Consider the following 136,591-nt stretch of genomic DNA (forward strand, 5'->3'; position numbering starts at 1 on the left):
AAAATGATAAAAAAAAACCTTTTTCTAAAATCGTTTTAATTTAATTTAAGACAGACCGTTAACTCAATCCATAATCTAATTGGCATAACCGCAGTGAATAATCTACATATCAAACATCTATAATACAATATTCGTCGTTTCTCAAGTATAGTTATTTCATAATAAAATCACTTATCCAAATATTAATTCAAATTTTGAATAAATAATTCAGAATTCTCTCAAATATCCAAATGTACCTACAAAATGCATCATGGATATGGTCTATTTTCCTAATGTTAAGGCTTATCTACACCCCCCCCCCCCACACACACACACACACACACTTCTTGCATTGTGAATCAGCGTCTACAGCGAATGGATTAGATGACATCACAATTTTAATAACTTATATTATCAACATCACAATCTTAATTATTATGCAAAATTTTATGTTTGTATCATTAGTTTTGATTAAGAAAGCTATTAACATTTCATATTATAAAGTGTGTGCGACACCGTCGTTACCTGTTTACATGCAATATTTACGTAAATATTAGAGTATCCAAGCTAATAGATTCAATAATTCGTATTTTCATAAGATGAATTGATATCGAATGGATAGAATGTAAATTTGTCGTCAAATTGATATGCAACTTTCATATAGTAAATTGTTTTTATTCATATAAAACAGCGTAAATGCTACCATAAAGCTATATAATACATTTTGACACCAACAGCGTGCGCGGCGTCCATATATTTTTAAAACTAACTTACAACGATATGTATGGCGAGTACTGATATTGGGTATCTTGAAATGTCATAAATATTCAAATATCACCCTTAAGGGAGTCAGCTACTTATACCTTTTGATTGCAGGTAACCTCAAATTTCAAGGTTTTCGTGAATATCTGTGTTTGTATTAGATATCTGACATCAGCATGTAAATTAAAATGAATAGGTTTACCATGCAACATCCCTAGAAAGGACCGATTATAAATGCAAATCAGTCTAACACCATTGAAAATGAAATACATTTTTCGATAATAAGTGAAAAATATTATAACAAAAGAAGAGAAATCTTTAAATCTATTGAAAAAAATGTATGGTCGAAATTTTTCTGCTTGAAGAAAAACCATGTTGGCTACTCAACTCAGAAGACAAAGAAATTCTTGTGGGCAGATTTATTATGATAACGTGATATGGGAATACATATGTAAGTATGACATATTGTAAGTTAGATTTACATATATGTATAGGCCTACAGTTGTATATGCTTGAGTTATTAGTAAAGACTTTTAAATGATGCATATCGTGAATCTAAGTCACTGTTTGAGCAGAATGTCCCGTCATGGTACAGTACCACCAATTTTCTTATCAATAAGCTAAATGGTGTTCGGAAACTGACTTGTGCCAAAGTACATAAATTCAAAAGTGCACTGAAAGATCGTTTATTAAAAAATTATATCAAGGAATGGAAATCACCAGCTACTTCACAATACGACAAAAAATTAAATTGCTACATATCTTTTAAATACGAAAGCCGGATAGGCTCATTTTTGAAAAGTGAAAAAAAAATTAACTCGTTATAACGAGAGACTAACTCGTTATAACGAGATAATTATCTCGTTTTAACAAGATAATTAACTCGTTATAACGAGTTAAAATATTTTTTTACTCTTTCAAATGAGCCTAGCCGGCTTTCGTATTTAAACAAAATTTCGTTCAGGAGAAATATTTGGAATTACTCAAAATCCTTGAGCAGAGAAGTTTTACACGCTTTCGCATATCGGCTCACAGATTAGATATTGAAAGAGGCCGATACCAAGGCATTCCTAGACAAGATAGACACTGTATTAGATATAATACCAATACACTTGATGATGAAAAACATCTTTTACTGTTATGTTCTCATAATGAGGAGGAAAGAATTAAGTGTTTTATATTGAATTGGTGAATAACTGCTGTAAGAACTTTTGTAACATGAATAATGATCAAAAGTTGATCTGGCTCATGACAAATGAAAATGCACAAATACTCAAACAAACCAGTAAAATTATTTTAAAAACAGGAATATAGAATACTAAAGGTTGTATAACTGATCGACTTGGCTCAGGCACCGTCCTTTGGTACCCTCTGTGTTTGTGACAACATTTTATAATATTGTTTTACTTTACTTCCCGTATAGCACACTTGTTGTACAGCACATTTTCAATCAGTATTGTGATGAGAATTCAATACCTATGTCAATGTAGAAACCCTTAACATGTGTATGTAGTAGGGTCCGTGTTTGCCCAACTATCTATTTTGTATTGCTTGTAGGAGTTATGAGATTGATCACTGTTCGTTATCTTCACCTTGCATATAGTACACAACACATATATGTGTACACATATTGTATCATGTAGTATATAATATTGTAGGCCTATATATACCCACTGAGGGCACTTGATTGATGAATAAATAAATAATGAAAATATAATTATGCCTTGTCATCTAAATTGTTATGTACAGCTATAGGCCTATGCCTCCGATTGTTAATGAGATTTCTGTTTATTGTTCTGTACAGATATAGCTATAGGCCTATGCCTCCGATTGTTAATGAGATTTCTGTTTATTGTTATGTACAGCTATAGGCCTATGCCTCCGATTGTTAATGAGATTTCTGTTTATTGTTCTGTACAGATATAGCTATAGGCCTATTCCTCCGATTGTTAATGAGATTTCTGTTTATTGTTATGTACAGCTATAGGCCTATGCCTTCGATTGTTAATGAGATTTCTGTTTATTGTTATGTACAGCTAGTATAGGCCTATGCCTTCGATTGTTAATGAGATTTCTGTTTATTGTTATGTACAGCTAGTATAGGCCTATGCCTCCGATTGTTAATGAGATTTCTGTTTATTGTTATGTACAGCTAGTATAGGCCTATGCCTCCGATTGTTAATGAGATTTCTGTTTATTGTTATGTACAGCTAGTATAGGCCTATGCCTTCGATTGTTAATGAGATTTCTGTTTATTGTTATGTACAGCTAGTATAGGCCTATGCCTCCGATTGTTAATGAGATTTCTGTTTATTGTTATGTACAGCTAGTATAGGCCTATGCCTCCGATTGTTAATGAGATTTCTGTTTATTGTTATGTACAGCTAGTATAGGCCTATGCCTTCGATTGTTAATGAGATTTCTGTTTATTGTTATGTACAGCTAGTATAGGCCTATGCCTCCGATTGTTAATGAGATTTCTGTTTATTGTTATGTACAGCTAGTATAGGCCTATGCCTTCGATTGTTAATGAGATTTCTGTTTATTGTTATGTACAGCTAGTATAGGCCTATGCCTCCGATTGTTAATGAGATTTCTGTTTATTGTTATGTACAGCTAGTATAGGCCTATGCCTCCGATTGTTAATGAGATTTCTGTTTATTGTTATGTACAGCTAGTATAGGCCTATGCCTCCGATTGTTAATGAGATTTCTGTTTATTGTTATGTACAGCTAGTATAGGCCTATGCCTTCGATTGTTAATGAGATTTCTGTTTATTGTTATGTACAGCTAGTATAGGCCTATGCCTCCGATTGTTAATGAGATTTCTGTTTATTGTTATGTACAGCTATAGGCCTATGCCTCCGATTGTTAATGAGATTTCTGTTTATTGTTATGTACAGCTAGTATAGGCCTATGCCTTCGATTGTTAATGAGATTTCTGTTTATTGTTATGTACAGCTAGTATAGGCCTATGCCTCCGATTGTTAATGAGATTTCTGTTTATTGTTATGTACAGATATAACTACAGTGGAGCCTCGGTAATCCGGACGCCATTAATCCGGACGCTTCACCTTCCGGACGATTTTTCTAGGAAACAGAATTTTTATACATTATTTTGCATCATTAATCCGGAAATTCGCGTTCCGGATCCGGACGGTCACTTTTTACTACAAAACGTTATAATGCATTGAAAATTGTACCGTTAATCCGGACGGTAATTTTGTTTAGGGAAGGTCTGTGTCGGACAATTTTAGCAAGGCGTAAATTATAAAGAAAACAAGCCAAACTGTCTAATTGAAGCGATTACCTGTACCCTGGCAACACCTCCCTCCAATTAGGTGGTGTGTGATGATAAGTCCGTTAGATAGCACGTGCCGATCGAGACATTGTATTGCCAATTTTCGCACATAAGATCTGTATTGCGTGTAGTGTTGAATTTTGTAAATAAATCTGTAGCATATTATTTTATTGTCTTGATCAATACGCTAATAGTATTAATAAATTAAACATCATGCCGTAATGATAATTTTTTCACTGCTACACATATCAGTTGTACTGATTCGTAAATTGATATCGGCTTATTCAAATCTAAAGAGTGTAGATTATACTTCTAGATTCTGGATTTTATACTGTTGATTGGCGTGAAATATACATGTATGTTCATGCACATGTATATGTAGTAAGTTTTTAATGTTTAGAATGCCACGCATGTAGAATGTACCTGTGTACGATTGATTCTTGTTACGATGTTGTAGAGCTTTATTGCTTTCGAATTTTTAAACTCTGGGTAGAAGTGAGAAAATTACCATTTTAAGGAAAATGACAATTAAATTCTGTATGTACCTGTAATGTTACTTTCACCCGAGTTTTGTTACGTTATTATCGCACCATGAAAATAATAGGTGCAAGTGACTAGATCAAAGCAGTAGTAGGTCTTAATATTACGAGCTTAAATGATTTTGTTCTCCCGATATTGTCTTGGATAATTATAGAATAAGAAATATAAACTCTGGCAGATTGAATTTTGGTTAAAGAATGTTGTCAACTGACATGATAATCACGAAATTCTTATATCAACTTTGGACGATGAAGATTGTTTTAACAGACCGCCGAACCCGTGAATCGTGACAGGTGGAAATTACCGGCCTCTTTAAGAAGTAAAAGTGTGATGAAATGTTTGAAGTGTAAATGATTATGTTAGTTACTAATGATTTATTTACTTATAGTTACATAAAGTGCTTCATTATTTGTTTTAGTGCATACGGTACACAGTTTTGTATATTTATTTGTAGGGCTCATATGTATGTACAATGTAAGCACAGGCAAATACACTGAACACTTACAATTTTAGTGCTTTGAAATACATGTAAATGTTAACATTATCATAATTTATTTACTAATGCAAATGGTTAAATCCAATGATAGAATGTATTTAATTCACTATGCATCAATAAAGTAGGCACATATTGGTTACTTATGCAAAGCTAGAAAATATGCGATTCAATTATCCGGACGCTTCATTTATCCGGACGATTTTGCTGGGAACCAAAGTGTCCGGATTAACGAGGCTCCACTGTATAGGCCTATGCCTCCGATTGTTAATGAGATTTCTGTTTATTGTTATGTACAGATATAGCTATAGGCCTATGCCTCCGATTGTTAATGAGATTTCTGTTTATTGTTATGTACAGATATAGCTATTGGCCTATGCCTCCGATTGTTAATGAGATTTCTGTTTATTGTTCTGTACAGATATAGCTATAGGCCTATGCCTCCGATTGTTAATGAGATTTCTGTTTATTGTTATGTACAGCTATAGGCCTATGCCTCCGATTGTTAATGAGATTTCTGTTTATTGTTATAATATTAGGTCTATCTCACGTTTGTCTTTATCGGACTCTGAAATAAAGTATTCTGTAGATCTATTTCCTACATTGGCAGAAACTCGAGTCATCTCATCGTCGCAAACTACGGTTTTGAGTCCACTCACGCTCCCTCATGGAGAGAATCGATTAGAAGAACCCGTGGGTAACCGACGATGGAGTCATCTAGGTCTTTAATATCATAACGGCTATATACTGTTATCTGCAACGCGTTGCGTATACGTTTTAGGGTAATAAAATCCCGAGTATATATTACGATACCAAAATATACATCGGGTCCGTATTCTCTATAAGAGATTAAACTGACAAGAAAAATAGCATATCAAAGAAATTGCATAGAATATAGAGAGATTTATGAACAATATCGTATGCTTCGTGCGGCTTATTCCGTTATACCATTTCTCTTTGAATTCATTTGTTTCTCTTTCATATATGTATACATGTCTACATGTATATCAACATTTTAACAAAACATGTGCCCTAATTATTATCAATATTATTTACGAAATTAAAATATCACCATCATGCTATTATAACATCTAACATCAAGACGTTGCAGGCAACGCTCCACAATAAAATGACCAATTTTCTCGTAGAGCGTTGCAAATAACAGGAGTATATATAGGTTGACGATTCTTATTTCCTCTGTTAGGAATCAATATAAAATGTACATAAAGGGGAAGTTTCCTTGGGAAGAGGGTTTTCTTGTGGGTACCATATCAGAGAAAACGGGGCTTGGTTTCTTTTTTTGGGGGGGGGGGGTCAATCCCTTCTCTATATCTCACGCGTTGCATGCAACGCTCCACAGTAAAACCACAGATTTATGAAAATCTACGCGTGGGTTATAGAGAAGGGCTTTATTCCGTGTAATAAACTTATTTAGCTTGATACCCCCAAAAGAAACCAAGTCCCGTTTTCTCTGATATAGTACCCCCACCCCCCACCCCCACCCAAGAAAACCCTCTTCCCGGGGAAACTTCCCCTTTATGTATATTTTATTAACCGAGAAAATAAGATAAGAATAGTCGCCTTGTATATTCTCCAAGTATTTGCAACGCCTTACGAGAAAATAGGGGATTTTACTGTGGCGCGTTGCATACAACGCGTGAGTTATAGTGAAGGGCTTTATTCCGTCTAATAAACGTATTTAGCTTGATTCCCCCCAAAAGAAACCAAGCCCCGTTTTCTCTGATATGGTACCCCCCAAGAAAACCCTCTTCCCGGGGAAACTTCCCCTTTATGTACATTTTAGATTGATTCCTAACCGAGAAAATAAGTATCGTCAACAATAAGATATATTTACATTTGCCAATGCACTTTCTTATATGACAGTACTAATGAAATTGATGTTCAATTTCGTGTGACATGAAATTGGTCATGTAATCAGTTTGTTCTTGCGTATGAATACAATCACCGCTTCAAAAGTCAGTTCCTGTATTTTTACCTGGCTTCTTGCTTATGCAATGCAGTGGGGATTTAGAGCCCCCCCCCCCCCCCCCCCCCCCCCTCGCCACAAATTAAAATAATAGAAATAGCATGAGTAAAATTCCAGATTAGTAAAATTCCAGATTGGCACCCAAAATGGCTAAGCATTTTGGCTAATACTTGACTTTCACACACACCCTTTCGTAAACTCTGGATCCGCCCTGCAATGACAACATAACAGAAATAAACGCAGCAGGATATTTATACAGTTTATTTTGTAAAAAACAAGAATTTCATTATAAAAGAGAAACATTAAACATATATCGTTCTGTTGTTTCCTTTTAATTATACAGTTTTAAATACCGTCTGCAACTTCTGCATGGCGAATTTATAAAATAAAGTTCTATGATATTGGAAGCGAAAACATGTAGGCAGAGTTATAAGTCTACATTTATTTACTTCATGAAGATAAGTTAACCTGTTGTTTCCTGGCAACTTCCATCACGGCTATGACTCGGCATGATTATAAGCGAGGCTGGTTTCGAGGCTCGAAAAATTTACATGTTCATATCAGGGTACTGGTGCGAGTCTTCTGACATTAAAATCCTACAACAGAAATCTCTCAAGTGAACAAAAACTCCGTCAGTTCATTTTTTTTTTTTTATTTTACACACACTTAAGGTAAATAAAAGACGCAACCTACCTGCACTTGGTCTAAATCTGTGCTACTGTCTTGAATCGTCTCCTGCATGGCTACAACCGCGAGTCCTAACGATGAACATACCGTTGTTTCTTTCCAAAAACCTGACTAAGAGCTGTTTAGCACCAGGAATTAAAACAAGTACTCATCTCTTTGACCACACAATAAAACCAATTTTATTATATAATTCTGAAATATGGGGTGGATACATAGGTTCATGGAATAAATTAAAATCATCACCATTTGATCCAGACAAACTTTTTAAATCACTTCACTATGAGAAGCTTCATCATAGATATTCTAAATGTATTCTGGGTGTACATAAGAAAAGTACAAATTTTGCTGTACTATCAGAATTGGGGAGATTTCCTCTACATCATGATATTTTGAAATCAATCATTTGTTATTGGTACAGGCTTGAAAACCAAAATGAATTTAAACTACTTAAGGATGCTTATCTATGTAGTAAATCTTTACATTTAAACAGCAAACTGTCATGGTACTCACTAGTAGAAAAAGCTTTAGAATATATTAAAATTGGATATCCGTTAAGAGATTTTAGTCAGTATAGATTTAAGAAAATTGTAAAGAAATTACTCTGTGATAAATATACTGAAACCTGGTACAATAATCGAAATAAATTAATTGATGGGAAACTGTGCACTTATTTTAAGCTTAAGGAGCACTTTGGTTTTGAGAACTATCTTAATAAAATTAAAAATTTTGATATTAGGCGATTTATTTGTAAGTTACGGATATCAGCTCATAAATTAATGATTGAAGTTGGTAGATATTCTGGTATTAATAGGAATGAACGAATATGTAACAAATGCAACTCCGGTTTATTAGGTGATGAGATCCATTTTTTGATTAAATGTGAAAAGTTTGCTGATGAAAGAAAATCTTTTTGTGGTGCTATAGAAAAAACAGTTAAAAATTTTACCAAACTCAATGATGAACAAAAATTCATTTACATACTATGTTCTGAAGAGCCATCCATTCTAAATATAACTGGAAAATTTATTTTGAACAATATATGACACTGTATTTGTATATAACTATGTGTTATGTAATCACTTCTTTCTTTACTTGTATATGTATATATACATTATTTGTATGTATTTTCATGCTGCCCCTTGAGGGCCCTTGATTGGAAATAAATATAGTTAACTTGACCCATCATATCCACCATCAATTCTCTCAGATCCTTTGAATTTCTGTCGAAATCAGAAGAAAGTAAATGATATAAAATGCATCCAACTTGATCGCGACTTTTGGCGCATATATCTAAATTCTAGAGAAAGCAGACAGGTGTTAGTGGCAGAGGGATTTGAACTTCAACAGAGAACGATCAATGTGTTTGAAAATAATCCGTTTTCTGCGGGTACCGAGAAGCCCGACGAGGATATACTCCGAGTGACAATCCGAGGAGTCCCTTTATCTGTTGATGACAAATGTGTCACTGACATGTTAAGCAAACTAGGCGCTAAGCTCACGTCAGAAATCAAGTATGAGAAAATACGAAATCCGTCCACTAGGAAAATGACGGACATACGCAACGGAAACCGCTTCATATACATGCGACCCTTCCCTGATGGCAAATTCCTACCAAAATCAAGTTTTTGTGCTGGATTAAAGTGCTCTATATTTCATCGTGGCCAACCAAAACGAGAGAGAAAGCGTTGTACCAACTGTTGGGGAGACGACCATATGAGGCATAAATGCGAATACGAATCCTGCTGTAAAGTTTGTCATGAATCTGGACACAAGCCGGGGTCCGAGGATTGTAGACATTATGAAAACCGACAGAAGGTTGTGATTACTTTTGGCGGAAAAGATGACTCTCTATCTAATTTTTATGAGTGTGAGATAGATAATTTTGGATTCAATCACCCTACTTCCGAACACGCATTTCAATATGCGAAGGCTATGAGGTCTGGAGACATGCTGCGAGCTACGAGCATTAGAGAAGCTGCCACCCCACTTGAGGCAAAACGGATCGGAAAACAAGTGACCACGACAGACCAGTGGGAAGACACAAAAGATGTGGTGATGCGTGAAATAATTGAAAAAAAATCAATCAATGCAGTGAACTTAAAGAACAACTATTAATCAAAGTACTGAAAGTACTCATGGGAGTTGAACATTGTGGAAATTCAGTTAGAACAGATAGCACTGGAAGGGTAGGGGGATAAATGACTGAATATTATCATGATTTTAGACACAAATCAACTGTTGTTGTTTTTCAAAGCGTTGCAACAGCAAACATGGATAATGGAAGGCCCATGGGCCACAACGCTCCTCGAGTAACTGAAGTCGTGTTGTTGTTTTCTAGAATTTCACCCCTTTATATTCTCATGAAAAATGTGACCACATATTATGGCCCAAACATTCAAATCAATATGGTTATCAATGCCTTGCAGTTATGAAGAAGTTTTTTCCCCTGTATATATACATGTACATTCAAGTTTAATCCTAGTTGTAGCTAATTCTAAGGATTCATTACTTGAAAAGGTTGTCCAATATGCTAAACTGTCACCTGAGTATACTACAGTCCTGTAGAGGATCAATGGAATGGTAAATAATTGTATAATAACTCAAAATAAATGAAATGCAAAAAAATTAAAAATCGTCCGGCATCGAAGATGCACAAACCGAGTTGCACAAGGAATGGGCATAGAGGAAACCGGCAGAAAAGTTTGCAAGAATTATCAAGCAGGGAGCAAAATTTTGCGTACATAAATTTCAGCCGACTTAAATCCTTTGTGACCTTGACCTTTAACCCTTGACCAAAATCAATAGGCTTCTTTGTCTCATCAAGGGCGATAATCCATCTAAGTTTAATTGAGATCCTATAATTTGTTAAAAAATTATAGTGCAGAAAACAAAATTTTCTCCAAATTTCAGTCTATTTATAGCCACTGTGACTTTGACCTTGTGACCCCATCTTACTGAGGGTGACAATCGATCTAAGTTTAATTGAGATCCTATAATTCGTTCAAGAGCTATGGTGTGGAAAACAAAATTTTCTTCAAATTTCAGTCTATTTATAGCCAGTGACCTTGACCTTTGACCTAGTGACCCCAGAATCGATAGACCTCCTGGTCTTACTGAGGGTGACAATCCATCTAAGTTTGATTGAGATCGTATGATTCGTTCAAGAGCTATGGTGCGGAAAACAAAATTTTCTCCAAATTTCAGTCTATTTATAGCCACTGTGACCTTGACCTTTGACCTAGTGACCCCAGAATCGATAATACTTGAACTATTCCGAATATTACAAGAGTTTTCAGATGCACTTTCTGCAATGAAAAATAATAAAAGCCCTGGTCTTGATGGACTACCAAGTGAGTTTTATAAAATGTTTTGGCCTAAACTTAAAAAACATTTCTTTTCTACCATTCAAAAAATCTTTTGATGATAATAAATTACCACTTTCTCAGAGATTGTCAGTTTTATCCATTATATACAAAAAAGGAGATAAAAATTTGCTAGAAAATTACAGACCAATTAGTTTGACTGACACTGACTACAAAATCATCGCATTTACTTTTGCAAGACGATTACAAAAAGTAATCAATAATTTAATATCAAATGACCAGTCTGCATATATTAAAGGTAGATTTATAGGATTAAACGCAAGAATAATAGCTGATATCTTTAAACATTGGGAAAATTGTAATGAGGACGGAATATTATTATTTCTTGATTTTCAAAAAGCTTTTGATTCAGTGGAATGGAATTTTATGTTTAAAGCACTTAAATCCTTTAATTTCGGTATTAATTTCTTAAAGTGGCTGAACATTTTATATATAGAGCCTTTATTCAGAATGAAAAATAATGGGTGGATATCAAAAACCTGTAAAATGTCCCGGGGCATCCGTCAGGGGTGTCCCATTTCTGCTATAATTTTTTTGTTTGTTACTGAAATTCTTGCAATTCAGATTAGAAAAAGCAATAGCATCAAAGGTATTAACATGGTTAATAATGAGAAAGATAATGAAATTAGAATTGTCCAACATGCAGATGACTGTACACTCCCTTTAAAAGATGAAGTCTCAATGAATAATGCTCTAGATATCATAAATAAATTTAGCTCCGTTTCGGGAATGATTCTTAACACATCCAAATCGGAAAGTATCTTAATGGGAAACCTAAAACATAATTATACGGATAACATTTGTGGAATAAATATAAATTCCTCTTGTGTAAAAACTTTAGGAATCTACATCGGTCATGATAAAACACTTTGTTATAAAAAATAATAGTTTGAATTGTATAAAAGACATGGAAAAACTTTTTGAGGCTTGGAAAACAAGAAACCTCACTCTCTTTGGAAAAACTTGCGTGATCAACACGTTAGCTCTATGTAAAACTTATACGGTACCAATTTTGATGCACCAGATGCGCATTTCGACAAATAATGTCTCTTCAGTGATGCTCAACCGAAATGTTTGAAATCCGAAATAACTATGAAGTTTTAGAGCTAAATATAGCCAAAAACAGCGTGCCAATAAAGTAGAGCCAAATTTGTCCAAGGATAAGAGCTATACATGAGGGAGATAATCCTTAATTTTGAAATGAATTTCTAAATTTTATAACAGCAATACGCAAGATCGCGACTACTTTTTCCGTCTTGGTTTTAAATTTTACTTCCCCCTTTCAAAGTCTCGCGAGACCCAGAGTATGCGAGAATTTGGGCATGTTGGTAAATAATACCAGTTCTGCAACTTTTATCGTGATCGATTCACCCGATTTTAACAATGGTGTACTATCATTGCATTGCAGTAGACTGTAGTAATGATTCAAGAAAGAAACATAATACGCAGAAATATCCATAACTGATAGATTTTAATGGAAATGTGGTGGATTTTTTTCCCACTGCTGTCAGCCAGGAAATTCCCAAAGCTGAGAAGAGCTTGCGTCAAAATATATAGCTTCGCGAGCTAAATTCAGAAGTTCATTTTTCCTGTATCCAGACGTTTTTACACACCTTTCATATAAAAATGCTTTTAATTGTGGAAAGCACATGGAGGTTAAATCGTCTTCCGATGCCATTGTTTTGAATAAACAAAAAATGCCCAAGATCGACACGCTTTTCCGGACTTCTTTACAAGAGAGTTCCGCTAACGCGGTATTTACGATCTTGCGTATTAAATATACATCCGTATTTTCAAGCTAGTGACGAAGTACTTAGCTAATGGGCTGTAGAGACCCTCGGGGACTAACAGTCCACCAGTAGAGGCCTCGACCCAGGAGTCATAATGTAAAACTTATACGGTACCAATTTTGATGCACCAGATGCGTATTTCGACAAATAATGTCTCTTCAGTGATGCTCAACCGAAATGTTTGAAATCCGAAATAACTATGAAGTTTTAGAGCTAAATATAGCCAAAAACAGCGTGCCAATAAAGTAGAGCCAAATTCGTCCAAGGATAAGAGCTATGCATGAGGGAGATAATCCTTAATTTTGAAATGAATTTCTAAATTTTATAACAGCAATTAAATATACATCCGTATTTTCAAGCTAGTAACGAAGTACTTAGCTACTGGGCTGTAGAGACCCTCGGGGACTAACAGTCCACCAGCAGAGGCCTCGACCCAGGGGTCATAATGTAAAACTATCTAAGATTTTATATAGAATCTCTGTTCTCTCTTTACCATGCAATGAAGAATTAAAAACAATGAATAGACTTATATTTAAGTTCCCATGGAATAAAACAGATCGTATAAAACGAAATACTTTAATACGTAGCATTAATGAAGGAGGTATTGGTGTGATAGACGTTGAGTCAAAATTAATGTCAATAAAAGCATCTTGGGTTGAAAAATTACTAAATTCAAAGGGAAAATTAAAGTCATATGTAGAATCCTTATGTCTGAAAAATAATATTTATTTTAAATATATTCTAATTACCAATGAAACAGATTTGAAAAATTATGGCTTAATCAAAAACTTTCCAATTTTCTATCAACAAATTTTTATATGTTCCAATAAATGTAAACAGAGACAAATGCATTTATCAGCTACAAAATTCTTACAACAACCAATATGGAATAATAAATTATTCACATATAAAGGTAAGTCACTATATTTCCCTGATTGGATTAAAAGTAATCTGCTCTATGTCAAAGATATATGTGACTCAAGTGGTCTAAAACCTGCTAAATGGTTTCTTGATAATTTAAAATACAAAAGTAATTGGATTTGCCAATATAAAATTTTATATTCAGTCTTTAGAGAATTTATAAACAAATATGATCTTTCAATTGTTCCATTTATCACAAACTCTCCAATAATCCCTCGCTTTCAGTACGGCAACAAACTATTAGACTTAAGCAAAGGTATTTCAAAAATATTTTACAAAATTTTATGCAATAAAAAATCACGTACACCTATTTATCAGTCATTCTATGAAAGAGAATTTCATATTCAGTGTAAATCATCATGGGTAAAAATATATAGACATAAAATTGCAAATATTCTTGATAAAAAGGTTGCAGAGTTCAACTATAAACTTCTGAACAACTTGCTCAGCAATAATTTATTCTTAAGTAAATGCTGCCAAGATATAAGCAGTAAATGCAACTCATGTCCAAATGAAACAGAAAATTGTAAACATTTAATATTTGATTGTTCAAATGTCAAAGATATTTGGAATTTGATAAGTTCCTCATTAAAATTTGAAATTAGCTGGAAACATATTGTTATTGGCTTCTATCAGGAAACAAATGACAAAATATCAGTTCTTAATATTTTAATTTCTTTCATTGCTTATCGTATATACAAATTCAAAATGTTATGTAGACTCAATAGCAAAAATGAAACACAAGAAAGAGTTAAACAACATATAAAATATGAATTGCTAACATATCATAAAGTACTTAAGAAATGTAACACTCATAACTCGAATTATATAGACATTATATTAGGAATTTCGGATAAACTTTAATAAAATTAAATCAATGTACGAGACATTATCAGTATTGTAACATACTTTTAATTAATATACATATATTTCTTACTATTCATCTGTATTTATTTGTAATCGATATGTTCACGTACAACATGTATTTAATTATGTAAATGTAGTTTTACGAATGATATAAATCCACCTCTACTGGGAGAACATGGTCTCCCGGCTAGGATGCCCTAGGGTCATCTCTGGACTCTAGTTTGTGTGTGTGTGGACCCTGAGGCAGCATGAGTGGTATTATGTTTTAAGAAAATCCCTAGCTTTATTATATCTAACATTATGGCACTGTTGTAATCTACTAACTCATTGTTACATTGATCATCATACAATATGAATACTGTATAACCTATATATTTAAATGTCAACTATGACAATATTACTCTGACATGCAATGAAATTTATGTATTCAATGAATGTACATATACAATGAATGTAGATATCAAGAAGCAATGCATTTTCTGTCGTTTTCGAACCACGGGAACTTTTCCCCAATCACTCAAAATAGAAAACGTGTTCTTATCGGGCCGTCGGTCATGTGACCGGGCTGAAAATGAATCAAGTGTGGCGGCACCCCCGGCTCCAAATCCAATATGGCTGCGCCCAGCATAACCGCTACAGTTTTATACACATTTTCAGAAGAAGAGCTTGACGATGATAACGACGAAGTATTCATTGTCGCAACAATGCCGTATGTGTCAGTTATGTTAATTAGACATCTATTGATAGCATGCCATATAGTTATTTTGACACAATAATTGGACAACCATACATAAACTATTGTCTGTCCTAGCCTCTCTTGCAACTATTTCTTTAACCCTAATAAAAATAAAAATTGGCAACTGACCTGTAAGATTGGATGAGTTGTAACTAAACAACTCACATTCTTTTGTTATTTCATAAATGTAGGGTCTTCGAGGTGTATGCATTGACAAAAGTGATGGAATGAATAATAAAAATATATGTTGTTACAAGATCTTGTAAAAATATATGCATAATGCACTTATGTAGAAGCTGCTGTTCGTTAATGAAACTGACAAAACTTGCATATCTATAAACGACGCCATCTTGGTCCCGCTCACGCCTGTCAAAAAATTCGGCGCCATCGGGCCGACCCGGTTGATGCGCACGCATTATCGGCTTCCAATCAAGTGTTCAGCCGGTCAAAAACCGGCGGCCCGGTAATACCGGCGAGGTCGAATCAAGTTCCAGCATTGGTCAGTTCAATTGTACACCAAACCCGAGCTTAAAGGCCTCTCGGTCACCTGAGTATCATATTCCATACATAGACCATGTATTTAGCTTTTCTCACACATGTTTGGGAGCAGATAACATTTTTAAAGATTATTTCTTAATTTAAAAAAAAACATTCCCTATGCCTGCAACACCGGTGATCAAAACATTATGACCCGATAGTTCAGCATAAGAGCGAATTCAATTGACCAATGAGAACGCGTCTCTATTTTGGGTGATTGAGGAAAAGTTCCTGTGGTTCAAAAACGACAGAAAATGTATTGGTTCTTCATATTTATTGCCGGTGCAAACAGATGTTAGGTATTTTTACAAACTATGATCTTTCCTCGATCGATCGAGATAGGGCTTCTTAGATTTAACGTCCTTGAAATATAAAAAGGAGACGAATAAAAACTTGAGTTAGTGATTTTTTGGATTCTGGATTCCTCCCTTGTGTAAATATAGAATAGAGAGGGTCAATTCGTGACGAGCCCCTGTGGCTAGACCGACGCTAGTTTCTCCATCGCTGATCGCGACCAAATCACACCAGGATGTAGTTTACTCCGTTCTTCTTGTCATTTCAGTTAACTTTACCCTCTAAATTACCTTTATTTTTACACATTTTTTTTTTTTTTAAAAACATTTCATTTTCAATTAAATATCTATATCTTATATTCTCTTTGGTATTGTTCCTAATTTTTTATTCGATAAAACTCTTACGAACTATATTTTGTGTTCTACGATCGTTATTTTGGTCATCTGCTACATAATCATGGAAGCTCGATAAGAACACAAATCAAAATAGAAAATATAAATATAAGAAATAAAATATCATTTTTCAATGTTATTGGGATATGACATAAAGTTGGTACGTGATCAAATCTACTATAACGCCCTTCGGGCGTTATAGGATTTGATCACATGACCAACTTCATGTCATATCCCAACAACATTCAAAAATGATATCTTATTTCTTAAATGTACTCTACGGGTTATTTAGAAATAGTATACCGATACCAAAACAAGATCATATTCCGGCCATATAACCAACCTTGTCACTTCCTCCTCTGATTAAAAAAGCCAGGGAAAATAAGAAAAAATAAAGTAAATATAAAACAGGTTAATATTTAAAAAAAAAATTTTTTTATCGAGTACTCAACACTACTAACATGAATAAATCTTTTAATCAATACAGCTTGAACTAAATCTTAAAAGTAAGGAATTAATTAATTAATTAATTAATTAATTAACTTGCATTTTGGCTAAGGAATATTCATATCATCATGAATATTTATTTTCTTTTTTCCAAATTAATCCGTTTAAAAAAAAGTACCAAAAAAATCCAAGCTTTATTTTGAATAGGCCCGACCGGATTAAAATTCTAAATTGCGGAGTAAACTTACGCTTCATTCGCGGAGAAAATTTATTGATGCTTTCGTTGATAGGTCTGTATTTGTTTTATTCTGCATACAGTAGTGGGTGAACGCGTCATTTATTGAAATGCACTCACAATTTTCTTTTTGGTACGTAGGCCGACACGAAAATCGAAAATGACACCAGGCCCAAGCATTGTTCGCCCGTCAATTACGAAAGTATACTTGTAAAATTTTGCATTGGAAATGAATATCGCACTTAGTGTTTTATTCCAGTATATATCATTTAGATTTTAGATTCCACATATTTGTTTACAAGCAAAGACAAGCACAATGTTATGACGATGCGCTACTTTAATATTGTATGGCAGCCGATATCACGGAAATTGATTAACCGCGATACATGCACAAAATATTAATTTTCTGAAATTTCTCAATGCATGAAAGCCTAATTACAGGTACATGTGTTTTTTGAATAAAACCATTCCACAAAGGTTGGGAAGGTGAATTTTCAGTACCTTAAATTGCATTGATCAAGTGCTTTGATTTAAAACATATATCCACTCTGTGGCGTCTTGGTTATCGTTTATAGGTTATCATTAAATTTTGTCACATGTTTTCTTTTCTCCCGAATAAAATTACGTCGCGTATTTTCATTGTGACGTAAAAATACAGTGGATTGACATAAGGGGGGGGGGGGGTTGCTTGGAACGGCTCATATCCGAACTTGGCAGGTTTCCATTACATTTTGATGTAGTGAAAAATATAATAAAATATGTAAACAGATGAGATTAGAAAATCTGGGTACTTCTTTTCCTCTACTAAATGCTGCATACATGCAAAGTAAGCATAATGCTTGTACATTAAAATCGCAGTCATGGTATGGTGTGGTGCAAAAGTTATTTGGAATTGTTGGAATTAGAAACAATCATATTGCAATCAATAACCTATCAATTTTAAAGAAAAAATGTAAGGAATTGTTATGCAATCATTATTTGAAAGAATGGGGACATATCAGAAGTTTACAATATGGAAAACTTGAAACTTATGTTAAATTTAAAACTAATTTTGTTTTTGAAAACTACTTAACACTCTTACCACCTGCACAACATAAAACACTTGCAAGATTACGTACATCAGCGCACAATTTACCAGTAGAACGAGGTCGTTATTCAGGAATCCCTAGACATTTAAGATTTTGCACAAAGTGTTCTTCTTGTAAAATTGGTGATGAAATTCATCTAATTTTTGAATGTTTAACTTATAACTCACTCAGGCAGAACATGTATGAAATTATAAAACAACAATGTGAACATTTTTCCAGTCTTGACACCATGAATAGATTAATATGGTTACTCAATTGTGAAAATACTGATGTACTTGTAGCCCTTTGCGATTTGATTAAAGAAGCAATATAAAATGAAACATGTGAAAGTTCAAACCAATATGTTTATACATAATTATGCGCTCCTTGTAAACATGACATGTTGACTTAGTCCCGTGGTATCTTTTGCATTACATTCAATCATATGTACTTGTACTACGTGCCTATTACTATTATTATGTGTCATTGCATATATTGTTATTATTTTCTTCCTGTGTGCATTTCTGACTGTTTTGCATTAGGATACACGGTGGTACTTACATATATTACATCAAGTAATGTCTCGTGTTATGTACATTGTCTAAGCTCATACTACTAGTATTACTGTATATTATGTGTGAACTATATGAAACCATATTGCACATATGCACTCATTATAAACATGACATATTGATCTAGTACCAATGCACCGTCCCGTGGTATCTTTTGCATTACAGTGGAGTTAATCATATGTACTTTACTACCTTTACTATTATTACATGTAGAGTTGTTATGTACATGTATATATATAGACATCTATATATGTATATTTTTTCCCCTGTGTGTATTTCTGACTGTTTTGCATTAGGATACACGGTGGTACTTACATATAATACAAATAAGTATTATCATGTTCAAATGTCTCATGTATGAACATTGCTCATACTAATAGTGCAGATTTTACTCTTGTTTTGTTTTGTTTTTCTTTTTATCGTCATTGCACATTGAAATGTTAACAATCATGTATGCTGTATGCCCGAGAGGGCCCTAATTTGGAAATAAATCATATTCTATTCTATATACTCCTGTTATTTGCAACGCTCTACGAGAAAATCGGGGATTTTACTGTGGAGCGTTGCCTGCAACGTCCTGATGTTAGATGCTATATACCATATACGATTACTATCGATTAGTGATCGATTACTGATCTGATCGATTAGTCATGTCTGGTATATAATAGCATGATGGTGATATTTTAATTTCGTAAATAATATTGATATTAATTAGGGCACATGTTTTGTTAAAATGTTGATATAGACATGTACATATGAAAGAGAAACAAATGAATTGAAAGAGAAATGGTAATTTATAACGGAATAATTAAGCCGCATGAAGCATACGATATATTGTTCATAAATCTCTATATTTTATGCAATTTATTCATAGAAAATTTTTCTTGTCAGTTTAATCTTTTATATATGTCAACCCGATGTATATTTTGGTATCGTAATGTACTCGGGATTTTAGTACCCCAAAACCTATCTAAATATAGAAAAAGATTACTCGACAAAACACACGGAAGTCAAACCGGTTGATACTGGTTATGTTCGTATGCCATACGTTAGTAAACAAAGTGCCTAAGAACACAAAAAATCATTCGCCCTACGTCAGAGTTCTATATTTAATCAACTTCATTAGCGAAATATATCCCAAAAGTTTAAAATCGGTCAAGTTTAATATATAGTCAATTACAAATTTTAAATACAGTGTTTACATATAGAATTTGAGATGTGTAGATTGTAGCAACGAACTTAAGAACTATGTTTTACGCTTCCTATATATTAATACGCTATGCATTCGTATATAACCTGGTGTCGCCAATTTTGAGTGCGCAGAAGGATTTTTTTTGGAAGGAGAGGGCTGTGCCGGTTTAGGGAGTGTGTGTGTCTATTGTCTTGAAGGGGTTTACGGGCTTCTTCAGATAAGTAACTCGTCTTTTAAGTGTCGTGGTACATTGTTGAGTTTCTAAGATTCATTTAAGTAATTCTGTTCTTGCTACAATGGAAAATATCGGCTGAATTGAGGTTTTCAAGATGGCGGGCTTCATTTCAAGTGACGTAAATATGGCTGACGTAGTGGATATTTTTAAATTAGGACTTCAGCTTCATGAATTTGTTTTTGTTTTGCGAATATTTTATTTAATTTAATAAATTGCTGATTTTTTAAAGAGGTTTTGTGATGTGTTAGTAATGGGTTGAATGGTCTGAAATGCACGGCTGCTCCGTATGGGGCAGCCATTAAACTTTTCATTGCCATGCTAATTTTTTCAGTGAACATAGACATATAAAGAACGGAGAAAATTCCTGTTGGTGGTTTAAAGCAAGTATGCTCAAAGTACGAGTATGTTGATTGTTACCGTTCACGTGGTAATTGCAAATTTGCATGAGGAAGGCCACATTGTCTTTAATCACAATATTAAGTATAAAAGCTTCTGCTGAAAGTTTCCATATTTGGTAAAAGCCAAATTTGTTCTTTATACTTGTGTTCGAAAATGCCTTAAAGGTACATTTTCAGAAATGAATGTCAACCAAGAGCTGATGAAATAACAGACTGAAGATCAGCTAGGACAGGCAAGCAAATAAGTAAAACAAATGTTGCATAAATGAATATTTAGGGGGAAAAAGGCAGACTACGTATTGCTGTATTTGGCTGTAACGTCATAGCTTTAAATTTTGAAAAATACTATCGTGTCCTTCCAATTTCTTTGCTATGCTTTCCTAATGAGCAAGTTTCAGATACTTCTCTATGAACGTCAGAAGTCCAAAGCATGAAGTAAAAGTATCAAAAGGAGTGGTACAGAAATGCAAAACAAAACGAGACCGAAAAGAAATTCTATTGCAAATGATTTCAAGTTATGTAAAAACCGGTATGTATGTGAAACATTTCCAGGATAGAAAGTTATCCGAAGCGTGCGCCAAGGTATATACTAAATGAATGCAAGCAAAAAGTGATCCGTGACTAAGAGGAAAAATTGTAAAGGTATTGTGGTATCTTAAAAAAAAATAATGCTCGGAGAAACCTGAAAAGAAATGTAAGTTGAGCAACTGTCAAAAAAAATAAATGGTGAATTGATGTGTTGCGAAGAGTTCAAATATAAATAACAGGTCAGTAAATGCACACAAAGGGCGTTCTAAATAAGACAAATGATTTTTAAAGAGAAAGATGGACATGGTGATTCAAGTAGCCATGATGCAAGCCCTTATAATGTAAGTTGCGTTTTGTGTACATTGTGAGGTGTAGGAAATGTATTTAAGGAGGATGAATTTCGTGATGATGAAAGATTGTGAAGTGTGGTAAAATTTGTATCTTAATTGATTCAATATTAAGGACACATGTTTCGGTTAACTTTCTGTTAGAAATTCAGGAAAATGTTTTGGCAATAGGATTGCTAATTCAAAATTGGAATGAAAATTGCAGATAATTGGTTTTAACAAGAGTAACTTTCCTGAGTAGAGAAAACTTAGATAATGCTTCAATTTTGGGGTGAGGGTGTTAATATTTTAGAGAATTCATCTGGTGTCAAGTGTTGACACTAATTGGAAATTAATTAGCTGGGGGGGGGGGGGTGTAGGAAAGGGATATGTTTTTATTGTATTCTAGGTGTTCTTAAAAGTGAAGTAAGAAGCTTGGTGATGTGAAACAGATGAAGTGTAAATGTTTAGAATGCTAATGAATTGCGGTGACTAAACGCAAGATGCCTAGAAGAGGTGCCCATTACTATTGAAGGTTTACCATGATTTAATTAAGCAGTCGCTGACTTGCTGTTTCGAACGTGTTATTTTGCCAGAGTGTGGTAAGCAAATCTGAATTGTGCTCTTGAGATAAAAATTTGGGGGGGGGGGGGGGGGGGGGAAAGTTCAATACATAACAAGTCCTTTTCAGGAGTCTTCGTCGAAAAGTTGCTGGAAAAGCGAAAAAAGAAGTGCTCAAGATGTGATGATCATTTGATCCGAGATACGTAATTATGTTGGATTAATTTGCTAAACTCTTAGATCTTGAACATGTAATTTCCTCATTTGACTTTAAAATAACAGAAAATAGAATGAAAAATCTACTTAAAAATGGGAATATATGACATCACTAAAATTGCATTTGTCTTTGAATTTGGGAGAGCAGGTTGAAATGAAGGGGGGAGGGATAGTTTTGATAAATTTTAGTTTCAGTATTGTCGGAACTTGCTGTTTTCCAACAAATGAGTGTTGCCATTCACACATCAGAAAGTGGAGTTATTTTAGGAGTGCTCTTGCCTACAAAGTGCATGTAATTTAACTGATGGTGGAATTGGAATTTGATTGTCCTAACCGTGAGTGAAGTCCACCCATAGTATAAATTTTTTCCCTTAAATTGTGCAAGGAAATATTTGGTTGCTTTAAATATCTTGTTTATTAAAAAATATCAATTACTTGAGTGACAATCATTGGATGCATTGGTAGAGAGGGTAGTGCTAATCAGCTTATTTCAGGCACATCTGGTCCACAAATGAAGACCAAAACTGAATTCATCCAATGGATAGTAATAGAATCCTTGTCTACATTGACCCATTTAAGTGACCGAAAGTTTGGAAAGTGACTTGTATGCATAAAGATTGGTATGGTGTTTGCTACTTGTCTAAATGTTCCTTCATATGTCCTTTTTTTATTTAAAATTATTTGTTAAGAAATTTTATTGAAGTTGATACTTTTGTAGTTGACTGTTTCTTGTTTGACCACTCTTAAATTTGAAAATTGCATTCGAGGGGGTTGGAGAAATATTTTTGCAGCTCCTATACCCCAGCCTACAACCTTGACTATTGAAATCTGATGCTGCTGTAAAACCATGCTTCAAGCTGGTGTGTATGCCCAGTGTTCCTGTCGTGTTTTGGGTCCAAAAGTAAAAGCATTGAAAGCTTTCTCCCTACCGTTGGTGGTCTGTTTGCTGGTAGGCTATTGTATTTTTTCTCTGTATATGATGATTTTGTAATTCTTGTATATTTTGCTTCTTTTCATGAGCCCATTTTGAAAATCAGAAATGTATGAATAATTTAACATTATGCATATATTATCAAGAATGATTCAATTTGTAAACTGGGGATTTTCAAAATTGTTATCATTTTGAACTTGTTGACATGTATATTTTGCATGGTTGGGGTGGGCGTGTAAAATTTAACGGAGTTGTGTTTCAGATTTGTAACACTTGAGATTGAACCATGTGCCTGTAAATTGATTTGATTGATGCTTCTACTTCTGGTAAAAAAAACTTTTTATTGTGGTTTATAATTACATTTGCATCACGAAGTATTTGTTGAACTTCATTAAAAAATATTTTTCAGATATGTTAAGTGCATTATCTCCTTTCCTTTGTTCACTTATCTTTATAAAGATTCAAATGTGATAAGTCATGTTGTTTGGGTGTGTGCAAATGCAGTTTTTTAGGCTTCCAGTAGAAAGTGTTTGTTTTTTTTTGACTATACAAGAAAGTTATCCCAAGAAAGGTATCTGCATTTCTCTTCTGACTTAATGGAACTGCTGCAATTTGAAAAGGCTGCGTAAGTTACCCACTTGTTTCGTTGTTGTTTTTCATTTGTGAAAACTTAAGATAACAGAAAATAGAATGAAAAATCTACTTTAAAATGGGAATATATGACATCACTAAAATTGTCTTTGAATTTGGGAGAGCAGGTTGAAATGAAGTGTGGGGAGGGATAGTTTTGATAAATTTTAGTTTCAGTATTGTCGAAACTTGCTGTTTTCCAACAAACGAGTGTTGCCATTCACACATCAGAAAGTGGAGTTATTTTAGGAGTCCTCTTGTCTACAAAGTGCATGTAATTTAACTGATGGTGGAATTGGAATTTGATTGTCCTAACCGTGAGTGAAGTCCACCCATAGTATAAATTTTATCCCTTAAATTGTGCAAGGAAACATTTGGTTGCTTTAAATATCTTGTTTATTAAAAAATATCAATTACTTGAGTGACAATCATTGGATGCATGGGGAGAGGGTAGTGCTAATCGGCTTATTTCAGGCACATCTGGTCCACAAATGAAGACCAAAACTGAATTCATCCAATGGAAAGTAGTAGAATCCTTGTTTACATTGACCCATTTAAGTGACCGAAAGTTTGGAAAGTGACTTGTATGCATAAAGATTGGTATGGTGTTTGCTACTTGTCTAAATGTACCTTCAAATGTCCTTTTTTATTTAAAATAATTTATTTGTTAAGAAATATTATTGAGTTGATACTGTTGTAGTTGACTGTTTCTTGTTTGACCACTCTTAAATTTGAAAATTACATACGAGGGGGTTGGAGAAATATTTTTGCAGCTCCTATATCCCAGCCTACAACCTTGACTATTGAAATCTGATGCTGCTGTAATACCATGCTTCAAGCTGGTGTGTATGCCCAGTGTTCCTGTCATGTGTTGGGTCCAAAAGTAAAAGCGTTGAAAGCTCTTTCTCCCTACCATTGGTGGTCTGCTTGCTGGTAGGCTATTGTATTTTTTCTCTGTATATGATGATTTTGTAATTCTTGTATCTTGTATATTTTGCTTCTTTTCATGAGCCCATTTTGAAAATCAGAAATGTATGAATAATTTAACATTATGCATATATTATCAAGAATGATTCAATTTGTAAACTGGGGATTTTCAAAATTGTTATCATTTTGAACTTGTTGACATGTATATTTTGCATGGTTGGGGTGGGCGTGTAAAATTTAACGGAGTTGTGTTTCAGATTTGTAACGCTTGAGATTGAACCATGTGCCTGTAAATTGATTTGATTGATGCTTCTACTTGCTCCTGGTAAAAAAAACCTTTTTATTGTGGTTTATAATTACATTTACATCACAAAGTATTTGTTGAACTTCATTAAAAAATATTTTTCAGATATGTTAGGTGCATTATCTCCTTTCCTTTGTTCACTTATCTTTTTAAAGATTCAAATGTGATAAGACATGTTGTTTGGGTGTGTGCAAATGCAGTTTTTTAGGCTTCCAGTAGAAAGTGTTTTTTTGTGACTATACAAGAAAGTTATCCCAAGAAAGGTATCTGCATTTCTCTTCTGACCTAATGGAACTGCTGCAATTTGAAAAGGCTGCGTAAGTTAACCACTTGTTTCGTTGTTGTTTTTCATTTGTGAAAACTTCAAAAGTATTTTAGTGATGACTTGTGTGTACACTATATTTTTGACAATTGATGTTGGAAGTTACATGTTGGGGTGGGAAATGTACAAGTTTTTCAGTATGCCTTGTTGACATCTTTGGATCTTGTCAAGCGACACTTTTGATTGCCTTGGTTGCACAGTAGAATATCCTGATTGTGTTGTGTAATCGACTATTGAAGAATTCCGAAAGTATGATAAAAGTGTTGGTAAATGGAATTTTGATGCAACGCTCTAGTGTAAGCTGCGCTTTCTTATTTACAAGTTTTAGATGATTCTTTCTCCCCCCAACTGTTTAATGTAGCGTTCAATTGTTCATGTACTACTGCATACTATATTATGTAAGATGGAATTAACAGTATTGACCTTTTGACCTGCAAATGAATAAACATGTAGCTAGATCTATAGCTTTTATTATAATTAGAAGAAATACAATGCATTCTTAACAGTTCTGAAGTATTCGAATTTGTTTCTTTATATATTCACTGGTGTTGTTTCGCATTGATTTAAATTTGCTATACTGTTCAATACTTGCATGACCTTTTACATGTACATAGTACACTTGATTTTAGCTTAACATGAATGGGGGGAAGGTTTTTGCTAACTTGTTTTGCATTAACAGGTCGCCACCGACTTCTTTTTCAATTCCTGCTGATTTTTCTAAAGACCCAAACATACAGGTGCTTCGTCTATTCCTGACAACCACCCTGAAATAGCAGTAGTGCAAGTTTTTGTTTTACAGTTTTCTTTCTAATATTGCTAGCATCACTTCAGCTTAATATCTTCATATGTAGATGTATAAATTGTTGATAAGCACTCTATAACCTGAGGGAATATTAATTAAGTTTAGGTAGGGCAATTTTGAAGGCTCCTTTTCAGATATGGCATTTTTAATTGGATCCCATGACTGATGAAATCAAATACCCAAGCACTCAGCAAGCTGCATCTCTAATATGGATTTAACTTGAACGGTATTGACAGCTTTCGTCATTTGAGTATGAAGGGAGGGGTGGGCACTTGAAGAAGTCTGCCAAGTTTCAGAGTTTGAAGAGTTCATGACTTTTGGTGATCCTTTTTTATGACCAATCTCTTGAAGTGCGACAGTCCTCATGTAGAGGTTTGACCGAAAATCCTGTATGGCAAGTGTTTTATACAAAATGAGTCTATAATTTTGTTAATTGAGAATCCATTTCTGATTTGAACAATTGTATATATGTCAACATTAAAGGGGGGGGGGGGGGGGGGGGTAAAATCTTAAACGATATCTGAGTTTTCAGAGTCCAAGTCTTTCCTTCCGGAAAACGGTGAATCCAGCATAAATTCCATCTGAAAGCAAATTCTTTGTGCAAGCACAGAAGGGGTCGCCAATTCCCACAATAGGATTCTTGAGTGTTCCAGTTTACATGGAATTTTGTTTGAAGATTGACGGTTACCTTCAGGTTTCCAAATCGGCAAGTTACACATTTCCATTTCACAAAAGGATAACTGCTACCTAAAATATACAATAAGGTGATAAGAAATGTGGATAAAGGGGGAGGGGGGGACACTTAACTGTGTTCATGAAGTTTCAGATCTAAGGTTTGGCGAGACGTAGAAGAATTCTGCAAAAAAAAGTTAATAGGACCAGTGAAGTATACCAGTAATGGTTCCTCCAATCTACAGCTTTGAAAAGCCACCAACTCCATCGTGGGACTGTCCCAGATTGATTTTTCAGTGGTATTGTTAAAAGTTGAGAAAATGACTACAGCAAGAATGAATTTATTTAGGCCATGTGTTTTCCATTTAGAAGATCAATGTACATTATATGTACTGTTGTAATGGGGGGAGGGGAATATTGTAAATAATTACTGACTTTCAGAGTCCAGCTCAAGACCTTAAACAGTGGAACCACCAGCCCAGAATTCAAACATTACAGCAGCTTTCAATTTGAAGGATTCAAATTCTAGATTAGCAGAGATCAAAGAGAAAACCTCAGATAGGATTGTTGAAGTGGAATTTATCAAGAATTTTGCGGAAGAGAAGATATTTCCTTAATAGCAGTTTGTCTTCCATAACATTTTCCTGTAGGGATATGTAGAAAAATTGATTTCTTTTCATCCTCGAATGTATTTGCATGCAGTCAACTGAATTGTATTTGGGGGAGGGGAAAATCAAACCATGCCTCAGTAGTTTCAGAATTTGTGCAAGACCTTGAGATCCTGCAGAAGTTCCTGTGTTGGATAATGTTGCAAATCCTTAGATCTATAGGATTAATGGAGTACTTTAAATCGATTTTTCCCAAGGACGTGCCAATGAATTTAAGCTTTTCAAGTAAGAGATTCCCGGTTCTGCATTTTCCATGTCATCAGAATGGTAAAGTGATTGGTTATGTATTAAATGGTGGGAGGGTGAATTTTAACAACTAATGAAGTTTTCAGGGTCCAGCCCTTTGCAGTACTCGAGTCTTCAAAATAGTGAAAGCAGTCCCAAGTTCCATCAGCTCAGTTTCGAAAGACGGGATTCAGAAGCTTAACTTTTTGCAAGCAATTTTGAAAGAAAGCAATTTTTTTAAGAAGAGCATTTAAAACATGAGATATAGGGCAAGTAAAATCTATTGCATCGAGTTAAAGTATTTTATGTAATTGTAGACCTTTTGGGGGGGAGGGGGGAATCTAATGCATGTCCATTAAGTTTCAGAAATTCAAGCTTGAAACAATCCAAAAGAATTTGGCAAAAGTTTGGACACGGACCTGTTGAAAAATTTCAAAGATCTGATCATTGGTGTTCTCCTTGAGTGAATTTTCAGTAGAAAGGATTTTGAACCAATTCCATTTTCTTTCCAATGGAAGTCGAAGATTGCATGATGTGCTACTTCATAGGGAAAAACTTAAACTTGCAAAGTTTTGTATCCAGCTTTGATTTTAAGATGGGGATTGTATAAGGCTTGAGGTGACGAATGCTGTCCAAGATTCATGAAAGAATGATCCACATGCAAGTGCACTATTTCCTAACCAGCGTTAAGATGTTTACCATTTGTAGGGAATTTTGAAAAGAAAGACGGGATTACTGAAGGGCAAGTTATTTTAAGTTAGAAAGGATTTGTTGATGCGCTTCACTTGAACTTTGATTGGGGGGAGGGAACTTGATACCCAACATTTCACAAGTTTCAGATTGAAGTTTTGCAAGACCCTATAGGATCCAGCCAAAGTCCTGTGCTGCATATTCAATTTACCAATGAGTGTTCTAAATCCATTTTCAGTAGGATTCTTGAAAACTTGGAAGATGAATTAAATTGCTGCAAGTAAGAGATTCCCAGTTTTTTCCATGTCATCAGAATTGCAGTGAGATTTGTGTTATGGGGGAGGGGGAATCTTACAACTTTTATAAAGTTTTCAGGGTCCAGCTCTTTGCCGTACTTCAAAATAGTGAAAGCAGTCCAAGTTCCATCATTAAGCAAAGCAACTGCCAAACGTAATCTCACAACTGAGGGGGAATTTTAAACATGTACATTAGGTGATGCAATTAAGAAATTTCTACAGGTGTGAAAAATCCAAAGATGGGTCATTGAAGTGCACTGCGGGATCCAGTAAGAAAACTTAAAGACGTGTGATTTTTCAAATAGAAGATTTTCTTTGGTTGTTTTTTTTACCCGAAGGCAAAAATTGCATGTCGTACAATGGACGGAAAGGAAAATATTTTCATGTATTGTAGAAGTTTAGCCTCATTTTGAAAATGATGAATCCCATCCAAGTTACAGCATTAAAAGCATCTTCCTTAATGCAGAAACACTTTAAAAGAAAATTTAGATCAACAAGAAAACTGCAGTACATTAGGATTGTAGAAGTATTTATTTGACCGAGACATTTTAAAAGAAAAATCTAAAGATTGTCAGTGTTTCCATATTAAAAGTTGTCCATGATGCTAGATTTAAGATGCAACACTTCACAGGATCTGTATTTTCAGCTTTGATATTGAAACAGGAAACCTTGGACTTTAATCTTGATGTAGGGGGCTTGTGGACCTAACCATGTCTGTCAAGTTTCAGAATTTAGGTATGACAGTCAGTAAATAAAGCAGTGTTGAAAGAAAGCCCAGTAGTGGATTTCTGCAGAGCTCAACAGTAAGAAGAACATTTGATGTTGAAGTAGGGAGTGTTCCATTTTATTTTTCAGAAATGAATGCTTGTCGAGATTCAATTTGTAATGAAGGGGGGAGAGATGTGCTATTTTTACTAAGTTTCAGAATTTATGCTAGTGCTACCCGAAAACAGAATCCAGTCCAAGTTCCAGCTTGCGCGTCACAACTAAAGCTGATGTTGACATGGAAACTTTTGATGTAGGATTTTTGAAGGGCTCCAAATTGCAGATTGAAATTTAAAGCATCAAATATTCAATTGGCAAGTTCACTACAATACGTTTCTCAGGTATTTAAATGTAACAATCTTCATTGTGTGTGGCGTAGCATAGGAAATAAATAAATTATCTGTAAACTTGAAATTCTGAAGGGGTAGGGGATACCTAACAATGCCTATCAAGTTTCAGAGTTTATAGGTTACTGAGGAAGTAAAGAGTCGAGCTCGGGTTGGAGAAAGCAAGTACAGTGCTGTAGACCAGCTGCGATGATCAAATGAAATCATTGGAGAGTTCCAATTCATAAGATTAGTAGGATTCTTTTCTTTAACTTTTTGAATTGACAGCAAGTTGCCAAATTTTTCATGGAAGTGTAAAGGTGAAAAAAGGGAAAATATCAGCTGATACAAATTCTGATGCTAAACATACTGCTTGGGTGTGAAAAATTTATATGTGCTTGGGAGAAGATTGTGCATTAATGTTTCAGATAAGAATTCCGAGTACCATGATAAATCCCTGCTAATGCAGCTTTGTAAAGAAATGCTGTGTTGCCTCCTTACTAAAGTCCATTTTAAAGAATTTAACGAGAGAAAAAATGCCGACCAATATCCTTGCTGGATTTACATTGAGTGAATGATGGTAGTAAATTTTACTTGCAGAAAGATATGTATCTAAAAGCATACACATCATAAAGAATTTTGATATTGCTATTGCATATTGTTGCCATTTGAAGATTAAAGTTTTTGCAGGGTATACATTCAATTTTGAAGAGTAAATATGAAAATCGACGTGGATTGTTGTCCAAAAACCTGTTTGCTTCCTTGCAGGTTTTCATTGGATTAATTCTTTGGAGAAATTTCTTTTATAAAATGGATTTCTATAGGATTGCTGAATTTGGATAAGATTCGTGGATGCCAGTGTTGTGCCATTGTGTAATGAAATCGAGTAGGAACTACTACTTGCTATGCAAATAAACATCTTCAACATGAAAATTCCATCAATAGAGAATCTATGCAGTTTTGCCAGAATGAATAGGCATTGGAAGGGGGGGGGTAATATCTGCAGTATTTTCAGGAAAACTGGTAGAAGAAAAAAAATTCTTGATTTGAAGAAGGGCCGTTTTTCTTGAATCATCAAAGGAGTAAACCATGCAATAATCCATCCAGTAAGAAAATCACCCATCTTAATGTGCTTTAGTCATAAATTTTTTAATGTTAAATTATGTTAGTTGAAACTTTTTAACAAGTATTGTACTGTGTTAAATTATCTGCATAGCTGCTTTGTTCTTTGTGTATAGGGGGTTGGGGCTCTTTTTACCTATAGGATGAAGTGATGGAAAGGTGCATATAAGAGATGCTTATCAGTGTTATGCCTTGCAGTCGGTGCACAATTTGTATTTTGAAAAAAAGGAAGGTATTTCTTGCTACCCATTTTTATATTGTGTATGATTCTGTACCATAGTAGGCTTTAGATTTGAAATAACGCAGATTTTCTGCAAAGTATTGTTTTTTATACTTCACCTTGTTTGTTGATCAAAGATGTGGAAGCTTTATAGCAATATCACAGATGTAGAGTTTTACTTTTATTTGTAGAGAAGGCTATCTATTGGAAGCATGCACCATTTCATGTAAATTATAGAAAACTTGGGATATATTGAATATAACTGATGGTGAAGTGTGGTAATTTGCATGCCATAAATTTGATTTTCATAGTTTCATATAATCTGCTATTGTAACCAAGACTTGCTGTGTTGGCATTTCAAACTTCCTCAATTGTCACGAAATTGGTTCTTTCCTAGTTGTCGCAATTTTCTGGCAGCAACACTATTTTAATTATGTTAATATTGCCTATCTGCATACTATGCAATAATCCAAGATTTGTGTGAAGTAGCAAGTTATCCTAGCTATTGTAACTTTAATTCAACATGTACTTGGTTGGGTTTTGTTTTCTCCTCTTATGTACCAGTGTGAAGATGATTGATTTGGCATGAGAAGAAAATTAGCAGCTATTAGCAGACACTAAATAACCTTCCCTGCCTCAATGTGGTATTCTTTGTGATATTTAATATGCTGTGTAATTTTTATTGTGTGTTTCTTTTTGTTGTATATACCAAGTAATGTTTATATATGAAAATTAGCAGTGGTTAATGGTCACTAAGTAACCCTCACTGCCTTCATGTGGTATTCCATTTCTTTTGTATACTAAATTTTCAGTAATATTTCTGCGCACATCCTAAGGTGTAATTTCTTTGTCGTGTTGATGCATAGCCAAAATATTTGTAACCCCTACTAAAATGTGTTTCTAAGTATTAAGTGTAGTAGTTACCACTTGGACATCTAGATAATGTTGAAGCATGAAAGTTATTTAATTTTGTCCTTTCTTTACATGCTAATTGTATGCAGCACTAGCTCTGGACTTGGGGCTTTCTGAAAGTGGCACTGTGTGGATGATATAGTCTGCTATCTTTACCCCTACGATGTAATTAACATTTAACACATTTTTTGTGTTCAGTTTAATGTAGTCTACTAGACTTGCATATAACTTATTTTTTATCAAAATTGAATCGTAAACAGTTTGAGGTAAAAGCGAGTCATACATTACACTTATCTATGCATTTAAGCTTAATACTATCAATGGTAAACAAAATTTTTGTTGGCAGTTCTTGTTGAATTGTCCTGTGATCAGTTGAACACGGGTTTGTGTTTTTGTTTGTTATTTTAACAGGTTTTCTCTGCTTTGGCATCTGTAAGTTAATTTACATGTATATCATACAGGGTCATTCAAGTTTGTAATGTGTAGCATGGTGATTCAAGTAGCCATGTTGGTCTTAAAACAGCATTTATGTTCCTGGTTACTGCCCGTTATCATAACATTGTGTAATGGTCATTAATTGGATTATTTCTCTCTGCTTTAAAACTAATTTAGTTTCTCTTGATTGCTCTGTTCACTGTATATTATGTTGTGTGGTATGTAGACCTGTGGAAAGGTCTAGGTTTTCTGTTTGCAGATTATGGCGTATGAAGGGGAACAAGGATAGTATATGTGCCTGGCAAGATAAATATGTATACTAGATAAGCATGATGTGGCCCTTCTAAATTGGCATGGTCAGAAAGTGAGAAAACACTTGCCGACAGCTGGTCAGAGCAATGGGAAAATCTCACCTCCCCCTCCTCTCTACATGAGGGGAGTTAGGGTTGGGTGGCCGGCTCGCAGCTAACAGCTGACCACTATTTGGTGTGCCTTAATTGTCAATCTAAATTTTGTGATTAATTCTATAAAAAATTTGGGTGATTTGTAAATAATTTTATGAGTGTTTTATGAAATGAAACTCTAGATCTGATGTTGTAATGATGAAGAGATTTTCGCGCAATTAAAATTTCCAAAATCTTGAATACATTGTAAATTCCATCTAGGATAAGTGATTTATTCTTAATAATCCAAATATTAAATTGTTATGATAAATAACATTAATTTAGGATTAAAGAATTAGTTACAACTGTCAAAATGGTAATAAAAAATATTTTGGTGAATAAAAAACAAGTTTTTAAATTGGAAGTGTATATTGTGAAACTTGGAAAGATTTGAAAAATAAAATGAAATTAAAATGTTTTTATGTAGTTGGTTTTCTGTATTGCTGCATGCAACCATGGTTCACGTCTTTTTTCAAGGATGTTGCCTTTCATATCACATTTAAATGTGCGACATTTTCACGATTAGAAACTTAAAATGCCCATTTAATGAAATATGAAAGTTGCCTTGATTACAGAAGGTTGAGTCTTGGTTGCATGAATATTGAAAGTGTTTTCAGATTCTCTCCATGGATATGGGTATTTAATTATCGTACTGAACTGACCAAATGGCCATTTTGAAGTGCATGTACTTGTATGTCTAGGAAACTGATTTAGTGAAGACATTGAGTGATCTTGTAGATCCTACAGTAACAAGGCCATAGGGTTCAAGGGTTAGGATTAAAGATTTTCTATTGGATGATCAATGATTTTGAAGAATTTCACTTTTTCAGTGGATTTTGGTCAGCCTGCTAAAACTTGAAGCCAGAATTGGATCTGGTTTTTCTGCACCCAATCTAGGTCTGAATACAGGTGCCCTTAGAGGGAGGTTGTGACAAGATGTCGGTGCAATATCTATGATAAAAGTCCATAACAACATTTGCTCTACTTTTAGTTTTAAAAAAGGTCATGGTGCACCATATTAAGTTGAAATGTGAACTGATAATATATTTGAGAAAGTGGTTGTGACAAAATTTAGAACAATACCTGTAAACCATATTGGGAAAAAAATCTGGTAAACTGTGACCTACTTCTACCCCTAAGGTAGGTCATAGTGCACCAATCCAGCTGAAATGCTAACTCCACTTTTAATTCCTCCAAGAGGAAGTCTGAAGAAATATGGCAATATCTTTATCCGTGTTTGGAAGGAAAAAAAAAGCCTGGAAAACTTTGACATATTTTGAGACCTGAAGTAGGTGAAGGATGGACCAATCCAGCTGAGATTGATGTTTTCCGCCACTCTCAACAATTTTTCAGTTATCTGGTGGCGCCCAGTTTTTATTGGTGGTAGAGAGAACCCAGATACATTGTGCCCGGGAAGAGACCACTGACCCTCTGCAAGTAAACTGGGAAACTTCCTCACTTGCCAGCGTGAGCGGGATTCGAACCCGCACCAAGCAGAGGTGAGGCCTGTGTGATTTTGAGGGCGATGCTCTAACCACTCGGCCACGGAGGCCCCTCAATCCACACGGGCTTAGCCCCTGTGTCTCAATCCAGCTGAAATGGAAACTGAACTCCAAGAGGAAGCCTTTGACTAAAGAAGATGGGTGACTTTATCGAGCCGACGAACTCGCAAAGTAAATATCAAATTTAAAATTGAAGCTCTCTTGAAAAAGAAACATTTGCATTCTATAGTTAAAGCAATCAATCCATAGTTTCCAGAAATGCTCTTTCGATGTGCCCATTTCAAATGAAAAAATCCTATTCAAATGCAAAAAACTCGCAAAATAACAGTAAATTTGACTTTCCCAAGCAGATTTTCATATGGAATCGGCGAAGATTGATTAAAAAATGTTAGTACATGTTCAGGTGTAATATGTTTTGTAAGTATGGAGACTTGACCCACTCTGAAAAAAACTTGACTTTCTTGTGTAAAACTTTTGTCATATTATCAAGAAAGTTTACATGTCCACGACGGGTGACTTTAGATAGCTTGAAATTCAAAAATTAATCATGGGATGAATAGCCAAGGTTGTATAGGGGCCGTCTCAATAAGTTTTGGGACAGACTTGGATTGCATATCTGGTTCGAATTCCAATTTCTCTCCTATCTATTTTTTTCTTGTGAATTATTAGACTTCCCACAATTATTTGTCTCTGGCATTTTATGCTAAGTTTTACTCCTAGCATGCAATCTTGCAACAATCAAAAAGTTGCTCAAAGGCACAGTACAAAAACAAAGCAAATCAAGTGTGTGACTTCAAAGAAGAAAATTTAATTAAAATCATCATTCACAGGCAATATCATGTATATCAGACATTAAACGGCTTTTAACGCTCACATAATCACACTGGTGCCTGGAGTACCTAAGGTACCAAATGACACTGCATACATGCTTACAACATCCAACAGTACGTGCTCCACATTTCCATTAACAAATTAACTGATGCGAGTGAGAAACCTCGCGTTTTGTGATGTAAATTAAATGTGGAATAGCGTTTTCTGTATGGTGCGCAGTATTAATGCTTTGATTTGGATTCAGTTTTTATCCAACAAATGTTTTTGAACAGCATTTAAAACCTACTGGTACTAGTATACCGAATATAATAAAGGCATCAGTTCTCGCCTCTTTTGGTACAACTCTGAGGCCAATTTTACAGTTACAGAACACAAATTTGTTAGATTTCCCAGCAAATACAAATGGGACAGAAACAATATGATCCATATATTTGGGGTTTTTTAAATTCTAAATATTTTGGACAGCGTTTTGGTATGATACTGTATTTATTGTAACTACGGGTACCATCAATGCAGATTTTAAACTCACGATTTGCAACCGGTGCCCAATCATGAATACAGGCTTATTGTTCACCAAGTTCACCCATCTTTCAGGACAATGCCTATATATCCATAATGAAAAAAAAGCCTGGAAAACTGTTTGATCTACTTTTAATCTTAAATAATGTAGGTCACGGACGGACTGGCCAATCCAGCTGAAATGCAATCTGAACTCGTATTCCTCTTGGAGAAAGCTTAAAAATTTCAGGGCAACATCTGTATCTGTAACCAAAAAAAGTCTGGAAAACTGTTTGACCTACTTTTTAAGTTGGCCAAACCAGTTGAAATGCAAAGTATATTCCTCTTGGAGGAAGTTAATGTGTAAATTTCAGGGCAACATCTGTATCTGTAACAAAAAAGTCTGGAAAACTGACCTACTTTTTAAGTAGGCCAATCCAGCTGAAATGCAGAGTCACTCTCGCACTTCTTGAGGGAAAAATTGTGACAAAATTTCAAAGTTGTACATGCATCCGTTACAGAAAAAAGTCCGGAAAACATGACCTTGGACGGACAGACAGAAGCACGGATAGTGCCATATCATAATCCTAATAGCGGATGTATAAAAATCACTGTGAATGGATGGAGCTTTCGTATTTCACATAAATGTGTGCTTTCTTTGTGACAAGACCTTTTCGTACCAAAATTTTTACATAGGCCATGATATTTTGATTGGATTGTAATAGGGCTTTCATATTCCACATTTGTATTCCTTTAAAAGTAACTGATCATTCTTCTCCATATCAATTCCTTGTGATGAGTTTCACAGATGCATCTTATTTGCAATATCAAAACATTTACAAATAGGTAATAATAACTCAGTTAAGAGTTTGAAAGGTCATTTACTGAATGGCATGGAAACCCCAATTGTGCTCAAATACAAATAAATTGGTATGTTTATAATCTGAAATTTCCCCTTAAAGTCCCTGAAGTCGTGGTTTAGGGTTAAGATCAAAAGATCGATGTCAGATAAAAATCTAAATTCAAATAGTTAAGGGGAGGGGGAGTAAAATCTCCCTCAAGTTTTTGTCATCCGACATCGATTACGCTTCAGTGGAAAAAAGAAGCGACTGGTAAAAGCCACATAATAATAATACTAATAGATTTAATGTACACTTTTATCTATGAATAAAGAGTAGAAAAGGTATACAGAGTGTTATTTTTACTCGTATGTTTTTAATCAATTAGTTTCAACATTCATCATATTTATTTGGGGGGGGGGGGGGGGTGTATTGGTGAAAACTATGTGAATTAAGTTTTCTAGATCTCACCCCCTAATTGATCAATTTGTTTCATAATCAACAACATATGCAGTATATTGTACAAGATTTAATATACAGATGAATAACTTAAAATGGAGAGTAACAGATATCATCAATTTCGTCAGTAAAGTCAGTTATACAAATCGATCTCCTCTTTGAAATATATCATAGTGAACACCATAGATAAAAAGTAACTTTATCACTTGCTCTAAAAATATTGTCAATGTCATTTAGGGCATATAACTTAAAGGGGCATTAGCTGTCATTTTGTTGCCAAAAATTTAATTCAATGAAAATTGCCCGATTTATATATTTCAGTAACAACACCAGAATTTAATGATTTCAAACACTTTTTACCCTCAAAATGGGCACATGAATATGTGATGTGGTGATTGAATAGTTATTGTCTTGCTAGACAATACTTTCTTATATATTTCTTAACACTAAAAGTGGTTATCTTAAGTAATTTTACTAGGTTTAATTCTCTTCTTTTTGTACAAAATAAATGTTTTTATTATAGTCATTAATATACCGGGTATACATGTATTCCCATGCCATTGAGATATTTTGAAGAAAAACAAGGTTAAATTGCCATTACTTTCACAGCTACTGGCACTTTAAAACTGCTAGGAATGAAATTGATATGAGCTGCCAAGTTTGTCTTTGCTTGTAATTAAAAGCAAATGAGATTTAGCAAGTCATCTGGGCATCCATCATTCTCTGCTCAATCTACTTATAACTATGAAGCATCTTTAATTTTTTAATCAGATTCTAGAACATTTTTGGAAGCAGATTCGAAGTTGCTTTGTTTACGGTCCTCTTCGACATCTTCATCGCCTACAAATTCATCATATTCATCATTTTCTTCATCATCGTTCACATCACTCATTTCTTCTGCTTCTGTCAACAAATTCAAATCAGGCTCTGCATCTTGGATGAGAATCTCGTTGCATTTCTCATTGGTGGAGTTCATCACTCGACTGACCATCTTCCTTACGTGGCGATTCATGTGGCGCTTTAAGACAAAACCCCGCCCAAACCTCCGTCCACAGATCTGACAGGGAAACGGCTTAATTTTCTGATGCGTCTCCAAATGGTGATACAGCGAGCTCTTGTCAGTGAAGCTTTTCCCACACTCCTCACAAGAAAATGGACGCTCTCCACTGTGGATTCGGAGGTGCACGGTCAGTGCACCTTTCTGTCCAAATGCCTTTCCACACACGCTACACACAAATTCTCTGACTCCCTCGTGTACTGTCTTCATGTGTCGGACTAGATTGCAGCTCCACCTAAAGGCCACACCACATACAGCACACTGATGGTCCCGTTCATTGGTGTGGATTTTCCTGTGAGCCCACAGATTTCTCGAGTCACAGAATGCCTTGTCACACATATCACATTTGAAAATCCTCTCACCTGAATGGGTTCTTAGGTGAGTTTTCATAGCAGCAATCAGGTAGAAAGCTTTCCCACACACCTATTAAAGTGTAAAGTTATAAAAACAGTCTCTATGCAAATTTCATTTAACATCAGAATTTAGAAAAAAAAAGTTTCACTGCAAATGCAACCTTCAGTTAACATATACAGTACCATAAAACATGGTTATTGGTGAAGCTCCAGGGCCAGCAAAAAACATTTAGTTTTAACCAAACTTCATTATATCCAAGAATATTTTGGTTATTTTCCTCTCATAGGAGAATATTCACTGATCGAATCTTTTTTCTTATATTTCTTTTGAAATTGACATTGCTCTCATCAGACAATGAATACATGTTTGTTGTGAACTAGTTTTTTTTAAAATACCACCTGCCTGTGTGATCATTACCAAATATGGAGCGTCGTCAATTTCAAAGGGTGTATATGCTGTTCCATTTAAAGTAACAAATGGGTCAATGATATATTTTGGTACTTAAATTTAGTTGATATTTTCAAAAAATACATAATGAATTATGAAACAATAAACTGTTTTTCTTTGTTGTTTTATTGTGTGATGAAGGTAGCAAGCATTGCAGAAAAATTTGCATATAAACCTGCTAACGCGGATTTAATATGAATTTTTGCTGCAATGTTTGCTACCTTCAACACTCGATTGATGTTTTCCGCCACACTCAACAATTTTTCAGTTATAAGGTGGTGCCCAGTTTTTATTGGTGGAAGAGAGAACCCAGTTACAATGTACTTGGGAAGAGACCACCGACCTTCCGAAAGTAAACTGGGAAACTTTCTCACTTACCGGCGTGAGCGAGATTTGAACCCACGCCGACAGAGGTGAGAGGCCATGTGATTTTGAGCATGATACTTGGCCACGGAGGCCCTTCAACACTCGATAAAACAACAAAGATCTAAAACATTTTAATGTTTGAATATATATCAAGCATGAATTTGTTTGCTATACAAGCGTGTTTCACTGTATTACAAAATAGCCTTGGAGCCTGTGAATCGATAATTTCTAAACAGTCTACAAATTCATCAGATCAAAATCTCGTTGTATACCTCACACTTGTATGGTCTTTCTTCATCATTCAAGTGAATCCGGGAATGTTTCCTCATGTCGTACGTACTGGCAAATAACTTCCCGCATGTCTCGCAGGAGAAAGGTCGCTCTGAGCTGTGACGTTTTACATGCTTTCTCATTGTACTGGGGTCACGGAAGGCCATTCCACACACTTTGCAACAGTAAGGCTTTTCTCCTGTCAAAAGATTTCTAATAAAGTAATCATTAAGTCATACATGCAAGACATTTGACCCCTTTGTAGTTTCATCCATGTGTTACAACTTAAATTCACATGTAATCAAAACCCTATTTGATTGGTTCATTTGACTTTATATATCATATCAACTTAAGTTGCCATTAAGTCGCGCCATATATGACGCCCTTACAATGGTATCCCAATACGTTTGGCTCCTGTTTCCATTTTGAGTAGCTTTACAATATTGTTCCAAGTCCTATAAAATTCATACATGTATTAAATTTACTTTGATAATCATTTATCAAATAAAAAAAAAATGTTCTTCTGAATTGAATTCAGTTTATAATACGTACACTGCTCCAACTTACTTTAATTACATGTATATCGCATAAATTACTTTCATTCCTTAAACATGTTAAAGGATATCGGAATCGGTTAAGTGTCTAATAGTATGACGCAAAACAGTTTACTCTGAAATTTATAGTCAGCAAATATATATATGTATTACATATGTTCATTATTTATTATAAACTCCATTCTTTCTCATGCAGCTTTGAGAAAATCTTAAGGATTTCATCTCCACATACCTTACTTTAAATAGCATGACAGAAAAACACAAGCATTTACTATATCATTAATAAACAAGAGATGTTTGTAAAACACATATGCCCCCCCATGGTGCAAATTTGAAAAGGGTTATACACACACACATCATTTAATTGAGAGTAGTATCATCAATTCAAAATATTGAGCAGACAATATCTTCCTATGTCAAGAGTGGATTGACCATGTGACCTAAAAATCAATAGGGGTCATCAACTCCTGAAGATGTACCAGTGTACCAAGTTTGATGTCTGTCAAGCAAAGGGTTCTCAAGATATTGAACGGACAGTATATTCCTATGTCCAATTTGACCCTTGACTTTTGACCATGTGACCTTAAAATAATTAGTAGTCATCTTCTCCTGAAGATGTACCAGTGTACCAAGTTTGATGTCTGTCAAGCAAAGGGTTCTCAAGATATTGAGCGGACAGTATATTCCTATGTACAGTTTAACCCTTGACCTTTGACCACGCGACCTCAAAATCAATAGTTGTCATCTTCTCCTGAAGATGTACCAGTGTACCAAGTTTAAAGTCTGTCAAGCAAAGGGTTCTCAAGATATGGAGCTGACAGTATATTCCAATGTCCAGTTTGACCCTTGAACTTTGACCATGTGATCTGAAAATCAATAGGGGTCGTCTTCTCCTGAAGACGTACCAGTGTACCACGTTTGATGTCTGTCAAGCAAAGGGTTCTCAAGATATTGAACGGACAGTATATTCCTATGTCCAGTTTGACCCTTGACCTTTGACCATGTGATCTCAAAATCATTAGTGGTCGTCTTCTCCTGAAGTCGTGGTCGTCTTCTCCTGAAGTCGTACCAGTGTACCAAGTTTGATGTCTGTCAAGAAAAAGGTTCTCAAGATACTGAGCAGACAGTATATTCCCATGTCAAGTTTGACCCTTCACCTTTGACCATGTGACCTCAAAATCATTAGGGGTCATCTTCTCTTAAAGATGTACCAGTGTATCAAGTTTGATGTCTGTCAACCAAGTTTGATGTCTCTCAAGCAAAGGGTTCTCAAGATATTGAGCGGACATTATATTCCTATGTCCAGAGTAGATTGACCCTTGACCTTTGACCTTTTGACCTGAAAAACAATAGGGATCCTCTTCTACTCATAACTAACCCACATATGAAATATCATTATCATCAAGTGAATGGTTCTCAAGATATTGAGCGGACAACACATGGTCTACAGACCGACAGGTGCAAAACAATATGCCCCCTCTTTTTCAAAGGGGGGCATAAAAATGAATTTCAGAGGTGCAAGGACATCACAAAAAAGCCCAAATAAGGTAGGCAGGTACAGTTGAAGTTTGGTATCCCAACCACTGATATCTCGAATATTATGGATATGTTGAAGTGATTCAGAAGTCCCAACCACTTACTCTCTAAGTGTTTTACCCTTGATATCTCAAATCCTCGGATATCTCCAACTTTTTTCTCGGTCCCATCGAGTTCAAGATAATGAAGCTTTACTGTATGTAAAATTAAACCAGGTTATTATCCGAGATGAATTACTGTCAGTGTTTAAAGGATAATTTAACAAATCCAATTTCCCCCCCCTTAGTATGCATGCATTCAGTCAAGGAAAATGAAATTTTACAATCCTGATAATTTAAGTTCTTTCTAAAATAAAAAATCAACACCTTGATTTAAAAATGTGTCGAATACCTGTATGGATTGTTTTGTGTCTCTTTAAAGTGATTTTCTCTGCGAACGACTTTCCACACTCATCACAAGTAAGTGCCAGCTCCTTATTATGAATGCGATTGTGTCTTTTCAATGACTCGTAGAGTTCATAGGCGTTACTGCAGAAGGAACATTTAAAGGCTTTTTTGTCATCATGTTCGTATCTCATATGAGATGCATAACTCCGCCTGGAGTCAAACGTTGCCTGGCAATGACAGCAGGTGTACATGTCTGAAATTCCGTGCACTTCCTGTATGTGATCTTTCATCTCGCTCTGCCAGAATTTTTCATAGCAATGATCGCACGTCACTTTTCCTCCACACTTCTTGGAGTTAGCAGAAGGAACCTCCGTGTCCTCACTTGATGAATTGCTCTTTGATTTTGTTTGCGACTCCCTGAAGCAGACGGTGCTGTGATCTTGACATTTCTTTACGTGGAGAAGGTAGGCATTGCTGTTGCTGAAGTCTTCTCCACAGAGATCACAGTGGTCATCCACCTCTTCCACAATTATTCGCCTTGGCTGGTTTTTTCGCCGGGATTTTCTGGTCTCCATGATGTCCAGATTTGAGCTGCATTGTTCTAATATTCCGTCCTGCTGTGGATGATGGCTTTCAGATGGTCCACTGAAATCTATTGTTACTGCAGTGTCTTCCATCTCGATATTGTGTTCCTTCGTCGATTCATTGATGTCCATCCACTGTAAACTACCGATTCATCTGGAGATCCCCTCTGAAAAACACAAATTTAGTTTTCATTTTCATTATTTCTATAAAAATTTTGTTTGCAGCCAATGTCATTAATTCTGGTAGTATCTCAGAAAGAGATCATATTGGTACGTGTATTTCAGTATGACATACATGTATACATAAAAACTATTATAATAGCAATAAGAATCTTTTGCACCAGGAGGGGTTTCAACACATCTCTTTGGGAGGGGGGGGGGTTCTATGTATGACAGTATTACTTAAGTTAATTGACCTAAAAAGTCAGTATCAAAATATATGAGCTTGCATTATTAAGAATGAATGCCAGATTTCACAAGGTACATGTAACAACCCCCCCCCCCACCCACCCCTCCTATTTTGTTTGCCTTGGTGTGAACAAACACCCAAAAATAGTTCGAAATGTAGTAAAAGGAATTCAAAACTCCCACATAAGAATCATAATCAAAACTCCCAAAATATGTGAATCATACAAAACATGTGAATCATTTAGAACTCCTATAACACAAGTGAATCACTCAAAACTCCCACAACACATGTGAATCATTCAAAACTCCCACAAGTGAATCACTCAAAACTCCCACATGTGAGCTCGAAATAAAGGACACCACAGAGTCGTCCATTTCTGCTTCATACTTAGATATTTTATTGAAAGTAGACATTAACGGCAAACTAACAACTCAACTGTATGACAAACGGGATGATTTCAGCTTCTCCATCGTCAACTTCCCACATTTATGTAGCAATATTCCATTATCACCTGCATATGGTGTTTATATATCTCAACTGATTCGATATGCAAGAGCTTGTTCTGGGTATAGTAAGTTTTTAAATCGAGGTAAGCTACTGACAAACAAGTTGATGGTACAGGGATTTCAACAGTCTCGATTGAAGTCAGCATTTCGCAAATTCTATGGTCGTTATAACGATCTAGTTCGTCAATACAACCTCGCATTGGGTCAAATGCTGTCTGACGTGTTTCATACCGATTGTTAAGCCGTTCTTGGCACACTGATTTGACTGCGGATAACTCCGTTTACCTGATCAGGATATGGGGCTCACGGCGGGTGTGACCGGTCAACAGGGGATGCTTACTCCTCCTAGGCACCTGATCCCACCTCTGGTGTGTCCAGGGGTCCGTGTTTGCCCAAGTATCTATTTTGTATTGCTTGTAGGAGTTATGGGATTGATCACTGTTCGTTATCTTCACCTTGCATTCAAAATTCCCACAACACATGTGAATCACTCAAAAACTCCCAGATGTGAATCACTCAAAACTCCCACAAGATGTGAATCATACAAAACTCCCACAACAAGTGAATCATTCAAAACCCCCACAAGTGAATCATTCAAAACTCCCACAACAAATGAATAATTCAAACCCCCCACAAGTGAATCATTCAAAACTCCCACAAGATGTGAATCATTCAAAACTCCCACAACAAGTGAATCATTCAAAACTCCCACAACAAATGAATAATTCAAAACCCCCACAAGTGAATCATTCAAAACTCCCACAAGTGAATCACTCAAAACTCCCACATGTGAATCATTCAAAACTCCCACAACAAGTGAATCATTCAAAACCCCCACAAGTGAATCATTCAAAACTCCCACAACAAATGAATAATTCAAAAGCCCACAAGTGAATAATTCAAAACCCCCACAAGTGAATCATTCAAAACTCCCATAACACAAGTAAATCACTCAAAACTCCCACAACAAGTGAATCATTCAAAACCCTCACAAGTGAATCATTCAAAACTCCCACATGTGAATCATTCAAAACTCCCACATGTGAATCATTCAAAACTCCCACAACACATGTGAATCATTCAAAACTCCCACAACAAGTGAATCATTCAAAACCCCCACAAGTGAATCATTCAAAACCCCCACAAGTGAATCATTCAAAACTCCCACAACAAATGAATAATTCAAAACCCCCACAAGTGAATCATTCAAAACTCCCACAAGATGTGAATCATTCAAAACTCCCACAACAAGTAAATCACTCAAAACTCCCACAACAAATGAATCATCCAAAACTCCCACAAGATGTGAATCACTCAAAACTCCCACAACAAGTGAATCACTCAAAACTCCCACAACAAATGAATCATCCAAAACTCCCACAAGATGTGAATCACTCAAAACTCCCACAACAAGTGAATCATTCAAAACTCCCACAACAAGTGAATCATTCAAAAACTCCCATAACATGTGAATCACTCAAAAACTCCCAGATGTGAATCACTCAAAACTCCCACAAGATGTGAATCATTCAAAACTCCCACAACAAGTGAATCATTCAAAACCCCCACAAGTGAATCATTCAAAACTTCCACAACAAATGAGTCATTCAAAACTCCCACAACAAGTGAATCATTCAAAACTCCCACAAGATGTGAATCATTCAAAACTCCCACAACACATGTGAATCATTCAAAACTCCCACAACAAGTAAATCACTCAAAACTCCCACAACAAGTGAATCATTCAAAACTCCCACAAGTGAATCATTCAAAACTCATTCAAAACTCCCACAACAAGTGAATCATTCAAAACTCCCATAACACAAGTAAATCACTCAAAACTCCCACAACACAAGTAAATCACTCAAAACTCCCACAACAAATGAATCATCCAAAACCCCCACAAGTGAATCATTCAAAACTCCCATAACACAAGTAAATCACTCAAAACTCCCACAACAAGTGAATCATTCAAAACTCCCACAACAAGTGAATCATTCAAAACTCCCACAACAAGTAAATCACTCAAAACTCCCACAACAAGTGAATCATTCAAAACTCCCATAACACAAGTAAATCACTCAAAACTCCCATAACACAAGTAAATCACTCAAAACTCCCACAACAAGTGAATCATTCAAAACTCCCACAACAAGTGAATCATTCAAAAACTCCCATAACATGTTAATCATTCAAAATTCCCACAATGTAAGATCTATAAGGCCCACATGATATATGGTAAGTAACCTGGACTAAAAACCATTAATTAATGCACGCAATGAGGAATACATGCGTATATATATATTTTTTTTTTTATAAAACTTGAAGTAGTTAATTGTGAAGTTTTAAAAATGTCCACCAGTCAGTATAAGTCACTAAAAGTAACTGCAATTCTTCAATACCAAAATATCCAAGTATCTATATTTCCTCCAATACCAAAATATCCAAGTATCTATATTTCCTCCAATACCAAAATATCCTAGTATCTATATTTCCTCAAACACCAAAATATCCAAGTATCTATAATTCCCCACGACCAAAATATCCAAGTATCTATAATCCCCTAAGACCAAAATATCCAAGTATCTATATTTCCTCAAACACCAAAATATCCAAGTATCTATATTTCCTCAAACACCAAAATATCCAAGTATCTATATTTCCTCAAACACCAAAATATCCAAGTATCTATATTTCCTCAAACACCAAAATATCCAAGTATCTATAATTCCCCACGACCAAAATATCCAAGTATCTATATTTCCTCAAACACCAAAATATCCAAGTATCTATATTTCCTCAAACACCAAAATATCCAAATATCTATATTTCCTCAAACACCAAAATATCCAAGTATCTATAATCCCCCACGACCAAAATATCCAAGTATCTATATTTCCTCAAACACCAAAATATCCAAGTATCTATATTTCCTCAAACACCAAAATATCCAAGTATCTATATTTCCTCAAACACCAAAATATCCAAGAAAAACAAAACCAGCAAGTGACATAAAATGTTTCTTTTATTGCAGAAAACAAATATATATATGATTTTCAATATTTTATATAATATCTATATAATCTTTTCTCTCATTTATCTGTCTGAGAATATGTTTTACACTGCAGGACCACAATGTAGACTAGACATTTGATGCTTTTCAAAATTGTGCTATCCTGTTTGAATAAAGGAATTTATCATCATGATTATATATCTTAGCTGCAAGGCACATATATATGTAGAAATGATAAACAGGAAGATTGATTGTATATTGTTTAACGTCTCTCTCTCAAGAATATTTCACTCATATGGAGACATTGCTGGTGAAGGGCTGCAAAATTTAGGCCTATGCTCGACACTTATGGTTTTAGAGCAGGAAGGGATCTTTATCGTGCCACACTTGCTGTGACACAGACCTCGGTTATTGCGGTCTCATCCGAAGGACCACCCCATTTAGTCGCCTCTTACGACAAGCAAGGGGAAGTGAGGACTTATTCTAACCCGGGTCCCCACAGGATAAACAGGAAGACAATATAGTGAGGAGTAACAGACTACATGTACTTCATGCAGAGGGAACTCATTCCATAATTCCAAATAACTTTAATTTGGCACGAAAAATGTAGTTCCCAAGAAAAATGTGATACAGATTTGACATTTTCACAGACTATTGGTGTTCCCAAGAAAAATGTGATAGATTTGACATTTTCACTGACTATTGATGTTCACAAGAAAAATGTGATACAGGTTTCACATTTTCAGATATTGATGTTCCCAAGAAAAATGTGATACAGGTTTCACATTTTCACAGACCATTGATGTTCCCAAGAAAAATGTGATACAGATTTCACATTTTCAGACTATTGATGTTCCATGATACAAGACATGAATCAATGCTGAAATGTTTCCAGACAGTGCTATAAATACATACTTTTTATAATGCAGTGCTATAAATACATCCTTTTTATCGTGCAGTGCTATAAATACATCCTTTTTATCGTGCAGTGCTATAAATACATACTTTTTATTGTGCAGTGCTATAAATACATACTTTTTATCGTGTAGTGCTATGAATGCATACTTTTTATCGTGCAGTGCTATGAGTGCATACTTTTTATTGTGCAGTGCTAGGAATACATACTTTTTATCATGCAGTGCTTGCTGACTTTGGAATAAGGCAATGTTCTAGCTCACAATGGGAGAAAAAATACAGTGTCATATAATATAATTCACCAAGAGGAGGTCTCACAAAAGATGCAGATCATCATAAATTACTGAGAAAATTGTGACGAAAAGTTTATTTTTGAACAGAGCACATCATGTAGGCCTATGTGTTTCTGACAAGGAGGAAGTAAGAAATCAAAAAATGCAAAACCACGTCATGGAGTATGGATTCGCAATTTCAAGACATTGTGAATTTCTGAGACATTACAAATCAGCAAAGCCTTGCTATGACATTGTGAAGACAGTGACCTTGTAATTAAATTCACCCAGAGGAAACTGTGTCATTTATCAATCATGTTCACAAACCTGGGATTTTTGGACCACTCTGCTCCTGCTGTGGGGACATATGCACTAACGGATGGACAAGCTGATCACGATTGGGCTTGAAGGGTACTATTGAACCAGGGAATCCTATCATACATCGGTGTTTGTTGCAGACAAGGATGCCATCGTATATTGACTAAAATGTGATGATCGATTGTTATTTACATCAGACCTGTATAATGATCATTGTCCTGAGTTTTATTCAGAGTGTTAGTGAGTTTTCCATGATTTTTGTCAGCATTTAGAGTGTCAGTGAGATTTCCCTCAACATTCAGAGTGTCAGTGAGATTTCCCTCAGAATTCAGAGTGTCAGTGAGATTTCCCTCAGCATTTAGAGTGTCAGTGAGATTTCCCTCAGCATTCAGAGTGTCAGTGAGATTTCCCTCAACATTCAGAGTGTCAGTGAGATTTCCCTCACCATTCAGAGTGTCAGTGAGATTTCCCTCAACATTCAGAGTGTCAGTGAGATTTCCCTCAACATTCAGAGTGTCAGTGAGATTTCCCTCAGCATTCAGAGTGTCAGTAAGATTTCCCTCAGCATTCAGAGTGTCAGTGAGATTTCCCTCACCATTCAGAGTGTCAGTGAGATTTCCCTCAACATTCAGAGTATCAGTGAGATTTCCCTCAGCATTCAGAGTGTCAGTGAGATTTCCCTCAGCATTCAGAGTGTCAGTGAGATTTCCCTCAGCATTCAGAGTGTCAGTGAGATTTCCCTCAGCATTCAGAGTGTCAGTGAGATTTCCCTCAACATTCAGAGTGTCAGTAAGATTTCCCTTAGCATTCAGTCAGAGTGTCAATGAGATTTCCCTCTGAATTCAGAGTGTCAGTGAGATTGCCCTCAGAGTTTAAAGTGTCAGTGAGATTTCCTTTAGCATTTAGAGTGTCACAGAGATTTCCCTTAGAATTCAGAGTGTCACAGAGATTTCCCTCAGCATTTAAAGTATCAGAGAGATTTCCCCCAGCATTTAGAGTGTCAGTGAGATTTCCTTTAAGCATTCAGAGTGTCACTGCATGAGATTTCCCTCAGAATTCAGAGTGTCATAGAGATTTCCCTCAGTATTTAGAGTGTCAGAGAGATTTCCCTCAGCTTTATAGTGTCATTGAGATTTCCCTCAGCTTTGGGGTGTAAGTGATATTTCCCACATCAGTGTCAGAGAGATTTCCCCTAGCATTCAGTGTCAGAAAGATTTCCCTCAGAATTCAGAGTGTCAGAAAGATTTCCCTCAACATTTAGAGTGTCAGAGAAATTTCCCTCAGCATTTATATTGTCAGTGAGATTTCCCTCAGCATTTATATTGTCAATGAGATTTCCCTCAGCATTTAGAGTGTCAGTGAGATTTCTCTCAGCTTTTACGTGTATATTGTCAGTGAGATTTCCCTCAACATTTATATTGTCAGTGAGATTTCCCTCAGCATTTATATTGTCAATGAGATTTCCCTCAGCATTTAGAGTGTCAGTGAGATTTCTCTCAGCTTTTACGTGTATATTGTCAGCGAGATTTCCCTCAACATTTATATTGTCAGTGAGATTCAGAGTTGTCGAAAAATGTCGGTCCAAATGACCGTTTGAAAATATCGGGTGTGATCCGATTATTTTAGAGCTCACGTTCAAAATGCGAAAGTGAAGGTCACTCAAACAACATGGCCACACGGCCAATCAAATTTATGAAAGGTTCTCTACCCGGGAAGGAAAGACTGGTCGTGGTAGCTCAGTGGTAGACCATTCGTTTCGTACCTGGAAGGTCGTGAGTTTGAGTTCTGCTAGGCCACGTCAAACCTGAGATGTAAATATATCCTCGCCAAACGCTTGGCATTTATCAGTGAGAGTTACAGGTCTTTTGGATATGACCTCCAATGTTGCGGCAGGTTTTAAGTTACACGTTAAAGAACCCTCACTACTACAGTCTTGAGTCAAAGTACAAAGGATAGGTCTAAATTTGTGGTGTTTTACCTACAGCTGGTCACGTTTCAATATGAGGGGGAAATTCCTGATGGGACAAACAACTTTGTAAGAAAAGAAAAAAATGCTGAACTTGGAACACTTAGAAAATTACGAAGGTTTCCGTGGTGTTCATGAGTTCCAAGATGGTTGGAAAACTTACCGTATTTGGCTGGATATTATGAGTGGGGGATGCATTGCTGTTAAAACAATAAAAGGCATTTTGGTGCAGTTTTCTTCGTTCTTTCTATGCAATACAAGGTACATGTATCTGGTCTGACAAAACTTTGTCTGGTCTGACAGAACATAACTCTGTCAGACCAAATGTCTGACAGTGATTTAAAAATTTGACAACTCTGGAGATTCCCCTCAGCTTAAACATGTAAGTGATATTTCCCACATCATTAGAGTGTCGGAGAAATTTCTGTTATAACATAGAATGTCAGAGATTTTTATCACAACTTAGAGTGTCAGCGAGATTTCCTTCAACAAATTAGATTCATTCAATGAATGAGTAGATCTGTATATACCTGTAAGGATCAAGCTGCACATAATCTTGTGATAAACTGATGATGAAAGACCAGTGATGGCAGCACCAATGAAAGTTCAGAGTCTGAGAATAAATACACTGGATACTTGTAATGTTCCAACAAGATTCCGCAGGGTGTGCAGGAGTTACAGTCTGCACGTCAATAACATGTAGATATCAATGTTACAAGGTAATTACTAAATGGCAAGGATGCTTATAGGTACTGCTGCACTCCCTGATACAAGGTAATTATTAAACGGCAAGAATGCTTATGGGTACTGCTGCACTCCCTGATAGCTACAGTTATGTAAAGGGTATACAGTTTTAAGTTTTAATAATGGCCGGAGTAAGTTAACATTAACTAAAGGAAAACTCCATCCTTATGTCAACAGAAAGCTCAGCACTGAATTGTACATGTATTGCTGTTAGACAGTTTATATCCACTTTGGCTAGATAGGTCAGTTAATAGATCACCTGACTTGAGATTCAGGGGCTCGGTTTCGAATCCCAGCCTGGTCCGTTTCATTTTCTCCCTTCCTGTTACACATGTTCATGTAATATTATGATCAGAGTGAGAGTGTCAGACAAGATCAAAATACCAATGAGCAGAGCCAGACAGTCAGATTATTATTAATCCTAAAATAATGTATATTACTAAAAATCAATGGGCCTGATCACACATAGAGACTACAGTGAATGACATATATGCCTATACCAAGTTGTAAATAAATTGGGCGGGGCATATGTGATCACTTTGCTATCGAGTTTATTGAACAAATACAAATATGACGATATAGATCGCATTTTAAACGCCTGATAATAAAATATTTTACCTGATCTCATTAAAGAACCGTTAAACTCTTGTTGTCAATAGCATTTCATTTCACAATGATATAACTGCACATCGAGGGCATATGTCACTCTTCTCTGATCCGGAAGTCAATATGCGCAGATGCCAATTCATGTGACATGCACTTCCGTTCACGTACATGAAAATTCTGACAAGTTGGAAACTGCTGTTTTCTACCGAAATGTAACTAATCTAGTGATAATAAGAATATTTTGGAAATGGCAGTAAGTTTTAATAATAGTTATATAAGTACCATTGAGGGTATTCAACGTACAATCTCTATATCTGCATGCAACACTATTTCAATTTTCAGACGCTTGAGCTTTGAGTTTGACGAGTCGCTCGACACTCCGTGGCTCGTAATGTGTGGTCAGATTTCCGTGTAAGCAACGAAAATATTTTGCTATTAAGATTAAGGTTAATGCTTTCTCATGAATATATTTGGTACACGTAAAGTTATTCTGCACTTCTGACATTGATCGCCAGGATCCCTGTCTGTAAATTCAGGGTGTCTGAACATTCAGAAGGATTCTAATGATATACCGTATATACTCGCCTATAAGTCGGATTTTTGGGAGTCAATTTTTGGTACAAAACTCTATGTCCGACTTATAGGCACGTACTAAGAAGATTGGTATTTTTCTGGGCGGCGTAATGTAGTGTTTTTTAAACAACTCCGACGATTATCATGGACTACCACACAAATGATTATTGTTCACATATACTAGACATATTGTGTTGCTTATGTATTTTAAAATTATGTATAAAGTACAAGTATTTACATATTTTTATCTAGTTAAAATTTATTTACATACCGGTAACTAATACTTTCAATTCAACTAATCTATCGTTTATTGGTAAAATTGCATTACGAACCAGATTTAATATTGAAATATTCATATGTATACCGGCTGAATTATATTTCATAAAAGATTGAATATTGTTAACAGATAATTTAGATCATCATTCTTGACTCTTAAAAACTGTATTGTTGATACAATGAATTATACCGGAATTCCACAATAACAGTTTTCGCGAGGCACGTGTCACTAAGTAAACACGGTGTCAGGTACTGGTAATTAGGAGACCATCATTGCTTAGGTAAACAAGGGATCATTGCCCATAATAGATCAAGGGTTGCGTTTAAACCCCAAACAGATATGGCTTGGATATTGAGCACCTCATAATTATTAATTTCTCAAAATATTTTTTGAAACATAGGTAAAAACACTAGAGCATTGACTTGAAATTGTCAACCGATTCTGACAAAAATTTGTACCGACTTATAAGCGGGTCAATGGCAAATTCCTACAAAATAACCTTAAAAAATACTACCGACTTATAGGCGGACTGACTTATAGACGAGTATATACGGTAAGATAAAAGTGGTACTGACTTAGAGATTAAATCTGTAACAGGAAGGGAGAAAACGTAACAGACCAGACCGGGATTCGAACCCGGGCCCCTAGTCTCGGCAATGCAACATTAATAATGATAGAGTTAGTTGAACAGTCAAATCACTTATTTGAAGCAAACAGCGGTGTCACCTAAGTGCACATTAATTGCTAGAACCGGCCGAAGCTGAGAGTAAATTTCCAGACATGAATTATGAAGGACTGCTCCGAGATTCGGTGAAGGCGTCAGTCCAAATATTCAGCCAAGCCGAATCTGAGCCGAGATTCTTATAACATGTTGACACTTATTTTAAAGTGATATTTATTCCCCTATGAGAGGAAAATAATGAGATTTTTATTGGGTATAAAGGGTGTTTGGTTATAAAGAACTATCTTTTTTATTAACTTTTGAAGTTCGCTAAAACCTTGTTTTGCTTTATTGTTAAGCAATACTTACAGAGTGCTTGTTTATTGATAGGAACATCCTCCAGATGGGACTCCCTCGGAGTCCGAGGCAAAGAGTCCCGCGGGATCAAAGGTAACTAGTTACGAGACTGAATTCTTATCAACTTACTTTATCCAATCATGTTGAATAATAAGTGAGTATTGAGCATGTTTAGCATTCATTGCCCTGTGACTGCCATCCCTGACAGAATTACAGCTGCAGTTTTGCTGGTTACAAGAATTTTACATGTATTGTTAAAGGGGATTCAGAGTATGCTGTAAACACAAAGCTGTTCTACTTAAGTTATGCTTTACTCCGTGCTACAAGACAAGCATATTCCATCTAAAGAAATCAAAAAAGATAAAGATGCAGTGTTGTGCTTTACACAGCTTTTGGGACTGTCTTTTTTCTCCCTAAAAGTCAGTATTCATGCAGTAAAATGACCAAGTCCAAAGTTGTAGCACTAGTTAATGCCAAGAAAAGAAATTATCATAAAAGCACCAATATGGACTCTTAAAGGACACTCACCACACCAGAATCAGATACATATAAATGAAATGAGGATCTCACTAATGAAAAAAATTGATCCACAGAAGATTATAACTCTTGGGGGGGGGGGGGGGGGGGGGGGGAATCAATGATATATCAAAATATTAGGTGCGCATGTATTGTATGCTCCAAAACTAATTGATATTTCTCGTGACATTGTCCAGTGTTTCAATGGGAGCTTTGTAATATGTTTTTACCATCCTCTTATATACATCAGGGATCTGTAAGTATTTTGATTTAGAATAGATTGGTAAGCATGGTAAGGTTTTTGGTTGATGAGTTTGATCTCTTGATGTTAAGTATATAGAAATGACATTAAATTGCCACTTTCATGCAGAAGAAATTTATTTCATATGTCTTGAATTAGAAACCCGTACAGACTTTTGTAAACTAGCTTTTTAGAAAAAAGTTGTCAGTATTGATAATGTGAATGAGAACCTGGGACATTTATGACAACATCTCAGAACAAGTGTAGAAATGACTGTACGACATTTACAAGTTACTCTATTGTACAGAAACTTTCATTGTTGAGGAATCTCACTCAAAAGATATTGTACTGTTATGAATATTTGCACAAAACCTTGCATATTTTTGTTTTTTCTTCAAATGAACAAATGTATGATTTTGCCTCAATAATAACTTCAATTTGCAACATTAACATATATAACCATGGTAATATTACATGTAGTTGACGTCCCATGGGGATCGAGGTTAGAATAGGCCCTCAGTACCTCTAATGTTTGTCGTAAGAGGCGACTAAATGGGGCTGTCTTTTGAATGAGACCGCAAAAAGCAAGACCCCTTGTCACAGCAGATGTGGCACGATAAAGATCCCCCACTGCTCAATTGCCGTAAGCATTAAGTATAGGACTAAATTTTGCAGCCCTTCACAAGCGATGGTGACATCTCCATTTGAGTGAAAAATTCTTGGGAGGGATGTTAAACAATTTTCAATCAATCAACCAACCATCTGTTGACACATTTGAGTATGTATAAGCCTTAAATAAAGACACTGTAAGCAGCTAAAGTACAGTAATTTATACACTATGTATTTGTATTATGATTTAAGTGTATTTCATGCACAGTTTGGCTAGACTTAATTAACTAGATGCAAAGCATGAGTTGTGCATGGCTTGTAAATTCCTGTTCAGGTTAATACATCATCGCAAGCTATGGATGAAACATATGCTCCTCTTCCCTATCACCCATGACTCTCTGCATTACAATTTCTTCCGTTTCCGTTTCTCATAAATATGCATGACGAGAATGTCGTGATCCGTTATAAGTCAAACAGCTATAATGGATGTGGCAATGAAAACATATTCTATCTGCACTATCTGCACTGAAATTATAGTAAACAAAAAGTCCTACAGATCGATGACATCTGAACAGTTTCACTTTCACGGTTTATTTCTTATATATGTCTACTTGTTCCAAAAAAGGGGGGTTACCAATACACAACACTCGTCATTATTCTCCAAATATTTCATGAGAAACACTGGGTAGTATAAAGACTTCTCACCGCCTATTCTTAGTGACAGAAAAACATTATGATCCTCATAAATGCACCTTCATAACTGCCAATGTTAAACACGTGTGTACACGATGATTTTACGTTTGTTAGTAGAATAAAAGCATTCTGATTGGTCAGAGTAATATAATGCATTCTATAAACAGGTTAAATCTCTGATTAAGTCTTGCTCGGAAGCTCAGCGATTGGCCGAATCATGTCATGCATATTTATGAGAAACGAAGAAATTGTCATGCATAGAGCCAGGAATGAAAGGGAAGAGGATCGAGCATACTTTTCAGCCGTGGCGTGCGACGTTGAGGTTAATAAGAATTACAGGTACCTGTTACAGGTGTTGTAAGCATGGACATTTACAACAACAAAAGGCACCTATTACAGGTGTTGTAAGCATAATGATTTACAACAATTATTAATCTAATTAAATTAATTTAACCATCCATGATTGCTGCACAAAGGGATATAATATATGGGGCATGAAGGATGTAATTTTAATTAGATTGACCACCTATAAGTACCTGTTACGGTTTCTGTATCTAGTAATCTGTAACAGCTATAGATGTCTGTTGTTACAGGTTCTCTAAGCATGGTAATTCATAAGACTAGTGTTTAATTTGACCATTTGAATGATATTGAAAATTTTAAAAAGAAAAGGTTAACAGAATGAGATATTTTCTAACTAACATTACATGAGCAATGTCGTGTTTTTGAGTGAATTTTCATTAAGTGTGGACTAAGTAGTGATGTGATGTTGTAATGTTCTAGCTGGACAATCTATCCCGGGAAGATTTGACAAAGTTTGTTAAGAAACAGATGCTTCTTCTGCAGAAAACCAGGGCAAAATGTGAAGGTAAGATATACAGCTGCTACGCTGACATCCCTGGAAATCCAATCTGTGTTAACTTCAGAACACTATTTGCACATATGCTGAAATATTTACAATGCCAATGTTTTTGTCTTTGATGTCTTTACAAATTGTAATGATAACCATTTCCTCATGAATGTGACGCATTTGTGAACAGCGCGTATGAATCTTAGTACGTATCTATTTTTAATGACTTAGAATTTGACAAAAATGGAAGTAGAATGGAAATATAAAAAAACAAATTTCATATTGAAAAATATGTTAAATATATGAATTGCGATGCTTCAAGTCATAGCACTTCAGAAAATGCTATACACAAGTTTATGGGCAAGTTAAATGATGCTGCAAAATAATATATATTGTAGGATTGTAATTTTCTTTTGTGTTTGGGGTTGTAAATTTTACGAAGAATTCATATTTCCAAAGAATAATGAATCACAATATAAAGATTGAATAAACATCTCTCAATGAATCAGGCAGTATTATTTCCAGAAGCACAGGGCATATATTGTTTTCACAAACCACAAAAATCTTGTCTTTAAAAATTAACGATTCTGTGGTAAAGGAGTTGGTACTTGGTGATTCTTGATTTCATGACAGTTCTTTTTAGCATATGAAAGGAAGTTGAAACAGTTGTGTACATATATTTATTTTTATGCCCCTGAGATCGAAGATCGGGGGTCATATTGTTTTTGTCCTGTCTGTCATTCTGTAATTCTGTCATTCTGTCTGAAACTTTAACCTTGCTAATAACTTTTGAACAGTAAGTGATAGAGCTTTGATATTTCACATGAGTATTCCTTGTGACAAGACCTTTCCGGGGGTACCAACATTTTTGACCCCTTGACCTTGGAGTTTGACCTACTTTTTGAAAACTTTAACCTTGCTAATAACTTTTGAACAATAAGTGATAGAGCTTTGATATTTCACATGAGTATTCCATGTGACAAGACCTTTCCGTGGGTACCAATATTTTTTACCATGTGAACTTGACCTTGGAGTTTGACCTACTTTTTGAAAACTTTAACCTTGCTAATAACTTTTGAACAGTAAATGATAGAGCTTTGATATTTCACATGAGCATTCCTTGTGACAAGACCTTTCAGTGGGTACCAACATTTTTGACCCCGTGACCTTGACCTTGGAGTTTGACCTACTTTTTGAAAACTTTAACCTTGCTAATAACTTTTGAACAATAAGTGATAGAGCTTTGATATTTCACATGAGTGTTCCTTGTGGCAAGACCTTTCCGTTGGTATTAAACCTTTTGACCTTGACATTTAACTTTTAATTATTTTTTTTACATTGGTCATAACTTCTAAATGGTAAATATTAGAGCTTTCATATTATACATGAGCATTTCTTTTGACAAGATCTTTCTACTGGTACCAAGATATTTGCCCTTGTGACCTTGGCCATCTTTGGAATTGTTTCACAAACACATCTTGTTTTTAGAATTGACTAAAAAAGTGACAGTGCTGGAATCCCAGGCACAGCCAGGAGAAGGCAGGGGTAGTGGAGCTGGGACCAATGAGAATACTAAGGTAAGACCCTGATGCTTTGTCATAACAAATGGCACACTGGTGGCTCTATATGATATGATTTGGAATGTTAAATCAGCACTCTCAGATGGAATCTTTATATAACATGATTTTTAAATTAGCACCTTTTAGAAGGTAACCACTTATTTTATTATTATCAAATTAGGACTTAAGGGCAAAAATTGAAGAACTAGAAAGTGAGAAGAAGGAAATGTTGACTGCTTACAATGCTGTGCAGTCCTCGCAGGAATTGGCCGCCAACAAGTTACAGGTATGCAGAGCAATAGAACAGGTAGTCAATAAAACTAAAACTTCTCCAAAACTAATGGGACAATTTCATCCAAACTTGGCACAAAGTATTGCCAGGTCAAAGGATTCTTGAGTGCTCAAATGAGGAGCCTTGCTCCCTTCCAAGGGGAGATAATTAGGCATGGTGCAAATATAGTGGTGTGTTTAAAAATCTTAAAAGACATGCTCAACCAGAAAAGCAGAATTTTAAAGATTATCTACCTTACACCACAACATGGACAGGAGTCAGGACAGGACCACAGAAAGGTTTTAAAGTTTTAGACAAAAACATACAGGAAAAATTCTACGTGTTCCTAAGATTTTTTTTTTTTGTGACTGAGTGAGCAAGATGTTGTAGAGTAAATGATTATGTAAAATAAAGGACTTCAATTATATGACTTTAAAAAAATTATACTGTTGTATGCTTAGAATCGACATTTACCTGTAAATATATTTTAAGTGTTATTTTGTATTTCATTCAGGAAATGGAAAGTCAGCTAAATGAGGCCAACAAAAATCAGGAAGAAGTCATGAAACAGCTGTCTATTAGTAAACGGGAAAAGAAGGTGAGGGAGTTACTTCTCAACAGCTGTCTGTTAGTCAAAGAGAATATAACTCTTAGTGCATCGGGGGGGGGGGGGGGAAATTAATTATATTTATGCATTTCTTTGTTTTTGATAATTGCCTCGTGGATAAAGTTTAAATTAAGTTTAGAAAACTTATTGATGGAGACCGGGTTTTAATGATATCATTAACATTCCATTCGTTATAACAAAGTAACATTTATCACATTTTATTCTTGAGAACATTATTTACACATAATTTTGTAAGACTAGCCATCACAAAAATTTAGTTCTTGTAAATAAGCTCTTACACGTATATAAGACTTGAGCAATGAAAAATGATTTGCAAAAGTTATAAAGGCTCTTGAATACACACATCATTGTATCCAGGTGAAAATTAGGTTTCACGAAATAAAAGTGATCTACAGCAGTGAGACTGCCAGTGATGGACTCCTTTATCTGTATTATAGGATATTGACACTTTGTTCATTGTGATATTTCTTGTTCAGGAACTTGAAGATCAAATTGAATGTATGAAAATGAAGGATGAGACTCTGAATTCCTCTGTACACTTCATGGAGCAGGAACAGACCCAGCTTCAGGAGGAAATCAAGGTAAACAAACTCAACTACAGGCGGAGGTCAAGGTAAGCAAACCCAGCTACAGGAGGTCAAGGTAAACAAACCCAGCTTCAGGAGGAGGTCAAGGTAAACAAACCCAGCTTCAGGAGGAGGTCAAGGTAAAAATCCCAATTGGGGGCCTCTGTGGCCGAGTGATTAGAGCATTGCGCTTAAAATCAAATGGCTTCTCACCTCTGTCAGCGCGGGTTCAAATCCTGCTCGTGCCGGTAAGTGAGAAAGTTTCCCAGTTTACTTTCGGAAAGTCGGTGGTCTCTTCCCAGGTACATTGTAACTGGGTTCTCTCTTCCACCAATAAAAACTGGGCGCCACCAGATAACTGAAAAATTATTGAGTGTGGCGGAAAACATCAATCAATCAATCAATCCCAACTACAGGAGAAGGTCATAGTAAACAATCTCAGCTATAAGAGATCAAGGTAAACAAACCCAGCTTCTGGAGGAAATCAAGGTAAACAAAACAATTCAGATGCAAACAAAACAATTCAGATGTAAACAAAACAATTCAGATATAAACAAAACATTGCAGATGTAAACAAAGCAATTCAGTTGTAAACTAAACAATGCAGATGTAAACAAAACAATTCAGATGTAAACAAAACAATTCAGATTCTGAATTGTTTGTTTGTAATACTCCGTGTAATCGGAACAAACCCAGCTACAGGAGGCCAAGAAAAACAAAACAGTATCCTGTGAAATTTTCTGCTGCAAGATCAAGATTAACTGTGGGAAGAATGTGAGGTATATACATGTAGAAGAACAAACAATATCACAGTCATGCTCACTGAGTAAACATAAAACATTGAATCTGAATTTAAGATAGCTATCATTTATTGCAGAGATAATAGAATACTGCAAATTTACTCATTTTAATGTGCGTAAAATTTCGGTCACACAAAGCTAATGCACTACACAGCATGTTAATAAATTACTGCTGCTGTGTGATGTAAAGAATGATGAATAGAGCATTCCACCATGATTGAATGCAATACATAAATTTTGCTCTCATGTCAGTTCCAGAGACACTGAAATATATGTTTAATTTTGCAGCAATTGAAAGAACAAGTGTCAGTGCTGTCGGATGCCAGGGATGTGGTGATGAAGAAACTGAAGTCGCTGAAGCAGCACCAGGTGACAAGTCAGGCAGAGTTTGAGGAGCAGATAAAGCAGCTGACGGAGGGGAAACAGCAGTTGTCTACCCTTATACAGACCCTAGAGACCGAGAAGCAGCAGGCAGAAGGACTGGCTACTGAGAGGGAAGGCCAAGTGAAGGGTCTGGGTGAAGAAGTGGAGAAACTGAAGTCCCAGCTTGAGGAGAGAGAGGAACAGATGAAGCAGACTGGTGAGAATGAGGAAATGATACAGAAGGTGGAAAACCTCGAAAAAATTTGTCAAGAGCTCAAAGTTGAAAATGAGAACTTGGAGACAAAGCTGAAAGAGCAGAGTGTGGAAGTGGAGAAGTTCAAGGCAGAAGTAATGAAGAAGGAGGAACTGTTGATACAGTCCTCATCGGAGATGGAGAAACTGAAATCTGAAATGAATTTTACTACTGAGGAGCTTAAAAAGTCTCAGGAACTGTGTGTGAGTGAACAGAGATTTAAAGATGATTTGCAGAGTGAGATTGATAACTTACAATTCCAGCTTAATGAACTCAAGAATGAAAAGGAGGAGGAATCTCAAAAAGAGGCTGTTGAGAAGCCCAAAGCAGGTACAAAGAAAAATGGAAGGGCCAGTCCAAAGGGTAATGGAACTACTCCTAAAACAACAGACGTCAGGAAGAAGTTACAGCATGTCACAAGGGAGAAAGAACAGCTAGAGCAGGAAATGAAGAGGATGCTTACAAGGGATGAGAGCTTATCGTATGAGGTTAGTGAATTACAAGAAGAAAAGGAGATGTTGAGGAATGATGTGCAAAAGATGAATGAACAGCTGGGAGAATGGGAGCACATGATGCACATGTTGCAGGAGGATAAGAACAGGATGATGCAGGAGCTCGATGAAGCAGACGCCAAGGAAAAAAGAGTTCTTGGAGAGCTGGATCTTGTGAGGGAGATGCTGGGAATGGAGAAAAGGACAGAAAAGTCAAAAGAGGAGGATGAAGAAGAGGAGACGATTGATGATGGTGATGATGTGTTTGAATCTGATGAGGGTCCTGGTATTGTAGTCACTGAGTTGGAAAAAGTGAGAGTGAAACTGAACGAACTTGTATCTCACAAAAGTCAAATGAAAGTAGATTTAGATAATGCCTATGCAAGTAAAGGAGACAGTGCTGTTGAAATTCAAGCTGTTAAGAGGGAGTTAGCAACAATGGCATGCGAGAAGGAATCAATTGAGAGAGAAAAGGAGTCATTATCAGTGATTATCAAATTGGCTCAGGAGAAGGAAAAGGACCTGAGTGAAGAAAACATTAACTTGAAGGGAGTCATTGATCAGAATGAGGGGGAGAAATCAGAACTGAGGAGCAGAATTCAGGAGCTTCAGCAGGATATTAGTGAAGTTAACAGCCAGAAACAATCGCTTGTAGAAGCAGCAGACGACTTCAAGACAACCTTCAAAGAAATGGAAGAGAAAGTGAAAGAGAGGCAAGCTTATACTGAAGAGCTGGAGAATAAGATTTTAGAAATGTCCAACAATTTAGCAGATGCACGTAAGAAACATGAACAGTTTATAGCTAAAATGGAAGTGGAAGGAGAGTCAACCACATCAATGCTGCAAACAGAAATCTCAGATCTTAAGTCCAAGATGGAGGAACTTGAAAAGGATGTGGAAAACAAAAAACAGGAAGTGGAGACTGTGAGGGGTCAAAGTTCAGAAGTGGAGAAGAAGTTTGTGGATGTTTCTGAGGAGTTGAGAAGTTTGAAAGAATCCTTTGAAGTTTGTGAGAAAGAGAAATCTGAGTTATTGACTCAGGCGAATGAACTGTGTAAAGAACAATCAGAGCGAGAAGACATATCAGGGAAATATGACAGTCTGAAGTCCGACTTGGATGCGATGGAAACCGAAAAATCTCAACTTTTGGAAACTGTCAGGCAGTTAAGTAAAGAAAAAGATGATCAAGCGTTATTGCTAGAAAAGTTTTCTATCGGTGCTCAGGAATATCAGCAGCAAATTGAAAGTCTTAAACATGAACTTCAATCTGTGACTCAAAATGCAGAGAAGGTGTTGCAAGAAAAGGACTGCGTAGAAACTGAACTGGTCCAGAAACTCAATAACGAGATTGAAAAGTTGAAGAAAGAGACAGTAGATGCACAGAAAGAAATTTCAGATCTGCAGGAAAAAGTAAAGTGTATTGAGGCTGAGAAAAGTGAAATAAATTCCAAGTTAATAGAAGAGAAGGAAAAAACCTTGGAAATTCAGAATTCATTAGAGGAAATTTCGGCAAAGGTTGAAAGATTGAATGAAGATTTCTCCAATGTGACACAACAAAAAGAGGAACTGCAGAGAGACATAGAGGAGAAAATAAATCAAATGGAAGATGCAAAGACTCGGTTGCAAACAGCAGAATCAGAAAGAAGCGGTAAAATTGAAGAGATAGAAAAGCTGCAAAACATGTTACAGGCAATTGATGCAGAAAACACAAATAAATTGCAGGAAGTTGAACACTTGAAAACTGCTTTGAAGAGTACTAAAGATGACCAAGGTGAAAAACTCAAGGAAATTGAAAATTTGAGGAGTTGTTTACAAGTTTTGGAGTCTAAGAAAGATGGATTAAAGGAACTGACAGACAAGTATGAAGAAGTGAGAAATCAGAATGATAAACTTGTAAAGGAAGTGAAATTGTTGACAGAGGATTGTGGGAAATCAAAGACTGAGTGTGAGACTCTTAGAGAGGAAATTAGGACTTTTTCAGAGGACATGAGTGGTGTTAAAAATGAAAGAGATGCATTGGCATCAGAGTTGGAGAATCTCAAATGTGAAAAAGAAAATTTCACAAGTCTTCTATCTCAGAAGGAAGAAGAAATTCAAAGTTTGTGTTCCGTGAAAGAGTCTGATAAAAGTGTCATGGAAACAGAGATTCAAAGACTTAAAAGTGAGCAAGATGAAAGTGAATCAAAATTTCAAGAGCTGCAAATTCAGTTTAGTAAGAATGTGAAAGAAAATGCTTCTTTAGAAGAGGAAATTCAGGTGCTAAAGAGTCAACTAGACGAAATGTCCAAACAAAAGTCAGAGGTGGAGGAATTGTTAAATGAAATAAAGGGACAGATATCGGAGAAAGCTTCAGATGAGAATTTGATGTCGCAAGAAATTCAAAGGAAGATTGAAATGATTAAAACATTAGAAGAGGACAAGAATGCAATGGAAACAACCATTACAGAGCTTCAAAGTGAATGTGAGAGCTTAAAGAATTCTTTGGAGGACAAATCAAGACTGGAGAAGGACCTGCAAACAAAACTAGAGCAGGCAGTAGAGGATTCGGCATCACTGAAAGTGACAAACAGCGGACTACAGGAAACGGAGAAAGAGCTGAGAAGTGAGCTATCAACCTTTGGGGAAAAAATGGCGGAATTACAATCTGTGAACGAGGATCTCACTGCACGACTCCGAGACTTCCAAGGAAAGGAAGAGGAGACTCAACAGAAATCTGAGGTAGGCATTTTGATTTTAGTCTTCTGATTTCATTTCCACACCATGAATGAAAATATGAAGAAAACATGAAGGATATTGAATTTTAAATTGCGAGGTTTTTATTTTCACGAGAATACAAACTTGAGAAAATATAGTTTTTGTGATAGTCTCTATGACTTATATGTTTATAAGTAAGGGATGAAGATAGTTTCTATTTTATATGACAATAAGTAAGCTGAGACAATTCACACAATGACTTTATGAATAATAAGCTTTTCATGATGGGGATGATCTCAGTAGTCGATTGACTTTACATGATAAGGGATGATCTCAGAAGTCAGTAAGTTTTATAAGATAAGAATGGTCTAAGAAGTATATTCCTGAACACTGGGAAATTAATACAAATTTGTATGAAATCAGCAGGACTCGACTGAGGAGAATAGAAGCTTGCAGCAGAAGCTGAAGGAGAAGGAGGAGATGTATAATAAACTGAAGTCTCTGGCCATGAAGAGCAAGAAAGAAGCTGGACAACTCAAATCCAAGGTATGCTCAAAAGCTTGCAAATAAATCACAGTGTGTGCACTAAAAACTATCAAAGTGAGTCAAAAACATACCCTTATAAACAGGCCATCACAGCACAGAAAGGTACACTTATAAACAGATTGTCACAGAAAGGTACACTTATAAACAGGCTGTCACAGAAAGGTATATTTATAAACAGGCTGTCACAGAAAGGTACACCTATAAACAGGCTGTCGCAGAAAGGTACACTTATAAACAGGCTGTTACAAAAAGGTACACTTATAAACAGGCTGTCACAGAAAGGTATACTTATAAACAGACTGTCACAGAAAGGTACACTTATAAACAGGCTGTCACAGAAAGGTACACTTATGAATAGGTCGTCACAGAACTGTTACAGTGCTTTTTGGTACAGGGTACCCTTTAATTGGGGAAAATTGTCGTCATATTTGATAAATGTAGGAAATTAAGCTTACAGTCTCTTCCATCCAAATAAAGTTTAAAACATAAGAATAACAAAACAACATATTGAAATTTTTATTTATTCAGATCTTGAATCTATAATTTTTATACCCCCCGCAACAAGTTGTGGGGGGGGGGGGGGGGGGGGGGGGGGGGGGGGGGGGATGGAGTTGGAGCTGGAATCGGGTTGTCCGTCCGTCCGTCTGTAGACGCAATGGTTTCCGGGCTCTAAAACATTATGCTTTCCACCTACCGTCACCATATCATACATATGGACTACCCATGGGATGAAGATGTTCCCTATCGATTTTGGGGTCAAAAGGTCAACGATCAAGCGCACTGGACATCGAAGTAGCAATATGGTTTCCGGGCTCTAAAGCGTTATCCTTTCCACCTACAGTCACCATATCATATATATGGACTATCCATGGGATGGAGATGTTCCCTATCGATTTTGGGGTCAAAAGGTCAAAGGTCAAGCACACTGGACATTGGAAGTAGCAATATGGTTCGGTTTGTCATGCCATTTGTTTTTTACACTCAGAAAAGAGGTAGTTTATACCTATTACCAACACCCTTTGGGAGATTGGGGTAAGCGGGGGGTATTCTTAGTGAGCATTGCTCACAGTACCTCTTGTTGTTTTTGCCAGTTTACATTGTACAATATATTTTCAATTTGTAGATGCATTTGGGAAATTCTGATCATGAATTGGGGGAAAATGGGTGACTTTATGTCATTGGGAATGGGCCCCATATTTGTTTTAACTTCAAGGGGAGTGATGGCCTTGATGAAACTCTTGTGCATCAGTAGCATACAATCATATCTAGATCGATACACTCATAGCGAGATTAGTGAACCACAAAGTGACACTATTACTAAATCTTAAATTTAAAATGTACATTCCCAGCTTGGTATGTAAACCTCAAAGTTACACTCATAGCTAGATTGGTAAACCACAAAGTTACACTCATAGCTAGATTGGTAAACCACAAAGTTACACTCATAGCTAGGTTGGTAAACCACAAAGTTACACTCATAGCTAGATTGGTAAACCACAAAGTTACACTCATAGCTAGATTGGTAAACCACAAAGTTACACTCATAGCTAGATTGGTAAACCACAAAAGTTACACTCATAGCTAGATTGGTAAACCACAAAGTTACACTCATAGCTAGATTGGTAAACCACAAAGTTACACTCATAGCTAGATTGGTAAACCACAAAGTTACACTCATAGCTAAATTGGTAAACCAAAAAGTTACACCCATAGCTAGATTGGTAAACCACAAAAGTTACACTCATAGCTAGATTGGTAAACCACAAAAGTTACACTCATAGCTAGATTGGTAAACCACAAAGTTACACTCATAGCTAGATTGGTAAACCACAAACGTTACACTTATGACTAGGTATGTAAACCTGCTTGTGTTATGTTCTTAATCTAAAATCTGTTTTACATCACTTGTTTACCATTAGAATGTTCTTAATCTAAAATCTGTTTTACACCACATGTCTGCCATTAGAATGTTCTTAATCTAAAACCTTTGTACAGCACTAGGCTGCTGGTGTTATGTTCTTAATTCAAAACTTTTGTACATCCCTCAACAGAATGATGAGCTGATGAAAGAGAAGGATGAACAAGTGAAGAAATGTGAAGATCTTCAGAAACAGTTGTCAGCCCTTGAAAGCTCGCAGAAATCAGATGTAGAGCAGATTAAAAATTTCCAGGTTAGTTCCTACATCTCATCATGATCTACAGTCCTTACCATATCAAGATTTGTTATCCTGAGTTCTTAAAAATCAATCTTGATTTAAATCAGATTTTTGATCCGCTCTGGTAATATGACGTTGCACTGTGTAATGTCGTAATATTACTGGAGCAGATCTGATTTTAATCGATTGCACAAAAATCTTTGCAAGAAAATTATTTTTTGGTTTTTCAGATACTTGTAGATTCACAACATTATTGTCATCAAGTATTTCTTAAAAAATCTTTTCAAAAAAGTTATTTTTGTATTTTTTGGATGCGCGTTGATTCACAGCACTATTGTCACCAAGCAATGAAACTGGCATTTCTAATGATTTACAGATTTTACAGGAAAAGTTTGATAAGTTAGAGTTGCAGCATGATTCAAAGGCAAAGGAGTCCGAAAGTTACAAGTCTGACCTTGAGAAGGTCATTTCTGAGTTAGCTCAGATCAAGGAAACATTGGCTACAAATAAAGAGGCTAAAGAGCAATTTGCAAAGGAAGTTGACAGACTGAAAGGAGAGGTCAAGGTAAAACTAGGTCAAGGTCAAGATTGAATAAACTAAAAGCAGAGGTACATATCAATTCAGAGGTGACATTGAAGAATAATATTATAGAGAAATAATAGGTTTATATAAAGCTAAAATAAATATGTCATGTGTCATGAAAAGAAAGTTGTTAAAGATTTATGTACTTCTAAGTAAGTACTGCAAAACTAATGATAACTCCACATTGCACAGAAACAGGAAGCTGTTGTTACAGAACTGAAAGAGAAATTGTCATCAGCTGAAAAAGAAAAGGATGCCTATAGAATCCAGAAAGAGGAAGTTATAAAAGACAAACAGCAGGTGAGACTGCCAAGAGGCTTTCTGTTCAACAGCTGTTAATGAGGTCCTCACAGTGAGTGTGGAGAGGCCTTCTCTTCTACAGCTGTTAATGAGGTCCTCACAGTGAGTGGAGAGGCCCTCTCTTCTACAGCTGTTAATGAGGTCCTCACAGTAAGTGTGGAGACGCCCTCTCTCCTACAGCTGTTAATGAGGTCTTCACAGTGAGTGTGGAGATGCCTTCTCTTCTACAGTTGTTAATGGGGTCCTCAAAGCAAGTTGTGAAGAGGTTCTTGGGCCTTTTATTGTATTTCGTGGTAAAGAGAAGATATTCCTTTTATGTTTCACATAAGAGAAGAGGAATTCATTAGGCTCCACTCAATTTACAGATTTTATAGTGCAAAAGCTGTAATGTGTAGTCAAATACTGGAAAAGGACTTATTTTTCTCACCTATGTGGGGGATTAGAAATGCTGGATGTGTTCCTACCAACAAAAGTTAGGCCTCAGCAGAAATTCATATTTTTACTGTAATCCATTATGGTTAGCTTGGAATGAAAATTTTCATTTCAAGGTGATAGGTCACTCAAGATTTTGGATGCATCAAAGGAAATAGGATTTTGCTGTATTTAAGTGGGATTGTCTATTTGATCGAACAACAATGTCAATCAGTCATTAATATATGATGTGCACCAATAAAAAGACATTTTTGAAAGATTTAGATTATTTGGGTTATATGTTTTTATATTGAATTTTCAAGTAAAGATTTGTGAATGATTAAAAAATAAAGGTCGTTTCATGGGAAAATTTTGAGCTAAATATGAATTTTTGACAATATTGAAACCTTTACAAATAGTTTTACAAAATTCTATGATATATTTTTTTGAAGTATCTTATGTCTTAAAACTGCTGTTGACCTGAGGACTTGGTTGTTTTATTGTAAAAGGTACAGAGTAAGGTACAGGAATCGGAGGAGAGACTGAAGAAGGAAGGAGAGAAACACAGGAGTGTAGTGACAGGCCTCCAGGCTCAGGTACAGGAGATTCAGCGACGACTGGAGCAGGCCAAGCAGGTGAAGAGAGCGCAAACAAATTATGACTTTTTAATGTTTTTATGCCCTTGTAATTGAAGTTTTTGAGGTATATAGTTTTTGGTTTGTCCGTTTCTTTGTCTCTGAAAACCTTAGGGGCAAGATGAAAAGTTCAATGTTAGACAAAAAATTAAACTCATATTTTTCAACAAGAATCCCCCCTTCCCCCTATAAAGCTAAATATAATCAATTAACAATTGAAAACATACGAGTATAAATAACACTCTATACCTTTTCTACTGTTTATTCACAAATGAAAGTGTACATTAAGTGTTCATTCAAATGTAAATATTATGTGGTATGTGGTTTTTAACAGTAACTTCTCTTTTTCCACTAAAGTGTAATCGATGTCGGATGACAGAAACTTACTGGAGTTTTTAACACCACACCCCCTTAACTTTGAATTTAAATTTTTATCAGACATCAATGGTTTGATCTCGCTCCTTAGTCTCATCTTTTTAATGTCAAGTTCAACAGAGGAGGACTTCGTAGAGTCAGTAGCATATTGTAACACCAACACATCTTATTTCACTTTCTTGTTTCACTTTCAAAAGGAGGCCAATCAGAGTAATATGATGGACCTGGAGATCGCAGACTATGAGAGAACTGTACAGGCTTTGAATAACACCATTTCTGAGAAAGACACCGCCATTACCGACCTGAAAGGGGAGGTACAGACACTAGAAGAGAGACGCAAGGTTCTGAAGGACCAGATAGGTATGTCCCTGTAAATATACCCTCAAAATGTTGACAAGGACCAAACAGGTAATATCATGTCCCTGTAAAAATGCCCACAAAATGTTTACAAGGATTTCAGATTTACCCCTCTCTACCCACAAAATCATTTGCTACAGGCTTGCAAATAATTGTTTAATTGTAATAATATCAATTGATATTTATTTGCTTTTAAAAAAAAGACGTGGTTTATGATTTTGCAATGGACTATAAAGTTTTCTTCATTATTTACATAATTTTCCTGTTTCTGAAAATATTACATCATTTTTTTTTATACACCCGTCTTTAGACGGGACGTATTATGGTACAGCGATGTCTGTCTATCCGTCCGTCTTACCGTCTGTCCGTCCGTTCGAGGTTTTCTCTTTATAATTTCATTTCCCTTTTACATATGATGCTCAAACTTGCTGTGTACATGTAGCTTCTTTGTGGGTCACGCTGGATCTCACTGCAATTTTGATCCATTTTGACCTTTTTTCCAGGAGTTTTGCCCCTTTATTTGGAAATAATCATTATATGGAGGGTACATAATTTGTCCACCCTACTCCTCCCACAGTTTTCAAGTGAGAGCCTTCTTATTTTGTGGAGTGTTTGTATGGGTATTGAAGATGTGCATGTGGGATGGATTTTGATTTTCTGCAATTTTTGAGAAAATTACAGGTTGTTGAACTTAGTCTATTTAGAAAATAATATTCTATGAAGGGTACATAATTTGTCTGCCCAACTCCTCCCACAGTTCTCAAGTGAGGACCTTCTTATTTTATGGAGTGTTTGTATAGGTACTGAAGATGTGCATCTGGTGAAGGATTTTGATTTTCTTCCATTTTTGAAAAAATTGCAGGTTGTTGAACTTGGTCCATTTGGAGGAAATCTCAATTTTTAAGCTAAGACCCTTTGTTCATATGAAAGTTTGTCACAGCCTCATGATGGCTGATACTACCTGAAGCAAAGTTATACAAATTATAGCACAAGAAAAACACCCTGTGTAAGCATTTCACGGGCGTATTATGTATCGTTTGCGGTACTCTTGTTGTTGATTAGGACTATTATGTTTAGAAAAGAAAAAAGGGTATTGGAGTGAAAATACTGGTTGAACTCTTTATTTATAACTTCAAAAGATATTTTGTCCCGGGTATCTAAATATAGTTAGTGATGATTGTTGTACAGAGAGTCCTGCAATGTGACATAAAGATAAGTAATACTAGTAGTTTTAACACAAACATGTAGCTTTGAGCAGACGGTAGATTTCCTTTGTACAATTCTCAGATGCTGTGGAGGAACAGAGAGTACAAGCAGAAGACAGGGCCAACAAACTGAAGCAGATGTTGGTCAAAACCAAGAAAGATCTGTCAGATGCCAAGAAAATGGTAAGCTAAGCTATTGTAGAGTGAATCTATTGGTTACAAAATAATGACATGTCTGACAAATATTTAAGTGGATAATGTGAAAGTATTTTGGGTTTTTTTTTAATTTACATGCATGTGTAAGAGCTACCTCAAAAGAGACCTTAAACATTATGGGAAATCAAAATAACATTTTAGATGGGCTGATTTAAAAGGTGTCAAAGTTATGCAATTTCTGATAAAAAAAATTTAAAAAGTTCCATAAAGTTACTGCTGAAATAATAAAAGATCTAAATTATTCTGTTTTTGCTCAATTGTCTTGAGAAAATTTTGAATTGTTATTCATGGTAATCAGTTCAAAATCGGTCTTCACTACATGCTGTAAGTGACCGTCTGAACTTACTTTATAGGAATCTGAGCAACGGTCATCTGATGCCCAGTTAAGAGGTCAGCTAGAGGGCTTGAACCAACAGGTCGAGGAAAGCAAGGTAAGCAAAATAGGTCAAGGTCTGTGATATATAGGTCATGAATATTTGAATATATGCTGTGTAAAATGATTATGATACTGTGTTTACTATACTGTCCCTCTGGTAAAAGAAATATACAGTGATAAGAAAGAAGGAAAAGAAGATTTGGGGGGGGTTATAAATTATTCTTTCTGGAATTCACAAGTAATATGTGTTAAAATGTTAGTAATGTGATTAATGGGTAACACTGTATTATGCAAGAGTATCGGAATTTGACGTAGAAAACTGCTGGAATTAGAATTGAATGATCTGAAGACATTTATTTCTGGCTGTAACAGATACAGAATGGGGAGCTGGCAGCAGAGAAACAAAAATTACAGGACAAGTTACGATCCCTGACCGATTCCAACCAGCGGACGATTCGGTCTCTAGAGGGGAGGATCCAGTCTCTTCAGGATGATCTGGAGGTCACCAGGAGTGAGATGAAGGCTGTACAGGCAGAGTATGATGGCTACAAGGTAAGATAGGGGAGGATCTAACTTCTTGTTCATGTTTACAAGAATAGGAGGAGGATTAGCTATAAGATAAAATAAAGGGAAGGCTCTAATTTTTTTTGTAATTCATTCTGATTTGATGCCCCTTCGGACATATTTTATGTTGTCATATGATTATTGAATAATATTTGGAAATCATTGAAAAATTGTTCAATAAAAAAGTAAGCTGGGATATCATCACTTTGGCTCAAAATCCCTAAACAATCAAACAAAAAAGAAAATTTAGAGTTTGTGTTGGTTTACTTGTTAAGTATATACATGTACCAGTATGTAGATTAATACAAGAAAAATATCTCAGAGCGGGTCAGTTGTCTTTCTGAACGATATTTAATATTGCAAGGTCTAGTAATGAAAAATTTAGAATTTGGAAGTGAGTGAAGTCGGACATGATTTACTACAACATGTTGTAGGTGAGAGTGCATAGTGTTCTGAAACAGCAGAAGAAAGGAAGTCAGGAATCGGCAGCCAGCGAAAGTGAGAAATTGGAAAGGTAAATTCTTTACATACAGTGTAGTTGACAAAGATTGATGTTACCGTATATTGTTTTGGGTCACTCTATCTATTTGTCCATTTGTGTATCATCTGTTCACACTTGTAATTTTGGTTACATCTTTTGAGCTATTAAAGGTACAGTCAAAACTGCCATAGCGACCCACTGTATTAAGCGACTCACTGTCGTATGTGACCATAAAAAGTTCCCCCCAAGACGTTACTCTATGTATTGTACCTGTATTAAACGACCACCTGTCTGACGCGACCAACGACCATGATTTTTACAACCTTTTCGTGTATTTTCACGAAATTTTACCTCTATTTAACGACTGTACATTTTTCGATTACAACGTGATTACTACTTTCGATTTCGGTTGAGCCGACTCTTCTGGGAATTATCGCCCCTAACACTTTCGTTTTCAAATGCACGACTATTCTGGGAATTATCGCCCCTAACACTTTCGTTTTAATACGCATAGTTTGGCGATGATCTTGTTTAGTCGGCCCTCTGAATAAATTATTATACCTAAGCAGTCAACATGCAGTGTCGTGTGTGGTTAATTAATAAAACCCGAGTTGATGTTTATTTAACAAAATCAAGGATCAGGGAATCAAGGCCGGTGTATTTGAAGGTGTGAATTTCGACAAACTTTAAGAAGTGCCGGGTAGGCTAGATCGGAAATGAAAATCTACCACTTGTTATACCATTATGTTCAACAGAGTAAAAATTTGCCCCATTGTGATATAAATCAGGTAAATATTGTGCTTAGTACTGAAATTTTAAACGGAGTATTCGCAGTTTTTCCTGCATGAGATACTAGAGGTTTCCAGAATAATGACCGGAACAAGCGGCTCACTTCGACATGTCCCGAGTATTTGACACGTCCAAGTTCAAGAAAATTGCCTGCATTAGTTCTAAGCTTAAAAGATTTGCTGTGCATGTACAATGGATATTGTGATTTATTTAATGTTTCTTAAATTGAATAACATTTTCCAGCATGTATTGTACAAAAGGAGACGCAACACTTCACCACCATTTGCTTTTGCATTTTTCAGTTACACTGTACAAGTAGGCTATACATAAATACCCTTTACAACAAAGTGTTTATAAGTTTTAGAAAATTTACATGCAGTTCATAAATAATTTTTAAATCTCATGTAAATGTGTAATATGAAATGCATGCAAAGTTTATCATTCTTAAATAGATTAAATGTAATTTTTGATGAATAAAAAATTATAATACAACACATCATATTCTAGATTTTTAACTACAGTGTATTATTAATTTTATTTTACAACTATTAAAACCGTACTTGATATTCTTAATGATAAATTCCAAATGCATGTAGTCATTTTCTCCATTGTACAAATTATTTACGATATTTTATCCATTAACTGCGGAAAATAGGCAACCTGTATTAAGAGACCACCTGTCATATGTGACCTTTTTTCCATTCTCCGTTGGACGGTCTCTTTATACAGGTTTGACTGTACTAGTAAACGATACATATGTGATCGTGATCACATAAAAAAAATAGAAAATAAAGATCAAAGTATTTCAAGGTCATATGTCAAGGTTAAACCTTGGTCATAACATAGAATGCACCATATTTGATTGAGTAAAAAGCTGTGGTCAGAATTTTGCTTAATCAGGATTTTGTCAAAGTCATCATTGCTACATAAAAGTGTGGCCACTTAAGTAAGCAGTCATATTTCACAAACATACTGTATACAGGGAAAATTGTTGCCCCCAGTTTATTTTTACCTCCTTTTCCTCTTGTTGTCAGTGACTGAGTAAATATACATGTATACAAGACCGTTATTTCTCTTTTAAAACAATTTGAAATGGAACAAAATCCATTTGCAAGGGGTAGATGGTTGAGGAAAAACCTGTACACAGTAAATCTTATTGAAGAATTGTCTTGCATACAGATGTTTTTCTTTTTTGACCAACAATGAATTTGTATTTTCTTTCATTTAGAGAAAGACTGGAAAAGGCTGTTGAACAACTGAAGACAAAGATTCAGGAGCTAAGGTAGACCTCATTCAAATAGAAAATTTTCGTCGGATTCTTTGTTTTGTATTTACTAATCTTGTGCTTTTTTTCTTTTTATTCTCCCCTTAGTTTCCATAAAACCATGATATTTTCATATGAAAGAATTTTCTGTGTGTTGTATTTGAAATCTGATCGGTCTTGAAAGGGTATTATTTTCTGTGTGTTGTAATTTAAGTCTGATCGGTCTTGAAAGGGTATTATTTTCTGTGTATTGTATTTGAAATCTGATCGGTCTTGAAAAGCTATTATTTTCTGTGTGTTGTATTTTAAGTCTGATTGGTTTTGATAGGCTATTATTGGTTAGGTTACTTGCTTTGCAACCAGTGAGATTCTGGGTTTATTCCCAATCCAGGCATTCAAATCAAATGTAAGACTTTAAATACTGGAAGTGACTGTTGATTTGCCCAGCACTAGAAGTGAAAGTCGGGGGGGGTTCAGACAACCTCAGAAAAGGAGGTCCTGAGTGACACTAGGCGTTGACATGATAAAGATCCTTCACTGCTACGGCCGTAAACGCATGTATTTGTACACCTGGTGATGCTCCTGCATTAGTAGAAAAATCTCAGCTGGGATGCAAATCAATATGGACCCAAAATGCAACCTGATTTTTGCTGTGAGTGTACATTGTGTTTATTTTTGATTTTGATTCCTGCAGTGACAAGCTGAGGATGTCGGAGACCGACATGGAGGTCCAGCAGGAGGAGAATAGTCACTTACTGGGTCGCTACAACAAACTGATAGCGGACATGCAGGAGAAGGACAACACTACAAGGAGGAGGTAACTAAAGTCTTAGAGAATGTCAAAGGTCACCATAGAGTCATGTGACACAGAAACAGCCAGTGATTGGACCTTGGATTCTAAGTGATGTCAATATGAGATGTTTATATTTTGGGGCTCGTAAAGACTTTGTCCATGTGTTAGGTGTCAATGATGTAATTAATGATACACATGTGTTTGTAGATTGGGGCCTTTTTTTATTTAAAGTTGAAATTAATGATGAAAATGTGTTTGTAGACTGGAGGATATGGCCCATGAGAAGAGTCTGCTTATGAAGGAACAAAAAGAAGCCGCCAGACAGCTGCATCTCCAAAACGAGACTCTTACATTGTCCTTCAAGGTCTGACAACTGCTTATCATAATGTTCAAGGTCTGACAACTGCTTATCATAATGTTCAAGGTCTGACAACTGCTTATCATAATGTTCAAGGTCTTACAAATGCTTATCATAATGTTCAAGGTCTGACAAATGCTTATCATAACGTTTAAGGTCTGACAAGTGCTTGCTGTAACTTTCACCCTATCTTAGAAATCTACATGTATGTGAATGCTTTATGCACATGTACTCTGAGAAAAGTTTTATGAAATAATACAAAACAAAAGGCGTAAACTGTAAATGTATTATAATTGGCGTGTATGATATTTAGGTGAAATTAGTTTTTGTTAATTTAGCTTGAATTTGATTGAACATTATTGCAGCTATGCATAAATTGGCCCATTGCAAAAAAGGTTTTGCGATGTACTTTATTTACCTTAATTAAGATCTCTTCCACCTAAGGCATAAAAAAAGAACAGACTGACAGATGTACAGTGGGTATAATGGTTTTATAATCAGTCTTCTCTCACTTCTGTTGAGAAAGATGGTTTTGTATAAAGAGATGTGTCGGAATGGTGTGGTTAATGTTCAACCTTTTTCGTTTGGGAATGCTCTCATTATGTAACTTTGTTTGCTATTTATGTATAGTTTTCCTCGAATGAATATTCTGCAGACGATCTATGTCTACAAGCAACATTGATAATTAGTCGCAACACATACAATACATCAAAGATTTAAATTTGAGTGCATATTGTTTGTTGTCTGTTCATTTGTCTGTCTTAAGCTTTAACTTTGGTCATAACATGACCTTGATCATAAACTCTTAGTGTAATAAATTAGGTGTGTAAAGCAGATAAATATAGAAGTTGTGAACACTAGTCACTTATTTTGGATTTTACAAAAGTTTTCCAAAACAGCAAGGTTTAGATATTCAAAATTATTTTTAAAGAAAACAATTCATACCTCACACAACTTGTTTCCTGACCCTACCAACTAATTGGCTACAATTGCTTCATGTTCCTTTAGGATCAAATTCAGTCTCTTCAAGAGGACCAGAGCCACGCCATCAACATGCTACAAATGCAGATAGACTCACTGGAGCGTGAAAATGCCCGTCTCCAGAAGGAGCTTCAGCAACAGATGTCAAAGGTCATGAACCTGCGCTCAACAGCGGCTACAGAGAGGCAGAGTCCCGTGTCCGCAGGAATGGAATATTTAGTCCATGACATCAGACACGAAGAGAGGCAGGAAGGGGAGGTAAACATTTGTTAAGAGGACAAGTTAAATATCTGTGTATAAGATATCCCCCCGCCAATATAGGGTCTCTTCCATGACTTTCTAGTTATACACAATCATTACAATCTCTTAATGCAACTTACTATTTGAATGATATGGTATAGATGCTGAAACTGTGTTGAGGCTGTGTACACTTTTCCTGAAGCTTTTGTAAGAGTGCTTACACTTCGCTTGTGTTTTGTAATGCATCCAAAGTTTCTCTTTCAGGGATCTGAAATTGTGGATCCAGAACCGTGCTCTAAGGTATTTGTTTATCTACTGAGTAACATTGCATTCTCAACAAAGACTGCAGATAATGGAAATATCACACAACAAAATGTGCACATTTTGATGAAAAAAAATACCAATAGGAAATGTATTCACAAATGAAAAAATTCCTAGAGTGAAAAATTCCATTGACATTAACTAGCATCTGTACATGATGAAATTGACAAGGATTTCATACTAGTTGATTTGTTATGCCTACTTGATCTGTACAGGCTGAAATTGACAAGGATTTCATACTAGTTGATTTTTTATGCCTACTAGATATCGATGCAAAAAAAGTAATGTCCTGATTAATATGCATGAGATTTCCATGAGATTTATGGACCTCTGATTTAAATCATTTATCTTTTTGTAGGGGGTAACCAAGCCCTCTCCCCTACCCCTGGATAGACTTCTGTCAACGGGTCCGGAGGACACAGGTATTGATTCTGCGTTGTCACAGTTGACAAAATTAACCTCTTTTACTGCTGTTTTGTATGTCAGAACGGTGAGTCTTCATTAGCAGTATTTATTTCATGAGTTCTTCTTTTCTCTTGGACATCAAACTTGGTACACAATGATAATGAGGGGAGAAGCTTCTACCGTTCATGTTCCCGTGTTAAAGAATTCTAATGCTTTATGATTCACATAGAATATAAAACATTTCTTTAAGATTCTTTTTTGTGAAATCTTGAACATCAGACAACTAATCTGAACATCTAGCACAGAGACTGACTTTATAGTTACAACAGGGTAGTGGTATCTACAAAAACTGAAATTTCTGGTCTGTGAATCAAGAGATCAAGTCCTAAGATAGGGTCATATGGATCATTTAATGTATGAAAATAAGCATTGAAATTTTAAGAATTTTTTCCTGTACTTTTGAACATGTAGCGAACAAATTAAGTTCTTCGCAATAGCCCCAGCAAACAAGGTTTTGATGTCATAGAGTCATCACTATGTCTGTGTGTTTGTCTACATGTCCATTTAACTTCTGTAAACCAACTTCTATTTGCGATGACTTAATTTCATGATTTACATGTACCATTGATAAACAGGTTTGTGTGGACTAATCTTCATGGCCGAGATAAATACAAAAGTCATTGAAGGACTGGGTCACATTGAGAAAATATTCTTCATACCTTATCACAAACCTTGTGAAAATTTGTCCGACACTAATAAAAGTTGGTTTACAGTAAGTTCATAGTAATAGCCTCTGCAAACAATGTACAGATAGTATATATAGGAAATATCATGTATGTCTGTCAACATGTCCATCATCTGGTCTTCCCTCCCCCTTTTGCATCTAGGTGACAACATTGTAATAAAGAGACATTAGAAGCTGGTGTAAAGATGGCTGATGACTAGATGATATAGGAAGAATTGCGAGTTCATGATGCAAGGAGTGCATCTTTGGAATATTGAATTTATGTGTGTGCTATTCGGGTGAGCAGTAAAGCCCATAGACCTCTTGTTTGTTTTATAGTACACCCCAAAGAGGTGACTGAGGTGGAAATGGAAACTTTGAAAGAGAACTTGTCCACGGCTCACAAACGTATTGAACATCTCACTGAGGTAATCATTCTATATAGATAACAGCTCACGAAGGTATCAAACATCTCACTGAGGTAATCAGACATCTCACTGAGGTAATTATTAGACATCTCACTGAGGTAATAGAATATCTCACTGAAGTAATCAGACATTTTACTGAGGTAATCAAACATTTCACTGAGGTAATTAAACATCTCACTGAGGTAATCAGACATCTTACATGGGTAATTAGACATCTCACTGAAGTAATCAGACATCCCACTGAGGTAATAAAACATCTCACTAAGGTAATCGGACATCTAACTGAGGTAATAAAACATCTCACTGAAGTAATCAGACATCTCACTGAGGTAATCAAACATTTCACTGAGGTAATAAAACATATCACTGAAGTAATCAGACTCTCACTGAGGTAATCAAACATCTCACTGAGGTAATCAGACATCTCACTGAGGTAATCAGACATCTCACTGAGGTAATCAAGACATCTCACTGAGATAATCAGACATCTCACTGAGGTAAGTAGACATCTCACTGAGGTAATCAAGACATCTTACTGAGGTAATCAGATATCTCACTGAGGTAATCAGACATCTCACTGAGGTAAGTAGACATCTCACTGAGGTAATCAAGACATCTCACTGAGATAATCAGACATCTCACTGAGGTAAGTAGACATCTCACTGAGGTAATCAGACATCTCACTGAGGTAATCAAGACATCTCACTGAGATAATCAGACATCTCACTGAGGTAAGTAGACATCTCACTGAGGTAATCAAGACATCTTACTGAGGTAATCAGACATCTCACTGAGATAATCAGACATCTCACTGAGGTAAGTAGACATCTCACTGAGGTAATCTAACATCTTGCTGAGATAATCAAACATCTCACTGAAGTAATCAGACATCTCACTGAGGTAATCGGACAACTAACTGAGGTAATAAAACATCTCACTGAAGTAATCAGACATCTTACTGAGGTAATCAGACATCTCACTGAGGTAATCATACATCTCACTGAAGTAATCAGACTTCTCACTGAGGTAATAAAACATTTCACTGAGGTAATCATACATCTCACTGAAGTAATCATACATCTCACTGAGGTAATCAGACATCTCACTGAGGTAATCAGACATCTCACTGAGGTAATTAAACATCTCACTGAGGTAATCAGACATCTCACTGAGGTAATAAAACATCTTACTTAGGTAATTAAACATCTCACTGAGGTAATCAAACATCTCACTGAAGTAATCGGACATCTCACTGAGGTAATTAAACATCTCACTGAGGTAATCAGACATCTCACTGAGGTAATAAAACATCTCACTTAGGTAATTAAACATCTCACTGAGGTAATCAAACATCTCACTAAGGGTAATCTGTCATCTCACTGAAGTAATCCGACATCTCACTGAGGTAATTAGACTTATCTAGCATCTTTCGGATTATCCTCACTGAGGTGATCAGACTTGTCAAACATCTTGTATATGATCCACACATTTTTTGAATAACTTGTATACAAGTCAATTATTGATGGACTCTCTATCTCGCTTAGTCATCTGCATTGTTAATATATGATTTGTATCTTGCTTAGTTGTCCGTATTATTAATATATGTTTTGTATCTCGCTTAGATGTCTGCATTATTAATATATGATTTGTATCTCGCTGTAGTTGCCTATCATTAATGTATGTTTTGTATCTCGCTGTAGTTGTCTAGTGAGAATGAGGCTACCGTGATGAGATTAGAGGAGCAAGCTAAGATTTTGAAGGAGGAAATCCGTCGGCTGGAGCGAAACCAACAACGTGAAAAGGAGGCGGCAAATATGGAGTATCTCAAGAACATTCTCCTGAAGGTTAGTCTTTCTTTCTGGTACTCGCTTCCTCGTAGACACTGGTACTATCTGGTCATTCCAGTGATTGTAAAAAAATACTTGTTAATTCACTCTGCATAGTAAAATAGTTTTTTAGGTCACTCGTGTGACTTACATGTATTACTATTGGTCATCGTCGTCATGTGTTAACAATTAAACATTCTGAACTTCTTGATAATTACCATTCCAATTCCTTTCTAAGTTGATATGAAGCAACTTTGGGACAAGGGGACTTACAGTGTAAAATTCAGGACTCCCAACACCCCAGAGGCCTTAGGGGCAAGGCAAAAACTGCCAAACTTAGACCAATTTTTAAAAATCTTCTCTACAACTGCACATCTGTATAAAAAAAAATGTAAATGCATAGTAATGTAGAGTAGGAAGGCCTCTACTAAAATTGTAAATTTCATGATCATGAGAAAGAGGTTCTGACTTTAGGATAGTGTCAAACTTGGCACGCAATAGATAGTATCCTTCTGCAATTCAAGTGAAGATAACAATCAGTGATCAATCTCATAAATCCTATAAAAAATACAAAACTGGACCCCACCATGAGCCCTAAATCTTTATCAGGTAAACAGAGTAATCTGTAGTCAAAATCAGTATGTAAAGTAGAGTCTATTACTTAGTCAGTGTGTGGTACGGTCAAGTTGTCGCATTCTCTGTAGTCTGCTATGTTTAGCTGAACCTTTACAAAATCATTTCGCAGTCATACTATAAAAGTCTTTGTTCATTCTGTTAGAATTGTGACCTTGATATTGTAGTTCCTAAGTCTGAAGGTCGGAGACGAGAGGCAGCAGTTGGTCCCTGTACTGACAACGATGCTGAAGCTCAGCCCTGAGGAAAAGTCCACTCTGGATGTAGCCGCACAGGGTGAGTAGGGGAGAAAAGTACTGGAATGGAAGGTCGACAGTTCTGTTGAAAATGCCATACAAGTTTGTGTGAATGAAGCTTGGTAGTAAAGTTTTTGATATGACGAGGATGAATTTGTACACGTTATATAAATTTTTATATGTTGTCTCCACTATGTGTGGTGAGCATTTTGTCTGATGTCTGTTTGTGTGGTTGGAGTCATGGAGGGAGGGGGGGGGGGCACTTTTTCTGGTGTCTGTATGTGTGGGTGGAGTCAGAGGGGGGCACTTTTTCTGGTGTCTGTATATGTGGGTGGAGCCATGTGTCTTGCAGTTGACGCAAGTGTTCCTCTGGTCATTTTATTCTAAATATTTCATTCATGATAATGCAAAAGTGAAGATAATGAACAGTAATCAATCTCATAAATCCCACAAAGAATACAACATCAATAGGGCAAACCTGGCTTATGGAAACACCAGAGGTGGGATCAGAAGCTTAGGAGGAATAAACATCCCCTGTTAACGAGTAGGATTAGCCAGCAGGCATTGCAGTAATGTAGTGGTTAAGTCGCTCATTTCACATCATGGAGGCTTGAGTTTGGTTCTCGATTCCGAACAATCAAACAGAAGACATTTTAACGTTTAGTGGCTGTTTATTTGCCCATCGCTCAGTATTAGAAGTGAAAGTCACAAGTCTTTCATATATTTCCTTAAAACAGAGGTCCTGTGTCACTGTCAGTATTGGCACGATACTGAGCTGTCGCTACCACAGCTATAAGTGCCGTACATAAGTAAAATTCTCGGATCCTCACCTACAGCTGGTGAATTCTCTACAAGAGTGAAAATTCTTGAATGAGACATAAAACAACATGCAATCAAAGTAACTGACAAAGTGTACAAAAAGGGATCATGAGAAATGATACTACAGTGGAACCCCGTTATTACGTTCCCCCTTAATTACATTAGTCCGCATATTACGTTGGAATTTCAAAGCACAAAACCATTTCTTAACAAACCTATATAAAATAGACCTCGTTATTACGTTGTCCCAAGATGCCGGGACTCGGTATTACGTTGTAAAAATTCCGACAAAAACGTAATAATCCCCTAATCTTCTTCTTGTCGTTCGCCTCTACACTTGGATTTCTGCTTCCTCTACGATTAGTTGCGATTCCAAGTGTCATAATGGCTGTAAATGCGTGGTGTTGTGGTCTGTTAAAGTGCGCCAGTTATGGCCCAATCACCTCCGACTTCAGCACTTAGGGTTTCTGTTAGGGTTACCTCTCCCTTAGCCTTTCTCATAAATGGGTATCCACAAGGCAGCAGAGCTATTTGACCCATAGCTGGGACAAGGCTGATGAGTGCTAGGGCATATCCACACGCCGGTGGGCCTACACACTGCATCTCTGGGGCCCTTGCTGCTCCGAGATCCCCTTTCAATTTAGCCTGAGATACTAGATTCCAGTTGACGTGCATTGCCACGGGGAGGCATTGAAAGGAGTCTTGGTAGTGTAGAGGCTTTGTACTGGCAAGGCAAGATTTACGCACTCGCCTCACCATTTCACCTACAAGTAAGCTAGCCAGCGGCAGCAGTAGATCTACAATTTTGATCCCCGCCTCACTAGACGCATTTCACTACCCTGTGGTGAGACACCAACACACATCCCCTAATTATTCAATAGTGATTCTCAAAATAATAAGCCATTCACACCTTGGCTGCCCCAGGCAGTCACCATGTAAATTACCTGGTCTGTTAGGGGATTAGAGACGTTTGACTGATCACGCTTTGATAGATCTAGTGACATCAATACAGGTGAATACCCCATATCGAAGCCAGTGATAAGCAATTAAATGATGTTTATTTAGAAATTGTACTCAATAAAATTTTCTTCATTTTTCATATTTTGATGATCAAAGAAATAATAATTTCTCAACCATATGCATGTTTAGCATCGTGTGATTGCTTTCGATATTAAAACTCTATTTACGGACAGCATGTAGGACAAAATTTATCATATCACAGTTGAAACAGCTTGGATAAAGGCTTGGACATAGTTAGGTGAGAAAAGGTGGTGTTCAATTAAAACAATTGTCAGTTATTTTGACATAATAGTTTGGGTGTTGTTAGATTTCGTCCACAAATACGCCGATCAAACTGCCCAGTGTTATCGGCCGATTCGTGCAAGGCATTTAGCTCAGTGAACATTTTAAAATCCCTTGATATCTTTTTTTGATGTGCACGTGATTTTAGTGCCATCATTTAGAGTTATAAATGTGATCTTAATATTAGTGCATTATTTTTTAAAAGTGGATTGCGTTTGTTCTCCGTGTTTAACGTTGGTGAAAAAAGTGTACGAGTGTTGGATATCGCGTGCGTTTTGTGTCGTCGTTTTGTTGGTTTGTTTTGGGATGGGATTTATTAAATTGTGTTTTGTATCGTGTAGTAGAGATATAACTTAAGAAAAACGATGTTTTGTTATTTTTTGTTTTATGTACGAACGTTGAATACAAACCAGAACGAGTTATTGAGAGAAATTTATATGAACGCATTATGTTAAAGTTGAACAAAATGGCGGAAACGAAAGCAGATCTGCAATGCTTATCAAAGCATCCTTATTTATCCTACACAAGAAATAAAGAAAAGGGATGAAAACATGAAGAATTACAGACATTTAAGATAAGATGTAAATAAATCAAGTGTCATAGTCTTTAAAACAAAGACAGTATAGATATGTTCACACACACACCTTCACGGAGTATCAACGGAAGATATACAGTTTCCAAATGATATTTTTAATGGATTTCACTGGAAACGTTTATTACGTTGACCCCGGTATTACGTTATTTTATCGTGACAAAATGGAAAACGTCATAACGGGGTTCCACTGTACATATAACTATTCATTACATTTCAGGAGAAGACAACTCTGCCAGTCAGCAACAGCCACAGCAGGGTGGTGGATGGGGATCTTATTTACACCGCTGGTCAGGACTGGTGTGAGGGTCCAGCAGGTCAGCGGACGGAAGGTCGTATCTACATCGATGTCAGGACTGCAGGAAATTGGGAGATTCCAAACAGAAATGATATTAAAGTGGTGTGATGATGGAATAAAAGTAAGCGGTATGAGACAGAAATCTGTCTGTGTGATTGAAATCCCCGTGTGGACATTATGTACAATCTCGGTACAGTTCAGTGGATGTCTAAGTATTAGGATGTTAGCAGTGTTTCTGATGGTTCCTGTTACATTCCACCTGTTCACAATGGTCATTTCCAAATGCAGAGATGACTGCCATCAAGCTTTTCCATGCGTTGGAAGTTTTTGTGTTTACTTTTCTGCTTCACCATACATTCCATTCTTTCATCGAGACTGCCAAGGAAGAGAGACGCCTAATCTGAGTTCCATTTTAATATTTGATCCATTCCTGACCATTAGATCAGATTTTCAGTGGGTTTTTATTTTGTATACGTGTGTTTTTCTTGTGTTGAGTGTCAAGCACAAACAAGATGGTTAAAAGAGACAATATGTCAGTAGCCATGGTAACAGTCACTGAAAATTCTGTACATTGTGTTTAGCTGTCAACAATTTGAATTTGGCACCTTGGGTGTTTGTTCAGGTTTTATTCTTTTTTTTTATCTGTTTTACTTTAACAAGTATGCATCAATTTTTGAATTTATTTTGAAAGTAACACAAATTTATTATGAAATTTGGAGAAGGGGATGGGTATTGCATTCCTTTTCAGAGATTTATGGTCTCCATATGTTCATTCATTCACTAGTAAACAGGTTCATAAAGATTCAGGTACAAATATACATTGTATTGGGATTTGAATAATAAAAATTATGGTATTGTTATTATTCATTTCATAATTAGTTATCATTAGTATTGTAATATTCATGAAATCTTATCTGCATAATCTTGGACCAAGTGTCATGTACTGTATCTACATAATCATTGATAAAGGTTTGATGTTGGGTGTTTTGTATTTTATGACTGAGGTTAGGATTTAAGATAGCAGATTGTTGAAGCACAGAGCACGTCGTGTGCTAAATAGGTTCGTAGATCTCGTAAATAATTTTTAGAATATTAGGATAGGCCTTGGACAGAATTTTTAACTCAGCAAAGTAAAATACATATATTTTCCTATCAAATAGATGTAATTCGAACCGAGATTAAAAAATATGGCAGTCCGGTGTTTAATTTACAATGTAGTTTATTTATTTCTTTTGTGAAATTTAAACTGTTTAAATCAACTAGTCAGTGCTCTCGTTTTTATGCACTTCATTTTTCGTGTTTGAAGCAAGGAAAGTTGTGCAATGCTTTTAAACGTTCGACTCAATTGTAACAGATATAAACTGGGAGGCTGTTAGTCATGTATTGGAAGAATGTTGGGAGATTTTTAAAAAAAATTCTATAAATGCATTAATGTCCAGTTTACAAGTCATTGTGGATCTTGCATGTAAGTGTATAAAGTACTCAAAAAACCAGATATGTGGTTGAAAAATTTAGAAAGTACGTTGTAATTCATAAATATGCAAATTAGCTATATACAAAGGAAAATTTGTGTTAATGAGGTTTAATAAATCATAACTATGTCTTAAGTGATGTGCCCCAGTAAGGAGGGAACACTTTTCCTTGAAAAGCTTTCTAGCTTGAATAATTTTCAGATTTGTAGCCATCTCCTTGGCCTTTATCATGGAAAAGGCTTCAAAAATTATTCAGTAAGAATGCATTGCATTGCCTGGTAACATTTCATCCAGTCTGCATTTAAGTTTAGTAAGTTTTGAATGTTTTAAAAAGCATTTTTTATTTATTTTTGGAAATGAAAGCACAAATTAATTTGCATAATTGTTGCATTTAGTTGTTAACCACACTGGTCTTTCAGAGTGCAATATTGTGATAACATAATAAAGTGATATTTCTTCTAAATCAATGTGTTTCTGTTTTCTGAATAACTAAGAGCATGTTAGTGGCCAGTTGATGGGATTGTAGGTTTGAATTGATCCTCAAGTATTTTTTGCCCATGATTGATGAGAAAGGAGAGAAGGTACACTTTCAATTTTATTATACGCCTGCCTTTGGACAGTTGGTATATTGTGTTATGATGTACGTGCCTTTGGACAGTTGGTATATTGTGTTATGGTGCTGTACGTGCCTTTGGACAGTTGGTATATTGTGTTATGATGTTGTACGTGCCTTTGGACAGTTGGTATATTGTGTTATGGTGCTGTACGTGCCTTTGGACAGTTGGTATATTGTGTTATGATGTTGTACGTGCCTTTGGACAGTTGGTATATTGTGTTATGGTGTTGTACGTGCCTTTGGACAGTTGGTATATTGTGTTATGGTGTTGTACGTGCCTTTGGACAGTTGATATATTGTGTTATGGTGCTGTACGTGCCTTTGGACAGTTGGTATATTGTGTTATGATGCTGTACGTGCCTATGGACAGTTGGTATATTTTGTGTTGTACGTGCATTTGGACAGTTGGTATATTGTGTTTTGGTGTTGTAAGTGCCTTTGGACAGTTGGTATATTGTGTTATGGTGTTGTACGTGCCTTTGGACAGTTGGTATATTGTGTTATGATGTTGTACGTGCCTTTGGACAGTTGGTATATTGTGTTATGGTGCTGTACGTGCCTTTGGACAGTTGGTATATTGTGTTATGATGTTGTACGTGCCTATGGACAGTTGGTATATTGTGTGTTGTACGTGCCTTTGGACAGTTGGTATATTGTGTTTTGGTGTTGTAAGTGCCTTTGGACAGTTGGTATATTGTGTTATGGTGTTGTACGTGCCTTTGGACAGTTGGTATATTGTGTTATGGTGTTGTACGTGCCTTTGGACAGTTGGTATATTGTGTTATGGTGCTATACGTGCCTTTGGACAGTTGGTATATTGTGTTATGATGTTGTACGTGCCTTTGGACAGTTGGTATATTGTGTTATGGTGCTATACGTGCCTTTGGACAGTTGGTATATTGTGTTATGGTGCTGTACGTCTGTCTGTCTAGCAGGCTGGCTGATTTTCTGTCAGGTATATTTTCCATACTTTTTCTGTAAGGGATGCATGTATGGCTTTGAAATTTGGTCACAATTTCTCCCTCAAGAAGTGTAAGAGTGAGTTTGCATTTCAGCCAGATTGGTCCGTCCTTGACCTACTTTAGGACTAAAAGTAGGTCAAATAGTTTTCTGGACTTTTTCTTATCATAGACTGATACAGATATTGCACTAACATGTCACAATAATACATCATCAGTTCACATGTCAGATGGATTGGTGCACCATGACCTATTTTGAGACTTTTCTATTCAGAATGTGTGTGATATCAACTCAGAGTGCATGATATGCTTACAGGTTGAATTTTACTGTCTGATGGGCGTATGTTGTACCTTTTGTGGTACTCTTGTTATGTCTCCCCTCTTTCAGGTGGAGACATTGTTTTGTACTTTATGTCCGTCCATCCTTATGTCTGTCACAAAGTCTTGTGAACGCTTCTCCTATATGGCGTATAGGATAGACTTTGTACAATGCTTCATTGCCATCTGCAGATGTGCATATTGAAGGGACAGGAGGATATTATTCTTTTCCTAAAAGTTATAGTGGATCTAGGAGGGGTGGAGGATGTGAAATAACTTGTGAACGATTCTCCTATGTGGCTTATCAGAGTTCATAATGTCTATATTCCTGCTCATGCTTTCTCCTCCATACCATGCAGTACATTAAGGGGAGGAGGTTTCATTTGGAGCACTTCCAATTTGGGGAGATGGGTAGACATTTGTTTTTCATAAAACAATCTCTTGTTTTGTCCTGTTTGACTCAACTTTAAAGACACTAACAGAAAGGAAAACGGAGTATTATGATGCGGTATAGTACCTGAGAAGTAGGGAAACATATCAGTGTCTAACTGAATCTCATTGAACCAGTAGACCCTTCCACGTTTGTACGAAACTAGCAGAAGACACATTTTAAGTGTATTTTATATTGTAAAGTTTACAAATAGTACATGCATCGCCCATAAGCAAACAAATAAAGATTTTAATATAAACTCTTTTAAGGAAACCAGATTTATTGATTTTTTGTTGATTTGCAAAATTGTTCCATGTTGTTAACTTTGCAATTCTGTAAAACGGGCATTATCTGCTCTTTGTAGTACTTGTATGCATGTCTTTAAACGGACTGTATATTGTTCGTCCATCTGTTAGTCTTTCCTGGTCATTCCTATTATTGAGGTCTAGGACTACAAAGCCCGGTCTGTTGATGGGAAAAGATGTGTTGTGACCCAGAAATAGGTCATTTTGGCCTCTTAATTGAATTTTATGGCTGTACAGACTTATATGATGTGCAAATCACATCTTGCACATTGTGAGGCCAAGGACCATCAAACCTGTTCAGTTGATGTAACTTAGGGTGAATGTTTGTCACGACCTAAAAGTAGATCACTGTGATCTAATTTGAAAATATATGGTCATATTGATCGCCGTTTAAACACTGGGTTAGTGTTATACTTTTCTAATTTTTGTTAAGGTACATTCGTGATCTATTTCTATAACGGCCATTGTTATACTGAATCATCTTCACCTCTCCCGTAGTGGGGGCGCCACCGAAAACTTCTTAACCAACTCTCTCTCTACTGCTGTCTGCTATTCTGAGAGTTTTCCTCAGCTTCAGGCCTGTCCACTGGGATGTTTACCTTCCCTCTCTTCCTCGCCTTTTCCGCCCCTGTACTGAACCTTGCAGGATTGTCTTGACAAGTGCTGGTGATCGTTGGACGTGCCCATACCACTTCAGTTTGCGCACTTTTACTGTGGTCAACAGGTTTTCATAGGGCCCGTTAGCTTGTCTGATCCTATTCCCGATTTCTTCATTTGTGATGTGATCTTTATAAATGTAGAGAAGTCTGCGAAAGCATCTAATCTCCATCTTTCAGTGTCTGCTGGTAGAGTCCATAGTTCACAGGCGTACAGGAATATGGTTATGACCAAGGAGCGCATCGGTCTGATCTTTAAGCTGAGCGTAATGTTCCTGTCCTTCCAGATGGTCTCGGGTTTGGTGAGCGCTGTGGTGGTTTGGGCGATTCCGGCGAGTATCTCGGGTTTGGACCCTTCGTCGCTGACAATGCCTCCTAGATATTTGAAGTTGTTGAAAGTGGCCACCCTCTCCCCGCTCACTGTGATGTCAGTGCTGATGCCCACCCTCTCCCCGCTCACTGTGACGTCAGTGCTGATGCCTTTGGTGTTGTTTGTCATCAGTTTGGTCTTTTCTGCGCTGATCTGCATCCCGTAGATTTTAGATGCTTTATCCGAGCATTCTACAAGGTTTGCAAGTTCTTCTCCTACAAGGCCGTTTATGTCATCGGCAAAACATAAGTTGGCACTTGGAATATGAGAACGCTGAGAGCAGCAGGTAAGCTAGAAGAGCTTACTAACGAAATCAACAGATACCACTGGAACATCCTTGGACTCTGTGAATTACGATAGAAGATTCGAGAAACTTCTACCTTGGAAGGCCATAATATGTACTTGGTGGGAGAGAGGACAAACATGAGCGCGGTGTCGGTTTTCTTGTTCACAAGAACATCTTGAAAACCGTCATGAGCTGTCGGTAAGTGAACAACAGACTCAATAACATCCGCTTGAGAGCTAGTCATTTCAACATTACCATCATACAGGCGTACGCACCGACAACAGGCTACAATGACAACGATGTAGAAGACTTCTACGAACAACTGTAAGAAGCCTTAGAACAGACGTCAAAAAAGGACATCCTTGTAGTATAGGATGACTGAAGAAGATGCCTACACGAACTCTAAAGACACATGTGGGCGGTTTTTGCAACACCGAGACAAACGAGAAGCCTGAGAATACTGCAATTCGCCAGCTGTAACAAGCTCATGTTGGCAGACACGTTTGCCCCACACAGACCATCCGGAAGATGGACTTGGACTAGCCAATAAAATACTGAATGTTTTTCTGTAAATATCCAAAATAATTTTAAAGGGTAGTAGCTCTCTCTCTCCCTATGTTTAGGACATATCTTAAAGACTGCAATTTATATGCATAAGTGGAATATGACCTGCCTTGGCATGCCAGCGTCGTTTTACTATTCGTACACCAATAACTTAAAAAATTGCCATTATACTGCACCTTTAATATATTTCCAAAATCGACTTTATAATACATACGTTTTCACCGGCGGTGGGGTGGGGGTGTACTCATTGAAGTATTTCAAGCATTTTGGGTATTTCGTTCTTAATATGATACCCCGCATGCGGGAGGTCGGAATTCGAATCCTGGCCGCGACAGACCTAAGTCGTTAAAACAGGTAGTGACAGTTCCATCGCCAAACGCTCGGCATCAGGTGTGAATGTCACGGGCCCTCGGAAATGACCTTAAAAACGGATGTTCCGTGTCACAGTAGGTGTGGCACGCTAAATAACCCTCACTGCTCAATTGCCGTAAGCACCGAGCATAGGCCTAAATTTGAAGCCCTTCACCGGTCTAGGTGACGGCTCCATATGAGTGAAAAATTCTTGAGCGAAACGTTAAGCAAGATACAATCAATCAATGTTATTATGATGAAATGACTGACCATTGTAACAAGCTATTCATTACAATACTCTAACACACACACCTTCCTCATAGATGCAAGGTATATCGTTTACTTCCAAGAAAAGAAGATCTCTGAAAACACAGATCAAAAGGAAAGTAGATTGGGTATTTGATGGGCTTTTTAGGGGTATGGGTGGAGAATTTTGTGTGCTTGATTATAGTCTACGAATTTTCAACGACCGTAATCATTCATCTGTTGCATATATTAATCAGTACAATAGAGATTGAATAATGTTTCAAAATCTTGGATTATGGAATAAAATGTACGAAATTAATTGTAAAATAATAGGACTGTATTTAAAAAAATCCACAACAATCGGTTGCTACAAATATTCATTCTTAATTTAATAATATTCGGCTTGGAAATTAATCAATTCTTATTTGATAAGTTACAGAATGGGTGATATTTCCCGTGTATCAGAGGTCCTGTACGTGGGTCTGTGTCATGAGATAGGAGCACCGACAGAAGTGACCGTCAGAAGGGACGTGAAAGATATGGGGGAAATGATAGCGAAACCTGTAGAGATAAATAGAGGAAGGAGAAGGATGTTAAGTGGTAGTCATCGAGAGGGATTCAGGTTTCAATCATCGGAAATAGACACCATGTTATGGAATTATGATCATAAACAAATAAGTGATATCTCACAGGCCAGGCTTTACGATAGCACAGAACACACCATTATTCTGAAGGAGGACAATGATACACTGACTGGATTTGTCAGACTACAGCTTCTAACATCACCAGAAGACGACGTCATCGCATCATCAGTTGCTCTAGTCAATGACAGCAAACGTTAGAAAGGGTAACTGGCGATAAAAATTACCAGAGAGTCACTAGTCACGGTCCTTTTGCCAATTCTTATGTTGGATCTACTAAAGTTGATTATACCCAATTTTTTGCTGGTATACATTGACCTACATTCACACGACCATGGATTGAAAGATGTCTCTTGCATACTTGGCCTCCTGAACCTGTGCTTGAAGAACTTTCAAAAAATGAATATCACTGTCTGCCAATAGGAAGTAAACTGTTTCTAGTGGAAACCTATTAGAGTGGAGATTGTCGTTTTCTCAAGCCAAACAGAAACTTGTGTCTACCATGAATCATACACAGAGTCGTCCACTTCTGCTTCATATATAGATATTTTATTGAAAGTAGATATCAACGGCAAACTAACAACTCAAATATATAACAAACGGGACGAGTTCAGCTTCTCCATCGTCAACTTCCCATATTTATATATAAATATTCCATTATCACCTGCATATGGTGTTTATATCTCTCAACTGATTCGATATGCAAGAGCTTGTTCTGCGTATGGTCAGTTTTAAATCGAGGCAGGCTACTGACAAACAAGTTGATGCTACAGGGGTTTCAACAGTCTCTTTTAAAATCAACATTTCGCAAATTCTATGGTCGTTATAACGATCTAGTAATTTGCCAATATAACCTATATATGGGTCAAATGCTGTGTGACGTGTTTCATACCGAAACATAATGTGCGAAATTCGACTCGTCCACAAGGAAATTACGTGAATGTGATGGAACTTTTTCCAAATGCTCAAAGACATAAACGTAATCATGGACATCGTTCATATAAAGACTAAATATACACGATGTCACGTTTGATTCAATTTTACCTTACGTCAACAGACAATATACAATTTCTAAGTTACCCGGTAGTTATTTCCCTTTGTTGAACTTTTACACACGGTGAGGCGCAAAATACTTTTTCTTATTCACGTAGTAGGTACAAATGCTTATCGCTGCGTTCATATATTGCGTAAAGGATGATTACCAGACGTCATGCAACCACCCGAATTTCAAGGACACACAAATTTAATAAGTTTATGAGAATTTGATAATAAAATAGCTGAAACAAAAATTGATGATCGCCATCTCTCTTTGATTGAGGTATCACTCGTGTAGAAGAGGAAATAAATGATAATTTCATATTTAATTCAATGGCCTAATTCAAACAAATGATTCTTGATATGGTCAGTTTAATGTATACCAACGGCTGATATAAACAAAATTTATGCTTTCAGAATTATATCCTTATTTACATAGCTAGTTTATACTCTATGTATACAACTTGTGTCCACCAAAGCGTTCAACAGAATACTGAACGTACCTCCATCTCAAAAGGGCTGATATCTCGGAAATTGCGTATTAAGTCCACATCTTTGTCCTATCCCATTGGGATATTGAAATACGTTAATTGAAGAAGCCAAAGCTAGTCCATACTTAGATTTTTCACCACCAGAATATAGACTGAACTCTGTGATTACGGATGTTGTCCATCACAGGCTCTTTAAACCATCGCGGGTTATGGATGATATTCCTTCCAAATCACACCGTCAATTCCCTAAACTCCAATTTACCAACAAAGGAATAGATGCCGTCAACATAAGCAACATTATTCGTCAGGAAAAGTTCAGTCTTGTATTCCAACATATTTCAAGTTCAGGTCTACACCCTGTCGTTCCTATTGTATGCTATCCTTTTAATTACAAACTTTGCAGTGCCTAGATATAAACCATCTTATACTTAATCCACCTACATGTTCTAGTTCTTCGTCGTCTTTCAACTATAGTCCAGCTCGACATGCAATCACTGGTGATATTGATATACATGTAGTTAAAAACGAGGACCTCAAATCACTTGTTCCCTTGGTCCTAAATTCGGAGAACCTTGGTATTTTAATTGGCGAAAGTACTTCATCTCTATTATGAATTTTGTCGAATATTATGCCAGACGATGGGCTAAATATGTAAAAGAAGAAATTGATACCTGGATGGATTAGAAATATAAGAGGAATATTAAAATCCCATATTAGAAACATCAAAACAAAAGTACATACCATTTATCCTTCTGTCTTTAGTAAACCAGAAGTTCTCAAAGAATTAGATAGGTGACATGAGGAATATATTTTGGTTCCAGTTGGCAAAGCTTGTGAAAACATTGTCTTTGTCAGTCCAATTATTTTAACTGTATTTTAAACGAAAAATTTGGTAATCGTACTTAAGACTCGACTGCTCTTTCAAAAGATGCAATTCTTAAAAAATCAGGCATCTGTTTTAGACTATTTTAATATCTCAGTCGATGGAATGGATGAATAAGAGATATCGTACCTATACTGGTTTCCTAAACTAGGAAAAGCCCTTACAAAGAAAGATATATTGCTGGATCGAGTAAATATTTTACCAAGCTCCTATGTTTGCTCCTCAAGAAAATATTAACAGCTGTGAATAAGAAACTTCAAACGTACTGTGCCACCACATATGCCAGAAGTGGTGTAAATCATGTGTGGATTCTAAAAAAAATCTTCTAAAGAACTTAGTAAATTTGAAATCGCAAAAATGTTCTCAAATCAACAACATCAAAACGTATGACTTTTCAACACTTTACACATCCATTACTTACGATAAATTAAAGATTAGATTTTTTACATCATAGACAGTTGCTTCTTCAACAAAAATGGAAAAATGAAATATCTATACCTAATGATCAGTCATCCAAAAATTACTTTGTTAAACACCACTCCAATTCATACACAAGTACTCTGCAGTTGAAATAAGAAATATCATTGACAATATCTTCGAAGTCTTTAGTGATGAGGTCTTCCAACAGTTTGTTGGAATTCCCATGGACGCGAATTGTGCTCCTTTGTTATTTGACCTGTATAAATATTCTGATGATGCAGAGTTTATTCAAAAGTTTCTGAGAAGAAAAGATATCTTTTGGCCTTCAACTCGTCATTTAGATATACCGACGACGTTTCATCGATCAACAGTAATCATTTTTATTCATATGTCAATTCGATATATCCCTGTGAACTCGAAATTAAAGACACCAGAGAATCCTCCACATCTGCCTCATATTTAAATACTTTATTGAAAATAAATATTAACTGCAAACAAACAACTCAACTTTATGACAAAGATGACGAACAGTGATTAATCTCATAACACCTATAAGGAATAGAAAATAGAGAGTTTGGCAAGCACGGACCACTGGATATACCAGATGTCTAGGTGTCCAGGAGGAGTAAGCATCAGCTATCGACCAGTCACACCAGCCATGAAGTTCTATATCTTGATCAGATAAACGGAGTAATCCGTAGTCAAAACCAATGTGTCAAGAACGGTCTTACAATCGGTATGAAACACGTCATACGGTATTTGACCCAACGTTAGGTTGTATTGGCAAACTAGGTCATTAGAACGACCATATAATCTGCGAAATTTAAACGAGACTGTTGAAACCCCATTCACATTAAATTATTTGTCAGTAGCCTAACTCGGTTTATAAAGTTATCTTTCGCAAAAGAAGCTCTTGCGTATCGAATCAGATGAGAGATAAAAACACCATGTGCAGGTGATAATGGAATATTTCTACATAAATATGAGAGGTTGACAATGGAAAAGTTGAAATAATCCCGTTTGTTATAAAATTGAGTTATTAGTTTGTCGTTAATATTTATTTTCAATAAAATATCTAAGTGCGAAGTAGATGTGAAGGACTCTGTGGTGTGTTTTATTTCGAGTTCACAGGGATACATCGAATCAATTGATTGATTGTATATTGTTTAACGTACCTCTCGAGAATGTTTCACTCATATAGAGACATCACCATTGTCGGTGAAGAGCTGCAAAATTTAGACCTATGCTATGTGCAACACCTGCCACACCTGCTGTGACACGGGATTTCGTTTTTTTGGTCTCATTTTATCGCCTCCTACGACAAGGTAGGGGTAATGAGGACCCATTCTAACCCGGATCCACACGAGTATACATGTATATCGAATCGACATATGTAGAAGCTTTTGAATAAAATTTTCATAAGAATATAAAAACAGGTCAGTTAACAGGAGCACAATTCGTGCCCATGGGAATTCCAACAGACTGTTAGAAGACCTGATCGGCAAAGACTACGAAGATATTGTCAATAAGGAACCCCAGCATGTTTTGTATTTCAAATCTAGAGCTCTTGTGCATTAAATCAGAGTGGTGTTTAACAAAGTATTTTTTTGAATGATCGATCATTTGGTATGGATATTTCATTTTTCCAATTTTGTTGATGAAAGAACAGTCTATGATGTCAAGAATTTTAGTCTTTAATTCATCGTGAGGAATGATTGTGTAAAGTGTTAAAATGTCATACGTTTTGTTGTTGTTGATTTGCTAAAAGTTTTGTGATTTCAAATTTACTAAAGGCTCTTTAGAATTTTTTAGCATATTTCTAGCATATGTGGTGGCATAGGACGTTTGAAGTTTCCCCTTCATCGCTGTTATCAAATCATTCTCTGCACGGCCGTCAAGATGTTGACAGTCTGTAGTAATACATTGTATAAATTCATTAAATTTACTTAAATGAAGCACTAGACTGGTAAGCATATTGTTTATAGTGATACAATGTTCATCAGATTTAATGACATTACCGATAGGCTGGTAAGCAAATTCATACATAAATTAAGTGATTATACGTTTTTGATTTTATTCTGTAATTAGGCCTCAGGTAATAATATTGTAATTGGTGAATTACACCTAGAGTAAAGATGAAACGACGCAAAAATATCAACAAATTAGATAGATAAATAAATCCATTTAATAGATATGTAACTAAAATATCAACAAATTAGATAGATAAATAAATCCATTTAATAGATATGTAACTAAAATATCAACAAATTAGATAGATAAATAAATCCATTTAATAGATATGTAACTAAAATATCAACAAATTAGATAGATAAATAAATCCATTTAATAGATATGTAACTAAATGAAATAGATAAGCGTGAAAGTAAATCAACAGATTTCTAGTATTTCGACCCCAGATTTTATTCATAATTCGAACTGCACTTCGATATGAAATGCATAAAAATGATAAAATCTTAATCGTAATTCTATTTCTTGGAGCACTATCAGTCAGATTAATTTGTCTAGCAATTTTGAACATAATATAGACGTCGAGCACAGCATTGGGGCCGACATTGTAACGTCAAGAAAGCTGTAAAAACCGTTACTACTCAATCTAACGCTAAAACTTCGACGTCAAACACGTCTAAGTTTTAAATAATGACTAGATATTGAATGTGACTACAATGAAATAAAATTATATACATGTATGCATTATACCTTTTTACATGACGTTTTCAACAGTTATTAATATATGGGAGCATTGTCAAAATTCCTCTACATTGTTTAATCTAAAATTCTTCAAATACAATTGTTTAGCAATTTTCCAATATGATAAACGAATTTTAAATAGTTAGTTCCAAGCAAACATAAATCACGGTCCGTGTAGCCACTAGCTGGTATCCTGTTAAAAAGTTTCTGTACTAAAATATTTTAAATCTGTACTCCAAAATAGTGTCCACCCACTACTTTATTTCCTTGTGTAAATTCGACACTTTCCAATATCATGAAAGGTGACAAAAACGAACAGGGATCAATCTCATAACTCCTATAAGCAAAACAAAATAGAGAGTTGGGCAAACACGGACACCTGGATATACCAGAGGTGGAATGAGGATCAGGTGCCTAGGAGGAGTAAGTATACCCTGTTGATCGTTCACACCCGCCGTGAGCCCTATATATTGGTCAGGTAAACAGAGTTATCCGTAGTCAAAATCAGTGTGCCAAGAACGGTCTAACAATCGGCATGAAACACGTCAGACAGCTTTTGACCGAATGATAGATTGTATAGGCAAACTAGATCGTTATAACGATCATAGAATTTGCGAAATACCGATTTTAAACGAGACTGTTGAAAACATCTGCACCATCAACTTATTTGTCATTAGCCTGCTTCGATTCAAAAACTGACCATACGCAGAACAAGCTCTTGCGTATCGAATCAGTTGAAAGATGTAAACACCATCTGCAGGTGATAATGGCATATTGCTACATAAATATGGGAAGTTGACGATGGAGAAGCTGAAATCATCCCATTTGTCATAAAGTTGAGTTGTTAGTTTGCCGTTAAAATATATTTTAAATAAAATATCTAAGTATGAAGCAAAAGTGGATGACTCTGTGGTGTCTTTTATTTCGAGTTCACTGGGATACATCGAATCGACATATGAATGAAAATTATTGTTAATAGATAATAAATGTCCAATTGAAGGTCATAGCAAGAGATTTTTTCTTTTCACGTAGAAGTTTTTGAATAAATTCTGCTTCATAGGAATATAACAACAGGTCAGTTAACAAAGGAACACAATTCGAGCCCATCGGGATTCCAACAGACCGTTGGATGACCTGATCACCAAAGACCACGAAGATATTGTCAATGAGGAACTCCAGCATATTTTTCTATTTCAACTTCAGAGTACTTTCGCGTGGAATCAGAGTGGCGTTTAAGAAAGTATTTTTTTGGACTGATCACTAGATAGGAATATTTGCGTTTTCCATTTTTGTTGAAGAAGCAACTGTCTATGATGTCAAAAAGTATAGTCTTTAATTTATCGTGAGAAATGGTTGTGTAAAGTGTTGAAAAGTCATACGTTTTGATGTTGTTCATTTAAGAAAAGTTTTATGATTTCAAGTTTGTTAAAAGTTCTTCAGAATGTTTTAGAATCTACATTTGATTTACACCACTTCTGGTATATGTAGTTGCACAGCACGTTTGAAGTTTCTCCTTCACAGCTGTTAATACTTTCGTGAGGAGCAAAGATAGGGGCTTGGTAGAACATTTACATCTCTTCCAGGTTTCCGTAGTACGATGAATATTAAAACGTTTTTAACATATATAGTACGGATACTTTTTATCATCAGTTTTTAAATCAGAACATATACCGATTGATGTAAGTTCGGTAGTATAAAAGGTGAAGATGACGAACAGGGTTCAATCTCATAACTCCTATAAGCAATACAAAATAGAGAGTTGGGAAAACATAGACCCCTGGCCACTCGTCAGACAGTATTTGACCCAATGATTGTTGTATTGGCAAACTAGATCGTTATAACGACCATATAATTTGCAAAATGCTGCCATTAAACGAGACTGTTGAAACCCCTGCACCATCAACTTGTTTAGCATGCATTTCAAAATATCATGATTCAAATTAGCATGAAAGGTGAAGATAACGAACAGGGATCAATCTCATAACTCCTATAAGCAATACAAAATAGAGAATTGGGCAAACACGGACCCCTGGACACACCAGAGGTAGGATCAGGTGCCTAGGAGGAGTAAGCATCTCCTGTCGGCCGGTCACACCCGTAATGAGTCCTATGTCTTGATCAGGTAAACGGAGTTATCCGTAGTCAAAATCAAAGTGCCAAGAACGGCCTAGCAATCGGCATGAAACATGTCAGACAATATTTGAGCCAATGATAGGTTGTATTGGCAAACCAGATTGTTATAAAGACCCCAGATGTTGCAAAATACTAACTTAAAACAAGACTGTTGAAGCTCCTCCACCATTGATTTGTTTGTCAGCAGCCTGCCTCGATTTAAAATCATACACAGAACAAGCTCTGGAGTATTGAATAAGTTGAGAGATATTAACTCCATATGCAGTTGAAAATAGATATCGCTACATAGATAGGGGAGGTTGACGATGAAGAAGCTGATAACAGGGGTTTCAACATTCGTTTAATGTCAGCATTTCGCAAATTCTGTGGTCGTTATAATCTAGTTTCCCAGTATAACCTATCATTAGGTCAAATTCTGATCGACGTGTTTCATACCGATTAGGCTGTTCTTGACACACTGATTTTGACTAGTCTCAATTGTTGAATATCCCAAATATTGCTTGATAGTGGGGTTGGCCATGGGTCTGTTGTTGGTGCCATATGTCGGAATTTTCTCCATTGTGAACGAGAGATAGAATCTGCAATTGAACTTGACTTGGAAGGGATATGTCTGATCTTAATCAGGATATCAAACTCAAGACATACCAGAACGAGTTTCTAACCAACTTCATGACCCGAGGAGACCTTGATGTTGTTATGCTAATTATCTATACCACCGACATATTGTAAATACAGAAAATGATTTTGGCGTTGGAAAAAATACAATTTCCAAATTTGAATTGTTACAATGACTGGGAACTATTTCAGAAAAGTCATATTACGGGTAATGCCCGAAGAGAATCAACCGTGAGGCCATTGCAAATAGGCCCACTTGCCTAGAAAGAAGATCCCTATCCCCAATTTCAACCCCAGCACTGTCTGTGAAGAGTTGCATTGCATAACCCTCCCTAATAACAGAGACAACATTGTAGGACTGGAGAAAAGAAAGGCAAACCTGAAGGTCAGTCTTCATTTCCAAAGTAGCCCGGATTGGTGGAAAGCTTGTGTGAGACAGATTGATAAGGCGACGACAGAAGGCCCTACCTAGGGATATCACTCTGCATGCAAAATTCAACAGTCCAATGAGGGACTGTAGTTGATTGACTTTCTTCGTTGCAATTAAGATAACTTGTCAGTATTAATCCCTAACAACATTTGTCTACTTAAAATTTCCTCCCAACCCCTCGCTACTGCTGTCATGGCCCACTTTTGCATTCATTTTACCGAAAAACCATCACATTTAAGTAGTCCAGGATTAATCATTTTACATATCTTTTTTAAAAATCAAACAACATAAACTCTCTAATTTTTTAGATATCTAATGGTCAGAATTTCACAACAAAAGGCGATAACTATAGATAGTTGCACGTGCATGAAATTGAAATTTTAAACTTGTCCGAGAAAAAGAGTCGTCAAACCCAATGATTTTGCCGTTGCATTTATCTTTATGTATAATTCTAGATCTATATTACATTCATACATGAAAGGCCTAAGGTCTAAATAAAAAGAATAACACAAACATCAATTCAAAGATTAAATAGAAAAAATATTGCATGCCTACAGCTGTAAAATCACTGAAATAAGTTTGTAGTACTGTTTTATTTCATTGTGAATATATTTAATCTATTGTCAATATATATTCATTTCATGGTCTTTTCATTCATTTATTTGCTAATTTAATTTATTCATATTTTAGTTTCCTATTTCATTGTGATACTAGTGATATTTTTCAAATAATTATCATTAAAAAGTAGGAAACTGTGCCTGCTCTTTAAAAACTTCTTCTCTGTTATTTTCCATTTCTCTCAGTTTATTCCAAAAATTCTCAATCCGTAATATTTTTAAATTGTCAGGTCCGGAGTGAATGTGACATCATGCGGTGGCTTTTCGATAAAGTGAATGCATACATGGAATCGAAGAAAGTGGGTCCTGAGAGCATTAGTGAGGGGTATGAGGCAAATTTAGGAAGGCAAATTTTGTCAGGGATGAATACTGACGATTTATATTAATTGCACGGCGGTTCAAAGGGAAATAATGCATTTCTACAAATCGGCGTTTTATTTCTGTTTGCTATGCTAACACATATCTCATGGATTGCTCAATGGAGTGAATTTTATTGACTTTACTTACAAAATTCCGAACTCCTCTCATCAGGTAAGAGAAACGGTTGGTTTTGAACTCAATTTTGAACAATTTGTTGGAAATATGTTTGTGTTTGTTTGCATATTGTTTTCGACAATTTTTCACTTCCTTGTATGTAGAGAAGCCCCCATCTTTAGATGAAGTGTCATCTATTTATAGCGCTCAGTGATGCTGGTTATCGTGTTGTCTCCTTCACGTAGCTACATTGACACGGAACTTCTTATTAAGAAATGATGTGGGTCTGTTTCCTTTACAACAAATCAAGCACGAATGATACATGTTTTAATTCTAATAATGCAATTAATACCAGCAGCTTGAATGACAATTAATGTTACGTTCTTGTAATTGTGTGTAAAAGTATACAAAATTTCTCTAGTACAATACTTTAATCACCTCCTCCCACTCAAATACGTCTTTGACATATAAAACCACGTAATGATGGATGATAACGAGGAGTGAACAATCTCAATTCCTACAAGATCATAGATCATATTAAAAATTATTGGATAATATAAAAATCTTGCAAGAATAGCCAATATTATCTTGTGAGTATGTACTTGTATTAACTTGCAGAAAACTGTAATATAATATGCAACTGCAATATTGAATCCACAATAAGAATTTTTCATTTGCTATGTTACAGAATGGATGACATTCCCCGTGCATCAGAAATCCTGTACGTGGGTCTGTGTCATGAGATAGGGACATCGACAGAAGTGACCGTCAGAAGGGACGTGGGGGACATGGAGGAAATGATAAAGAAACCTGTACAGATATATAGAGGACAGAGAAACATGAGAAGTGGTAGTTATAGGGAGGGATTCAGGTTTGAATCATCGGACATTGACACAATGTTCTGGTATTGTCATCATAAACTTATAAACGATATCTCACAAGCCAGGCTTTACGACAGAACAAAATACGACATTATACTGATGGAGGACAGTGATACACCGCCTGGGTTTGTCAAACTACAGAGTCTGATATCTCCACAAGACTACGATGTCTACATCGCATCATCAGCTGTTTCAGTCAATGACAGAGTCTATATCTCAAGTCTACTCTGGCAACAGGAATTGTTCAAAACAGTTGCTGCTGATACAAATCATGACAGTGTCACTAATCACGGTCCTTGTGCTAATTCTTATATCGGATCCATGGAATTCGATCAAGCTCTTTGTATTGCGGGGACACATTGGCCTGCATTGACAAGACCTTGGATTGAAAGATGTCTCGGACATATTTGGCCTCCTGCACCTGTGCTTGAAGAAATTTTAAAAAATGGATATCACTGTGTGCCAATAGGAAGTAAAATTGTTTCTAGTGAAAACCGATTAGAGTGGAGATTGTCGTTTTCTCAAGCCGAATATAGACTTGTATCTAGCATGAATCATACACAATTTCTGGTTTACGGACTTCTGAAAATATTTCTAAAGGAGATACTCAACCATGGCGTGGAGGAACCATTACTGTGTTCTTATTTCCTGAAAACCACCGTCTTCTGGATGATACAGGGGGGATCTGTTGAGTGGCGCCCTAACAATTTACTGAACTGTTTCTGGAAGTGTTTCAGATACCTCATTCATTGCATTTATCGTGGTACGTTCCCGAATTTTTTCATTCCACAGAACAACATGTTTATTAACAAAGTTGTAGGTGCTGCTCGCACAGCCTTATTGGGACAGCTTTATCACTACTACAATATGGGCGTGTCCTGTCTCTTACTCAGCCCAACCCTCAAACCGCTCTTAGAGCCAGCCATCAGTAATCTGACCTTCGTGATTCCCTCTACTTCTGCTGTAGTTTTAGATAACAACGTGATGAGAGAGCTATCTAGACTAGGGTTTATAGCTCAGGATTTATCTCAATATTTCATTTTATTGTCAACAGTAGAGAAATTATCACTTTTATCACTCTCACCGTACCAAGCATTAACATTACAGTATGGTGCAACTGAGATACTAATTTCCACAGCCTTCATAATGGCAAACAGCACGCCATACAACACATTTAAAAATGTGTACAAAGTAGACAGAATTGTCTGTAACATGTTGAAACTGGCATCCAGGATAGGTCCTGTGTCCCATTCACTGTATCTCGCCTTGTATTACTATAGAACAGGTAGATATAACGAAGTACTCCGTGTGACTTATCTCACCAAACAAAGACTATCACAGCCCTATATCATGTATCGCGGTACTGTAGACAGACAGAGATACAGTGAGGCTGTAGGTAGTCTGTCCCTGTCTAGGAAAATGAAAACAGCCTGGGTACACAATGTGAAGTTAGGAAATGAAATCCAGTATATTGATGAATTAATCTCAGAACAGGAAGCGAGTAAACAGATCGCTAGAGATGCCTTATACATCCCCCCATTAGTGCTGACAGACATGCTATTGGTGTTATCTCACTACAAACTAGGCGACATATCCCAGTGTCTACAGTCACTGACAAACCTACAAACCCTGCTGTTCTATGATGATGGCAGATGTATACGGTTACAGGTCAGAGACCTGTCCTGGCAGATACTGGGGATCTGCCAGCATGTTGTGGGGGACTTACACGGGGCGTTACACTCTTATCGAGAATCCCTTAGACAAGAAGAATTTCACAACCTACAGACAGCTACAGAAAATAGAATTGCGTTTGTTGAACATCAATTACACAATCAAAGTACTGGAAATACTAATAAGATGTACTGCCTTCCATGTCACTTTTATTAAAAACAGAACACGGATTACAGTGAGTTAACCAGTTGCAGTTTATTTGCCACAAACAGTTCACATATAGGCGCGGATCCTAAATAGCGCGTGTGTGTCCCTGTTTTAGTGGGTATACGTATGTGTGTATACGTATGTGTGTGTGTATATGGTAAAAAGCTACAATAAACAAATCAAGTCTATAAATGAAATGAAATACAAAGTCATAATGAAAAAGTAAATTAAGTTAGGTTACATTGCTACTATAAAATTAGATGCATGTAATTCACTACCTTAAAGTACGCACGAACTTTACACTGGTATTTAAATTGCAGCTCTAAAAATTAAAGATATTAGAACTTGTAAAACTTACATCGTGATCGGCCACTGTTTTCCTAAATTGTTGATCGAGAGTCTTTTACAGGAATGAATTGTGTACGTGTAAAGCACACATAAATAGCCAAACTTACACAGGAGCCCGCATTGGTTCATAATTAAGATAAATATCAAAATGCAGACCCTACCCAAGTTAAATAAACATAACGCAGCAAATTTGACTTTAACATAAACAGCAGATGCGAGCTAATGGTCAGTGCACTAAATTCAAGCGTGAGAATATGATTATAAAAACAATACAAACAATGAACAATTGATTCAGCTATTCCAAACCTGATACATTTGTCAGTGCATAAAAAACCCCGAATGAAATGCAATTATAAAAATTATAAGATGAATGCACGACAATACATAAGAGTTGAACATTCAGTACGCAATGCAATATATATATAAAAGCACTGAAAAGGCCACGACACTGTTGAAAGTAGGGTGTTGTTGGGTTTTCGTGCTTTTATATATATATATATATATATATATATATATATATATATATATACATATATATACAGGCCCGTACCGAGGGGGGGGGGGGGTGCAAACGCACCCCCCTGTGAAAACCATTAAGCACTATTAAAGTCGGCTGTGTAAATCATCAAGCACTATTAAAGTCAAATATTTTCTAAAATCCCTAGCTTTTACTTCCACAGTAAGGAATATCACGAAATAAATTCAATACATATTGCCTATGCGTAAAGAAATACGGTTAACATCGTATCCGGTTTCGGGTTTTTTTAAAATGAATTGAGTCTTGATCAGTGGTATGTTTTGCAGACATTCTGGGACAAATGCATCGTTTCAAAGATCGATTTGATCTAGCTGAGTTTTAGTGTGACTGCAGTTGTAGTACACAGGTAATATCAATAATGCTTTAAAGTATATCTTCAGAAGTACGAGTCGGACTCATCACAATTAAACTGCTTACAAATTTAAAAAGAGTAATGCTTTTCGGAAACGTACAAATGTATTGTGTTGTCTGTCATTGCGCTAAAACTGAACTTATTATCAATCAGTCACTGTACTGTGTTGTAGTTTGAAGTTTTGTTCATCTTTCATTACCATTTCTGAAACAAAGTTTGAATAAAAATGTTAACATATATACTTTTTTTACTTCATATTTTGCATCTTGGCTCTGTGAATGAATTTAAAGAAGAAGTGATCCTTGGTACCTGCTAGGGGATATTAAGCAAATAAAAGCAAAACTGAAAGTCCAACTTCATATAATTAATAAATAACTTTCATTAGACAAGAACACATTATTGACCAGCATTTCCTTACATATGACCAATTTTAGTATGTTTCCCCTTTCATATTTATGAGTATTAAATAAGTAAATAAAAAGCAAAAATTGCATCCAGGATAGAGCATTTTTACCCTTATTTTTCTCTATTTCGCTTCTGCTTCCGGGGGGCTTTGCCCCCCAGGACCCCCCACCGGGCTTCGCCCTGGACCCACTTGGGGGCCTTAAGCGGCCCCCAAACCACTCGCCGTAAATTTATGCACCCCCCATTGAAAAAGTCTGGGTACGGGCCTGATATATATATATATATATATATATATATATATGTGGGTGGGTGTGGGTGTGCTTTTTCAAAAAGTGCCCTATGGGCCCCAACGCTCACCTGAGCCACATTGACCCACATTTCAAAGATTTTCCCTAATAATATTTTAATGTAAAACTTTTATCCCCTGTTGTAGCCCCAACCTATCCCAGAGGTAATGACTTTAACAGACTTGAATATGCAGTATGTGTGGAATCTACCATGTAAATTTGAACATTTCTGGTCCAGTTCTTGAGAAGATGTTTATAGGTTTTTCCTATATATTCTCATATAAAATTCTTTTTCCCTATTGTGACCCCTCCCTACCCCGTGGTGGGCATGATTTGAAGAAACCTGAATCTGCACTATGTAAGAAAGCTGCCATGTAAATTTAAACTTTTCTGGCCCAGTGGTTCTTGAGAAGATTTTTTTTTTAGATTTCCCCTATATATTTGCATGTACAACTTTGATGACCTTTTATGGCCCCACCTACCCCAGGGGTAATGATTTTAAACAAACTCAAAGCTGCACTATGTCAGGAACCTGCTATGAAAAATTGAAATCTTTCTGACCCAGTAGTTCATGAGATTTCTCCGATACGTTCTCATGCAAAACTTTGATTCCCTATTGTAGCCCTATCCTGACCCCAAGGCCATGATTTTAGCAAAACTTGAATTTGCACTATGTCAGGAAACTGTCACCTCAATCTAAACTTTTCTGGCTCTGTGGTTATTGAGAAAAAGATAATTAAATGACCCTACCCTATTTTTGTAGTTTTTGTGATTATCTCCCCTTTGAAGGAGACATGGCCCTTCATTTGAACAAACTTGAATCCCCTTCACCGAAGAATGATTTGTACCAAGTTTAATTGAAATTGGACTACTCATTCTGGAGGAGAATTGTTTTAAATTTGTCGGTGCATATTCACTATCATTTTCCCTTGGAAAAGAGCGTTAAAGGGACTGGTTCACGTTTTTTGAAAGAAATGATTTTCATTTTTTAAATAAAAAGTTAATAATATAGCTCATTTAATGCTGACAACCAAAATTTGGACCGTCTGAATGCAAGGATAAGAGCAATATTTTAGCTTTGATTCTATTTATGTAAACAAAGATTCGAGTCATTTTATGTAAACAAACAAACCAATGAAACGTTAATTTTGTTATTTAAAGCATCTTCTTTTTGTACAGTCAAAATTTTAACTTTTGAATGACACATTTTACCTAAAGTAGGCTATACTTGAGATGCGATATAAATTAAATTTGCCAATATCCATTTACTTTGAAAACACCGTAAACAATAACACACCTCAATCTTTGTTTTCAAAACAAATAATAAACTCTCTATAATGAACCTCTGTCATAATGAATAACCTTAATTTTTTTGTAAAACCTTCTAAATATATTAGACTTTAGATTTTGATCATTTAAAGTGAAATTTTTTTAGGAAAATCGTGAATCAGTCCCTTTAACCTTCATTTCAAAACGCTTGAATTCCCTTCACCCAAGGATGCATTTTATCACAGTTGGTTAAAATTTGCTAAGTGGTTCTGGAGAAGAAATCGAAAATGTGAAGTTCTACAGACGGACAGACTACAGATGATCAAAAAAGCTCGTTTAATAAACCTTGGATTCTACAAGTTAATTTACAAGATAACATATTATAATGTTGCGACATGAGGTTCTCTGCTTTGAGGACAACATTCATAATCTTATTTATATTTGGTGCATGACTGCATGAGGACGGTGATGTCTCAAAGATAATTACTTTTGATGATCTTGTATGTTTTTCTTTGCTACTTTAGACTAGATGTTTCTTCTCTATGAAAAAAAAATCTAAATTGATTAGTAAATGATCTGCAAAATGATTGTGAGACAGGAAGCAAAATAAAAACAAGCACATGGCTGTGTAGATATAATAATCTGTGTAGGTATAATAATATCCTTTGATAAGGAAAAGGACCAAGTACCGTAGGACAGTCAAAATATTGATGGAAAATGATTGAAATGTGTTGTCTTCAATAATTAACTATAAATGTTCTAAATGGGACCAAAATGACCATTTGTGGCAAACACAAAGTAAGGTATTGGAAATATTTGAACTGATTCTCAAATATTTTTTACCTTTATGCATTGATTAATACATGAAAGGTGAAGATAACGAACAGTGATCAATCTCATAACTCAGCAATACAAAATAGAGAGTTGGGTAAACACGGACCCCAGGATATACCAGAGGTGGGATCAGGTGCCTAGGAGGAGTAAGCATCCCCTGTCGACCGGTCACACCCGCCGTGAGCGTGTATATTTACGAATTTTCTTAAAAGAGCAATTTTTTTTTAATATCAATCAAATTTCTGAAGTAATAACCAACATAATTTTTTAAAACAAATATACATATCTATCTCTTAACACAAGTAACTTTTTTTTTCACTCTATACCCTATTGGAAATTCAGTTTTTCCCAAAATTCCTCAATTATGTCCAATAGTGACAATACATTGGAGGAACTGTATATAGATCAGTTATATAAAAAGCTGTCTTGGCTACTGGAAGTACAAGACCAGTCTGGTACAATCATTTATCACCAGACAGACATTGTCCCTTTCTTTAACTTTATTATTCATATAGTACAATTATTTCCATTTATATAATTATTCTAATCTACCTGCTTTAGACATGAAACATTCAGAACAATTGGAGGATCTTGCATTATGCTTGCAAACTGTATTTACTAAACTCTTATACTGATATTGATTATGGTTTTATGAATATTCACCTAACATTACCCACTGCTTCTAAAATTGGCACTTTCCTCAGATGTGTGAAGCAGTTTTGTTTATTATTGTATATTTCATTGGGTTAATTTAAATTTTGTTTGAAGTCAGAATTAGATTTACGTGTTTAATAATGTTAAATATGTGCAGTAATTTTTTAACACATATAGAAAATTTAATTTACTTGTTCTCTGTATTTAAAGGAATTTGATAAAATCTAATACTTATTTTTCAATCAGAATACGAAACTAAATGCATATATCATATACAGTACTTGGCCATAATTAAGTTCCCGAAGAAAATGTCCACTATGTATTTCATACAAAACCATATATTTTCAAACAATTTTTTCTGAACGCATTTCTTGATCAATTTTGATGAAATAAAAAGCACTGATCTCCGAAGTATTCACAGTATCATCTAATAATTTCCGAATAATTATATGATAATCTGTTGTAAAGATATGACAATTTTAACACAAAGTTTAATTTGAGAGTACTTACTCTTTATATAAATATATGTGTGATTTTGAATTTTTAAAAAAAAATACATTCTGAATTAAAAGGTTATCTCTCTACAATATTTCATTGTAACATTGTATGAAAATAGAACAGTTACTTTTGATATTTCTAAACAAAATGGTTTTTATTTCATCCACATAAAGGGAAAATTGGCCGCAAGAGAAGATTTTGAAAAACGATAAATTTACATAAAATATATAGAGAAAATTTTCTTTGGGAACTTACGGTTAAGTACTATACATCAATCAATCGATGCATCCAGTATTTCCCCCCCCCCCCTTCAGCCTGGAATGGTTTGACCCTGAACAACTGCTGTTCATTAAACAGGGTTTAAATGAAAGGCGAAGATAACGAACAGTGATAAATCTCATAACTCCAATAAGTAAGATTTAAAGTATAAAATAAGTCAAATGACGTGGAAAATTCAACAGTGCCGTTATCTTGGTTAATAACAAATCTTATTGAATCAGCATTTTGCAAATTCGATGGTCGTTATTACGATCTAGTTTGCCAATACAATCTATCATTGGATCACGAGCTGTCTGACGTGTTACATGCCGATTGTTAGGCCGTTCATGGGAAACCGATTTTGACTACGGATAACTCCGCTTACTGATTAAGATATAGGGCTCACGGCGGGTGTGACCAGTCAACAGGGAATGCTTACTCCTCCTAGGGACCTGATCTCACCTCTGGTATATCCAGGTGTCCGTGTTTGTCCAACTCTCTATTTTGTATTGCTTTTAGGAGTTATGAGATTGATCACTGTTCGTTATTTCATCCTTTCATTGAAGAGATACATACATGTATGTAATATAGGAGAATGGAGCCTACATTTTCTTACATTTATAAAACGTACAAGTCTCTCCCACCTTCTGAATTTAGTTTTACAATTGCTGCTGTAACAGACCTAAGTCATTTACACAGGTAGTGAATGATCCTTCAAATCCAAGACACTCGCACCCCTGTGTTAAAATTTCGAGATCCGCCTTTAAAACATGTTTGAAATATGAAAGCCGAGTTGTTATTTCAAACAACAATTTGAGACCAACGACATTATTCAGGGTCAGTCACGAAAACAAGAAGTTTATTTCTATTAAACTATTGCCATTCTACAAACAACAATGTACTAAACAGCAGATATCTTGTACTAAACAGTAGATATCTTGAACTAAACAGCAGATATCTTGTACTAAACAGCAGATATCTTGTACTAAACAGCAGATATCTTGAACTAAACAGCAGATATCTTGAACTAAACAGCAGATATCTTGAACTAAACAGCAGATATCTTGTACTAAACAGCAGATATCTTGAACTAAACAGCAGATATCTTGAACTAAACAGCAGATATCTTGTACTAAACAGCAGATATCTTGAACTAAACAGCAGATATCTTGAACTAAACAGCAGATATCTTGTACTAAACAGCAGATATCTTGTACTAAACAGCAGATATCTTGAACTGCTTTACCAGTCAGTGTTTCCCTACATCATCATCTTTTGGAACTCACAAGGATGGATTTGGATATCTACAAAAGAGATGTGAAATTGAATATCTCAAATTGTAAATGACATAAATTTGTTTTTTAAAAGTAAATACTATACAAGATTCTTAATAAATTTTTTTAAGTAGCAGTAGAAAGGTATTTCCTTGTCTAAGACACCAACTTTTTGCATTTTACATGTATATGATATTAGTAAAATATCTAAATGTTTTGCAGACTAATGTGCTACAATGCATCATTAACCAACATTTGATTAGAAATGCCGCTTATCACAACTTTCCACTATCCATTCCCCCATGTTACACAAATATACATTCAAATCATGAAATGTAAATTAAAAAAGTGAGCATGGCACACTCTGGGGTGTTGTCACTTAAACTTGCCGCTTTATCCCACTTAACTCTGCCGCTTTATCCCACTTAAACTTGCCGTTTTATCCCACTTAAACTTGCCGCTTTATCCCACTTAAGGTTGCCGCTTTATCCTACTTTAACTTGCCGCTTTATCCCACTTAACTTGCCGCTTTATTCCACTTAACTTGCCGTTTTATCCCACTTAACCTTGCCGTTTTATCCCACTTAAACCTGCCGCTTTATCCCACTTAAACCTGCCGCTTTATCCCACTTAAGGTTGCCGCTTTATCCCACTTAAACTTGCCGTTTTATCCCACTTAAACTTGCCGCTTTATCCTTCTTAAGCTTGCCACTTTATCCCACTTAAACTTGCCGCTTTATCCCACTTAAGGTTGCCGCTTTATCCCACTTAAACTTGCCGTTTTATTCCACTTAAACTTGCCGCTTTATCCTTCTTAAGCTTGCCACTTTATCCCACTTAAACTTGCTGCTTTATCCCACTTGTGCAGAACTGGATTATCCTAATAAAAATCCATACCCTCCTCTTATTAGGTAGGGCTATTTCATATTGTAACCGTCTGATCGTGACATCATTTCCATGATATAGCAGCAACACCTTTTGTGTCATAATAGAACTGTAGAACTGTAGGAAGACAAGTGCCGATTTTAAAGGAGGGACGAGTGCCTTATTGCGAAAATGGCTATTTGTATCTAACAAAAGGGGACAGGTATCTACCTTCGACAAATCAACACATACATTTATAAACTGTGAAAATCGCTAGAACTTTATTGTCATATAATAAGTAAACGCATGTACTAACATTACAGAGAGTGTAAAACTTCCCTTGCATACCTGACAAAATAAACGTCAATCTAATTAAAATTAGATATTTAATTGCTGTTATAAAATTTAGAAATTCATTTCAAAATTAAGGATTATCTCCCTCATGCATAGCTCTTAGGTAACAGGGAACAGTTTCGCACTATAGGCCCTGTCAACTTTTTCAAAAAATGGAATTACCCCGTATTTGAAGTGATATTACATGTGTAAAAATGTATACAATAATTTTAGGATGCATGTCAAATGTAGCTGAGTGCTTAGTAAAAATGTTGGTATACAACATGTAGGTGTCACCATGATTCCTAGCATATAGATGGGTGCAAATACGAAACTAAGACACGTGGTCAGTTGCTGAAGAAATTCCGGTGAAAACCAGGGCCGTAACTGCCGATGAGGCAGACGAGGCAACTGCCTCGTCTGATTTTTTGGCAAAAAAGAAAATAAAATTATATAAATGTTATATTATAGGATATATGTTTAAAATGAAGACAAGCACCTTTGTCTTTGACACCATATTACGATTCTTTACATAGTACAAATGAAACACAAACATGATAAATTGGGATTTAAAAAGTGTCATTTTCAGTCGTAAAGTCAATCGGCGGCCCCCAATCCCCTGCCTCCCCTGATTTAGAACCCTACTTACGGCCCTGAAAACATGCAGGGTCTAGCAAAAGGTCTGTAGCTGTGAGGGAAGGTGGATGGCCCCATATGAGAGGTAGATTTTTTAGAAGGGCAGATAGGATTCTTGATTGTGCACAGTGTCTAAATCCACATGTTTGGTACTGTGATGGTGTGGGGGTGGTGCGGATTAGCCCAAATGAGGGAAAATCAAAGCAAAAAAAGGGAACCTGCTCAGAGCATGTTCTGTGCACCAGCACCAGTATTTATAGATAACATGTAATTTAGGGTCATAATTTATTAACTACACTAATATGAAATACAAGTATTGACATAAAAGGGAAATATGATTTTTCATTAGTCTGTCATAATCTGACTTTGGTGTATACCCCCTATCCACATGTTTCAAAACCAAAGAAACTGTCCCCTGTCACCTTATCCTTGGATGAATTTGGCTCCACTTGTTTGGCACGCTGTTTTTTTGGCTATATTTAGATCTAAAACTTCATAGTTATTTCGGATTTCAAACATTTCGGTTGAGCATCACTGAAGAGACATTATTTGTCGAAATGCGCATCTGGTGCATCAAAATTGGTACCGTATAAGTTTTTCATCTTCCAGCCCGCTCCCCAGTTTTCGATACGTTGCGTGGCCGCAACGTATCGAAAACTGGGGAGCGGATGGAAGATCTAATTTTAATTAGATTGAATTGTTTAATGCGATTTTCATTGCAAAGGCGCGAGACATTCACAATGTCAAAAATCAATGAAAATATATGGAATAATATGTTCAAAATTTTATTTCAGTTATCATTTTTACATGTGTTACATGTGTTATAGAGGAATTTTTGTGATATCTCGGAAAGCTATCAATCCTGTGTCAGATACGTGGAAAACTCACTGTACATGGAAGTTGGGGCCTTCGTCCACTCTTTCTTAACAGATGGATCCTTTATAACAGAATGGGACGATGTTGCGGTGCCCCGAAGACTGCCCTCGTCACACTGCGGGACACAATAATTAACTGTTGAGCTTGTTTGCTCTGTATCTTAATTTCTCGTACATGCACACGCACATGTGATTTGTGTGTCAGGTCAGCCTACCATTATGTCATATCTTTAAATCGGTTTTAGTTGTGATATTTTTCAACCATTGTATCAGTGGTGTATGGTTGTTTAATTGAAATACCAAAATAACTAATATTAGCATACCTCTTGTAATTGCTTTCTATGTATTTCTTAAATTTGAATTATTTCAAAATTTTCGTATTGTATTGTATTGTTTATTGACCAAGAACCATACAGTTCATAGGTATAAAGTATATACAACAACTTATACAATGAAATAGTAACAGAACATGATATATCATGCTGATGTACATGGACAGGATAGATACTGAGGATAATCTTATAATAACTGAGATCTAATTGATGAACATTTATATAGGTATTTACCAAGTTTACATAAAACTATTTTTTTATCTGAAACTTTTGATTGCTTTCATTGATTTATAATTGTTTTTTCGAAGTCATAGTAGATATATGTTTGTTGTTTTGTAAATGTCCACTACCACCAATTTGATTGATTTAATCCAATATCTATTGATTAGTTTATTGATGAAATCATTTTCTTCCCAACTTGTATACTAGTACGCACCAAAAAACTATACACTACTGATGAAATGATTGGCGTGTTGATTTTTTTCTAAATTATGGTTGATTTCATTGATTTATTATTGGTTTTGATTTTTCAAAATTGTTGATATGTTTCTGTTGTTTTATAAATGTGCACATTGAAAATACCCATTTTCCTAATGATCCACTTTACTTAATGATAATGAATTAAAACAAATTCACACTAGCTTAATGATGAATCATCACACTTCATATAGAAGTAAAAGGAAAAAGAAATTTCAAAATCTAACTAGGGGAATATAAGTTTGAATGTAAAGCTGTTGTGGCCAATATTTTTAGGTCTTGATTTCCTTTTCCTTAAATCAAATCATTGTTTAGTTGACATATCTCAAACTAAAATGTATGTACATGGGGTAGAGCATGAACTACAGTTACAAGGTCACATTGGGTGTTTTCGCGAGCCTGACCGAAACTATTGCAATTCCACCTAGAAATGAAATGGGTTGTACAGGTGAAATACTGTCATCTCCTGGAACTGCAATCCAAGGGACTTTGTTAGTGGAACCATGTGAAATATTTCAAAGAAGTGGGAAAGCAATGGTAGCCAGAACTCTCGTTAGTTTCGATAAAAGTGTTGCATTGCGTTTGATGAATATGTCATGCCAGATTCAAACTGTTTATAAAAACACGATAGTAGGCATGATATCACCTGTAATGGATGTATCTGAATGTGCCGATGAGAAAGTGTTAAATTCTGTTGTATCTGGTAAAGAAGTAGAAAGCATCCCAGTACATTTTAAAAAATGAGTTGCAACATAAAGCTGCATCATAAAGCTGCAATAGATCTCACAGATGAGCAAAACGCTAAAGTGAAAACGACATTATCAAGGTTTTAACATTTGTTTTCCAAGCCCAAAGACGATTTTGGAAAAACTCCATTAATCAAACACAAAATAAATATAGAAGATGCAAAGTCAACTAAGCAACCACCAAGACGTTTACCACACCATGCAGCAGAATTTGTTGACAAAGAGGTGGAGACTGCTAGGGTAGTATTGGTAGAGAAGAAGGACGGCACTAAAAGGTTTTGTGTAGATAACATGTATCTAAATAGTAAGACTGTAAAAGATGCATACCCCTTGCCAAGAATCGACGATTCACTTGATCGTTTGAGAGGGGGTAACAGGTCTTGTAACTAGGATCTTCATTCAGGTTTTTGGCAGGTTGAAATGGACGAAGCTGATAAACAAAAGACCGCGTTTGTTACAAGAAATGGTCTGTTTCAATTCTCAGTCATGCCTTTTGGGCTTCGCAACAGTCCAGCAACTTTTGAGAGATTGATGGAGACTGTCCTTGCTGGTTTGCATTTTAAGATATGATTTGGTCTACATAGATGATATAATTGTGTTTGGCAAATCCTTTGGAGACACGTTACAGAATCTTGAACACTTGAATACTTCAACACGCTGGACTGAAATTGAAACCCTCTAAGTACACGTTGTTTAAAAAGGAAGTTATATTCCTTGGTTACAGAGTGCCTGGCATGGGAGTGCAAACTGATCCTCAGAAAATTGCCTGTACCAATTGATGCAAGTAAAGTGCGATCTTTCTTTGGTTTATGCAGTTATTATAGGAGGTTTATAGCTGGCTTCTCTCTAGCTAAACTATTGTTTAGGTTGACAAAGAAAGGTAGAGTGATTAAATGGACCACATATTGTCAAGAAGCTTTTGAAAAACTAAAAAGTCAATTAGTGCCTCTATTGTCTATTCAAATGCTGTCTGACGTGTTTCATACCGATTGTTAGACCGTTCTTGGCACACTGATTTTAACTACAGATAACTCCGTTTACCTCAGCAGGAAATAGGGCTCACGGCGGGTGTGACCGGTCGACAGGGAGTTATGAGATTGATCACTGTTCGTTATCTTCATTTTTCACATGCATTCATTATTTGAAAAAAAAAATCAATACAATAAAGTAATTCACGCTCATTACACTAGAAGTGCTTTATTACATTTTGTGTCGAGATCACTGCGTTGCAACATGTCCTTCTTATGAAATGATTTCGTGGATTTTATATGTATTTTACTAAGAATCTTTTGATACAAAAAGTTACACCTAGAATATAGTGTGAGAAATTCATAAACATTGAATATGAATATTTCGTCGATTATATTTTTTTCTAATCGCAGTGCCATCTTGTATAAATGTACAGTCAAATACATGTGCTTTGCGCATTATCGGCATGTATTTTGGATAGACAGTTTGAATTATAATCTTAGATACGAACGGAAGATGAACTAGTTTGTTTATTCTGGAAGACAATTATTTTGAATTCTACACCATATTCTACGTTTACAATAGTCATGTTCAGAGGGGACTTCTCATCCCTAAATAAAAGACAAAACAACATTTCTCTATTGAAAAGTAATTGAGGAATAAATAACATAATATCAGTCAATAAGATCTACATTTGATTCTGTCTCTATATCTCATATCAATCCCACTGTTTTTTATGCAAATTATATATGCATGTGTAGTTTTTGTACCTAACTGATTTCCCGATTTTACAAAACTCAGATCAGTAAATAAGTACAGCATTTGGATTCGTGCACAATACATGGGAACAAGTATAGACCCCCGGACATACCAAAGTTGGGATCAGTTGCCTATGAGGAGTAAGCATTTCCTGTCGACCTGTCACACCCGCCGTGAGCTCTATATCTTGATCAGGTAAACGGAGTTATCCGTAGTCAAAATCAGTGTGCCTCTTAACAATCGGTATGAAACACGTTGGACAGCATTTGACCCAATGATAGGTACTTGTAAGCTACGTCAAGGAATTTTAAATCTAAATTCAACGTTATGAATGTTTTTAAAATGAAATCGTATGATTTACTAAGTTAGAATGAATGTCATTTATGTGTAATAAGAATAAGAAAGGTCCTAGTACAGACCCTTGAGACACACCTGCTTCAGTATCCTTGTATGTAAATGAATAACCTTCTAAGACTACTTTCTGAGCTCTGTCACTTATATAATTCTCAATCCAATGATACAGATTACCTTGGATACTATTTTGTCTTAATTTGTACAATAAATCCCTATGCCAGACCCTATCGAATGCCTTAGAAATGTCACAAAAGACAAATATAAACTCTTTACCTATATCTAAATTTGAAATAATATTGTTCTAAATTTCTATAAGTTGACTTACTGTAGATTCACCTGCTTGAAAACCAGACTGATATTCTAATAATAATTCATTATTATGAATGAAATTATACAGGTGTTTGAATATAATCTTTTCTATAATTTTCATACTGAACTTGTTAGAGTTATTGGTGTATAATTGGTAGGGTCTTGTGGATCACCTTTATTTTCATATACTGGTGTAATATTAACCTTTTTCCAAATATTAAGGAAATTACTTTTTTGGGGGATAAGTTGAAAAGTTTAGTTAAAGGTGCCTTAATGGAATTGGAAATATTTATCAGGACTTTAGGAAGAATACCATTCGGACCATACAATTTTGTCATTAATATCAGAATGCCTATTGAGTAATACAGTTGGGTAGACATTCAATGGCATCTGGTCCTACTCCAGAGTCAGCTTCTGCATGAATGACTCTTATTTACGATTTTGACTCTTTAATGATATTAATTATAGAATTGTATCATTACCAATTATTAGCAAAATGAATGATAAAATTGTATCATTAGGCATTGTGATATTAATTATACAATTGTATCATTAAGGTGATGCGATGTTGATGATAAAATTGTATCATTAGGCATGGTGATATTAATTATATCAATTGTATCATTAAGGTGATGCGATGTTGATGATAAAATTGTATCATTAGGCATGGTGATATTAATTATACAATTGTATCATTAAGGTGATGCGATGTTGATGATAAAATTGTATCATTAGGCATGGTGATATTAATTATACAATTGTATCATTAAGGTGATGCGATGTTGATGATAAAATTGTATCATTAGGCATGGTGATATTAATTATACAATTGTATCATTAAGGTGATGCGATGTTGATGATAAAATTGTATCATTAGGCATGGTGATATTAATTATACAATTGTATCATTAAGGTGATGCGATGTTGATGATAAAATTGTATCATTAGGCATGGTGATATTAATTATACAATTGTATCATTAAGGTGATGCGATGTTGATGATAAAATTGTATCATTAGGCATGGTGATATTAATTATACAATTGTATCATTAAGGTGATGCGATGTTGATGATAAAATTGTATCATTAGGCATGGTGATATTAATTATACAATTGTATCATTAAGGTGATGCGATGTTGATGATAAAATTGTATCATTAGGCATGGTGATATTAATTATACAATTGTATCATTAAGGTGATGCGATGTTGATGATAAAATTGTATCATTAGGCATGGTGATATTAATTATACAATTGTATCATTAAGGTGATGCGATGCTGATGATAAAATTGTATCATTAGGCATGGTGATATTAATTATACAATTGTATCATTAAGGTGATGCGATGTTGATGATAAAATTGTATCATTAGGCATGGTGATATTAATTATACAATTGTATTATTAAGGTGATGCGATGTTGATGATAAAATTGTATCATTAGGCATGGTGATATTAATTATACAATTGTATTATTAAGGTGATCCGATGTTGATTATCGAATAGGATCTTTAGGCATTGTTGTTTTAATTTCAAAATAACCTAATAGTTTTACGAGTAGTGATTTTTCTTCTCGACAAAATAAAAATGTAGAAGCCTTTTGGCTCCACGTGATCCTGTGCTGTACTTGGAATGGCCGACATTTCGATTGATGCAACATTCGTAATACTACCTTGATCTGCAGCTGTTTTGAGTTTATCCACATTTTTCTTCATCTTCTTTTTCAGGAATTTCTTAAACTTCAATCTACAACCCCAAAATAAGAAATCCTTTACTGACTAGACATACACGATCGTATTAGTAGAAGCAACTATTTCTGAATCTGAAGAAATGGACAAGTGTCCATTCTTGCATACCAGAATCCTTCATCTATGTTTTTTCTGCATTTTCCCTTTCGAGCAGTCCTATCAGTTTTTGAAACTGACATTTGCAGTAGATATCAGTTTGGCTATAAATCAAATACAGAGTTTTATAAAAAATTAAATCCAGATCCATGTTGTTAACATCAAAAACTGTCTGGCTAATTAAAAATGAAAACTTGTACAGGCATTTCACTTATAAAACCTTATTATTTACCTTTAATACGTTCCTAATCACATACCCCAACGGCCTAGGCGTGCTGCAACATTACTTGCACGGAACGGTATGAAACGATTCTTGCACGGAACGATAAACGGCCTGTACGCAAAAATGAACGGTTTGCAAGCACGAAAAGCTGCATGCCCGATTTGTGAGCGGTCTCTACAGTTAGCACAAAACGGTAGGCACGACTAGCACGCTTTGATTTTGTCAGAAGTATTTGGTTCCTCCTGGAGGTGGTGTAAACACGAAATAATTTCAATGCTAATAATGACTTATTTTAATTAAAAAGGATGAAACATAAATGAAATGATTCAATTTAAAATGATTGTTCACGATCAATGTGGTAAATTACTCCATTTTGTTCATTAATAAATATGCAACCACAAATCATTAAAGAAAATCAAAACTTCCGTTTTTAATCATGTGACCAAGTAGTATTTTGTTCGGCATTGGCCATCTTTGTTTCTTTTTGCGTCAGTATATGTCACGTGATTGAGAGAGACGTATGAAAGTCGGCACACGCACGCTGTCCTCTCATATTCAGTAATTCTCTGCACGACCGTCAAGATGTTGGTAGTATATAGTAATTCACTGTATAAATTCATCAGATTTAGATGACTGAAGCGGTAGACTGGTAAGTATATACTAAATAGTAATACAATGTTCCTCAGATTTATATGACCTTACCGATAGACTGGTGGTAAGTATATACTATATAGTAATACAGTGTTCATCAGATTTATATGACATTACCGATAGATTGCCTGGTATGTATAATATCCTTCTGATATTATTTTGTAAGGTTATGATATTGTACTTAGTGAATTAAAGCTAGAGTAAATGTTATGTATAGATATATATGTATGTTGTAGGTTTGGATATACAGATATCTACAAACTAGCCCAAGAGTTTTCTACTTACATGGGTTACTTATTGACTGAATGACTTACTAAGGCAGGTAAAAAAAAACTCGCTAGGATAAAAAAAAATTTTCATTAATATTTTTGAATATGAATATATTATTTAAATCTTTTAGCAGAGTAGTTATCTTTTAAATGACTTCGATAATAGGAGAAAAAGATTTAAAATGGTATCGTCACGGAATTCGACTTGCATAATAATTGATTTAGACTCTGCTTTATCAAATTAATTTAAAATGAAAATCAAATGGTCGCGACTGTTTCACGACAATTACACGTGTAACTTAAGTGTCTTTAAAATGCATGTACGAGCACAATTTCGTCGTAGTAGCTCAGTGGTAACTAAACCATTCAATTAGTAACCGGGAGGTATTGAGTTCGAGCCCCGCTTTTTGCCATGGCCACGTCAAAACTAAGACGTAAACATAGGTGTCAAATGCTCCTTTGCAAATTGTTCACATTCAGAAGTGAAATTCCACGGGTCTTTCGGATATGACCTTAATTAAACATGTTATAAACGGGGGTCCCATGTCGCGACAGGTATTAGCACGTTAAAGTGCCCTCGCTGTTACGGCCCTGAGCGCTAAGCACAGGTCTAAATTTGTGGTACTTTACATATGAGCGAGAAATTATCGACGGACGTTAAAGAACAATCAAATAAATACTCGAAGACATCGGGGTTAAATAAAATATACATTTCAATGTCTGTGTATGACAACAGATAAAATTAAATATATATCATGCACAAGACTGAAACACAATGTCGAGAGGGGTGGGTAGGGCATTTATACATATATATCGTACTAGTCAGTCGACAAGAACATGTCACCTTGAACAAGAAGGAACAACGCATAAAATAATCCATAAATTGAATAGATACATAAATTATCATTATTCTATTTCTTTGAGCACTATCAGTCAGATGAATTTGTCTAGCAATTTTGAACGTAATATAAAGGTCGAGTACAGTATTGAGATCGACATTATAATGTCAAAGATAACATTATTTCTTAATCTAGTGTTATCAATTCGACGTCAAATTTTGAGTAAACATTTGATTTCAATGAAATAATTTTTTTTTTGGCAAAGATTTTAGAATTGTTCCTTATTTAAAGGACACGATTTGAGCTGAAAATTTTCAAATTTAATTTTGTGTATTTTTAATGTTTAGAATGCTTAACTAAGGTATTTCTAATAGTAAAGAAAAATATGTGAATTTAAGTTGTCGAGGTACTTGGGAGATACGGAGCTTACAATTCTTTGATACATGCATGTAAACAAGGCTCGTGGCATGTTTTTGTTTTCATAGGTTGAATATACTACTATAAATTTCGTTTAAAGCAGATTTTTGTTTTCAATTTACAAGTTAATTCTGAACACAATTAAATAGTGTCTAGTGTTTGTTACATCTCATTTTGTTTTAAACATGCTATTATTAAGCAATCTATATGTAAACAAAAACGTGAAACGAGCCTTGTTTACAAAACAAAGAGTGCTGTATCTCACTTGTAACTCAACAACTGATATCCAAATTTTGGTTGACCATTAGAAATACTTTAGTTAAACATTGTAAACAATAAAAATGGTATAAAATTTGAAATTGTATTTTTTTTTTTTTTTTTTTTTTTTTTTTAGCTCAGATCGTCTCCATGCTCCTTTAAAGCTATCAATTTGATATCAAATACGTCGAAGTTTTATATAATGATTAAACATTGAGTTTTTGATATACATTTATCCATTATACCCTTTTCACATAAAGTTGTCAACAGTTACTTATGTATAGGAACAATGGCAAAATTCCTCTACATTGTTTCATCTAAAATTCTTTAAAAAGCAATCGTTTAGCAATTCTCCCACATGATCAACGCCATTATAAATAGTTAGTTCCAAACAAATATAGATCTACAGCAGCGTAAACACTAGCTGGTATCCTGTTGATAAGTTTCTGTACTAAGATATGTTAATTCTGTACACCAAAATAGCATCCAGCCACTACTTTATTTCCTTGTGTATTCGACACTCCCCAATATCTACTGTTCCAGGTTTCCGCAGTACGGTGATTTGTAAGGCGCTTTTGATACTTATAGTACGGATACTTTTTATCACCAGTTTTTACGGCAAAACACGTACCGATTAATATAAGTTCTGTAGTATCTATATTTCTTGGTCTTCAGCTATATCCGTTTGGTTTTTCGTCGAAAATTTTCCAAGTTGGTCCTCGTTAATTTATTGTAATCACCAATACAACAGTTGCCGCAAGAATAACAGTATACATTTCATGTTTGTAGACCGACGTTTTCTGTTGCTTACATGTGATGAAATCTTTTTTTTTTTTTTTTTAGCTGGGCAGAAATATCGATTTCAGTCTCGATAAAGTCGATCTTGAAAAATAATTTTAGTTTTTGAACATACATGAGGGCATGAACTGCACCGCTTTGTGCTGGTGTTGTAGAGTGAGCCTTCCCCCATAATGAGCATTCACCCGGAAGCCTGGCTCTAGAGTGAGCCTTCCCCCTGGGGGAAGGCTCACTCTAGAGCAGGAGAACCCCCCGGGAAGTCTCACTCTAGAGCCAGACTTCCCCGTGAGAAGACCTACTCTATCACTAGTTGTAGAGTCAGACTTCCCCCCATAGCAGGACTTCCCCTTCATTTATTCCTGGTAAACTGCTATTACTTTATGGAGATTGTTTAGATACCAAGACCTTTTTCAGCAGGGCATTAAATGATTTTGCTTAAGGAGGTACTCTATATCGTCATAATGACTGACTTCCTTTTAAAACATGGATGAAAATATAAATATCAGCAATATTTGTCTAATCATTTAAAGAATTCTCACCTAGTTGAGTAGTTCAGTAGGTTAGCACGTCAAGTGCAATAAAAGAGAGAAAAAAAGCACGTCGACTGCTGAACTGTAGATCGTGTGTTCGAGTCCAGCATGGGTTTTAAATTTTTCTCAGATTGCTTTCTACTAAAACTGCATTTTTTAACTAAATAAAGTAAATTTGAAAGTTTACAATTTCAAAATATTGTTCATATCCTCCACTTTTCATCCATATCAAATTTCTCTGGTGTAGCATACCTCCTTATAAGTCGTTCTCTAAACTCAAGAGAAGAAAACGGTGAATAAAACACATTGGAATTGATAAGTCATTTTGTTTGACTCATAGACCTTGAACTTTGACCTATGCCTTGGTTAGTTTTAGAAGTTTGAAAAATGAAATGAGGGAATTTCGAATTTATATTTCTTCTCATCTGCGTACAAATATCGGTTATGCTTTTAAACTTGTACAACTTCAGGTAGGTAGGTAGGTAGGTAGATATGTAGGTAGGTAGAGAGGTACTTAGGTAATTCCCTGTCCGATCAACTAAAATTTATTTCATAGTTTGCGAGACTTCAAGAGGGTGTTATGGCTCTAGAGTGAGTCTTCCCCCTGGGGGTAAGGTTTATTCTAGAGGAATTCTGCTGGGGGGGGGGGGGGGGGGGCTCACTCTAGAGCGAGACTACCGGGCGAAAGGCTCACTCTAGAGCCAGACTTCCGCGGGAAGGCTCACTCTAGAGCCAGACGCCTGTTGGTACCATCCTTTTTCCCGACTTTGTCACCCCTCCGCCAGATTGTGACATTGTTGTTTCACAAATGAAAAAAGATAAACATATTGAAAAGATTTGAATATAATTCAACCTCTTTCAAATTCTATTACTTTATTCTACCAGCTACCTTAAGAAAAGATTTCATGAACCTACCCAATGAATAAAAGGTAACCCCCCACCCCCAACCCCGAAAACAACATTGTAAAAGATGAACAAAAAAATAATTTCCCCCAAACATAGCCTTTTTAAATCGAACTTGCTTTTAATCGAACTAGATATATGAATTTGAATTTAGTTCTACACCTGGTACACTATACATTTATGTATCACATCAAATTTTAAAGCGAAAGAGTTCGGTGTGGAAAAAAGGTTTGTCGCATTTGGGATGAATCTTTGTGAAAGTTCGTACATTTACCGGTACCCTGCGGATTAGTGTTGAAACTGAAGAGATATAGCGAGAGAAAAAGATTGAAACAGAATCAATGTAAACTAGGGTGAAGTTTACGACCAATAGAAAGAGGAATCAACATATTTATTTTATAATATATGAAATAGCTAAAAGGCTAACACAGAATTTATGCTTGAATGGAATTAAAAGTCATCTCATTATTAATCTAAATGTTATGATATACAAGTATTTAGTTTAGGAATGAACTGCCAAAAGTCCTCCCTATTTAGGATTGGAGTGCTGCGGTCACTAAGTCTCTGTTAGTTAAAAAATGATAAATCAAACGTTTAAACATGAATGCGTGACTATGTAAAAGAGACATCAAAATTTCGCCCCGTTTACTTTACTGGGTGTTCCCCTATTATTTTCCCAGTCTGTTTTATTTGCACATTTTGAAAATTTCATATTTCAAAATTAACAATTGAAAACGTATATACCAGCATGAACGGAATATATACATTTCGTAAAGCATCATAATTACGCTAATTTTGCGCGGTAACAAATACGACTAAACAGTGAATTCACCTTACAGATCCCATTAAAAGTTAAAGACCCAACTTTAAGTTAACGCCCCCAAATTTTACCTGTGTTGCGATCAATGATAAGCCGCTGGTCAATCAAACTTTTAACAATAGAGCTTAGGTTGATTGACGTTTGCAGAGACCATGGTCTACAGCTACCTGAGAAAGATGTTTTGATAACAATCACGGCTAATGATGACCAGCAGTCTTCAGATCTCCAGGAAAGTCCCAGTATACCCGAGTTTTGATAGCATTGACTCACACCTAGAATATTTTAATTTCTAACGTCCCCTATACAATGCAATTTATCATCGTATTTTCTCTCTCCATCTTTATACATGTATTATAGATTAAACAATCAGAAATCAAACAATAATAATAAAAAAAAACCAACAACAACAAAAAAAACATAAGTAATTGGAATATTTTCTATTAATGATTTATTATGGCTTTATATTTATAAAAACATGAACAATTCTTTATTGGCGCAGCGCATCAACATGTATAATAGTTATATTGCCCATGCGTAAAACTGTTACAGTAGTTTAAAAAAAAATGCTTATGTTTGAGATACCACATGGATTATAAATTACACAATCAGAAATCAAACAATAGTAAAAAAAGTATAAATAAGTTATTGAGATATTTCTATTTATAATTTATCACGGCTTTACATTTAAAGAGAGAGAGAGTTACTGAGATATTTCTATTTATAATTTATCGCGGCTTTATATTTATATATAGAGAGAGAGTTATTGAGATATTTCTATTTATAATTTATCCCGGTTTTATATATATATATATATAGAGAGAGAGAGAGAGAGAGAGAGAGAGAGAGAGAGAGAGAGAGAGAGAGAGAGAGTTATTGAACTATTTATAATTTACCACGGTTTTATATTTATAAAGAGAGAGAGAGAGAGAGAGAGAGAGAGAGAAAGAGAGAGAGAGAGAGAGAGAGAGAGAGAGAGAGAGAGAGAGAGAGAGAGAAATGTGTAAAACTGTAGCAAAAATATAGATGAAATAATATGGCATGGCAATAGTGTTGCATACGTATGACAATAATTACTCATTTAGTCAATGATTGAGAGTAAGAGAGAGAGAGAGAGAAAGGGGGGGGGGTAGACTAGCTATGTGTCAGCTTCTGTTTGGGATACCATCCTTACACAAACACTACCTCCACAGAAACCCTAAAGAGAGAGAGAGGAGGGGGTGTAGACTTCGTGTCAGCTTCTGTTTGAGATGCCATCGTTACACAAACACTACGTCCACAGAAACCATAAAGAGAGAGAGGGGGGGGGGGGGGTAGACTTGTGTCAGCTTCTGTTTGGGATACCACCATTACGCAAACACTACAGCTAGAGAAACCCTATAGACGGCCCATATTGAGGGGTATCTTGATCATTCTTCATTTGGTTGTACATGTACACAGATCTACTTGGATTTATTCATTTTCTCGAAACATGGATATTTTACCTACTACACCCACGACACCGCGAACTCCCAGGACACCAGGATGTGCCCGGAAACGCCGGGTAATATTATATTTAGGAAATTATTTATATCCGATATATAACAATTTAATTAGAAGTTTTAAAAAGCAAAGGTTTAGAAATGGGCTAAACCTGTCATTTGCAATACATAAATATGACCAAGTTTGAAAGTTTACGGGAAATAGAAATGCGGTATGCATGTAGGTAGCAATTTTAATTATTTTTTTTTTTTTTTTTTTGCACAAATCAAGACACTAAGCATAATTTGTAATAACCTGAGTTTCCTGTGTATATCATAAAAATATACACAACAACTGATCTCTTGGCCAGGTAAATTCCAGGTAAATAACATTGACCATGGATAAGCTCCGCCCACATTCAGTGATCCGTGGAGCAACCGTACGGTGTGTTTTTTGGGGTCTTTAAGAAATGTGTGTCTAGTTTATATTTTGCACATTTCATTTACATTATGAAAGGTGAAAATAACAAACAGTGATCGATCTTAGAACTCCCATAAGGAATACAAAATAGAGAGTTGGGCAAACACGAACCCCTGGACATACCAGAGGTAGGATCAGATGCCTAGGAGGATTAAGCATCCCCCTGTCGACTAGTCACACCCACCGTGGGCCCTATGTCTTGATCAGGTAAACGGAGTAATCCGTAGTCAAAATCAGTGTGCCAGAGACGGTCTAACAATCTGCACCTTAAAAGAGCTATCAAATCAGCACGAAATGATTTAATCATGAAAGATATGATATGTAAAACTTATACGGTACCAATTTTTGATGCACCAGATGCGCATTTCGACAAATAATGTCTCTTCAGTGATGCTCAAGCCGAAAGTTTGGAAATTCGAAATAAAAATAAACTTTTAAGAGCTAAAAGGAAAACTAGAGTGCCAAAAAAAAAACAAAAAAAAAACTGGAGCCAAATTCGTCCAAGAATCAGAGCTATGCATGAGGGAGATATAATCCTTAATTTTGAAATGAATTTCTAATTTTATCCCAGCAATTAAATATACATCCGTATTTTCAAGCTAGTAATGAAGTACTTATCTACTGGACTATAGAGACCCTCGGGGACTAACAGTCCACCAGCAGTCATAATGTCAGACTTATATGGTACCAATTTTGATGCACCAGATGCGCATTTCGACAAATAATGTCTCTTCCGCGATACATAACATATACAAGTAAAAATAGGGGGGAGTGCAATTTTGGAGAAAATATCCGATTCTCAAAAGAATTTCAATAAATAACACAGAAGACACTGGTGGATTTGAACTTGGAATCTAAGGGTCTGTAACCAGATACCTTATTCCCTGAGCTACGCAGATCTATTGGTGCAAGGTGAAGATAACGAACAGTGATCAATCTCATAACTCTTACAAGCAATACAAAATAAATAGTTGGGCAAACACGGACCCCTGGGCACATCAGAGGTGGGATCAGGTGTCTAGGAGGAGTAAGCGTCCTGTGGTACAAGTAAATTCACAAAACATTTGAATCGCCACCTTGTGACGTAGTGTCATAAATTGAATAAGTTTTGATGTAGTGAGCTACCTCCATTCTAATCCCGCAATTAATACCAGCAGCTTGTGTGAGAACGCTATGTTCTTGTAATTATATGTAAAACTATACAAAGGGTTGATATTTGAATTTCTCTAATACACTACTCTAACTAATATTAATAGACCCCCTCAATCAAATACATATTTCACATAGATCATAATACAATTCAATGACTTAAATCTTGGAATTCCTCTAAGGTATAAAATGAACTTTGAAGACATTGTTAAAAACGGAGATCAGAGATGAAATGGTGTGTGGGTGGGTGCGTGCGTGCGTGATTATAGTCTGGCATTTTCAACGCCAGTTACAGACATCGATGAGGTAGAAAAAATGGTTGATTTAGAAAACATAACTATCTAAAATATTGGATTATGTAACAATCTTGAATACAATACACCTGCACTGACTTAAAGAAAACAGCAATCTAATATGCGACTGCATTATTGAATCCACAATAAGAATTTTTTTTTACTTTCTTAAGTTACAGGATGGATGACATTCCCCGTGTATCAGAAGTCTTGTACGTGGGTCTGTGTCATGAGATAGGGACACCGACAGAAGTGACCGTCAGAAGGGACGTGGAGGATATGAAGGAAATGATAAAGAAACCTGTAGAGATATATAGAGGAGATAGATCGATGTTAAGTGGTAGTTATGGGGAGGGATTCAGGTTTAAATCATCGGACATGGACATCATGTACTGGCATTGTCACCATAAACTGATAAGCGATATCTCACAGGCCAGACTTTACGATAGAACAAAACACGACATTATTCTGATGGAGGACAGTGATACACCGCCTGGGTTTGTCAAACTACAGATTCTGACATGGCCACGAAAAGAATGCATTGCATCATCAGCTGTTCGAGTCAATGATAAAGTTTACATGTCAAGTTTTCTACATCAACAAAGAGCAGTTAAAGTATATAAAGAAAGCAAAAGTTACCAGAGAGTCACTAGTCACGGTCCTTCTGCTAACTCTTATATCGGATCTACTGAATATGACCATGTTCTTTGTATTGCTGGTACACATTGGCCTGAATTGACGCTACCTTGGATTGAAAGATGTTTCCGGTATACTTGGCCTCCTGAACCTGTGCTTGAAGAAATCTTAAAAAATGGATATCATTGTGTGCCAGTGGGAAGTAAAATTGATTCTAGTGGTATCATATTAGAGTGGAGATTGTCGTTTTCTCAGGCAGAACAGAAACTCGTATCTAGCATGAATCATACACAATTTCTGGTTTACGGACTTCTGAAAATATTTCTAAAGGAGATACTCAACCATGGCGTGGAGGAACCATTACTGTGTTCTTATTTCCTGAAAACCACCGTATTCTGGATGATACAGGAGGGATCTGTTGAGTGGCGCCCAAACAATTTACTGAACTGTTTCTGGAAGTGTTTCAGATACCTCATTCACTGCGTTAATCTTGGTGCGTTCCCGAATTTTTTCATTCCACAGAACAACATGTTTATTAACAAAGTTGTAGGTGCTGCTCGCACGGCCTTATTGGAACGGCTTGATCATTACTACGATATGGGCGTGTCCTGTCTCCTACAAAATCCAACCCTCAGATCCATCTTAGAACCAGCCCTCAGTAGTCTGACCTTCGTGATTCCCTCTGCTGAAGGACACATTAAAGCTGTTTTAGATTTAGATAGCACTGTGAGGAGGGAAATAATGTCATACAGGTTTCTAACTACAGATTTGTTACGATGCCATTTCATTTTATTGTCAACAATAGATAAACTATCACGCTTATCACTCTCACCATACCAAACATTAACATTACAGTATTGTACAGCTGAGATACTCATTTGCACGGCCTTCATGATGGTAAACAGCACTTCAAACAACACATGTAAAAATGTGTACAGGCTAGACAGAATTGTCTGTAACATGTTGAAACTGGCATCAAGAGTAGGCCCTGTGTCCCATTTACTGTATCTCGCCTTGTATTACTATAGAACAGGTAGATATAACGAAGTACTCTGTGTGACTTATCTCACTAAACAAAGACTATCACAGCCCTATATCATGTATCACGGTGATTATGTAGACAGACAGAGATACAGTGAGGCTGTAGGTAGTCTGTCTCTGTCTAGGAAAATGAACACAGCCTGGGTAGAAAATGTGACGTTGATGTCTGAAATCCATTATATTGATGAATTAATCTTAGAACAGGAAGTGAGTAAACAAAACGATGACGGTATTTTAATCATTTCCCCCTTTGTGTTGACAGACATGCTATTGGTGTTATCTCACTACAGACTAGGTAACAGATCCCAGTATCTACAGTCACTGACAGACCTACAGACCCTGCTGCTCAATGATGTTTGCAGATATGTACAGTCACACTTAAGGGGTCTGTCCTGGCAGATACTGGGGATCTGTCAGCATGTTGTGGGGGACTTACACGGGGCGTTACACTCTTATCAAGAATCACTCAGACAAGAACAATTCCACAACATAAAGACAGCTACAGAAAAGAGAATAGTGTTTGTTGAACGTTAGTTACACAGAAATAGGCAATCATAAAAGGATGTAACCTACACAGAAATCAGACAATGCGTATTTCACAGTTTGCGTTTCATTGCGGCCAGATCGTAGTTCTATAAACAACCTTGTCTACACATATGACACAATCTACATTGAAATCAGACCATCAGCAGATTGGGATATCATTTCATCTATCATCTCATGTCATGTTAAAACTTTTGTTCCCTCATCCTGTAAATTTCTTAAATGTTGTCAAATGGGTTGTTCAGTTGTGAAGCTGTTATCATTTTAATATTTCTGCACATCTACAAATAGTCTACTTTGTATTTTCTTCGCATTGAATTCAAGAAATGACAATTTTAAATGTTAACAATTTTTTTCCATGTGAAAAATTCCAATACATTTGTATATATCTTTTGGAATTAAATTTTTTATGTATAATGTAAATACAGTTGATGATAAGTGACATGTCTTTATGAAATATAATTTGTTTTATTCAAATCAGTCGTCTCCCCAGATGCATGGTATGGAGGAGAAAGCATGCACATTACGAACTGCACTTTTTGCACCAAGGAAAAAGATGCAGAAAAGACTTATTTACATCGATGTGATCAACGTCATTTTTGCATATGATATAAAAATAATGACTTTTATGCTGAAGTACCATTATGAAAGTGAACATGCCCTAGTATATGAAACAAGAGGCCACATCGCTCACCTGAGTCACCTTGGCCCTGCCATTGCTAAGCTTTTGTGATATTTAAAAGATTTTTTATCAATCTTGATTCCCATGAAAAACTTTGAACCCATATTGTGGCCCAAAAATATGTAAGACCTACCTTGAATAGTTCTGAAGATATTTAATAACTTACGTTGTCTTAAAAGCAGGTCAAATTTCAAAGTCACAAGGTCAAAGGTTATAGTATGAAATTGAATAGATCAGATTATTATTGAAAGTAGGTTCCAACTTCAAAGTCAAGGTCACAATGTAAAACTGAACGAAACTAGGACCGTCCTTTCGGGACTAACCCCCCCCCCCCCCCCCCCCCCCCAGGCATACTATATAATGGATAAAAACAGACTTCTTCAGATGGTATCTAGTATATTACTTTTTTTTAATTATTGAAAATGTTGTTTTAAACATCAATGAATCAATCTAATATTAAGATATTTCCGGTGTTGCTCAATATAAACAATATACCAATAAAAAGGATTTTCAGAGAATTTAATTGTTTATTATCATTTCTCTTAAGTTTATACGATTTAAAACTGCTAGAGTATGAACACCCACCCCCATCCCACAGGCAAGTGCATCGCTTGGGGTCGAATAATTGACTGTATAAAGAGTACTCTTTAATAGTAAGTTCGACCCCAAGCGATGCAATTGCCTGTGTGCACGCCAACAGAAAATAGATATATAGACAAGAGGCCCACAGGCCTTATCGGTCACCTGAATACTAGTGAAAAAGTATCACTACTTCCAAGGGCTATGAAATCTAGAAAAAATTTCCTGTTCTGAATATCTAAGCTAAATTCTAATGTTCAGCAACAGTATAAAACAAGTTGTGTTCTTAAAACTTCACTGCCCTCAAAAGTGCATACACTGATGAAAGGCTTTAAATAATAGGTTTATTAACATTAAAACATCTGCAAGTATGCATTTAGATTTTATACAGTATCAGCAAACTTACACATAAATACTATATATACTAAGTTTGGCCCTACCCTGGGGTCAGAACCCTTACTCTGGGGGTCATCAAATTTACAATTTTGGTAAAAGACTACTTGCTCTATCCATTTAGTTTCACTTTAGTATAAATAGCACCAAAGAAGATATTATTCAAGTGTTTTACACATAAACACAAAATAACAAGTTTGGCCCTGCCCTGGGGCCAGAACCCCTACCCAGGGGATCATGAAATTTACAATTTTTGTAGAGGTCTTCCTGCTCTACATCACTATGCATTTAGTTTTTCTTACACTGTGTGGTTCTTGAGAAGAAGATTTTTGAAAATTGGTCAATTTTGGGCAGTTTTTACCCCTCTCTTAAGGCCCCAGGGGTGCAGGAGTCCTGAAGTTTACAATTTATGTTCCCCTTGTTCCAATATGTTTCATACCAGATTTGAAAAGAATTGGAATGACAGTTATCAAGAAGTTAAAAATGTCTATTTTTTACACATTTCATAACTGACCATTTTGGCCCTACCCCGATACCAAAATGCCTACCCCTGGGACCATCAAATTTACAATTTTGGTAAAGGACTACCTGCTCTTTCTAGATATCTATTTACTTTCAATTTAGTATCAATAGCACAAAAGAAGATATTATCTAAGTGTTTTACATATAAACACTATATAACAAGATGGCCCCGCCCTGGAGTCCGAACCCCTACCCCAGGGATCATGAAATTTACAATTTTGGTAGAGGCCTTCCTGCTCTACATCAATATGCATTTAGTTTTTCTTACATATGTGCAGTTCTAGAGAAGAAGATTTTTGAAAATTGGTCAATTTTGGGCAGTTTTTGCCCCATCCCAAAGGCCCCAGGGGTGCAGGAATCCTGAAATTTACAATATATGTTCCCCTTGTTCCAAATATGTTTCATACCAGATTTGAAAACAATTGGAATGATCGTTATGAAGAAGAAGTTAAAAATGTCTATTGTTCACAGATTTTGGCCCCACCCCCATACCAAAACCCCTACCCCTACCCCTATATCAAATTTACAATTTTTGTAAAAGACTACCTGCTTTTTAGATTTTTGAAAATTGGTCAATTTTGGGCAGTTTTTGCCCAACACCTATAGCCCCAGGGGTGCTGGAGTCCTGAAATTTACAATTTATGTCCCCCTTATCCCAATGATGCTTCATACCAAATTTGAAAAGAATTGGAATGGTAGTTATCAAGAAGAAGTTAAAAATGTTCAATTGTTAACGCACAATGGACGAAAACCAATTGCAATAGGTCACCTGAGTTTACTCAAGTGAACTAAAAACCCTGTAAATTAAAGAAAAAATTTCCAATCAATATGAAACTACCAGGTGCACATCTTCATATGGTGAGTAATGAGTGTACAAATTTTCAGATAAATCCATGCACTAGTTTCTTAGAACATGCATGGACAAAATCATGTCTATAGACAGATGGACATTTGGACAGACATGCTGATTCCAACATAACCGCCCAAACTTCGTTTGCGGGGGATATAATAAAGAGGTATTGCCATAAAGAGTCTATACATAAAATGTGAAAGTTCTACCTAAAATAGTTCCAGATATATTTAATAAGTTGTTTTCTTAAAAGTAGGTCAAACTCTTGAGTTCCAGGTCACTAGGTTATGATATGAAATGAATGGTCTTGCCATTAGAAATATATATATACACAGAGGCTCATGGGCCACATCGCTCACTGAGTCACCTTGGCCTATATTTTAAAAAATTCCCTTTATATTCGCATGTATAACTTTGATTCTGTATTGTAGCCCCACCTTACCCCCGGGGGCCATCATTTTAACAAACTTGAATCTCCACTATGCCAGAAAGCTGCCATGTCAATTTTAACTTTTATGGCCCAGTGGTTCCTAAGAAGATTTTTAGATATTTTCCCCAATATATTCACATGTTCAACATATTCCCTATTGTGGTCCCATTCTACTCCTGAGGGCCTTGATTTTAACAAACTTGAATATGATCTTTGTCATGAAGTTTTCATAATGTGAACTTTCCTGGCCCAATTGTCCTTCAAAAGAATTTTAAAAACTTTTACTATATATTTGCATGTAAAACTTTGATCCGCTATTGTGGCTTCACCCTATCCCCTAGGGGCCATGGTTTTAACAAACTTGAATCTGCACCATGTCAGGAAGCTTTCATCTAAATGTGAACTTTTCTGGCCCAGTGGTTCTTCAGAAGATTTTTAAATGACCCCACCCTATTTTTGCATTTTCATGATTATCTCCCCTTGGAAGGAAGTATGTCCCTTCATTTGAACAAACTTGCATCCCCTTCACCAATTGATGATTTGTACCAAGTTTGATGGAAAAGATGAAAATGTGAAAGTTTATAGACAGACAGATGAATGGTCAGACAGACAGATCAGAATAGCTCACTTGAGCTTTCAGCTCAGGTGAGCTAGAAATACATAAAACACTCCTCTTTGATCCACTGTAAATTGTAGAAAATATAAGATCCCCGAGTCAGAGCAATGTGAACACCATTAACTAATAATGAAGTATTGTACAAAATGTCAAAGCTATCTGATGAACCATTAGCAGGAAAAGTGTTCATCGACTGTTTTACTCTCTCCACCCCTTTAAGATCTGCTATAACTTTAAGGATAACAAATGGATCCTTCTGTGCTGACAATATGTACATTTACAAATAACATTGAAGTACCGTATAAGCTTCCAAGTCTATCAGATAAGTTATATAGAAGTGTTCATTAGCTATTTTACATCTTCCATCCCTCTTAGATCCACTATAAATTTTAGGAAAATAATTGGATCCTCAAATCCTATCAATATGCACATCTATCAATGACAATGAAGCATTGTACAAAGTTTCAAGTCCATCCAATAAGCCATGAGGAGAAGCATTCACAAGACTTTGTGACAGACTGACAGAAAGCACAAATACAATGCATCTCCCTCTGGAATAGGGGAGACAAACTGAAAGGTCAATGAATTTATCTACAAATATAACACATTGAAGCAACATAGGGTCATAGTTTAAACTTAGCAAAATATCAGTAAATGAAGTCCAGATAACGCCCAGTGATCCAACAAAAAAACAGTAAGAATATAAATAACTTAATTTCCTACAATGAACGAGCAAATATAGCAAACAGTGATCAATCTCATCAATCCTATCTAAAAATACAAAACTGAGAGAAGGACGTACTAGCCAGGGTTATCGCTAGCAAAACATGAGTAAATATTATGGAGTATATCCAGATACTTAGATAAAAGAGCCATGTGACTGCAAAAATTATATAGCTATGTTGACTCAATGTAAATATATCAACAACAATGCAGTAATTAACGTCTTATAACATGAATGATGAAATATATGTTCATTATACAGAAACAAGATTGCTACACGTAGCCGTGTCCCCCACCGCCACAAAAAAAGCACAAAAGTCCCATAACTCCTGTAAAATTTGTCGAATCAAAATGATGGCGCAATATGATCAACTACATATGGTGACTAACAATCTTACAAAATTTGAACAAAATCCGTTGAGCGGTTTCGGAGGAGTTGCGTCCACAAAGTGTTCCTATACTGTACTACATATGTACAAATTGAACAAAGTCCCATAACTCCTGTAAAAATTGTCGAATCAAATTGCGACAAAATATGATCAACTACACATGGTGACTAACAATCCTACAAATTATGAACAAAATCTATTGAGCAGTTTCTGAGGAGTTGCGTCCACAAAGAGTTCCTATAGCGTAAAACGTACAAGTTCAACAAAGTCCCATAACTCCTGTAAAATTGTCGAATCAAAATGGCAGCGAAATATGATCAACTACACATGGTGACTAACAATCCTACAAAATATGAACAAAATCCGTTGAGCGGTTTCTGAGGAGTTGCGTCCACAAAGTGAAGTGGGACAGACGGACGGACACATGGTATTTCTATGTCCCCTTCCGCGTTGCGGTGGGGGACAATAAAAGGGAGAGAACTCTATGAGGGATGACGTAATTATCTAGTTTTATTTAAATTATCACACATTTCAATTTTGGGGACTAAACATATTTTCTATCACGAGAAAAACAAGAGGCCCATGGGCCACATCGCTCACCTGAGTCACCTTGGTCCATATCAGAAGATTTTCCATATCTATTTGCATGTAAAACCGTAGTCCTTATTATGGCCCCAAACCTTCCCCTGGAGGCCATGGTTTTTGCAAACTTGAATCTACACTATGTCAGAAAGCTTTCATGTAAATGTGAACTTCTTTGGCCCAATGGTTCTTGAGAAGAAGATTTTTAAAGATTGTCCCTATATATTTGTATGTAAAACTTTGATCCCCTATTGTGGCCCCATCCTACCCGGGGGGGGGGGGGGGGGGGGGGGGGGGGGGGGGGCATGATTTTAACAAACCTGAATCTGCACTATAT

General features: G+C 35.9%; 5 protein-coding genes across 12 annotated transcripts; 3 read left to right on the forward strand and 2 right to left on the reverse strand.

Annotated features, from left to right (window-relative positions):
* Window positions 1-20,307: 20,307 nt before the first annotated feature.
* On the reverse strand, window positions 20,308-51,692 carry LOC125658967 (zinc finger protein OZF-like). Of its 5 annotated transcripts, XM_048890443.2 has the most exons (7): window positions 51,581-51,680; window positions 50,749-50,831; window positions 48,262-48,415; window positions 47,873-47,916; window positions 42,240-42,986; window positions 39,762-39,958; window positions 20,308-38,745 (listed from the first exon to the last, which is right to left on the reverse strand). In XM_048890443.2, exons 5-7 carry the CDS (start codon window positions 42,949-42,951, stop codon window positions 38,029-38,031), a joined length of 1,626 nt encoding a protein of 541 aa, XP_048746400.1. In that variant the 5' UTR covers window positions 42,952-42,986; window positions 47,873-47,916; window positions 48,262-48,415; window positions 50,749-50,831; window positions 51,581-51,680; the 3' UTR covers window positions 20,308-38,028. The 5 variants fall into 5 exon arrangements, with proteins under 5 accessions (XP_048746400.1, XP_048746398.1, XP_048746399.1 ...); XM_048890441.2 differs by lacking the exon at window positions 50,749-50,831 and having other exon boundaries at window positions 51,581-51,682; XM_048890442.2 differs by lacking the exons at window positions 47,873-47,916; window positions 50,749-50,831 and having other exon boundaries at window positions 51,581-51,690.
* Window positions 48,441-51,295, reverse strand: LOC130050504 (chloride intracellular channel protein 6-like). The gene is made up of 2 exons (XM_056150699.1): window positions 51,227-51,295; window positions 48,441-49,052 (listed from the first exon to the last, which is right to left on the reverse strand). The coding sequence occupies exons 1-2, from the start codon at window positions 51,293-51,295 to the stop codon at window positions 48,441-48,443; spliced, it is 681 nt and encodes a 226-aa protein (XP_056006674.1).
* Window positions 51,689-86,119, forward strand: LOC125658979 (GRIP and coiled-coil domain-containing protein 2-like). 3 transcript variants are annotated; one of them, XM_056150126.1, is made up of 28 exons: window positions 51,689-51,821; window positions 53,470-53,529; window positions 56,279-56,363; window positions 57,834-57,922; window positions 58,086-58,190; window positions 58,690-58,773; window positions 59,280-59,384; window positions 60,458-63,994; window positions 64,394-64,516; window positions 66,568-66,687; window positions 67,049-67,237; window positions 67,448-67,555; window positions 68,476-68,601; window positions 69,174-69,336; window positions 70,621-70,721; window positions 71,108-71,185; window positions 71,503-71,682; window positions 72,129-72,208; window positions 74,193-74,246; window positions 74,923-75,045; window positions 75,283-75,385; window positions 76,388-76,618; window positions 76,865-76,900; window positions 77,280-77,343; window positions 78,390-78,478; window positions 80,179-80,322; window positions 81,105-81,213; window positions 84,107-86,119. In XM_056150126.1, exons 1-28 carry the CDS (start codon window positions 51,816-51,818, stop codon window positions 84,190-84,192), a joined length of 6,378 nt encoding a protein of 2,125 aa, XP_056006101.1. In that variant the 5' UTR covers window positions 51,689-51,815; the 3' UTR covers window positions 84,193-86,119. The 3 variants fall into 3 exon arrangements, with proteins under 3 accessions (XP_056006101.1, XP_056006102.1, XP_056006103.1); XM_056150127.1 differs by having other exon boundaries at window positions 51,691-51,821; window positions 64,397-64,516; XM_056150128.1 differs by lacking the exons at window positions 51,689-51,821; window positions 53,470-53,529 and adding an exon at window positions 55,812-55,834.
* A 14,770-nt stretch (window positions 86,120-100,889) lies between these two features.
* Window positions 100,890-105,441, forward strand: LOC125658966 (uncharacterized). Its single transcript, XM_048890439.2, has 2 exons — window positions 100,890-101,262; window positions 101,894-105,441. Exon 2 carries the CDS (start codon window positions 101,895-101,897, stop codon window positions 103,971-103,973), a length of 2,079 nt encoding a protein of 692 aa, XP_048746396.2. The 5' UTR covers window positions 100,890-101,262; window position 101,894; the 3' UTR covers window positions 103,974-105,441.
* A 14,459-nt stretch (window positions 105,442-119,900) lies between these two features.
* LOC125658965 (uncharacterized) lies at window positions 119,901-131,688 on the forward strand. Of its 2 annotated transcripts, none has more exons than XM_056150129.1 (3): window positions 119,901-120,052; window positions 120,291-126,428; window positions 128,442-131,688. In XM_056150129.1, the coding sequence occupies exons 2-3, from the start codon at window positions 126,316-126,318 to the stop codon at window positions 130,477-130,479; spliced, it is 2,151 nt and encodes a 716-aa protein (XP_056006104.1). In that variant the 5' UTR covers window positions 119,901-120,052; window positions 120,291-126,315; the 3' UTR covers window positions 130,480-131,688. The 2 variants fall into 2 exon arrangements, with proteins under 2 accessions (XP_056006104.1, XP_056006105.1); XM_056150130.1 differs by having other exon boundaries at window positions 119,908-120,052; window positions 120,291-120,376.
* Window positions 131,689-136,591: the final 4,903 nt, after the last annotated feature.

This window comes from Ostrea edulis, chromosome 9 (genome assembly GCF_947568905.1).
Source record: "Ostrea edulis chromosome 9, xbOstEdul1.1, whole genome shotgun sequence".
Taxonomy (NCBI): domain Eukaryota; kingdom Metazoa; phylum Mollusca; class Bivalvia; order Ostreida; family Ostreidae; genus Ostrea; species Ostrea edulis.

Coding starts and splice junctions, on each gene's coding strand:
- LOC125658967 (XM_048890440.2), bottom strand. CDS start 42,951: ATGGACATCAATGAATCGACGAAGGAACACAATATCGAGATGGAAGAC. Junction 39,959..42,239: donor ACACAAAACAATCCATACAG/GTATTCGACACA, acceptor ATCTTTTGACAG/GAGAAAAGCCTTACTGTTGC. Junction 38,746..39,761: donor AAAGACCATACAAGTGTGAG/GTATACAACGAG, acceptor ACACTTTAATAG/GTGTGTGGGAAAGCTTTCTA.
- LOC130050504 (XM_056150699.1), bottom strand. CDS start 51,295: ATGTGTAACAGGAAGGGAGAAAATGAAACGGACCAGGCTGGGATTCGA. Junction 49,053..51,226: donor ACCGAGCCCCTGAATCTCAA/GTCAGGTGATCT, acceptor CTGAATGCTAAG/GGAAATCTTACTGACACTCT.
- LOC125658979 (XM_056150126.1), top strand. Junction 74,247..74,922: donor ACAAAGATTCAGGAGCTAAG/GTAGACCTCATT, acceptor TGATTCCTGCAG/TGACAAGCTGAGGATGTCGG. Junction 75,046..75,282: donor GACAACACTACAAGGAGGAG/GTAACTAAAGTC, acceptor ATGTGTTTGTAG/ACTGGAGGATATGGCCCATG.
- LOC125658966 (XM_048890439.2), top strand. CDS start 101,895: ATGGATGACATTCCCCGTGCATCAGAAATCCTGTACGTGGGTCTGTGT.
- LOC125658965 (XM_056150129.1), top strand. CDS start 126,316: ATGTACACAGATCTACTTGGATTTATTCATTTTCTCGAAACATGGATA. Junction 126,429..128,441: donor GATGTGCCCGGAAACGCCGG/GTAATATTATAT, acceptor TACTTTCTTAAG/TTACAGGATGGATGACATTC.